The following is a 138,794-nucleotide window of genomic DNA, read 5'->3' as shown; positions in this document are numbered from 1 at the left end:
TTTTCCCACTTTTAAATGGGGTTATTTGATTTTTGCTTGTTTAATTGTTTAAGTTCCTATAGATTCCAGATATTAGCCCTTTGTCAGATGCACAGTTTGTGAATATTCCCTCTCGTTCTGTAGCTTGTCTGTTTACTCTGTTGATAGCCTGTTTACTCTGTTGATAGTTTATTTTGCTGTGTGGAAGCTCTTTAGTTTAACTAGGTCCCAATGTCAATTTTTGTTTTCACTGAATTGCTTCTGAGGACTTAGTCATAAATTGTTTGACAACGCTGATGTCCAGAATAATATTCCCTAGGTTTTCTTCTGGGATTTTAATAGTTTTTGGTCTTACATTTAAGTCTTTAATTCATCTAGAGTTAATTTTTGTGTATGGTGAAAGGTAAGGGTCCAGTTTCAATCTTCTGCATGTGACTAGCCAGTTATCTCAGCACCATTTGTTAAATAGGGAGTTTTTTTCTCATTGCTTGTTTTTGTCAACTCTGTCGAAGATCAGGCAGTTGTAGGTGCATAGCTTTATCTCTGTGTTCCCTATTCTGTTCCACTGGTCTATTTGTCTATTTTTATACCAGCACTGTGCTGTTTTGGTTACTGTAGCCCTGTAGTATAGTTTGAAGTTGGGTAATGTGATGCCTCCAGCTTTGTTTTCCTTAGGGTGGCCTTGGCTATTTAGACTCTTTTTTGGTTCCATATGAATTTTAGAATACTTTTTTCTATTTCAGTGAGAAATGATCTTGGTAGTTTCATAGGAATAGTGTTGACTCTATCTTGCTTTGGGCAGTATGGCATTTTAATGATATTGATTCTTCCAATTCATGAGCATGGAATGGTTTTCCATTTTTAAATATCATCTACGATTTCTTTCAGCAGTGTTTTGTAGTTCTCCTTGTAGACATCTTTCACCTCCTTGATTAAATGTATTCCTAGGTATTTTGTGTGTGTGTTTGTGTGTGTGTGTGTGTGGCTACTGTAAATGGGACGTGTTCTTGCTTTGGCTGTCAGCTGGAGTATTGGTGTATATAAGTGCTACTGATTTTTGTACACTGATTTTGTATCCTGCAACTTTACTGAAGTTGCTTATCAGTTCTAGGAGCCTTTTGGTGGAGTTGTGAGGATTTTCTAGGTATAGAATTGTATCATCGGCAAAGAAAAATCATTTGACTTCTTTTCCTATTTGATGTCTTTAATTTCTTTCTCTTGCCTTATTGCTCTGGCTAGGACGTCCAGTACTATGTTGAATAGGAGTGGTGAGAGTGGGTATCCTTGTGTTGTTCAAGTTCTCAAGGGGAATGTTTCCAGGGTTTACCCATGCAGCATGATGTTGGTTGTGGGTTTGTCATAGATGGCTCTTATTATTGAGGTATGTTCCTTCAATGCCTAGGTTGTTGAGGGCTTTTAATCATGAGGAGATGCTGGGTTTTATTGGAAGCTTTTTCTGCATCTATACGGATAATCATATGGTTTTTGTTTTTAATTTTTTTTGTATGGTGAATGACATTTATTAATTTCCACATGTTGAACCAACCCTGCATTCTAGGAATAAACCATACTTGGTCATGGTGAATTAACTTTTTGATGTGCTGTTGGATTTGGTTCACTAGCATTTTGTGGAGGATTTTTGAATCTATGTTCATCAGGGATATCTGCCTATAGTTTTCTTTTTCGTGTGTGTCTTTGCCAGATTTTGGTATGAGAATGATGCTGGCTATGTAGAATGTGTTTTAAAATAGTTTCAGTAGAATAAGAATAGGTACCAGCTTTTTGTAGAATTCTTCTACGTCTGGCAGAATTCAGCTGTGAGTCCATCAGGTTCAGGGCTCCTTTTTGTTGGTAGGTTTCTTATTACAGATTCAATTTGGGAGCGTGATCTTGGTCTGTTCAGGGTTTCAATTCCTGATCCAGTTTTGGAAGGTTGTGTGTTTCCAGGAATTTATCAGTTTCTTCAAAAATTTCCAGTTTGTGTGCATGGAGATATTCATAATAGTCCCTGGGGACTCCTTCCTTCCTTCCTTCCTTCCTTCCTTCCTTCCTTCCTTCCTTCCTTCCTTCCTTCTTCCCTCCCTCCCTCCCTTCTGTCTTTCTTTCTCTCTTTCTTTCCTTCCTTCCTTTCTTAATTTCTTTCTTTCCTTCCTTCCTTCTTTTCTTTTCTTTCCCTTCCTTCCTTCTTTCCTTCCTTCTTCCCTTTCTTTCTTTCCTCTCTTTCTTTCTTTCTTTCTTTCTTCCTTCCTTCCTTCCTTCCTTCCTTCCTTCCTTCCTTCCTTCCTTCCTTCCTTCCTTTCTTCCTTTCTTCCTTTCTTTCTTTCTTTCTCTGTTGCCCAGGCTGGAGTTCAGTGGCAAGACCTTGGCTCACTGCAACCTCAGTCTCCTGTGCTCAGGAAATCCTCTCACCTCAGCCTCCCAAATAACTAGGACTACAGACATGCACCACCGTGTTAAGCTAATTTTTTTTTTTTGTATAGATAGGGCCTCATTTTGTTGCCCAGGCTGGTCTTGAACTCCTGGGCTCAAGTGATCCTCCCAAAGCACTGGAATTACAGGCATGAGCCAACACGCCCACTGGGATCTTTTGTATTTTTGGAACATGGCCACATTGAAAAAGATTGTGTCATGTCACAAATTCTGAAACCTGACATTAAACAAATGCATGGATGTACACACACACGCACACATAGGCTTAAATTCGTAGGGCTTAAGTAGTATTTTGGGAAGAAGAAGAAAAACAAAGTAAGCCTACCTTGGGCTGCCACTTATTAGCCATGTGAGGTTGGGCAAGTTCTTAACCTCTCATTGTCTCTGCTGATCTGTAAAGTCAGGATAATCACAGCCTCTACCTTGTACGGTTGTTGAGAGGATTAAATGAGTTAATGTTAGTAAAGCACTTAGAATGATGCCTTGCAGACGTAAGCAAAATAGAAGTGTTTGCTATCATTAGCATGCAAACTCTCGCTGCCTTTATTCTGCATTGTGGACTTAATTGATGTACGCATTTAATTTCAAAGTCCCTGGATGCAGCCATATAGACCTCTGTTAGGGTTTCTCTACATCTTAGGAATTAACATCATCAACAAGACATTTAAGGTATTTTAGTAGAATAACACATTTGCATCTGGGAATTGCAGGGACAAATATCTTCAATAAATTAAAAAATCTTGAACTGCTTTAAGATTTCATTCCACAAAAGAACTGTCCTCATTTAAAGAATGTTCATGCCATTGAAGCTCATTATTGGCTGCTGCAAGCCCCTAATAGACGGGCTGCCACTGTGGAGCTCAACCATCAGATTGTCTCAGAAAACACACTATTCTATTATTTTCCATTTTTCTCTATATCTCCATCCCAGCCTACTTACAATTGTTGCAAATTTTAAATTCTGAATTACTGTGTCAGTTCACTGTATTAGCACTATTGAAGTATGAGAGATGGGTTTTTCTTTTGTTTTTAAAAATACTTTTTAAACATTGAGGCAAAATTTATATAACATCAAGTTAGCCATTTTATTTATTTTCATTTTTTATTTTAAAAGTATGATTTTTTTTTTTTTGAGACAGGTCTTGCTGTCACCCAGGCTGGGATGCAGTGGCACTATCTCAGCTCACTGCAACCTCTGCTTCCCAGGTTCAAATGATTCTCCTGCCTCGCCTCCAGAATAGCTGGGATTACAGGTGCCTGCCACCACGCCCAGCTATTTTTTTTTTTTTTTTTGAAGTAGAGACGGGGTTTCACTATATGTTGTCCAGGTTGGCCTCGAACTCCTGACCTCAGGTGATCTGCCTGCCTTGGCCTCCCAAAGTGCTGGGATTACAGGCATGAGTCACAGCGCCCAGGCAACAAGTTACTCATTTTAAAGTGAACGATTCAGTGGCATTTAGTACCTTCACAATGCAGTGCAGCCACCACCTCTACTGAGAATGGAGAAATTTAACACAGAATTCAGAAGAAGCATTGTGGTTCCCACAGTCCTTGGCTTATACACTGACCAGCATTAGGCTGGGAGCCCTCAGTGGGGTTGAGTGGGTCTCTTCTTTTTGGTCTCCTCACTCCGAGTCCTCCTCCCTTTTACCAGGTGATATGTTTTCGATTTGTGTCCCCACCCAAATCTCATGTTGAAATGTAATCCTCAGTGTTGGAGGTAGGGCCTGGTGGGAGGTGATTGGATCAGGGGGGTGGATTTCTCATGAATGGTTTAGTGCCATCCCCTTGGTACTGTCCTAGCTCCTGCTCTGGCCATGTGATGCACCTGCTCCCCCTTTGCCTGCCACCATGGTTTTAAGTTTCCTGGAGGCTCCTTAGAAGCCAAGCAGGTGTTAGCACCATGCTTCCTGTACAGGCTGCAGACTGTGAGCCAATTAAATCTCTTTTCTTTATAAATTACCCAGTCTCAGGTATTTCTTTATAGCAGTGTGAGAATGGACTAATACACCAGACATGTTCTGTTGAGAAAGAGAGGAAGGTGAGGACTGGGAAAGAACAGACACAACCCAGCACTGGGGGTGAGATAGTTAATTTTATGGGTCAACTTGACTGGGCCACAGTACCCAGATATTTGGTCAAACAGTATTCTGTTTCTGTGAGGCTGGTTTTTGGGTGTGATTTACGTTGAAATGAGATTTGAGGAAAGCAGATTTTCCTTCATAATGTGGGTGGGCCTCAACCCATCAGTTGAAGTCCTGAATCAGACAAAGGCTGAACTCCCCAGAGCAAGAGGAAATTCTCCAGCAGACGGATGGCCTTTGGACAACACACGGCTGCCAAAAATATCAGGCACAGCAGGTAAAGACCTTTCTGTCCCCTCCCTGCCCCACCTCCACATAGACTCCCATCTTCCACAAAGATGTAGATATGAAAAACTTTACTTTTTAAAAATTTTATTTTGAGATGATTCTAGATACATAGGAAGTGGCAAGAGTAGTCCATAGAAGTTCCCTGTACCATTTACTCAGTTTCCCCTGGTAACATCTTGCACAACTATAGCACAATATGAAAATCAGAGAGATTGGCATTGTACAATCCGCAAACTTACTCAGGCTTCAGCAGCCTCTGGTGCTCTCCTGCGTGTGTGTGTGTGTGTGTGTGTGTGTGTGTGTGTGTGTGTGTGGAGGGAGGTGTAGTTCTATGCCATCTTATCACATGTGTAATTTTGTGTATCCAACACCACAGTCAAGCAACATTTCATCATCTCAGCGATCTCCTTCATGCAAATTCCCTTTGATAGCTTCACTGACCCTCCCTCCCTTCCCCCTCTCTGGCTAACACTACTCTTATTTCTATAATTTTGTCATTTCGAGAATGGTACACAAATGGAATCCTGCAGTAGATAACCTTCTGGGACTGGCTTTTTTTTTTTTCCTTTTTCTTTTTTTTTTTGCATTGGAGTCTTGCTCTGCTGCCCAGGCTGGAGTGCAATGGTTCAATCTTTGGCTCACTGCAACCTCTGCCTCCTGGGTTCAAGCAATTCTCCTGCCTCAGCCTCCTGAGTAGCTGGGATTACAGGCACCTGCCACCATGCCTGGCTAATTTTTTATGTTTTTAGTAGAGATGGGGGTTTCACCATATTAGCCAGGCTGATCTCTTGGCCAATCTGGTCTCAAACTCCCGACTTCATGATCCACCCACCTCGGCCTCCCAAAGTGCTAGGATTACAGGCGTGAGCCACCATGCCAGGCGGATTGGCTTTTTCACTCAGCATAATGCCCTTGAGATGCATTCAAGTTGCTGCACGCATTGATGTTTTTTTCTTTTTTAATGCTGTGTAGTAGTCCATGGGTTCAATGTACTACAGTTTGTTTAACCATTTACCTACTGAAGAACATGTCAGTTGTTTCAAATTTGAGGCTATTACAAATAAAGCTCCTATAAATATTTATGAACAGGAGAGGTGCGTTGTCTCACACCTGTAATCCAGTACTTTGGGAGGCCAAGGGAGGAGGATTGTTTGAGTCCAGGGGTTTGAGACCAGCCTGGGCAACAGAGGGAGACCTCATCTCTACAAGTAACAAAAAAGTGAGCTGGGCATGGTGACTTGTGATTGTGGTCCCAGCTACTTGGGAGGCTGAGGCAGGATTACTTGAACCTTGGAGGTCAAGGCTGCAGTGAGCTGTGATTGCACCACTGCACTCCAGCCTGGGCAACAGAGCAAGACTCTGTTTCAGAAAAAAAAATTACATACAAGTTTTTATGTAGACATGTTTTTATTTCTCTGGGATAAATGCCTAGTACTGGGATAAATGCCTACGACTGGGATACCTGGGTCATATAGTAAGCATATGTTTAATTTTTAGGATTTTTTTCTCTTAAAGAAACTGCCAAACTATTTTCCAAAATAGCTGTGCCATTTTACATTTCCACCCTCAATTCTGAGAGATTCAGCTTTTTGTAGCCTTGCCAGCTTTTGCTATTGTCACTGCCTTTTATTTTAGTGGTTCTAACAGGTGTGTAGTGATATTTTTCATTGTGGTTTGAATTTGCATTTGCCTAACAGCTAATAAGATTCACCATATTTTCAAGTCTTTATTTGCCATCTGCCTATCCCCTCTGGTGAAATATCTGTTCATGTCTGTTGCCTATTTACTAATCAGATTATTTATTTACAGTTGAATTTAGAGATTTTTTTTTTTTTTGAGATGGAGTTTCGCTCTTTTTGCCCAGGCTGGAGTGCAATGGCACGAACTCAGCTCACTGCAACCTCCACCTCCCGATTTCAAGTGATTCTCCTGCCTCAGCCTCCCAAGTAGCTGGGGTTACAGGTGCACGCCACCATGCCTGGCTAATTTTTTTTTTTTTTAAGTAGAGACAGGGTTTCACCATGTTGGCCAGGCTGGTCTCGAACTCCTGACCTGAGGTGATCTGCCCACCTCAGCCTCCCAAGATGCTGGGATTACAGGTGTGAGCCACTACACCCGGCCTAGAGAGTTCTTTATAGTTTCTAGATAGAAGTATTTTGTTAGGTACACGGTTGGCAAATATTTTCTTCTGGTTTGTAGCTTATGTTTTCATCCTCTTAGCAGGGACTTTTATAAGCAAAAGTTTTAGATTTTGGTGAAGTCCAATTGATTGATTGTTTTCTTCTATAGATTGTGCTTTTGGTGCCATGTCTATGGACTCACTCCTGTTGGAGAAGGAAGGAGCCCAGGTTCCCCTAGGTGACCGAGGAGGTGGGATGTGATGTGGAAAATCAGCAGTCCTGGAGAGGTCTTGCAGGTGGGAGAAGGGGACTTGGGTGGAGAGGGATAATCCTTATAACTGGTGGCCAGTGGTGCCACTGTGTGGAGCCCAGCACAGAGGCAGACATGGTTCTAAACCAGATGTGATGGTGCACAGACCAGCCTGGACAGATTTTATTGGTCAGCTCAGCCTTCTATAACAAAACACCACAGGTGAGTGGCTTAAATAATAGACATTTATGTCTCACAGTTTTGGAGGCTGAAAGTCCAAGATCAAGGCCCCAGCTAATTTTGTTCCTGGTGAGGGCTCTCTTCCAGGCTGGCAGATGGCAATCTTCTCTCAGTGGTGGGGGAATGGGGGAGGGAACAAAGAGAGACAGAGACAGAGAGAGTGAGAATGACAGAGAAAGTGTGCAGACAAGAGAGGAGAGAGAGAGAGAGAGAGACAGAGAGAATGAGCTCTTTGGTTCTCTCTTCCTCTTCTTAATAGGATGCTCATCCTATCATGAGGTCTCCATCCTCCTGACCTCATCTAAGCCTAATCACCTCCACAGGGTGTCACCTCCTAACACCATTGCAGTGGGGGTTAGAGCTTCAACATAGGAATTTGGGGGGGACACAAACATTCAGTCCATAACACAGGTGATTACAAGACCAGTGGCTCCTCCCTCACCCCCACCCTATTCCCTGATGACTTCATGGAACTTAGAACCAACTCCATGGATAGGTGGGAAGGCAAGGAACTCTGAATTGATTAAGTAAGCAACACTTTGATTTTTGAGAAAACCCATATTGATGGTTTATCGTACATTGGCAAGAGTAAATTTTGTTCTGCTCAAGGGAATGGGAACTCAGTATGGAGATAACTCTGACATGTAGGGGAAAATGGATTACGTATTTTGTTCAGTATGTTTGTTACTGGGTGATGCAAACCTGCCACATGTATTGCAGCGAGAAGAAGCTTTCCTCCCCACCAGCCGGGCAACCTGCCCTTCGGCACCACCTAAAGAACCCGATAATGCCTCATTGTTAGGATTTGGTATCTCTCAGCATCAACCACAAGACCAGCACTGCCTGACGTTAGCCAAAACCCTTCCAAAGACATGCCTGCAGCTTTTGGCGAAAACTCTCTGGACATTCCCCAACATCTGTCTGAAACACATCTGGCAACTCTTCAGGGAGAAAACACACCCTGGGGATTCGCTTTATGTTTTTATGGCTTCTCTGTCTTCATGCCTTAGAGTAAAAGAAAGCACGGGTCGGGCACAGTGGCTCACGCCTGTAATCCCAGCACTTTGGAAGGCCGAGGAGGGCGGATCACAAGGTCAGGAGATCGAGACCATCCTGGCTAACACGGTGAAACCCCATCTCTACTAAATATACAAAAAATTAGCCGGGCATGGTAGCGGGCACCTGTAGTCCCAGCTACTCAGGAGGCTGAGGCAGGAGAATGGCGTGAACCCGGGAGGCGGAGCTTGCAGTGAGCCGAGATCGGGCCACTGCACTCCAGCCTGGGCGATAGAGTGAGACTCCGTCTCAAAAAAAAAAGAAAGAAAGCAGGAGGGTGGGAGACTAGCATGGGATGTGGAGACAGGTGGAACTGAAGCTGCATCTTATTCCATAGTGTTAGCACATCCTCTGTTCTATCCCTGGTCTTCTGTGATCCCAGGTTAAAGCCTAGAAAACTAGGATGCAACTTGTGGCTCTGGCATCTTCCCCAAAGAAAATAAAAAGGATCCTTGAGTTTGGACTAAGATTTTTTTTTCCAGTATTTAAGTATTTCTGTAGAAATAAATCTTCACTCATCTGATAAATATTTCTTCAGAACTGTTTGCCTGGCACTAAATTATACATTAATTCAGAACAGCAAAGATGAAGGCAAGTGTTGGCTTTGTGTGTGTGGGGGGGAGGGGGGATGCACTTTTAGGAAATAAGGCAAAATTAATGCTAATTGTGCCTTCTGATGACTTCAGGAATATAATAAATGCATTGCTACATATTATGAACCTTAAAATTTTTCAAGGGAAAATTATTTTTGGTGTGTCTGGAGGATGGTTGTACCAGTTTTTGAGAGCAGTTTTCAAAATGGGGAGATCATTGAAGAGGCGAGGGTTTGAGATAGAGAAATAGAGATGAGGAAGGGGAAATGCATGGATTCGAACTGCTTCTTTTGCCACAGAGAATTCAAGAACGTGGGAATTCAGTACTCTAAGAAAAGATTAAGCATCAATACAGTATTACATCAAGTGTGTAAAATTCAGTTGCTTTTTTCCAGTTTTTGTAATTATAATTCCCACAAAATGAATAAATAAAAAAGAGAGATGATTGTGTCCCAACATGTTTTTGGCAATGGAGGAGTCGATATTCTGCTGCTCTTTAAAAATACTCCCCTTTAGCGAGGTACACACTCGGTCTAATGTCTTGCATCCAGTCAATGCCTTTGCAGACTGATGCTACAGGTATTTCAAAGGAAATGACAACATGAAAGTGTACTAACTAAACTAAGTCTAGGTATACCATACTAACCAAGTTTCCTTTATTCATTCAACAAACATTTCCCAAGCTCAGGTACATGCTAAATGTGGACAAAGCACACAAAGATGAAAAGAAGATTGCCGGGCACGGTGGCTCACGCCTGTAATCCCAGCACTTTGGGAGGCTGAGATGGGCAGATCACGAGGTCAGTAGATCGAGACAATCCTGGCTAACATAGTGAAACTCCCTCTCTACTAAAAATACAAAAATTAGCTGGGGGTGGTGGCACGCGCCTATAGTCCCACCTACTTGGGAGGCTGAGGCAGGAGAATCACTTGAACCCGGGAAGCAGAGGTTGCAGTGAGCTGAGATCATGCCCTCCAGCCTGGGAGACAGAGCGAGACTCCATCAAAAAGAAAAGGAAGAGGAAGAGGAAGAAAGAAGAAGACAACGACAGAGCCCTCCACTGGGTCTTGGTTTAGTGAGAAACAGACATATAGACAAAGAGCTGGGTGCTCTATTGGAGGCAGGAGTGACATTTATCAACCTGATGAGATTTGGGAGACACCCTGGAGGAGGTGACATTTGCAGGGTGGGGTGGGGAGGTAGAGGCAGACATTCCAGAAAAGAGAAGAATCCATGCAAAGCAAGGGGCAAGAAGGAATGGGGGTGCTGAAGAAACCAGAAGGAGTTGAGCACGGCTGGCGTGTGTGTGTGTGTGTGTGTGTGTGTGTGTGTGTGTGCATGCGCATGAGCCCAGGAGGGGAAGCTAGAAGAGGGGAGTGCAGTTTCTTCCCACTGTGAGCCACTGAGTTTTGTATCTACCCAGCAAACCCAGGAGAGATAAAGTCTTCAATAAGAGAGACCTGAGGGGTCAGCTGTTCTTCTTCTTCTTCTCCTCCTCCTCCTCCTCCTCTTCTTTTGGCTGTAGTTTTAAATTAATTTATTAACCCTGAATACGTAGTACCTTCACTGTGGTCAACAATAAAGAATCAAATACTAAAATAATACAGTAAATATGTAATACAGTAACAAAACAAAACAAAACCCATCCCTTCCTGAGATCAAATCTGTCCTGTTCCCATCCTCTTACCACCCTGTCCCCGCAAATACTTTTCTTCATGGTTTATGTTTCCTAGAATTTCTTTATGGCAAAACATGCAAGCAAATATGAATATGCTTTCTTATTTTCTTTCTTTCTTACACTAAAGTCAGCCTGCACTTTGCTCTTTCTTCCCTAATTACATGATACTGGCTATTTTTCTATAGCAAGACATAGAAACCTTCCTCATTCTTTTGTACAGCTTCATAGTACCACATTGTATCTAATCAGCCTTCATATACCACATTGTATCCAAGCAGGCTTCATAGTACCACGTTGTATCTAATCAGGCTTCGTAGTACCACGTTGTATCTAATCAGGCTTCGTAGTACCACATTGTATCTAATCAGCCTTCATAGTACCACATCGTGTCTAATCAGGCTTCGTAGTACCACATTGTATCTAATCAGGCTTCATAGTACCACATTGTATCTAATCAGGCTTCGTAGTACCACATTGTATCTAATCAGGCTTCATAGTACCACATTGTATCTAATCAGGCTTCGTAGTACCACGTTGTATCTAATCAGGCTTCGTAGTACCGCGTTGTGTCTAATCAGGCTTCGTAGTACCGCGTTGTGTCTAATCAGGCTTCGTAGTACCGCGTTGTGTCTAATCAGGCTTCGTAGTACCGCGTTGTGTCTAATCAGCCTTCGTAGTACCGCGTTGTGTCTAATCAGACTTCGTAGTACTGCACTGTATCTAATCAGGCTTCGTTGTACCGCATCGTATCTAATCAGACTTCGTAGTACCACGTTATATCTAATCAGGTTTCATTGTACCACGTTGTATCTAATCAGACTTCATAGTACCACATTATACCTGACCAGACTCCTGTTAATAAACTTTTGGGTTGTTTCCAATCTGCACATTACAAACAAATTCATGCTGTAATGCATAATCTTGTACCTGCACCTTTCTGTACATGAGCATGTTCGTTCATATGATAAATTCTCCAAAGCGGGTTTGGTGGATCACACAGTAGATGCATGAGCAGATTTGATGAGATCACTGCCAGAGGCTTGCGTTCCTTTGGCTTTGCATATTAGGCATATCACACAATTGTATAGAGCTCTTGACAAATATGACTCTGGACAGGTGTCACAGCCTGGATGAATACTGGATAGGGAGCCAACAGCACTGATGTCATTGGAAAAGTACTCGTGTTCAACTACTCACTTTGTAGTATTGGTAGTGGCAACCAGCATGGGAAACAGAAATAGTAATAGTTATTATAAGTTGCATGTGCTACACATTTGTGGGATGTGTGAGCAAGATTTCTGTATCATTAAGAAGGTTATTCTTTTCTTTCTTTCCTGCTTTCTTTTCCTTCCTTCTTTACCTTCCTCCCCCTTTTTCTCTGTCTTTCTTTCCCTTCCTTCCCCTCCCCTCCCTCCCTTCCTTCCTTCCCTGCTTCCTGCTTTCCTTCCCTCTTTCTGTCTTTCTTTCCCTCCCTCCCTTCCTTCCATTTTTCTTTTCTTCCCTCCCTCCTTCTCTCTTTCTTTCTCTTTCCATCCCTCTCTTCCTCTCCCCTTCCTTCCCCCTCCCTCCCTCCCTTCCTTCCTCCCTCCCTCCCTCCCTCTCTCCCTCCCTCCCATCCTCGCTCCCTTCCTTCCTTCCTTTTTTTCTTTCTTGATGGGGGTCTTGTTATGTTACAAAGGCTGGTTTCGAACTCCTGGCCTCAAGTGATCATCCTGCCTCAGCCTCCTGAGTAGCTAGGATTACAGAACGAGCCACCATGCCTACCTAAGCAGGTTTTCCACTGTTTTCCTGAGATCCTGGTTTACCATCCCCTCCCCAACATACATACCATCCCCTCCCCAACATACATACCTCCCCTGGGGACATACTCTTTTCACTTTCCACCCCACGGGCTCACAGTGAGGCAGTGTTATCAATACTGTTATTGATCAAGGAGTAACAAAAGCCTTAAAGCAGAGCAAAGGACAGTTCTTTAAAGTAAGAAGTTGGCGGGGCACAGTGGCTCACACATGTAATCCCAGTACTTTGGGAGGCTGAGGCGCACGGATCACTCGAGCTCAGGAGTTTGAGACCAGCCTGGGAAACATGGCGAAACCCCATCTCTACTAAAAATACAAAAATTAGCCAGGCATGGTTGAGGCTGAGGAGGGAGAATTGCTTGACCCTGTGAAGCAGAGGTTGAAGGGAGCTGAGATCACGCAACTCCGTTCCAGCCTGGGAGACAGAGATCTTGTCTCAAAGTTAAAAAAAAAAAAAAAAAAAAGAAATACACCATGATGACTCAGTTTTCTCCTTTCACAAGCAGGTGGAGAAAATGGGGTCAGGAATCTGCACTGGTTGGCAGATTTGCGTTTGGGATCACTGTGTTATATTTTCCCATTTTTCAGCCCCCCCACCCCCCCCCCACCAAATTCCACAGGCAACTGCCCAGACTTGAACCTCAGAATTTTATATTGTTCTTTCCCCACTGTCAAAACCTTTTCCACCCTTGTTCCCCCTCCTTCCTCTGTCTCCTTAATGTTTTCTCTTCTCCACTTGACTTTCAAAATCAAATTCATGCAAATATTAATTTCCACGTCCTTCATGAAGCCTTCCAGACCACAAATACAATCACAATCTTGTCCCTTCTCCTCTTAGGAAATCACTACTGAGTTCAAATTTTGTCCATTTCGTTAGCTCCATCTTCATATCTAAATGGTAACTTCTTCAAGGTCATGGAGTCTGTCTAAAACTTGTCATATTATACAAAACTAGCACAGGGTAACATAATGGCAGATATACATTTTTTCATTCATTCATCAAGCATACAGCACGTCTACTCTATTCCAGGCCATGTGTCAGAACCTGAGGATGTCAAAACAAGAATGATAGAATCCTTGACCATGAAGAAATCAGAGTCTAATTTAGGTCTCAAATCTGCAAGCCAATAATTAAAATATGGTAAGTGTTACACTTTGTGAACAGTTGAGTTCAGCAATCACCAATCATATATTAGAAAACTGCATTCCCTATTTCTTCCTTCACAAATCTCTGTGGACAAAACTCAGTGCTTGGTGAAGCAGATGAAAAGTAGGTATAACTAGACTCCTGACAGGCTATAACTGGGCTCCGGAGAAATCATCCAAGTCAAAGTCAAAAGGAACCCATTTCCTCCCTAGTAGTCCCCTCTAATCAGAAGAAAAAAAAAAGCCAAGGTTGTAAAAAACTGTAGCGATTCTACACAGTTGTCAGGGGGCCAAGAGAAACACACAAGGCCATATAAGTAGATAAAAAAGGAGTAGACCAAGGATGGGGAGGAAGAGCTGTCCCAAATAGAACAATGGCCTTACAGAGGCTCAGAAGGGAGGATGAGAGAGGGAGAGGAGGTGGAGACCAAAGAACTGGGTGGTGGCTTAACTCTAACCAAAGCTAGATTTAGGAGCTATGGGGTGTCAGGATGTAAAATCAAGGGAGAGGTTTAAAAGAAAACAAATAGGCAGCCTGCTTTCAACTCTTTAATCTCTTTAAGTCATGGTTGTTTTGACCATGATTTTGGGCCCATCTATTGGTAGTCTCCAGTAGGAGACCAGGATAAAGGGATAACTCTCACAAGTGTGATTCGACAATTCTGGAATACTTTGGCCCATCATTCAGTTACTTGTGGGAATGATTTCCTAGAAGTGGCATGGACAGAGCAGCATCTCTGGCCCAGGAGAAACAGCTCCTGTTCATTCTTGGACTCTGAGTCCCTTGTCGCTGAGCTCTGCCTCTAGATCCTGTCCATGAACTCCGGGGGCCTTCCCTGTGATTTGTCACTTGTGGCACATGGTCCTGGTGAATGAATTGAGCTAGACATCGTGCAGGGTCTTTTCTAGCTTTGAGATTTTATGTGTTCAGTCACTGGAAATTCAGCTCCTCCTGGAGGTAAAATGAGAAACATGGAATCAAGGGACAAATGTATGAGGGGACACCTTGGCCCTTATTTATAAGGCTGATATAAATCACTGCATTTGCTTGTTGACAGTCTTGGAAAACTTTCACTAGGTCTTATTTTTATCACACCTACCTAGATTTTAAAGATCGTCATAGAGATACACAGGTGTCACATAGAATACTGAACTATTACAGCTTGAAAATAATAGGAAGTTCAGAAACTCTGTCAAGTCATACAGCTAGGTAGCGGTCAAGTTTGCACTATAGCCCAGCCCCACCTCCCTGGCACAGCCTGGCTCTACCCTCCACACTCATTCCTCCCATCTACTAATCTCATTCATCAAAACGTCCTTAAGTGCTAACAATATATTTAGCACAGTGCTAGAAGTTGGGGGAGAGGCTTGTCCTCAAAGAACAGATCCAATTGGAGAAACTGGCTTTATATTAAACAAACAACACATTAGAACCACAGTCTAGGATAGAATCAGAGGGTCCTCCCAGATGAAAATAAAACTCACTTTTCTTAACATTAGACTGCTGTAAAACCCAGTTAGTATGAATTTGGGGAAAAAAAAGAGATCAGATATAAAGGCAAAAATAGTTTAATATGGGCCCTTTCAGCATTTCATGTTAGGGATGGCAGGGAAGGAAAGACGATGGAGTCTCTGTTCTGTTGCAATCATGGGTTGAAATAATGGCCGCTGTATGGTTCCCTATTGCAAATAACCTGGCTTTGTCCAATTCAACTTCTGGTTCACAAATAGTTACTTTCCTCTGGAGGGAAAAATAACTGGCTACAGTTGTTTCTTATTGGTTTCATGCTGACTAGTGGTTAGGCTATTAAAGGATTAACTGCTGATGACAATAATTTTCCTTTCATTTATTTCACAGTAGCGAGGTGTTTGTTTGTTTTTAACCTCTCCTAATTCATTAAACAAAGAGCATTTCAACAAGAATAGATATTTTCGAGGATCTCACCACAAACTAACCTACCCACTGCTTTTATTTTTCATGTTTTTTTTTCTAGTTATGTCCCTCCATATGTATTTCTACCTAATTGCAATCACACTGTTGATACGATTTGGTGATGTGATTTTCTCTTTAGATTACACTATCAACATTCTCCATGTTTCTGGAGACGTCACATGATTATTTATGGCCCCATAGTATCCTGCATGGAATAGTATTCTCTATTCCATGGTCCGAAGTTAGCCCCTTCCCTGTTCTTGGTCCTTAAGGTCTGTCACTCACCTCACCTATTTAGATGAAATTATCACAGAGACATAAAAAACATCCTTTGCAACATGAAATAAACAAGTAGCCCCAACTGCAATGTGTATCACCAGATAAAAAAGACGCACTCAGCCTGTAGAAGGCCAGGTGTGGACGGCTGGTGGATAAGAATTCTTCCAACGGCAGGATGGAAGTATCACCAATAGTTTGTAACTAAGATACATACTGGCACTCCCTTTCATGATTAATAACCAGAAACTCAGAAATACTACACGCTGCCAAGATACTTCCCTCCTCTCCTCTGTTTCCTTAGAACATAAAGGCCGGCAGCCTTGCCAGTCCCTCCTGCGCTAGACTGCAGGTAGTATCCTTTGTCCTGCCTACTAAGCGTCCCTGGCCAATGCAGAGGGGACGATCTGCCGGCTTCAGGCTGGCAGGTGCGGGGTGGGCTGTGTGCTGAGGACCAGGCTGGCCTTCTCCCGTCCTCTGGCGACAGAAATTAAGCAAGTCCGCAAAGAAGCATATTGCACCTTGAGGGAGAGGAAGAAAGAGTTGCGGGGGCGCGCGGGGGAGGGCCCGGGAGGCAGTGGGTGTTGGCAAGAAACGGAGTAGGAGGCTCGACAGAGGAGACTGGTCCTTGGTTAAGTGTCACAGCCGCAGGATGGGAGGGTGTGGGAGGGGTCCGCGGGGCCAACACAGGTGGCCCCTGCTGTGCGCGGCGAGGCAGGCTTGGAATGCCTTCTCCCCGAACAGAGCTAGCCCAGCACTGGGGGCTGGGGAGGCGCGGCCTCTGGTGGGACTGAGGCCGGGAAGGCGGCGCCCGGGGCGGGGTGGGGACTGGGGAGGAGGCGGGGCCTGGTGTGGGGGCGCAGAGGGAGGCGGGGCCCGGGTTTAAGGGGGTGTCTGTAGGTGGGGTCCGGGAAGCTGGCCTCGGTGGGGACAGGGACAGGAGAGGTGGGGCCGGGACTGGGGAGGTGGGGGGAAATGGGGGCGTGGAGAAACGGAGCTTGGGGTTGGGGACCTGGGGAAGCTGGGTCCTGACTGGGGACCAGGGAGGCGAGGCCCGGGCTTGGGGGGTGTCCAGGGAGGCAGGGTCTGGGAAGGTCTGGGGCGGGGAAGTGGGGTCTGGGCTGGGGTGGGAGAGTTGGAGTCCAGAAGGGGACCGCGGGGTGGAAGGGGTCCGGGCTGGGACTGGGGTAGGCGGAGTCCAGGAGGGGACCGCAGGGTGGGCGGGGTCCGGGCTGGGACCGTGGGGTGGGCGGGGTCCGGGCTGGGACCGCGGGGTGGGCGGGGTCCGGGCTGGGGCCGTGGGGTGGGCGGCCCCGAGAGCGTCCCGCAGTGGCTGGAGCCCTGGGCGCTGCAAAGCGTGTCCCGCCGGGTCCCCGAGCGTCCCGCGCCCTCGCCCCGCCATGCTCCTGCTGCTGGGGCTGTGCCTGGGGCTGTCCCTGTGTGTGGGGTCGCAGGAAGAGGCGCAGAGCTGGGGCCACTCTTCGGAGCAGGTAAGTGGAGCCGCGGGGAGCCGGGTCCCGGGCGCGGCCGCCCCCTTCCCTCCGCCGGTCCGGCCGCGGAGCTTCTGCCCGGGCCCCCTTCGACCGTCTCCCAGGCCCCCACCAGAGGCCCAGGGGTCCCTCTCTGTGGGTCACTCGTGCGTCACCTCTGTGTGAGCCGCGGTGCCTAATCTGGCCTGAGGCTTCCTGCAGAACTGTGCCCGGGACTTGTCCTGCGGAGCCGAGTTTTTCTTCTTGGCTCCTGTTGATTGCGCAGATTTCTGTTCGTCGTTGTTAATTTCTGAGGTAGCTCCAAAAGTTATTATAATTACAAGGTTTTTTCCTTATCACGCGTGGGGGGCAGTCTGCTGTTATCATCATTCCCAGTTGATCCAGGGAGAAAGGCAATATGAGAGGAGTTCTAGACTCCTGGGAGCCTCAGCTTTTCCCACCTGAAAACCGGGAGAACACGACTTTCCCATTTAGTGACTACCTACCGGTGGTTTAGCATTTAAAGGTGGCCAGCACCGAGAGCCAAAGCGTCTGAGTTCCTCGAGTTGCTGGTCTGTGCGTTTGTCAGGATTTGTGTTTCAAATGTCTTAACCTCGCAGGCGAATAAAACCTGCAAATATGAAATGTCAATAAAATGATGAATAGAGCATTTTTTGTCTTTAAAAAGTATGAAGCGGGTTCACACAAATAGCATTGAGAGCTAATGTGCAACATGGCCCTGTCACAAAGTAGAAGTGCTTTCACACACATGCCATTTAAATATTTAAGCCGTTTAGCTTCCAGCGTGTTTGTGCACGGTGGGAGGAAGATACAAGTAGGCGGACCTTTTCTCCCTTTTCCAGCCCCTGTTTTGAAGAGCAGTTTTGAAGACCAACTGCCTAAATATGAAGACAGTTATCTTCATGTTCTCTGTCCTGTGAATGTGCTTAACAGTAAAGTGGTAGTAATGATACTTCCTTCTGGGGGGGAGTAGCTAATAAAATCCCAGGAGGCATCATAGTGATGTTGGAAAAGTGCAGGCTTTGGATGCAGAGACAGGCTGGGCTTTAGTTGTGTGTTCTGGGCAAGCCCTTTAATCTCTCAGAGCCTTCATGTCCTCGTTGGTCAGGGCAGGGAATGCGGCTCTTTTTGAGCAAACTTGCAAGGACTCAGCTAGTTTGTGTTAAGCACCTGGTATACAGTGGACGCTCAATAACTGGGAGATGTTTTAGTAGATGGCTGAAGGCATGGGCTTGGTGCCAGGATGTCTGGGACCACTTGATTCTTGGTTCTGTCACTTATCAGCTCTGGGACCCTGGTCAAGTGCCTTTCGGCCTTATATTCCTCTTCTGTGAAATGTGGAGAAATGACAGGGTTGTGAGGACTGAATGCATTATGACACACAAGTGCTTAAAACACTGTCAGCACTTAATGCTGGCCATGGTCTTAGACTCATGCTGCTGACATGCTGAGTGAAGGAATTTAGGGTAAAGATCTTGAAACTTTTTTGGGGGCGTGGAGACAGGACAGTGTGGGATGGACTGAAACAAAGATTCTGTGTCTGAACTAGGAAGGCTGTTGAAACTCTGGCATCTACCAAGTTCAAGTAGGCTTCACAGTCTATGGACTCGCTGTCATAAAAAAAACATGGCTTGACCTATTTTAGTGATTTCATGCTGTCTTCAACCCAGCACAATATTTATTTATCTTGAAAATGACTAAATCAGGAAAAAAAATCCAAGGTATAAAGTTCTATGAACTTTCAATTTTACCTTTTATCCCTAATCCGTTCTTTTTTATATTTAGTTTTTGTGATATAGGGTTTGAGAGCATAGGCTTTAGCACCAGAATTCTGGGTTCAAATCTTGGCTCTGCACTTACTGAGGAGTTACTTAACGTTTGTGAGCCTCTATCTCTGTATGGGGATGATGCAATTACTTAGTTAGGATTTTGAAAAGTGAAACAATTAATATACTTAAATCTTAGAACAGAACCTGGGAATGTAATGAGCACTCTATTCTCAATCATTATGGTCTTTAAAATTGTATGTAAACTTAATTTTAAAAATGTAAGTCTATGCAAATCTTATGCAAATTTTAATATAGCTGAATATGACTGTTAACTTGCATTGCAGTTATTTGTCATTCACCTGTAATTGGAAATATACCAGTAACACCTTAGATTCAAGTTCCTTCACCTCTCACCCTTCACCCCATCTGTAGACAGTGGGTACTCAGTAACCCATAGTGGAATGACTCCTAAAAGCAGTGGTTTTCACCCTTGGGGTGGAAGAAGTCACTTGGGGTGTTCATTAAACATTCAGCTTCCTGTGTTCCACTTCCATTGGTTTAGATCCATTAGATTTGGGATGGGGTGCAGATGATTCTGATGCAGGTGGTCCATGGAACACATTTTAGTTTTTTTTTTTTTTTTTTTTTTTTTTTGAGATGGAATCTCGCTGTGTCGCCCAGGCTGGAGTGCAGTGGCGGGCTCTCTGCTCTCTGCAACCTCTGGCTCCTGGGTTCAAGTGATTCTCATGCCTCAGCCTCCCAAGCAGATGGGATTACAGGTGGTGCACTCCACCATGCCTGGCTAATTTTTGTATTTTTAATAGAGACAAAAATACATCACGTTGGCCAGGCTGGTCTCAAACTCCTGAGCTCAAGTGATCCACCTGCCCTGGCCTCCCAAAGTGCTGGGATTACAGGCATAAGCCACTGTGCCTAGCCGCACACTTTGAATAGTAGTATTTTTAAAGGATATTTTGGGAAATTAGTATTTAAAAGAAAATCCCTGGTATAAAAACTGTCTGCTACAGACTTATCTGTTTTGTTAGCTTAAATTTATATGGTGTCTTTAAAGATAGAGTTATATTCCCATTATTATCAAAGCAGTTTTAGATTGACAAAATAGTAAAAGCCACCAGTTATTGAGTATCTGTAATGTCCCAATGTCTCAGGGAGTTTGCTAGGAGCTTTATGTGAAAATAATAAAAGGCAGTAATGTATTCTGGTTGAGTACTCCATGTGGTGCTGGACTGCCTGGGCTCAAATCTGGACCCCATCACTTACTGGCTGTGTGAACCTGGGCAAGTCACTTAACCTCTCTGGGTCTCAGTTTCATCATCTGCAATATAGAGTTGTTAATAATTCCTACTACATAGGCAGGGGTGGATCTAGGCTTTGGGAGGAGAGTAAAGTTTATACAATTTGCAGGACCCTCTTGAAGGAAAAAAGTATCAAATTATAACTACAAAATTAGGTGCTAAAATGACTATTTGTTTAGAATGATAAAGAAAGCACAACAAATTACACATTTTGACAATCTGACAGGCACCACAAATATCACGCATTTTTAGGGGCTTGCACAAGTGAGGTGTCCTGGAGCTTATGTTTTATTAGCATGTAAATAATAATTTAATTTTTATAAAAAAACACACTTCTGCTTTTATGGTTGTTTGAGGATTAAATGAGTTAATTCAGGCAAAGCATTTGCGTATAGTAAACACTTAGGTAATATTAGCTGCTTTTACTATTTATGCACAGCCTAGTTAAGTCTCTGACTACCGCTGTAATGTCTCAATGTACTTATTTGACAAAGGACAACCAGGAAGTCCTTTCTGAGAAGTGACAGCTGCAACAACCTACTATGTGCAAAGCCTGGATTGGAGTGTAGATGTGCCGAACACCAAAGCTGGGGCTCTCAGCAAATCCTTCAAACAGCAAGCCATGTTCTCTTTTATAATTTAGTTGAATTTATTTAAATGTGATTTGTATTTGTAGCTCATGGCACATAGGTGATGTGCAATATATGCTAATCATAATTCAAACATCTATTGTGGTGATACATTTCTAATTCCCTGAATTGGACATTTCCAGATTTTTAATTTCTTATAAATTCTCACTGAGAAGCAAATTTTTGCATTTTGGGGGGGAAAAAAACAACAAAAATCAAGATAGCTATTTTTTTTTAACTCTGTAAAAAACAAAGCCAGTGAAAGATTTTGTAAGCTTCTGGCCATTCAATAACGTCTCCCTTATGTGCAGGGCTGGATTGTTGAAATGAGTTTGTAGGGCAGAGTGCGGAAGGAGTATGCTGTGGGAGAAATTCCAGGGATTTGGTCACTCCCAAAGCAGCCATATGCCATTTCTTGAGGGTGGAAAGGAAGGGTGGGGAAGTCCTGAGAACTGGGTGATGAGCTATGTGTGACTTGGTGTTCCTAACTAGCACTTTCCCCAAGTCCTTGGATGCTCACATATAAGGAGATCTTGCTTATCATGTCATCAGCGTTGCTGCTGGGAATGCCAGCCTGGTGTTTCTGGATCTGAGGAACAGTGGAGTACGTCGATTTAGGAAGATGGGGGCCAGAGGATGAAGACCTGAGCTTTTTTTAGGAGGAAGGTTCTGAACCACTCATTATTTTCCCACAAGAAACATCCAGTTCCCTGATTTTTCTTTTCTTTTCTCTGTCTGTCTCTCTCTCTTTTTTTTTTTTTTTTGAGACAGTCTCACTCTGTTGCCCAGGCTGGAGTGCAGTGGCATGATCTTGGCTCACTGCAACCTCCGCCTCCCAGATTCAAGCAATTCTCCTGCCTCAGCCTCCCAAGTAGCTGGGACTACAGGCACACACCACCACACTTGGATAATTTTTGTATTTTTGTAGAGACGGGGCTTTACCGTGTTGGCCAGGCTGGTCTCGAACTCCTGATCTCAGATGATCGGCCTGCCTTGACCTCCCAAAGTGCTGAGATTACAGGCATGAGCCACTGCGCCCCACCCCTGATATTTTATAGGTAAATAAAATAAACAGGGTGACTTGCCTAATGGCAGTTGCTTTTAAAAAATTTTAATCGGCCAGGCACAGTGGTTCACACCTGTAATCCCAGCAGTTTGGGAGGCTGAGGTGGGCAGATAGCTTGAGCCCAGGAGTTCAAGACCAGCCTGGACAACATGGTTGAAACCCCATGTCTACTAAAAGTACAAAAATTAGCTGGGCATGGTGGCATGCACCTGTAGTCCCAGGTACTTGGGAGGCTGAGGTGGGAGGATCACCTGAGCCCAGGTAGTCAAGGCTGCAGTGAGCCGTAATCATGCCACTGCACTCCAGCCTGGGTGGTATGACTTGAGACTCTGCCTCAAAAAAACTTAAAAAACAAATCTTTCTGGAAATTGTTTGGAATTTTAGCTGTAATATCAGGTTTCTTCTTCCATTACCAAGGTGATAGGCATCCCAAATTGCAAATGATTAATAGCTAAACAAACTTGCAGCAACATTACTTTCAAGGAAGAAAAATTTGGGGTGAGTGATATAGAATTACCCAAATGGGAATATTCTCAGACTAACCGTTCTCAGCCCACATGATAAATGGCATCTCAGGTGACTTTCCAACATCTAGCCCTTGGTTCTGTTCCAGGTCCTATAGCAGATCTCTAAGGTAATTGGCCCTTTAGTTTCTCGGTTTTGGTTTCAGCATTTCAGAATGCCCTTAGAAGAATGGGGCCAGGTGGTAGATAAATTCCTTGTACAGATCCCTCTAGGAACTCATGACTTCAGTCAGTTGAAGGTGTTTGGCTGAAGCTGGCCTTGGTGTAATGGCTCTTGGATCTGTTATGGCAGCAGTCCTCAACCTTTCTAGCACCAGGGACTGGTTTTGTGGAAGACAAGTTTTCCACGGAATGGGGGTGGGAGGGATGGTTTTAGGATGAAATTGTTCCACCTAAAATCACCAGACATTAGTAAGAATCTCATAAGGAGAACACAACCTAGATCCCTTGCATGCACAGTTCACAATAGTGTTTGCCTCCTATGAGAATCCAGTGCCTGGAGCATTAGGAGGCAAAGCTCAGCCGGTAATGCGGGCTCGCCCACTGCTCACCTGCTGTGTGGCCCGATTCCTAATGGGCCGCCAACCTGTACCTGTCCACTCCCCGGCGATGGGGATGCCTGTGTTATGGGACCTAGAGTCACAGATACAATGTTATAGCTCAAAAGAAGAATGGAGGATGCAAACCTCGCCTTTACATCTGTCTTTAAGTCAACCGGGTCATTACAGCATCCATACCAAAGGTGGAGTGTCTGTGCTCCAGAATTAGGCTTCGTTTCTCTCCTCATGCCTCCCATTCTTTCCCATGGATGGACTCTCGAGATGACTCAAGTACCTATCTCTCTTCCTCCCTCAGTCATGATCTGATGCTCTGATGGATCCTGGGAAGAAAAACACAACCCCTATTCGTCAAATTATAAACATTTAAGCGGCACTGGCAGGTTTTTATTTCCACATATAGTTGCACTAATTGATAACGGGGTAGGTTTGGAGATTCCACACTCCACAGCTCTGATGATGTTACTGACACATGCTTGTGCTAGGGAAGCCTTTACCTCACCTTCTGTTTCCTGGTGGTGATGTTGCTGGGTCCATTTGTGTTAGAGGCAGGTGCAGGTCTATGAAGTTGATTTTCTGAGGATTGTTCCTGTGTTGAACCTGATTCTCTTTCACTTTCTTCTTCCCTTTCATCCCACTCCAAGACACATCTCCACAGCTAAGCTGCAGCCCTGTCTTCTTCATAAAGCCTTTCACGGTCACTCAAGAGCATAGTGATCTCTTCTTTCATCTATTTCTTTAATAACTTATAAAACTCACTTTGTCTATTGTGCTTTCGTGAGCATATATATTTTTGAAAATTAGAGAGTATGGTCCTTGGTGGCAGAGATGGTGGCTTATGTTTTTCTCAATAAATGTTGTGGTCTGGATATCTTCTGTTCTGATGCTGGAGAAATAACTTCACCTGGGTAGCACCATCTCTTAAGTCCATGATTTGGGGCCTCAAGGAAGTCAGTGGAAGCTCTAAGATGGCTATTTATGGTAGTTTTGCCTGAAGCTGGGAGTCAGTTATTTTCTGTAGCCAGACTCCACCCCTCGTTTCTTAAAAGGCACCGGGAAAACACTCAAACAATAAAAAGGATCAGGAATTCTTAACTAAAAACGATGATGGTATTAATGTCATTTGCACTTTCAATCCTAGCTGGCACCAGCAATGTATGTGTACTGGGAAGTTTTGATTCTGGGTCAAGCTGAGTTGAAACTTGGACTGAAGTGTGGCCATAGTGATCCCCTGAGACATCAGACAGGCATCTCAAAAATGAAAAACCAGCTTCTCTTGTTCTCCTTGAAGCATGCTTATTTTCTCAGAAAACCTATTTTACAAAAGAGAAAACTTCAAAGAAAATACTTTAGATCAATCAGGGAACTTAATACCTGAGAGGGGCTGGGCTTTCCTTCTGTCCATAGTTATTTTAAGTGGTCCCCAGGCTGCTCCACGATTTAGGGAGGGAAGGGCAAGAGATGATCATGCAGGACTGATAAAGAACTTGCCCAGGGTCCCTATGATGGCCTTCCTTTCACAGTCTCTTGTGCATCTCACCTCATTTTATTTAATTTAATTAATTAATTTACTTTTACTTTTTATTTTTTTTTGAGATGGACTCTCGCATTGTTGCCCAGGCTGGAGTACAGTGGCATGATCTCGGCTCACTGCAACCTCCACCTCCTGGGTTCAAGAGATTCTCCTGCCTCAGCCTCCCAAGGAGCTGGGACTGTAGGCATGTGCCACCACGCCCAGCTAATTTTTGTCTTTTTAAAACAGAGATGAGGTTTCACCATGTTGGCCAGGTTGGTTTCTAACTCTTGACCTCAGGTGATCCACTCACCACAGCCTCCCGGAGTGCTGGGATTACAGGCATGAGCCACTGTGCCCAGCCTCACCTCATTTTAGAATTCCAAAACTGATATACTCCTAGGAAGTGTTTGGTTTGTAAACCAAGAATAAAATTTGAAGGCCCGCCAACCAACTGAGTGGACTTCCTCCTCTAGTCCAGGGCCCTCTAAGTTTAACCTGAAAGACTGGTTCAGACCATCACGGGAAGTGAGGGTCTGGGAAGTGGGGGTTTGACATGCCTCCTTGTACCCCTCCAGCATGAACATCAACACAGATCTTAAGTGTGATGGGAAACATTTACAGTTGATGCTCTCTGAAGCCTGCTACCTGGGGGCTTCATCTGCATGATAAAATTTTGGTCTCCACAACCTCTTATTATAACCCAGAGATTCCTTTCTATTGATAATAACTCTTTCAACCAGTTGCCAATCAGAAAACTTTTACATCTACGTATAACCTGGAAGCCCCCACCACCTTCGAGATGTCCTGCCTTTCTGGACTGAACCAATGTATATCTTACACGTGTTTGATTGACGTCTCATGTCTCCCTAAAATGTATAAAACCAAGCAGCTGCGCCCCGACACCCTGGGCACGTATTCTCTGGATCTTCTGAGGGCTGTGTCATGGGCCATGGTCACTGATATTTGGATCAGAATAAATCTCTTCAAATATTTTACAGAGTTTGACTCTTTCATCGATAGGTTCTTACTTGGAGTCAGGGTGGATGTCAGCCTAAATCCTGTACTATTTTTCTCCATCCCATGTTCTATTGAATAGTAGACTCTATAATGGCTTAGAATGGCAACTTACAATGTATATATATTTTTGGGTGGGGAGATAAAGCAGGGAATGGGGCTAAAAGAGTTTCTCTTATACTTTTAGTCTTCAAAATGGAAATATCTGCATTTTGTTAAGACTTGAGGTCATACAGAAAAGTTTAAAAAACAAGTTGTCAAAGGTAACAGCCATTGATTAGCACTTTGATGCACATTCTATACATAAAAACACTTACACTTACAAAAATGGGATCATGTTACATATAGTATTTTGTTACCTGATTTCATCACTTAAAATTGTGTCATGAACATATCTCTCAGGATAGACTAGGTTACACTGTGGTATCCGGCAATCCCCAATTCTCAATGTCTTAAACAACAAACTCTTACGTCTTGCTTATACACCTTGTCCATCTTGGGTCAGCAGTGGAGCAGCTCTGCACCTGTTGGTCACTGTGAACTTGGGCTTCATGGAGCAGTCATTACCCCAAACATTACTAATTACTGTGCTGAAGAAAAGGCAGTTCTGGGACACTGAACATTAACTTAGTGCTTGGCTCAGAAGGGACTAATGTTACTTACATTCATAACTTATTGGCCAGAACTAGTCACATGACCCTGTCTACTCACAAGGACTAATCCCTCTGGCAGAGAGCTAGGAATATATTTGGAGAACAACCTTGAAGTCCAGTAAAATGAATGTTGATTCATGCTAGTAAATGTAGGTGCAGGTCCTTATTTTCAGTAGCTGTGTGGTAATTAATCAATGTATCATCGTCTACTTAACCGAACCACATTTTCAGGGCATTTTAGGCTTTTTCTAATTATGAGCAATTGTTTTAAACATTGCCAAGAATTTTCTTTTGTGTTCATTTTTTTTCTATCAGTATTTTCTTCCCTTTTCTGTAAGTAGAATTTATAAATTAAAAGATTGCATACTGGTGGGAATGCAGAATGTTACAGCCACTTTGGAAAACAGTTTGGCAGTATCATAAAAAGTTAAACTTGGCCAGGCACGGTGGCTCATGCCTGTAATTCCAGCACTTTGGGAGGCAGAGGCGGGCGGATCACGAGGTCAGGAGATCCAGACCATGCTGGCCAACATGGTGAAACTCCGTCTCTACTAAAATACAAAAATAAAATTAGCCAGGCGTGGTGGTGCATGCCTGTAGTCCCAGCTACTCAGGAGGCTAAGGCAGGGGAATCGCTTGAACCCGGGAGTTGGAGATTGCAGTGAGCCAAGGTGGCGTTACTGCACTCCAGCCTGGGCAACAGAACAAGACTACATCTAAAAAAAAAAAAAAAAAAAAAAAAATGCCGAACGCGGTGGCTCACGCCTGTAATCCCAGCACTTTGGGAGGCCGAGGCAGGTGAATCACGAGGTCAGGAGTTCGAGACCAGCCTGGCCAACATGGTGAAACTCCATCTCTACTAAAAATACAAAACTTAGTGGGGCATAGTGGCAGGCACCTGTAATCCCAGCTACTCCAGAGGCTGAGGCAGGAGAATCGCTTGAACCTGGGAGGCGGAGGTTGCAGTGAGCCAAGACCATGCCACAGCACTCCAGCCTGGGCAACAGAGTGAGACTGTCTCAAAAAAAAAAAAAAAAAAAAGAAAAATAGACACGAAGTCTAGGCATATTTCTTATGTTTTTGATCTACATTGTAAAACTGCCCTCCGGAAAGGAAGGAAAACTTATTACTCCCAGCAACAATAGTTTACACTTCTATTAGTTAATGAGATTTGCCATGAGTAACATCCATATAATCAGCTAAGACCTTTAAATTAGTCCAGAGCGTCTAGTTAATTAATTATTAATGAGTTTTTTTAAAAAATATCTTTTGGCCGGGCACAGTGGCTCACGCCTATAAATCTCAGCACTTTGAGAGGCTGAGGTGAGAAGTTTGCTTGAACCCAGGAGTATGAGATCAACCTGGACAACATAGCGAGACCCTGTCTCTACAAAAAATACAAAAATGACCCCGATCTGGCGGCTCATGCCTGCAGTCCCAGCTGCTTGGGAGGTTGAAGTCGGGGGATGGCTTGAGCCAGGGAGTTTGAGGCTGCAGTGAGCTGTGATCGCACCACCGCACTCCAACCTGAGCAACACAGCGAGGCAATGTCTAAAAAAAGACGATTTCATCACTTTCCCGCATCCCTCCCCTGCATGTGGAAGCATATAAGAAATCATCCAGAAAAGACACCATGAAGAAAATTCAAGATAAGTTCAGTTTTGCTTCCAGAGTTTCCTGGAGTTTTAAGTTGAATAGTGAGCCCACTGGAATTAAGACTGAATACATTTACTTACTGTAATAGACACAGTAGCAAAGAGTTTAACTTGAGGCCCCAAATAAAATGAAACAGAATACAAATACTCTATCTTTTTGTTCTTGTCATTTCATCCATCTCCTCTTACAGATAGAAGAATGCTCAGGCGACGAGGTAGTGTGACATTATGGGTTAAGAGTCAACCAGATCTGACAGGGATGAATTCTAATTCTGGCCTGGAAACAAACTCCGTGATAAAAAGTCAAAACTGCTTTTCAGGATAGATACAGCTTTTGGTGAATTTGAATAGATTTTAACCCCCTTGTATAACTCATGTGAGAATGACCTCACAATCATATTTCATGTCTCTTCTCTTTTAAAAATCACCTTTTTAACAGTCTCTTCTCTTTTCTAGGATGGACTCAGGGTCCCGAGGCAAGTCAGACTGTTGCAGAGGCTGGTAGGTATATTCATGGTGCATCTTGAAAGTCCATTCCCTCATTCTTCTATTTATTTTGAACCAGGTATCCACTTTGCTTGCAGATCCTCCAAAACATATAAAGTTGCTTGTAGAAAAATTCTGAGATGAAACAGCATAGCTGAGTCTTTTATAAGGCTTTCTTTAAGTGGATTTTTTTTTTCTTTTTTCTGGAAGGAGACCTGATTATTTCAGTAGGACTAAAAACACAAAGGTCTTTGCAGGTTTATTTTTTTAAAGCCTAAATATAACTTTTATTTATTTTTATGACATCCTTACTCAGGAAATGAGAGCTTTGTTGTGAAGTAAACAACTAAAGCAACCAAAGAATTGACATTTGTAGACTAAAGCATCACGTGATGAAAGTTGGATAGGCTCTCAATGCTGCTGGAGGCTAAGAGATTGGGACCCGGGCAAATGTTCAGAAGCTCTAAGAGCTTATTTGAAACTACCTCAGTTCTTCCTTACTACTGTGCATGGAGTGAAATATCAAAATGTAGAGACATGCCTTTAGACTCTGGTGAGGCATTTATCCTAGCCCTCCCTGCACCTGGCTGGTGTTTGAGTGGATTCAGATTTCTTGTCATTTCCAATATTACAATCATGACCATCTTTGTTTGGATTGAGATTTTGAATTAAAAAAAATTTTTTTGCTTGGTTTTCTCATCTGCTTTCCTTCTTCTGATCCTCCCAATCTTGCCTCCCCATACCCCAAATTCATTTGCCTAGTATTCCTTCTTTCATGTTTTCTCCATGTTCACATAATCCTAGACAATGACATATGTACATAAACATGTCAAGAACTGTGAGGGTGCTGAGATTAAAGCTACTTACAAGCTAATAAGCCAGTTTGTTACCATTTCATGGATGCTAGCAGAAAACAGGAGACTCCTGGGTCAGAGACAAAGGATGATTTATTACTCACAGTAATAGCAGTAGTCAAAGCATGTGTGCCATTCCCCTGGTTCCCAGAAGGTGACAGACATGGCCAGATGACACCTGCCATGCAGTTGGTTTGCATTGTGTGAAAGGAGCCCTTAACTTAGGGAACGCGACTCTTTAATAATGAGCACTAAGCCTGCCTGGTCTTTGCTCCTGGAGGGAGACATTTTCTTTATTATTCTGCACATTAAGCCAAACTGTCTTCTTCCCTGAAGGGGGAACCTGTCTTCTGAGGCTGTTCACTATACGTTTGTAGAGGTAATTCCCAGCAAAGGCAGCTAGAGTCTCTGCTTGCAAATTGTGCAGAAACACCAGAGATTCATGGAGAATAGCCTCCCAGCAATACGTACATACATGTAAATTGTAAGCATACTGATAATTGAGATGATGACAAGTGCCACTGAAAAATAGAATGCAGCAGGGGAACCCGAGGTACATTTGCATATGGGAGACCTCTGATCATTGCTCTAAAACCATGGGTGCATGTGACGGCTCATGTCAACCGAATGCTTACAGAGTCTCACTCTTGTTGTTCAGGCTGGAGTGCAGTGGCGTGATCTCAGCTCACTGCAACCTCTGCCTCCTGGGTTGAAGAGATCCTCCTGCCTCAGCCTCCTGAGTAGCTGGGATTACAGGCATGTACCACCACACTTGGCTAATTTTTGTATTTTTTAGTAGAGATGGGGTTTCACCATGTTGGCTAGGTTGGTCTCAAACTCCTGACCTCAGGTGGTCCGCCCACCTCGGCCTCCCAAAGTGTTGGGATTACAGGCGTGAGCCACTGCATCTGGCCCTCAATTACTCTTATAACAATTATTTGAGGCATTTTACAGATGAGAAAACAAATTCAGAGAGAGTAACTTTCCCAAGACGCCACACCTGGGAAGAGGTGGTAGAGCCAGGATTTGAGTCCAGTTCAGTGTCTGAGTCCATGCTCTTAACTAATACACCAAATGGGCCTCTCAGTTATATGTATTTAAATCTGTATTTATATTTATATGTATTATAATTTACTAAACTTTCTGTTATTGATGAACTCTCAATTTATTTCCAGATTTTTTCACCCTGTATACAATCCTTCAAAAAACACTTTCATTTCTTCTTTTATGTGGGTGTTTTTAATTCTACGACTTACAATTCAAACTGCATATACATTTTAAATTTTGCCAGGCTCGATGGCTCACGCCTGTAATCTCAGCAGTTTGGGAGGCTGAGGGGGGTGAATCACCTGAGGTCTGGAGTTCAAGACCAGCCTGGCTAACATGGTGAAACCCCATCTCTACTAAAAAATACAAAAATTTGCCAAGTGTGGTGGTGCATGCCTGTAATCCCAGCTACTCAGGAGGCTGAGGCAGGAGGATTGCTTGAACCCGGGAGGCATAGGTTGCAGTGAGCTGAGATTGCACCACTGCACTCTAGCTTGGGCAACAGAGCAAGACTCTGTCTCGAAAACAATCTTTTTTTTTTGATAGATGTCAGATTAATTTTTGAATACTATTACTCTTAACACTATCTGTATTCATACCATGTCTATCAGCAATGATGAATATACACATTTCTGCAAGCAACTGATATAATTACTCTTTTAAATTTGCCAATCTCTTACTTAGGAAGTGATATCTCATTGCTCCTTTAACTTGCATTTCCCTGCCTATGTATGAATTTGGAATTTTTTTCTTTTATTGCTCAAACCATTCTCCATAACAAGGATTTGGACATTTTAAATTATATTTGTTAGCCATTCAGAGTCATTCTCCTGTGAATTGCTTTTTTTTTTTTTCCAGGTCCTTTGCCCATCTTTCTATTGTGTTTTTTATCCACCTCATTGTCAATTTATCAGAGACCTTTGTATGTGATAGATACCTTCTGTCTTCTAAACTGGAAGAATGCCTCTCTGAATCTATCATTTATTAACTTTCTTTCTGGTATGTTTGCCACATAAAAGTGCTCAGTTCCTAAGTAATAAGTAGTTTATGTTTTCCTTTCAAAGGAAAGGAAAAAGAGGCTTTGTACACGTAGCCTCTAAGGGTACAAAGATTTTCTTGACTCCTTAGCTTAGACCATTTATATAACCTCTTAGATTTTCTTAGAAATTTCTTAGAATTTTGAAAGTCTTACAACTATCATAAATTTTTAACATGAACTTTACTGACCATCCAGTTGGTACTAGAATGATCTTTCCAGTGGTAGACCTGGCGCATCACTCTCTTGCGTGCATGTCTTCAGTGACTCCACATCACCCGTGGGATAAGCTCCAAGGACGTGTGCAACCCTGCGTGATGCGCCTCCTGCTTGCCTCTGGAGCTCAGTTCATCCTATGAGTCTCCTTCTAGCCTGCATTCTTGCCATCTCCCTCCAGTTGTCATCCTCTGAATGTTCCGTGCTTGAATTAATGAATAGAATGTGGATGGCAACAGCTGGTACTCCCGTAACACTGCCAGGACCACAGGAATTTGTTTGATTTTATTCTGAATTAATTAGATACCCTTTTTATGAAGCTCCCTGGCATACATACACACAAAATATTTACTCTTTGGAAAGCAGGGGGATCTTTGTGTGTGAGTTTCCATGGTGCTGAATGGATCCTGGCCTGGGTTTCCCAAGAGGATTCGCTGCCATCATTTAACCTCCTGACTGCAGGGTCTGTCTTTGTGTCTGCTTTGCAGCAGGTGTTCTACAGTTTGTGCTCAGGGTTTGTTTCTATCTAGTGTGGTAAGATACACAGACAGAGAAATGACTGACATGAAGGAGGAATTTCATACTCACAGATCCCTGGAGGCAGGGGCGGCAGCATACCATGCCAGGACACATGGGGAAGCACCAGGGTGGGTCAGGGGCAGAAGGTGCAGAGGACAGCGTGTGTCTCAGAGCCTGCATTAGAGTTTTCATGGGAAGGAATGGGCAAGGCAGCATAGTAGGTAGGCTGAGGAGGTTTAGGATTGGCTGTAGGGTTGGTCTCTAGTTGTCAGGTACCTGGTCCTGGGGAGATTTAGGGTAGGGGGAGTATTGGCTTGGCGCATTAGTTTTATTTATTATTATTGTTATTATTATTATTATTTTGAGACAGAGTCTCACTCTGTGGCCCAGGCTGGAGCCCAGTGGTGCGATCTCGGCTCACTACAGCCTCCACCTCCTGGGTTCAAGTGAGTCTCGCGCCTCAGTCTCCCGAGCACCTGGGATTAGAGGCCTCCCGAGTACCTGGGATTACAGGCATGCATCATCGCGCCCGGCTAATTTTCGTATTTTTAGTAAAGATGGGTTTCGCCATGTTGGCCAGGCTGGTCTTAAACTCCTGACCTCAGGTGATCCGCCTGCCCTGCCCTCCCAAAGTGCTGGGATTACAGGCGTGAGCCACCGCGCCCAGCCGAGGTGCATGAGTTTGATATGGGAGATGGTTGGATGTGTGGCTATGGATTGGTCGGTTTATATATCAAAGGTGTGCTTGCAGCAGGGTTGTCTGCTGTTCCTAGGAACAAGCCAGCCCTGGGAGGGATGGTCTTTCCAGGATCAAAGCCCCAAATGCCAGAGCATCAAGAATATAGAAAACAAGAAAATACAGTCAATACAGCAGGTAGCATGACTCTGGGCATCATACCTCATTGAGGACCAGTCATATGTGTGTCTGTGCCTGTGCCCAACTCTGACCATTGTGTGCATCCTTTTCAGGAAGTGTATAGAATGGGGCGGGGGAGGGGGAGGGTTTTCTTGTATAAAAATAAAAATGGCATTTTGTTTTCCTTCTCCCCTAAATATAATGAAACATCACTACGTAGACTGTATTAGCACAAGTAGGTGATTCAGAACCGATGCCATTTCCTGTCTACAGAGGGGTAAAATGATTTCCCCGAGGTGGTAAATCTAGCAGTTGGGGAAGTGCCTTTTTCTCCTGTTTCATTCAATAACAACATGGGCTGTATTTTTTTTTTTTTTTGAGATGGAGTTTTGCTCTTGTCACCCAGGCTGGAGTGCAATGGCATTATCTCGGCTCACTGCAACCTCCTCTTCCCGGGTTCAAGTGATTCTCCTGCCTTAGCCTCCTGAGTAGCTGGGATTATGGGCACCCATCATCACACCTGGCTAATTTTTTGCATTTTTAATAGAGACGGGGTTTCACCATGTTGGCCAGGCTGGTCTCAAACTCCTGATCTCAGGTGATCCACCAGCTTTGACCCCCAAAGTGCTGGGATTACAGGCGTGAGCCACCACGCCTGGCCCTGTATTGTTTTTCTCAGAAAGGAGAAGCATTAAGGGTTAGTAGAGATTTGGTGCGTGGAGTCAGCCAACTGCCACGCTCCAGCCTTCTCTCTAAAACAAAGGGGAGCAGAGTTAGATGATTTCTAAAGTTCTCTCCCACCTCCATAATGACTTCTCATGGTTGCTAAAGACTGGTTAGACTGAAAGAAAACAATGAAAGGTTAATCTTCTAGGAAGAGGCACTGTGGCCTGAGTGCTGGCAAAGGCCGTCCCAACCATTTCTCCACCACATTTCCAGATGGCATCTTGGGTGACTCAGGACGTCCTCGGGTGGCTTGATTTTAAGTGCCTCACATGAGTCATACCCAAAGCTTGGGTCCCTTGAGCAATTAAGACACTCCCTGCCTCAAATGACTTTTCCATCTGTGTTGCCTTTGTAGGAAAAAATAATGAAGAAATTATCTTATGTCACAGGAAGATTTTTTTTACCACTATTTTCCAGCGGACATCCCAAAACAAAGTTATGACTTAAATAGAAATATGGAAAGCATGTTGGATTTTTAAGAACCGTGCACTGGGAAAAAGTGAGGCCACTGTTTTGTATCCTTCCTTTCATGACACATTTTCATGAGCTTCTGCCTTTCAAAGGCCTCGCTTGTTCTTTAGGGTTGTCCGTTTCCTGTGTTACCTGCCTGTCCAATATTCTTCTCACAGCATGCTCTCCTTTCTAGTCATTGATCTGGGAATGTGCTGTGATTCATTTCCATTTCCATGTCTTCCGTGTTCTTAGAGTGTTCTTTCTGTTCTCTTTCACCAAATGTAAATACTACATCTGTTTTAAAACCTTTTCTTACTTTTGCAGACCTCACTGATTTATCTTTCTTCTCAACACTGGAAGGTCTTATAGTCAAGGTATCTATCTATCTATCTATCTATCTATCTATCTATCTATCTATCCATCCATCTATCTATCCATCCATCTATCTATCTATCCATCTATCCACTTACCCATTCCTATATCCCCTATCTCTTTAGACATAAAAGATTAGATTTCATATATATATATAGTTTTCCTCTATCTTGAGAGCTGTAGGTAAAAAAAGAACACCATGTTAAGCACTATTATGTCTCATGATCTAAATAGAAACTCTTTCTAATGCAAAGAAGAAGGAGGAGGAGGAGGGGAAGGGAAAGAAGAAGAAGGAAGAAGAAAGAATAAGAAGAAGAAGAAGGGGGAAGAAGAAAGGAGGAAGAAGAAAGAAGGAAGAAGAAAGGAGGAAGAAGAAAGAAGGAAGAAGAAAGAAGGAAGAAGAAAGAAGAAAGAGAAGGAGAAGAAGGAAAAGGAGGGAGAAGGGAAGGGGAAGGAGAAGGACAACAGGAGTAAGTAGTAGTCATGGCTTCTGTTCTTCGTGTTTACAATCCCATAATCTACCAGGGCAGGGGTAAGGGTTGGTAACTGGGAGGGGGATAGACTTGTGCCTAATTGAATCTAGTAGATTCTGCACCAAGGAAACTGTAAGAGAAGGGCCAGGCTGTGGTATGTCAGTAACAGCAGGGGCTCCTGGGAGAATTGTAGCTGGGCAGAAGCACAAAAGCTAAAATAGTTTCTTGAACCTTTTTTCAGCCTGTCTCTTAGGCCCATAAACTAAGCTTCATATTCTTGATGTAATATTGTGGAAAATTCTACTAAATCTATACACTTAATTTAAGGTATAAGAAGATAATGTGATAAACTTAATATTGTCAGGTATCTTCTAGTTTTCACATTTTAAATTTAATGAAATTATTTCTTATCTCATAAATAAGAACAAATCACCATGACATTGAAAATATTCTCAAGCATACTAAGTGAAGAAGATTTTGATCTATTTTAAAAATACTACTAAGCAAGAACTATTAGCAGAAGGAGCTAAATTTTACTTGGAACAGTGTGCAGCTACAGCTGTAAACTTCTGCTTATCTAGGATGTCAACTTAATACTCTCCCCCCACTAGTATTCTACTTTTATGTAAAAGAATTACATGATAAATTGACAAGAAGAATTTTTGAAGTGTCAGAATATGACTACAGTTCAGAGAATACATTCAGTTTAATGTCCTCTATCTTCAATGTGTACAATTTAATGGATGATAACTGAGGTTCACAAGTAACTTTTGAATTAGCACCAAAGACTGAATTATATTTACTATACCTTTGGAGTTCTATATTTTATTGGTTATCAAACAATAATCACTGCGAAAAGGCTTGAATTAGCCAAGGTGTCTCTGTGTTCTTTTTTTTTGAGACACAGTCTCGCTCTGTCACCCAGGCTGGAGTGCAGTGGTGTGATCTCCGCTCACTGGAAGCTCTGCCTCCCAGGTTCACGCTATTCTCCTGCCTCAGCCTCCTGAGTAGCTGGTGCCCGCCACCACGCCCAGCTAATTTTTTGTTTTTTGTTTTTTTAGTAGAGACAGGGTTTCACTGTGTTAGCCAGGATGGTCTTGATCTCCTGACCTCGTGATCCACCTGCTTCAGCCTTCTAAAGTGCTGGGATTACAGGCGTGAGCCACTGTGCCCGGCCACTGTGTTCTTTTTTGAAAGAGACAGGATTGGAAATCTAGGCTTTGGATGGCCATTGGGGTTGACTACCTTTTACCTGTGTGATCTGGCAAAGTCACACAGTGAATGACTTTGGCCTAGACTGGAAAAGTGAAGAGTTTATATTTAAGAAGCTCTTTTTCTTTACAGTTTATCTTCATAGTTTAACTTCTTCCAAAAAAATTTCAAGCATATTTTTAATATGCTGAAAGTTTAGTTTACAAAACATAACAAAGTGTGTAAAGATCAGAAATGACATAAAGTTGGAAATAACTAATAAAATAACTAAATTTCACTCACCAGCAGTCACACTGAAGTGGGGTTGCAAACTCGAATGTCTACAGAGACTAGACAGGTGTTCAAGTTTTCTATTGCTGCACAAAAATTTTCCACAAAATTCAGTGGCTTAGAGCAACAACCATTTTATCCCATCATTTGGTGGGGAAGGATTTGGACAGAGCTCAGCTGGGTGATTCTTCTGGCCTGTGGTGTTGCTGGAGGTTGCTCTGGGGTGTTCAGTTGGCAGATGGCTGCTCCGGAGGGGGCAGTGCAGCTTCCCGCATGAGCCGGGCTCCTTGGCAGGAGCAGCTGGGCTCAGCTGAGTTATTCTCCATGTTTTTCCTGCCATTGTAGCAGAAAAGCAGCCATAGACAGTATGTAAATGAATGGATGTGGCTGTGTTTCAATAAAACTTTATTTACAAACAGTGTGGCCTGCCTGGCATAGCTTGCCTACTCCTGCTACGGATGAATGAGAGAGCAGGGACATCTGAAAGGACTTTCCAAAAATGATGAAAAATAATTACAAATGGATGATGGATGATGGGAGAACTGGTTAACTAAAATTTAATGCGTCCATAAAATGTAATACTATGCAGCTATTTTTAAAAAGGAAGGAGGTAGATATTTTTTGTTCAGTGGCAGATTGCATTTTCCAAAGATGGCAGCACTTGAATGTGCCATTCCTCCCATGGAGATGGGGGTCTGTGCCCTCTGCCTTTGAAACTGAGTGTGCCTTTGTGCCTGCTTTGACCAGTAGAGTATGATAGAAGTAATGCATTGTGATTTTTGAGGTCAGGGCATGACAGGGCATCTAGCTTCCACCTTGCTGTTGGGAAAGCTACCAGGTGACCAGTAAAGCCTATGGCTACCAGGTGACCAGCTGACTCATGTGTAGTGGCCCATGCTGTGAGTTCATCTACACTTGCCCATTTGGAAGGACTATAGAGAGGGGATTGAGGGACAACATGAGATAGAGAGATGCCAGCCTTGGCTGCCTCAGCAACTCACAATTCCAACTTCAGCCACCTTTTGTAGAGAAGCCAGACCTCCCAGCCAAGCCCTTCTGGAATTCATGACCCACAGAAACCCTGAGAGAAAACATAAAGATTGCTGCTGTTTTAAACCACTGAGTTTTAGAGTGATTTGTTAAGCAGCATGAGATAGCTAAAACACAGATAAAGAAAGATGAACTAACTATATCACTAGGTGAGATTAAGCAAATTAGTACAGTATATATTTATGGAAGGATATACAAAAGTTGTCAAACATTGTCTCTGGGAAATGGAACTGTGAATCCAGGGTGGGAGGGAGACTGCTATTTTCATTTTATATTCAGCATAATTAGAAGTTTTTGCCATGTGCATATGTTACTTGATAATTTTTAAAACACCAGTTTAAATTTTAAATAAAGCAGAGAATGATAAAGCTAGAATATACTGAGTTTGTAGGATTTTTTTTAAAGCATTGATTCCTATTTACTTTCCAATGCATCTGTAGAAATCAGAGCTGGGTGCAGTGGTATTCTAGATGCTTCGCAAATTCACAAGATCACAGCCGTGGGGCATTTCTTATACACCAGTTTAGATTTGGAGATAAAAGAATATATTTAATCATGGATAATTTAGAAAGAAAACCTGTTCCAGAAATAACACAGATCAAAGTAAACACTTCCTCTCAATTCATGGTCTTATTCACCTTGGGGTTCTTTTTTTGAAAGATAATGAGATACAAATTTTAACTTTAAAAAATACCCCACAGGTTGTCATGCTGTTAAGATCATTATCATTATCATCCCCAGCCTAATCCTCATTGCCTTTACTGAAATGTATGAAATGTTTTTAATGAGATCATTTAACAGAAACATTTGGTGAAGCTACATGTTGGAGTCTCTTTTTTAATCCTAATCGCTTTGGAGGAGAGAGACAGATTTTGTCCTGAAGTGACTAGGTTTCCATTAAATGATACTGTATAATACAGCTTCTCAATTCAGACATAATTTCCTAAACCCAAAGGTTTTATTCCTCAGTTTTAGCTTTGCCTTAAATCTGTGGATCACAGATGTGGATGTAATTTTGGTGATTTATTCAAGCCCTTTTCACTTGCAGATGAAGAAATATATATTTTAAAGTTCAATTAGTTGAAAAGAGTCATTCTCAAGCTTGATCAGGCATTAGAATGACCTGAAGGGCTTGTTAAACTGCAGCTTGCTGGGCCCACCCTCTGAGTTTCTGATTCTGTGGATTTGGATGGAGTCTGAGAAGCTCTAGCAAGTTTCCAGGTGATGGTGATGCTGCTGGTCCGAGGACCACACTTTGAGAAGGGCTACTTTGAAATAATTCCTTCTCAAACTAAACTGGAAGGTTTCTTTTCCTCTTTTAGGCAAAAGTCTTTCAGTCATACTCAGATTTTTTTTTTAAACTTGATCATTACTTAAATGAACTGTAAATGTTTATCCCTTCTGTCTCTCTAAGAAAGATGCACATCCCCTAACATTTTCGTTAAGCTGTTCCATTTGTCTCTGGTTTTTTTGAATTACCAAGACTGGAAGTTCTTGCACAGTCTGCTACAAAGATGAATGGCCCTGACACCTTTGCATGGAGTGCTTGCCCATTCTCTCCCCTTCCTCATGTGCTTGGCTCCAACCCTTGAAGCTCCCTGTCTTGTGGGTGTTCAAGTCCATCCTCAGGTGTGCTCGATATATATATATATGATATATACATCATATATATGTGATATATATGATATATATGTGATATATGTGATACATATGTGATATATGTGATATATATGATATATATGTGATATATATGATATATGTGATATATATGATATATAGTGATATATGATATATATGTGAGATATATGATATATATGTGAGATATATGATATATATGTGAGATATATGATATATGTGATATATATGAGATATATATGTGATATATATGATATATATGTGATATATGTGATATGTATGATATATATGTGATATGTATGATATATATGTGATATGTATGATCTATATGTGATATATATGATCTATATGTGATATATATGATATATGTGATATATGATATATATGTGATATGTATGATATATATGTGATATGTATGATATATATGTGATATGTATGATATATATGATATATATACACATGCACATATATGTACATATATATATTTTTTTCTGTGACAGGGTCTTGCTCTGTCACCCAGGCTGAAGTGCAGTGGCACAATCTTGACTCACTGCAATATTTGCCTCCCTGCTTCAAGCAATTCTCCTGCCTCAGCCACCTGAGTAGCCAGGACTGCAGTCATGCACCACCACACGCAGCTAATTGTATTTCTAGTAAAGACGGGTTTCACCATGTTGGCCAGACTGGTCTTGAACTCCTGAACTCAGGTGATCTGTCCACCTTGGCCTCCCAAAGTGCCGGGACTACAGGTGTGAGCCACTGCGCCCAGCCGGTGCACTTGATATTTATAGCCACCTCTCTAATACATCAAAGAAAATGTCTCTCAAGCTTTTGGTGGTTTGTATGCAGATCGTGATTTGATGCAAACATTTTGAGTGCATATTTGTTTAAATAGAATAACCCTCTGTAGTAACTTTTTTGAAGCAAGGTTTGTGATGATCTTTGTATATCACAGCAGGAATATGTCTTTGATAGCAATAGGTCGCAACCTTATATCTGTTTTGAAAACAGGCCTAGGGCTGTAAATAAATTAATAAAGCAGATGAGGGTTGAAATAAACATTGCCCAGCTAGGTGACAGTTCCTGAAGGAGAGAGTAGAATCTTATCAGAGTAAGCCAGTTGCATTCAACATGTTTTGAGAGCCTTTGTGTGCCCAGGGCCAGCACAGGGGTTGAGCACACAATTATGAGCAGGACGTGTCTGCAGAGGGCAGCCAGACAGTCTCACATAATAGTGGCCAGTTCAGACTTTGAAGTAAGTGGGATCGGGTTCAAGTTCCACATCCATTACTTGCTGGCATGGACCAATATGTGCCCTCACTAAGCTTGACTTCCCTCCATCTATGAAATGGGAATAAAACACCTACTGCATATGTCTTCAAAGACTGTCATGGGGTAATGTCTTGTTTTAGCTTGCTCGGGCTTCCATAACAAAATTCTATAGACCATGTGGCTTAAACAGCATACATTTATTTTCTCACAGTTCTAGAGGCTGGAAGTCCAAGACCCAGGTTCTGCAGGGTTTGGTTTTTGATGAGGGCTCTTGTCCTGGCTTGCAGACAGCTGCCTTCTCAATGTGTGCCCACATGGTCTTTCTTGGTGCACACACATGGAGAGAGAGAGATAGAGAGAGCTCTCTTATGTCTCCTCTCTTAAGGGCATTAATCCCATCATAGAGACCCCACCTTCATTACCTCATCTAAATCAATTTCTCCCAAAGGCACTCATCTCCAAATACTGCCTTCCCCCCAACCCCACCACCTCCCATAGTAGGTTAGGGCTTCAACATGTGTATTCTAGGAGGACACAGCCCATAACATGCTTGTTAATTGCTTGGCCAGTTCCTGGAGTTAGATAACCACTCAGTAGTGGCTTGTGGCTTTCCTTACAAATGTTTTCTTCCTTCTTCAGGCCTCTGCTACCAGCTGTCACCAGATGTAGCTCTGTTTTAAGGACTAGAAAAAGCCCTGAAGAGTTTTAACAGGCTTTTACATTTGCATCTTCTAGTTACTGCTCTCATCAGGGGCTTTTGGGAGAAATTTAATTAGCACAGACTTAGGTGTTCCTTTTTCTGGATTCTAAATTCTCTAGATACTCTGCTGAGTTCAGTATTGATTCCTATTTCACAGTAATGCATCTGTAATTCAGATAGGGAAGCTCTGGTGTATCGTTTCTCTAAGTGGACATTGAAAGTAATTTTAAAATACGAGATTTTTGTTAGTCATGTTCCGGTTTTTGGAACATTTCGGCAGTCCTGTAAATGTGATATAAAAGTGATAACAGAAGAGTATTATATACAGCACATACTTTACTTCTAAAATTCCGATGATTGAACTGTTTAAGGAACGTGTATTTTCTGCCAAATTGGACGTCTTCACTGTGTTCACTTGTTAAAGTCAGGTTAAAAGATTTGCTTGTGTGTTATTAATTGTTTATGCAAAACAACCAAGGTTGTTTTACAAAGGAAGGGAGTTAAAAATGGGGAAATCAGGAAAAGAAGAAGAAAGGAGATAGGAATCACATGCCAAAGGCTCCCAAACTGAAGATTATTTCCCTTGTGGAAAAAAAAAAAGATGTTCCACTACCACCAAAATGCTTTCATGCATCACCGATGATACTGTGTGTTTTCATTCCTACAGAAAACCAAACCTTTGATGACAGAATTCTCAGTGAAGTCTACCATCATTTCCCGTTATGCCTTCACTACGGTTTCCTGCAGAATGCTGAACAGAGCTTCTGAAGACCAGGACATTGAGTTCCAGATGCAGATTCCAGCTGCAGCTTTCATCACCAACTTCACTATGTAGGTGACACGCTGGTCAGGGATGAAGATTTCTGCCTAGGGTGGTCAGGTTGAGCCTGAGATGTGAGGTCCACAGCCTTGTGACTGTGAGGATTTATATTCCAGTAGATGGTATATAGATCAGAAGGTCAATTCTTTTGTTCAAATTCATTGGTTGGTTCATTCATTCATTCATTCCTTTTCTTCTTCTCTTTTTCCCTCCCTCCTTCCCTCCCTCTCTCCCTCCCTCCCTCCTTCCCTCCCTTCCTTCCTTCTTTCCTTCCTACCTACCTACCTTCCTTCCTTCCTTTTCTTTCCTTCCCTCCTCGTCTCTCTCCCTTCCTTCTATTTTCTCTTTTTTATTCAATTTTTTTCTTCCTGTCTTTCTTTCCTTCCTCCCCTTCAACAAATGAATGACCTTTATGGGCCAGGTTACTCTTCATGAAAACTGGTGCACTTCTCTGAGAAAGACAGCATCACAGTGCTGCACAGATTCCAGTAGGGAGAAACAGTCAATAGATAGATGAACAAAGAATAAGTGAGATGAATTTCAGACAGTTGCAAATATGATAAAGATGGAAAGTCAGACCAAGAGGGTCTTCTTCAGTTAGGGAGATCTGGGAAGAGCTTTCAGGAGGCTCTTCCTCCTCCATGGTGAAGTTGAGGGCTGAAAGACAAGGCAGTGTAGAACCTTTGATATACTAGATTGGATATCTTTCCTCCTTCTCTGAGCCAAGAAGTAAAGATATGTAAAACGGGCTAGGTGTTGGGTTTAATTTTTGGCCCAGGTCAGATGTAAGTTGGTGAATCTTCACGGTAGTGTGAGCAGATCTTGTGACTTTTCTCCTGGAGAATCACAGAGGCACCATGGGTTGGGTCTTGCTATTTGGACCTGTTGAAAATTGCCCTAGAATAAAATGAATGATTCAGAGGTAGTGCCCTAGTCTGGAATGCATTCTTTCTACACATCCAAAAGGCAAATAAAAATATTTCCTGGGGTTGTCATGGTTATAAGATCCATGTCTGAATTTGTCTTCGAACTGCAAGCTGGTAGCACAACTGTCTCTTGTATTTCAGGCTTATTGGAGACAAGGTGTATCAGGGTGAAATTACAGAGAGAGAAAAGAAGAGTGGTGATAGGGTAAAAGAGAAAAGGAATAAAACCACAGAAGAAAATGGGTAAGTATTGGTTGATTAAGGAATTAAAAACCCATTTTAGCAAAGTGCCACATTTTCTATGCCTTTGCCTACTCCTCTTGTTGTCTTCCTTTCCTCCAAATACTTTTCTCTTTCTTTTTTATCAAAATATAAATACATCTAGTGAATAATATAGTAGATAAGTGTTTGTAATAAAAAGGAGAATTTTACCATATTTATCTCTCATGCTCACTTCCCACACATATCCCCTTCTAATATTTCTATATGTAGTTTGCAGTTTTCCTTTTTTTTTTTTTTGGAATGAGGTCTCACTCTTTGCCCAGGCTGGAGTGCAGTGGTGCAATCATAGCTCACTGCAGCCTCAACCTCCTGGGCTCAAGTGATCCTTCCACCTCAGCCTCCCAAGTAGCTGGGATTACAGGTGTGCACCACCACACCCAGCTAATTTTTATTTTTATTTTTTTTGTAGAGATCGGGTCTTGCTACATTGCCCAGGTTAATCTCAAACTTCGGGGCTCAAGCAGTCCTCGCACTTCAGCCTCTCAAAGTACTGGGATTACAGGATTACAGGTGTGAGCCACTATGCCTGGCCTGTACGTAGTTTTTTTTTTTTTTTGTAGTTACTCCCTAACTCTAAATATTGTGATAGTCATACTTCAAAAAATTTTTTTTGATAAAAATAAGACATCTGTTGACTCTTTGCTATAAAGAAAAGGTATATAGCAAATTAACAATACTCCTACTTTTACTCTGCATTCACATTTTTATATTATTCTTTTATTTCTTCTTCCATCAATCCAACAGTGTTTAGACTATCTTGGACTATCCCTACTATCTTAAATGATTATATTCCCTCTCCTAACCTCCACTGTCTCTCTCTCCTTTCTCATTTCATGATGTTACCTAATCATTGTTTGAGTTATTAGCATCTTAATTCTGACTTGTAATACTTTTATTCTTTCTTTTGTTTATAAATGGAATCTAAACATTGAAACCAATACATAGCAATTGCTTTTTAATGCCTATAGAAATAACATGAACTGCATGCAGAGCCACCTAGTACACTAAGATTATTTTTTCCTCTTCACCAGCCCAATGTGTAGGCCTTCATCCCCTTGGCAGAAAAATGATCTTTGTATCTAGATAAAATGGTGTGAACCTGGTAACCCGGTTTTCCTCATGAATAAAAAGACATCATTTTGAGAAATTTAGTTCTCTAAAATTATAGACTGCCAGAAACTTTGCTGTTGGAAATTTTATTAGTGACAAGGGAATGCCTCACTCTTGTCTGGAGGACAGGAGCCATGGGTTCACTTTGATACAGAAAAGCAACCAAGGTCCAGAGCTTCAGATAAGGGATTTTCAAAGGCACAAAATTCCACATTTATCTTAATGTCGTAGTTTCTAAAGACATAGAGAATCTTTAGTCTGCTTGTCAGTCCAGGCGGAAATGATGGTTTTACACACAGCCTTTGCTTTGAGCCTGTCCGAACACTGCTCTATTTAAATTTAACCTATACTCCATCCTTCCCCTAATTCTATAAAAACCCTGTCTCTTTCTTTGTTTGATGAGTTGCCTCATCGTGCCTCTGGTATGTGGTCTCCCTTGCTGTGGCAAGTTATTAAAACCTAACTCTGTTAGACTATAGATTTATCCCAAGTGGTCTTTATCACAATTGTTCAGAGTCACACTACAGATTAGTTTAGTTGAATCATGACATATGTTTCTGTTTTTCCTGGAGTTTCTAACTGCTTTTCTTTTTTCTTATGACATAAAATGATATAACATCTAGCGAGACACATAACCATTATTTAAAATATGTTATGATTTAACATAACAAAATGAACAGCTATGAACAAGTTTCTGCAAGCAGTGACATCCTTATCACTCCTGATATCTGGCCAACAGCAGCTGAAAGACATCACTGATTGGGAGACATTCTGATTTCAGAGCTATTAAAACATGGATGCCTTTATATCCATGAAATACTTTCATTGCTTTTCAGCCTTGATGCAAAACTTTTACCCTGGTATCTCTTTTCATATTCTTCTGGGTTGGCTTTTTTATTTCGTGTATTCCACATTTTCCTCTTTCTTGGCTTTCACCTTTATTTTGCAGAAGTTATATTCTGAAGTAACTTTCTCAGAATGGGTGCATGAGAAGTAAACTTTCTGAGACCTTGATTAATATTTTGGCTGTGTATGACTTTAAGGTCAAAATACTTTTCCTTTTGAACTTTGAGGCATTGCTCCAATGTCTTATAACATCCAGTAGTATTGATGATACATCTAATGGGACCAGATAACATCACTTTTACGTTTTCTCTATGTGATGTTCTGAAGTTTTACAATGGCGGGTTTCAGTGTCAGTCTCTTTTCATTCATTCTGCTCAGTGCTTGAATTTTTCCATTTCAATACTTGTGTCTCTTTCCAGTTCTGGGAAGGAGGAGTATAGAAAGCCTATCAGCTTAGTCATTCATTCACATTGGACTTGGAATTATCCTGTCTATACTGGGTCTCCCTTTTCCCTTCCATCTTGTGGTGTCCTGAATTCAGAGCCTGCACTCTCTCTGATTCTGCCACACAGTTGGGTTCTCTCCTTTGCTGCAGCCCTTTGCTGCATGTTCTGAGCTATAAAATTCTTGCTCTACTGAACACCCCAAGCTTTCTGGAAACTTCTTGAAGTGTCTTACCTACTAATAGTTGCCACTCCCACTTATTCCTCTAGTGATCAGTCTGCCATTTTGAATAAGAGAACCCTCACTCCAAGTACTGAAAGCATCTGGAGTGTATTTTTGTCAGCCTTGGAGTCCTTTATTCCCTACCTTTCCTGCTAAACATATCCACCAAACTTTACTAAGATGTGAAAACCTAGTATGTTAGCTATTTTAAAGTTATGTAAAATGCCAAGATTCATTGGCCATCCTTGTAAAGGGAGAGCACAATTCACAGCTTCACTCCAAAGCTCTCTCTTCTAGCAGTTCACCTACTCAACGTCCTTTCCCATTGCTCCCTTGGGTCTGTCTCAGGGAGAGGTAGGACAGTATTCTTAGAATCCTGTCCTGGTCGGTATTCTTTGACCCTTCGTGACCTACCTCTAGCACGGGGTTTCACTTCTTCTAATATGAATTTTTATTTTTCCTTTCTCAGGACTCACACTCACACCCATGGGTCTCCCTGGCAGGCTGGTTGAGAGGGTATGGCTGGTGCCCTGTGGGGACTGAGGGAACCTGGCTCTATCCTCTTCTGAACCTCCCTGGGGTCCTTTTCCTTTTTCCTGACAGAGAGAAGGGGACTGAAATATTCAGAGCTTCTGCAGTGATTCCCAGCAAGGACAAAGCCGCCTTTTTCCTGAGTTATGAGGAGCTTCTGCAGAGGCGCCTGGGCAAGTACGAGCACAGCATCAGCGTGCGGCCCCAGCAGCTGTCCGGGAGGCTGAGCGTGGACGTGAATATCCTGGAGAGCGCGGGCATCGCATCCCTGGAGGTGCTGCCGCTTCACAACAGCAGGCAGAGGGGCAGTGGGCGCGGGGAAGGTGAGTCCTGCGTGCTGGGTTCGTGCAGATCTGTAGTGAAAACACCCAGCTGGTCCTTGGCTTCAGAGAAATATACAAGAGATTGCACCCTTCCCTTCAGCAAAGCCTTTGCATTTTTGTAGGAACTGGAATGATAGCAATGAAGCTAAGACAGCAACTGGTACTTTTTTTCTTTTTTTTTGAGACGAAGTCCTCTGTCGCCCAGGCTAGAGTGCAGTGGCGAGATCTCCGCTCACTGCAACCTCAGCCTCCCGTGTTCAAGCGATTCTGCTGCCTCAGCCTCCTGAGTAGCTGGGATTACAGGCATGTGCCACCACACCCGGCTAATTTTGTATTTTTAGTTGAGACGGGGTTTCACCATGTTGGTCAGGCTGGTCTCAAACTCCTGACCTCGTGATCCACCCGCCTCGGCCTCCCAAAGTGCTGCGATTACAGGTGTGAGCCACCGCACCCGGCACATTTTTTTTAATTAAAAATAAAATACAGCCCATGCTGTAACAGGAGATTAAAAATGTATGAGTTATTGATGCAATAATACCACTTCTGGAAATCTATCCTAGGTAAAACATCTAACATATTGGGAATGTCATATGCACAAGCTCGTTTGATAATATTTGTGGTAGCAAAAACATTCCATCAGCCTAAAGATTCAATTATATGGAAGAGATTAGTAAATTACGATTATAAAACAATTCAGCATGTGGCAGAGAAGAGAAGGCAAATTGTATATGTACTATAATGTTAAATATGAAGCTGATAAAATACTAGAAAGTTATAGAAAATAATCATTTTGTATCAGGGGTATGAGATTGTGGGGCCATTTTCTAAAAATCTGTTTTTTAACATTCAGCAATATGTTATATTCTTTCTAAATTTAAATAATGAAAAATGCTTAGTATAGATGTAAGATACAGGCATCTTGATTCATTAGCAGAATCATTCTGATTTTTAAATTTTCTCAAATTCTGATTTTTAAAATAGCTCTTCATTTATTGAAATGAAAAATTACAGTATAATCTAGTTTTAATCACCGTATTTTTTTTCTTTTTTTGGGAGGGGGCTTTCTGGTTTTCACAAAGTCTAAAAGAGTGACTTTAGTTACTATATGAATTTCAACTAATAGTATATATTAAATATTAACTTGTGTTGGGCTGTATACTTAATATACCAGTGAGCCTGGTCAGTGTTGAATTGGATGAGACAGGAATGTTCAAAAATTGCACCAGGACTGGAATTTTAAGATTTCAGAGAATTGTGACATTGAGAGTGGAGAAATGGTAAATGATGAGCAGAGTATGTGCAGAATCTGTATTCAGTGCCTGCGGCTGCACAATCATAGAGTGACCCAGGAAGTCTTCTTGGACCAGGATATTTAGGGATAAGATCGGCAGGAGAAGAGAGAGAGAGTTGCCTGGACAAGCGGAATCAGAGAATGTTGGTATTTAACATAATGCAAAAATAACCAAGGCCTAGAGCTGGTCTATGGAAGGGCAAACAGTGTGGAAAATACACTTTCTCCCTCAGCATGCAGTTGAGTTAATGACTATGTGAGAGGCCATTCACTCTCACAGACTGAGCGTTTCCTGGCTCTGCGAGAGACCCAGGTCCTTTGTTATGTGTTGGACTCAAGTCCTTTGTTACGTGTTGACTCCAAACAATGAGCTTGACATTCTTAATCCAGATCTAGCTGGTATCTAGAAAAAGCAAAAATATTGTCAAGGTACCTGGCATTTAGAAATGGCATGAGATCCAATATGCCATTCTTAGGTCATGCAGGTGGTAGCTGTATGGTTAATGGATTTTAGTTCAGTTGTTAATTGTAACCTTGTAAAAAATGCAAGGCTGTAAGACTTGGCTTGCACATCTGGGAAACAGGGGTAATAACTAGCTCATGGGTCATTGTGAAGTGCTCATGTATGTAAAGGGTTGGCCGCAGAATGAGAGCTTAACAATTATTACTAGTTTTCACATTATATTGACTTTTTTCTGTTGCAAAACTTACCTCTGTAATAAGATCATTGGTGCCTTCGAAAGCAGGTCTGTTTCTGATTAACCTGTGTCTCCTTAGCACTTAACATAATGCCTGTTAAACAATAGGTAGCTAATTGAGTGTCTTCCAACTATAGAAGAAAAGCAGGCCAGGGATGGTGGCTCACACCTGTAATCCCAGCACTTTGGGAGGCCAAGGTGGGAAGATCAGGAGTTCGAGACCAGCCTGGACAACATAGTAAGAACTTGTCTCTATGAAAAAAATAGATAAATAAATAAAAAGAAAAGCAAACACAAATAACTAAGAATGTTTAAAAATTTCATTTCTCTCTAACAGTACCTCGGAAGAAAATTTTCTCATGTGCAACTGTGGGAAAGAAGTATTTTCTCAGGGGGCAGAGTTGTCAGGATCTCGTAAGGAGGGTAGAGTATCTGTGAAGTGTGTCTGGGATGAGAACACATTCAGTAGCTGTGTCAGCAGAAAGTTCAGAGGGGAGTCCTGTTGCAGTAATGAAATGTGTTTTGCCTAATTTTCAGAATCATAATGACTCTTCAGAGATGTGTACGTGTTGTGGGGTGTGTATGTGTTTTGTTTGGAGGGAGTATGAATTATGACTGTTAGCTAAAAAAAGTTGCTTACTGTTTATATTCGGGGCCTGTTAGTGTCTCAGAGGAATTTTTCCAAACGGTTGATCTCTTGGGATCTGTTTGTTTTTAAGGAAATTGTTTTCTTAGCTCCTTGTACCAAAGCAGATACTTTGCCGTCCAGAACATGAAGCTTTTACAAGCATGTCCCAGAGCCAGGTGCAGTGGACGGATTCCCTTTTTGCTGCTCCCCACTCCCGTCTTTCAGAGCTCAGCGGTTATTGTTCCTGCAAAATGGCAGCCTTAGCAGCTTGAAGCACAGGATGTTGTGATTTTGTCTGGACACGGCTGTGTTTTTCCAGAAGAAATCCAGGCTAAAGATCAAACGGGAATTGGGCTTGCACCAAAACTATGATTGTGTGAATGAGGTCCAAGCCAATACATTCCGCTGATATATCTGGCTGTGTTAAGAAATCTAACTTCTGGAATTTGTCTAAGTAAATCTCTCACCATGGCCCCATTTTCTTTCTCTTTTCTTTCCTTTTTTTTTTTTTTTTTTTTTTTTTGAGACGGAGTCTTGCTCTGTCGCCCAGGCTGGAGTGCAGTGGCGCGATCTCGGCTCACTGCAAGCTCCGCCTCCCGGGTTCACGCCATTCTCCTGCCTCAGCCTCCCCAGCAGCTGGGATTACAGGCGCCCACCACCATGCCTAGCTAATTTTTTGTGTTTTTAGTAGAGACGGGGTTTCACTGTGTTAGCCAGGATAGTCTCGATCTCCTGACCTCATGATCCGCCCGCCTCGGCCTCCCGAAGTGTTGGGATTACAGGCGTGAGCCACCGCGTCTGGCCACCACGGACCCATTTTCATCTTTAGAGATGCAATTCTAGATGAGGATTACTACTGTGTGCTAGATACTGGACTAAGCACTTGCAGAGTGTATTATCTCATGCAATTTTTATAACAACCCTCTTAGCTTTTTTTTTTCAATCCCCATTTTAATTATGAAGAAGCTGAGAAACCTTACTTACTAAAACAGAGGTTCAGTAATATGGACAAGGTCTCATATTTAATTATGGATAGAAATAGAATTTAAACATAGGTCTATTTTATTCCAAGTTATACCCTTAACCACTGCACTATCTACCTCCTCATTAAATAGACTGTACATTACTGTGGGTGGAGTTCAAATTCCAACTCTTTTCCTAAATATAAAAATAAAAAGAAAGACTAAGAGCAATACAATCCACCTTTGCCTCAGTTTACTTTATGGTGTATCAGGATTGAACCCACATCTGTTGAATTGTAAATTAATGGGATCTTTCCCAGTGTAAAAGGCAATCCTGTGAGACGTATTTTGGAAGATGAAACATTATAATTTCTGTTTATTAAAATAGTTAACACAGGTACATGGTTGAAAATCTCAAGCATTACAAATTGGTATACGGTGAAATACAAGACTCCCTGTCTCTTCTGTCTCTCCGTTCTCCACTTCCGCAGTTCTTATCCTCTACAATATTCTCATGCTTTAAGAGCTCAGTGGAACAGAGCTCTTAAATGAAATGAATGCTTTCCTGAAACATGCCTGGGATGTGTGATTTCTGAAGGTATATTCTCACTGGTATTCCGAGACAGATATTCCCACTGTGTGATTGTTTTAAGGCTGGTTACTCTACTGTCTTTGCTAAACTCATAAACTTCCTACTGTCTCACTTATGGCACCTAAATTACTACCCCTGCCATGATTCCAATACTTTTTTTGGCAGAAAATTTTCATTTATGACAAGATCCCCAATGACTAGGGGTAAAATAAAATGAGAAAAATCAAGTGAGAAAAAGAATACCTTACTTACTTTATTATCCTTGTGATTTTACATCAATGACTCTCAATCCTGACTATACTCTCTAGTAACCTAGAAGGGTTTAGAAAGAATTCCAGACAATGTACTCTAGACAAGTCCTACCCTAGCCTAGACAAGTGAATTTGAATTTATTAGGGTGGGGCTACGGAATTGTACTTTTGGGTGTGGTATTCTATACATGTATATTAAAAACTTAAAAATCTATGAGTGATTAAAAAATTTTTAGTTATTTGTAAAGTTAAGAATAATGCTGATTATTTTTTTCTGCCACTTGACAGGTGTGGTGGTATGATTTTCATAGTTTATCCTTTCTATTCCTTGCTTTTTAAAAAAGTTTTAGGGAAGTTTAATTTACACACTGTAACATTTACTCATTTGAAGTGTATAATTTAATGATTTTTAGTACATTGGCAGAGTTGTACAACCATCATCAGGGTCCAACTTTAGAACACTGCTACCACCTCAAAAGGATCCCTGTACCCATTTGCAGTCACATCCTGTTGCTACCCCAGCCCCAGGCAAGCGCCGATCCACTCGTCATCCCTGTAGACTTCAAACAGCTATATTTTTAAAAGCACTGCAGCTAATTCAGATGCTCAGTGAAGGTTGAGATCTATTCCCTTGGATTTTCCAGCAGACCTTAGGAATATTAACTATATCAAAACCTTGACCTACAGAAGCAGATTTTAAATTAAACAAGATTGGGCCAGGTGCAGTGGTTCATGCCTGTAATCCCAGTATTTTGGAAGGGCAAGGTGGGTGGATCACTTGAGGTCAGGAGTTCAAGACCAGCCTGGCCAACATGGTGAAACCCCATTTCTACTAAAAACAAACAAACAAACAAACAAAAAAAAACAAAAATTAGCTAGGCGTGGTGGCCCATGCCTGTAATCCCAGGTACTTGGGAGGCTGAGGCAGGAGAATTGCTTGAACCCGGGAGGCGGAGGCTGCAGCAAGCCGAGATTTTGCCATTGCACTCCAGCCTGGGTGATGGAGTCAGATTTGGTTTAAAAAAAAAAAAAAATTAAACAAAGTTGTTTCTCAATTTCATGGGGCCCCTCAGTTTACTCTGACTTTAGATCCTTGTTAAAGTGTATTTTGTTCCTCTTTTCCACCGACAAGTTTTCACTCTCAGATACAGGCCAGTGTAGAATTATGTGGTTGGTGGAAACAACCTCTTCCCATCTCCTGCTTCTGCTCTTCCACATGGAGACCAGAGATGGAGAAATCCCAATAGCCAAGCTCAGTGGGCTGGTGCAGTCTTCGTAATACAGTCTTAAGCTCGTTAAATTAGGTATCTCATCTTCTTTTGGAGAAAAGCATGATTGTTCAGGACATTTGGTGTCAAAAAAGAGCTTCTTAAAGGTACTTGAGTCCCTCTCTGGCTTCTTGGACTTGTGGGACTTGCCCTTCCCACAGTCCTCCTGCTCCAACCCCAACTCCACATTGAGAGAAGAGGCTCCAAGTCTGGCTTAGCGTCAGCCTTCATCCCTGTGGTTTGACGGCTCCATTGCCAATCTCAGTGGTTCCCAAACTTTGCCGCCCGTTAGAATCCACAGGGAGCTTTTATGAATCTATTGCTTAAGCCTCACCCATGCCAATGAAATCAAATAGCTGCCGATGGAAACTAGGTGTCAGTATTTTTATTAAGAAGATCCCCTTGTGATTGCAACAGACAATAAAGTTTGGGGTCTAGACTGTGATATCCTGTTTTCTAGCAATATTTCGCTTTAGTTCCCACCCCTTTGTTTTCTAAACTCTTTTTTTTTACCCCTGGGCTGCTTGACCCCGTTTCCAAGCTGCCACCTGGGGTTCCTGGGTAACCTCAATTCCTCATCTCTATCAAAACTGAGGGACTTACAAGACCTTGCGCTAACCTAAACATTAAAAGGAAATCTTAACTCTAGGAATGGGGAGACCTTTGTAACTGTTTTCATGTTCTCCTGCCATCTGGTTCATCACCGAGAAGTGTTTGGCCCTTAAGAACATGAAAGAAAGAGTTAGAGTATCAGGTTATACTCTTAAAAAAATACATTCTAAAAAGACAACCTACAGAATAGGAGAAAATATTTGCAAATCATATATTTGATAGGAGTCTAGTGTCCAGAATATACAAAGAATCCTTACAACTCAACCACAAAAGGATAAACAACCCAATTAAAATACGAGCAAAGGACTTGAACGGACGTCCTTCCAAAGAAGACATATGAATGGCCAAAAAGCATCAGAAAAGGTGCTCAACACAATTAGTCATTAGGAAAATGCAAACCAAAACCACTTCTCACACCCTAGGATGGCTATAATGGAACAAACAAAGGAAAGTTACAAGCCTTGAGGAAGATGTGGAAAAATTAGGACCCTCGTACATTGCTGGTAGGAATGTAAAATGAAGCAGGAAAATATTTGAAGGTTCCTTAAAAAGTTAAAGCGAGCAAGTTAAGAGATCTAGCAAGACCCAAGATCTGGCAAAATTTATCAATGTAAGTCAAGAAAATGCTGAAAACCTAATATCACTGTCATAACCAACAGTTATTTCTCCCTCAGTTCCTTCAACAAACACTTACGGAGCACCTATGCTAGGTATATAGTAAATTGTACACTTAAAGTTAGTAAATCTTATGGTGTGTAAATTAAACTTCCACAAAACTTTTTTTAAAAAGCAGGGACTAGAAAGAGTAACCCATGAAAGTCATACGACTACACCTGTTGAGTGGCAGAAAAAATAGTCAGCATTATTCTTAACTTTACAAATAACTAAAATTTTTAAATTACTTATAGATGTTTAAGTTTTTAATATACATGTATAGAATATCACACCCAAAAGTACAGCTCCGTAGCCCCACCCTAATAAATTCAAATTCACTTGTCTAGGCTAGCGTAGGACTTGTCTAGAGTGGGTTGTCTGGAATTCTTTCTAAACCCTTCTAGGTTACTAGAGAGTATAGTCAGGATTGAGAGTCATTGATGTAAAGATGGAGCACATCCTCTGGGTATATATTCAAAATAACTGAAAGCAGGTACTTAAATACTTGTGCAGAAATATCTACAGTAGCAGTATTCACAGTAGCCCCAAAGTGGAAACAACAAAAATGCTCCTGAACAGGTGAGTGGAAAAACAAAATGTGGTATATGCATACAATGGAATATTATCCAGGCATGAAAAGGAATGAAACACAGATACATGCTGCAACACAGACACATGCTACAACATGGATGCATGCTACAACATGGACACATGCTACAACATGGACACATGCTACAACATGGACACATGCTGCAACACGGACACATGCTACAACATGGATACATGCTACAACATGGACACATACTACAATATGGACACATGCTACAACATGGACACATGCGAAAACACAGATACAGATGATAACATGGATGCATGCCACAACACGGACACATGCTACAACATGGATGCATGTTACAATATGGACACATGCTACAACATGGACACACGCTACAACATGGATACATGCTACAACATGGACACATGCAAAAACACAGATACATATGATAACATGGATGCATGCCACAACACGGAGACATGCTGCAACATGGATGCATGTTACAATATGGACACATGCTACAACAGGGACACATGCTGCAACATGGATACACGCTACAACACAGATACATGCTACAACATGGACGCATGTGACAACCCGGACAACATGGACACATGGTACAACATGGACACATCCCATAACATGGATGCATGTGATAACACAGATACATGGTACAACATGGACACATGCCACAACACAGATACATGCTACAGCATGGACACATGTCACAACACGAATACATGGTACAACATGGACACATCCCACGACATGGATACATGCCATAATGTGGATACATGGTATAACATGGACACATGCTACAATGCAGATACATGCTACAACATGAATACATGCTATAATACAGACACATGCTACAGCACGGATACAGGCCACAACACGGATACATGCTACAATGTGAAGGAGTCTCGAAAACATTAGGCTAAGTGAAAGAAGCCAGACTGAAAAGGTCACATGTGTATGATTCCATTTAGCTGAAATGTCCAGAACACACAAATCCGTAGAGACAGAAAGCAGATTGGTGGTTGCCTGGGGCTGGGAGGAAGGAGAAATGGAAAGTGGCTGCTGGATGGTTACAGAGTTTCCTTGGGGTGATGAAGATGTTTTGGAGCTTAATAGAGGTGGTGTTTGCACAACATTGTGGATGTACTAAATGCTATTTGTTTGTATACCTTAAAATGGTTAATTTTGGCTGGGCATGGTGGCTCAGGTCTGTAATCCCAGCACTTTAGAAGGCCAAGGTGGGTGGATAACTTGAGGCCAGGAGTTTGAGACTGGCCTGGCCAACATGGCGAAACCCCATCTCTAGTAAAATACAAAAATGAGCTGCGCTTGGTGGCGGGCGCCTGTAATCCCAGCTACTTGGGAGGCTGAGGCAGGAGAATCGCTTGAATGTGGGAGGCGGAGGTTGCATTGAGCTGAGATTGTACCACTGCACTCCAGCCTGGGAGACAGAGCAGCGAGACTCTGTCTCAAAAAAAAAAAAAAAAAAAAAAAAAAAAAGGTTAATTTCATGTTCTGTGAGATTCACCTTGACTTTTGTTAAAAATGAAAAAATTACATTCTAGGTGGTTAGAATCTCCCTTCCTCCACATGCCCTGGAAGCCAGTTTGCTGTGTTCTCTGGCTGTTCTCTGTGGGTGCTTCACATGTGTGGGAAGGCAAATAAAAGGACTGGGTACTAACCAATTTATGGCTTGCTTTTTAATCATATCACTCTTGTGTAAGTGTCCAATAAAATGTCAATCTTCAAATAATCCTAAGAACTGAGGAAGCGTCATTGGAAAGAAGAGAACCACTGGAAATACAGCTTTATGACCTTTTATTTGGAAGACCTGGTGGCTGACACTGCAGCTGTCTTTGAGGACAGGCTACTGACCAGCCACACATCCCGCAAGGTCAAGTCCCCTCAACCAGAGACTAGCACAGTGTCCTGCATTTCAGTTGATGCCCAAGAAGGGCTTGAATTGAACCTGTTTAATTTTTTTTTTTTTTACTTTATCTTCTTATTTTCTTTTTTTTCTTTTACTTTAAGTTCTGGGATCCATGTGCAGAACGTGCAGGTTTGTTACATAGGTATACATGTGCCATGGTGGTTTGCTGCACCCATCAACCCGTCATCTAGGTTTTAAGCCCCGCATGCATTAGCTTTTGTCCTAATGCTTTCCCTCCCCTTGCCCACCATCCTGTTTTTGAAATTATTCTGATGTTTTTCTTTGCTCTGTGAGCATCATGATCTGCCTTTGCTGTGAAGGCTTCGGTTGTCTTCGTAGACACTTGGTGTGGCACCTGGCATAGAATGGGTGCTCAGCAGGTGTTTGTTGAAGGAACTGAGGGGAAATAATTGTTGGTTATGACAGTGCTATCAGATTTTCAGCACTTTCTTGGCTTATGTTGGTAAATTTTGCCAGATCTTGGGTCTAGCACTTATGTTGTTATGAAGCAGGGATTAAGAGACAAAAGTAATAACTAACTTTGGTTCCAGAAAATTCTGGTTACAGAAAATCTGGATAAATCCCCCTTAGCTAGGGTTGCCAGATGAGATATAAGATGCCCAGTTTCATTTGAATTCAGAGAAACAGTATGTCCTGTGCAATATTTAGGGCATGCTTGCACTAGGAAATTATTCATTGTTTATCCGAAATTCAAACGTAACCAGGCATTCTGTATTGTAATTTGCTAAATCGGGCAACTCTGCCTATTAAAGGGCTGCACTGTGACTGGCTGTGAAACCCCCAGCTCCAGGGTCCCGGCCTGGGTCCAGTCTCTGCTCTGCAGCTGGAAGGGCAGGACCCTGTTTGGCCTCTGCGAAATCTCTGTACCTTTGCCAGGAAACAATCTGGTTGTTATGTGAAGATTTCCAGCATTGTTCACACAGAAATTATTCAGGTATGAATCATTTGGCCCCATAGTTGGTTGTGTTTTGATTTTTAATCCAATATGAAAATCCATGTTATCTTGTTTGTTTTGACGTTGGCTGTGGCTCGGTCAACCCAAGAGTGTGGCACAGAGGCTTTGGCTTTTCTCTGTAGCCCAATACCGGTGAGACTCCTCCTCTTTACTGTGAGGCTTCACTCTTTTTCTTCCTTTTTCCTGCTGCCTTGGCTTGCTGTGGGTGGTGGATGTTGTCAGCGTGTATGACCTGGGCCATCGCAGCTGTGGCTGAACCAGAGGTGGGCCGGGGGATGTGATGCAGATCACCAAGAGCATCTGCCACACCCCCTGAACACTTTCGGGAAGAGAAACATCAGTTCCCTTGAAGGGCTGCTCTGTCCATCTGCCCAGCTATGCACTAATGCATTTCATCATTTTCATCCTCAGTGTTCCGCAAGCTGGACGTGAACTCTCACATGTTTCTGGCACTGTGCAAGGTTCCTGGAATCTACAGACGTCTAAGATGTTGTCACTGCCTTTGCAGAACTTAGAGTTGGCAATTAAAAACCTTGTAAAAATTGTGATAAAAAGCACACAACGTAAAATTTACCATCTTAGCCATTTCTTTTTGTTTTTCTTTCTTTCTTTTTTTTTTTTTTTTTTTTTGAGACAGAGTATCACTCTGTCACCCAGGCAAGAGTGCAGTGGTGCAGTCTTGGCTCATGGCAATCTCTGCCTCCTGGGTTCAAGCAATTCTCCTGCCTCAGCCTCCCCAGTAGCTGGGGTTACAAGCTCACGCCACCAGGCCCGGCTAATTTTTGTATTTTTAGTAGAGACAGGGTTTCACCATGTTGGCCAGGCCGATCTCGAACTCCTGACATCAAGTGATCTACCTGCCTTGGCCTCCCAAAGTGCTGGGATTACAGGTGTGATCCACATGCCCGGCCCATCTGAGTCACTTCTAAGTGTTTGGCAGTGTTAAGTCTATTCACATTGGTGTATTACCAATCTCCTGAACTTTTTCATCTCCCAAACGGAAACTTTGTACCCATTAAACACTGACTCCTCATCTCTCCTTCCCCCTGGTCCCAGATAACCACTGTTCTCCTTTCTGTCTCATCTATGAACTGGACAACTTTGCATACCTCATGTAAGTGGACTTATACAGTATCTGTTCTTTTGTGTCTGGCTTATTTCACCTGACATAATGTCCTCAAAGTTTATCCATGTTGTACCACATGTCAACATTTCTCTTCTTTTGAAGGCTGAATTATATTGCACTGTGTGTTTGCACCAAGTGCCACTCTGCTTTTCTCGGTTATTAGCCCCTGCTCTGCCTGCGTGCCAGAGAACACTGCAAAGGCATTTGACAGAAGTCTCTCAATCTCATATTCCTTGGCTGCTCTACCATTGTTTCTGGTGGGCTTCCATTTGGTTGAATTTCAAATGCTTGGAGCAGCTAGTATTTGAGGTCTCCAATGGACACGTGATGGCAGAAAGGGATAATGAATATATATATATATATATATATATGTGTGTATATATATATATATATATATATTTTTTTTTTTTTTTGAGGCAGAGTCTCACTCTGTCGCCCAGGTTGGAGTGCAGTGACACAATCTTGGCTCACTGCAACCTCTGCCTCCCAGGTTCAAGCAATTCTTCTGCCTCAGCCTCCCTAGTAGCTAATTTTTGTATTTTTAGTAGAGACAGGGTTTCACCATGTTGGGTAGGCTGGTCTGGAACTCCTGGCCCCAGGTGATCTGCCCCCCTTGGCCTCCCAAAGTGCTGGGATTACAGGCATGAGCCACCATGCCTGGCCTGATAATGCATGTTTGTTTGTTTGTTTGTTTTGAGATGGAGTTTCGCTCTTGTTGCCCAGGCTGGAGTGCAATGGTGCGATCTTGGCTCACTGCAACCTCTGCCTCCCGGGTCCAAGTGATTCTCCTGCCTCAGCCTCCCGAGTATCTAGGATTACAGGCATGCACCACCATGTCCCGCTAATTTTGAATTTTTAGTAGAGACGGGGTTTCTCCATGTTGGTCAGGCTGGTCTCGACCTCCCAACCTCAGGTGATCTGCCTACCTCGGCCTCCCAAAGTGCTGGGATTACAGGCATGAGCCACTGTGCCTGGCCTGCGAATGCATATTTTTAAGGGTTAACTTTTAGAAAGTGTGCTTGCTGGGTGAGGTAGTTGTACTTGTTTTCACACATAGTCTCTCTTGGGAAATTTTTTCAAATATGGAAAACTGAGAGTTGGGAATCGATTATTTTAGGAAGGAAGAGCATTGAATAAGCAGTGAAGAAAGCTGATTTGCTAAGAAACCTGGGCAAACATCTACTTAACTATAAAATACTACAGTTGAGTTTGAATCCCTTCAGCTGTAAATTTGAATTAGTATTCTGTGCTATGTGTTGCTATCATATCTATATGATGCTGTTTTCCAAAAGGATTTAAAATACCAAACATTCATATAGGGGGAAGAAAAATCCTTTCCCAAAAGAAAACTGTGGATAGTAAGAGACTTATGAAGGTATTTTTTTTTTTTTTGAGATGGAGTCTTACTCTCTCTCCCAGGCTGGAGTGCAGTGGTGCAATCTCGGCTCACTGAGAGCTCCACCTCCTGGGTTCACGCCATTCTCCTGCCTCACCCTGCCGAGTAGCTGGGACTACAGGTGCCTGCCACCATGCCTGGCTATTTTTTTGTATTTTTAGTAGAGACGGGGTTTCACCGTGTTATCCAGGGTGGTCTCGATCTCCTGACCTTGTGATCCGCCTGCCTCGGCCTCCCAAAGTGCTGGGATTACAGGCGTGAGCCACCACGCCCGGCCTTATGAAGGTATTTAACCAAATTCCTTCTCATCGTCATTGCCTCTGTGTTACCAGTTTTTCTTTCAATCCTCTGCTGATTTGCTTGAGTTTTGTCTTTATTGCCACCCTCAGAGGGTAGTGCTCCAATTATTCACAGTATTTTTGACCTCCATATATTTAAGAAATTGCCTCGTTGGATCCCAGGTAAGCAGGGTTCATAAACAAACATAGACAATTTAAGCTTCTTTCTAAAGAGGAAATGAGCAGGCAGCGTGTGTTGGGAAATCCTTTTGTCAATGCACCAGGTGTTGGCTGCTTTTCTCCGACAGCAGCCAAAACCCAGACCCTCAGGAAACAGAGGCCAGGAAATCCCTCTCCCTATCAACCCAGAGGGTGGCGCTTCCAGCCCGTGGCTGTGAGCATGGGGCTCTTCTCAATCTTTTCACCTTTGGCATTTTACATAGCAGTTGGCTGCCATCTTTCCCCATGTGATAATTGTCTAGGAAAAGATTGTATGTTTGCGACCAACATCCATGTATCAGGACATCACTAAGGACATATGTTTTGTTCTCTTCAACTCTGATGCACAAGCTATAAAGTACTTTGTCATTACCTAATAGGATCAGACAGAGGAATATTTAATGGCACTTATAGGCATGGTTCTTAACTTTCTTTAGAGTCCTTGGAGAATGTGGCAAAATCAATGCATCCTTTCTTCAGAAAAAAATGTACATTTATGCTTACGTGCAAAATTCTGTGTATAATTTTAAGGGACTTTCAGACAGCTACTGACTTCATTATATTTTGTAAAGATTATTCTTTTTTTAAAGATTATTCTTTATATAAGTATATTGACATATGTATAATGTGTATATATATTGAATTTCCTGTTATGAATGTTTATTATGTGTTTGTCCTTTTAAAATATTGTTTTTTTTCAAGCTTTCAGTGGTATAGAGAAAACTGTTATGACAAAATGTGAACTGTATGTTATCAAAGAGCATTTTTTTCTTTATAAGTTGCCTTTCATAATGGACAAAGTACAAAAAACTACTTCTGAAGGGGAAGAGGATGGAGCTAGTATGTATTGAGCACCTACTGTCTGCCAGGCACCACACGGGGTACATTACATATGAGATCTCACTTCATCTCAACAATGATTCTGTGACTGTGGAATTGTTTCCATGTAACAGATGTGGGACTGAAGCTCAGGAATATTAAGTCAGTCGTTTTGATTCAGTCACACTCTAGAACCCACTCTCTTTGGTATTCTGTAGTTTGCAAAGATAACACAAAACTTCTTGCTCTAAAATACTGGGCTTTAGAAAAGAAGAGAGCCCCCTGGGAGCCCTGGTGGCCTGAGAGGCAGGGAAGAGTCAGTGAGTGGAGGAAGAGCATGAATGAATTTTCCCGAGGGCAGGAGAAGCAGTTGTGTGTCCCTGGGGTTGTCTTGCATGGGACCACCAATGCCCGCATGAAGACAGGAAGATGGGATTAGAAGACTTGGCCTCCCTCAAATCGGAGCATCTGCTCCAGCTCGCCATAGAAGCGGGCAAGAAGGAGAGAACACGAAGGAGGAAAGAGACATGGGTTCTCATTAGACAAGTGGGTCAGATTCTTCCTCTTTTTTGTTCTGCACCAATGTCTTTCCTTGCGGTCTTCATTAACCTGTGACTCTGATGACTCTGTGGGTGACACTCATTTTTGTGCTTAGGAAATATCTGTGGCGGTAAGCAGGGTGAGCCCCCATTCACAGCAAGGAAAAACGGAGTCATGTTCTTCTGCTCTGGGATTTTGGTCAGTAACGGTGGAACAGCCCATATGAACCTACTTAACAGATTTTTTTCCCCCTTAATAAAAAGATGATTCTATTTTCTAGAGATGCTCCTCTGGAATTGCTCCCAGTAAACTTAAAAAAAAAGTAGTGAAAAATTTATTGGGTCACATTTACTATCTGCTTCTTCCTGGGTGGTGGTTGGCCTCAGGAACCAGGCTCCTTGGTGAGTAACCAAACTGAGAATCAACCCATTCTTTGGATGTGTAAAATAAGCCCATTTAGTTGAATCTCATGAATTTTCATCATGAGCTAGTAAAACCAGAGGTCACTAGGAAGCCAAAATAATCATACAGTATCCTTCCTCATGGTCCATATCAAAGAGCCTAGTCAAGTGAATGATGAACAGAGAAATTATACTTTCTAATCCCCAGTGCTTTTACTCAGCCATGAATGGCATTAATTCAGGGAGCTTGTAAAAAGCATTTTCACGAGAGAGATTGGAAGCAAGACTAAGTAGGTACATGCTGGCAGCATAAAGAGAGTCTCATCTAATTATTGTAGAATCTTAGAGATAATCCAAGTGCTGCCTAATTGCATACAACACATTTTATTGACACTTTTCTATGTGTAAGGCACACAGACAATGTGTAAGGTACATGCCTATTTTCTATGGGCAAAAGCCGGAATCACCCAGAGGGCTCGTTAAAACACAAATGGCGGAGTCCCATCCCCAGAGTTTCTGACTCCGAGTTTCTGGGGTGGGCCTGAGAATTGGCATTTCTAGCAAGTTCCCAGGAGCTGCTGATGCTGCTGGTTGAAGATCACACTGTGAGAACTGCTCTACACCCTCGTGGGGGGGATTATTCCAGGGTTCACTTGGGCCCTTCTAATGGGATGGGTTGTGAAGGCGGCCGATCCCAACAGGACAGCTTTCTTAGGGTTCACCGACACTGCGCTGAAAAGTGCCTCCCGGAAACTCTCTCCCTGGTCCTAATTCTGCCGGCTGGAATTGCTCTGGACACACCTAATCCTCATTTCGTAAATGCCCATGCACATTCATCCTAAGGAGAAGGACACAGAGGGGTCTGTTTGGCAAATAACATTGTTATGTTCCATGCCGGGGAATGCTTGCTTAATCTACTTTGCTAACAATAAATTTAAATGTTAATAACTGGGGTGTACATACACCATAAACGGTACAAATGTCATGTGTACAGCTTGATAAAATTTTACATAGGTATACCCTCATACAACTGCCTTCCACCTCAAGACATGGAATATTTTCCCCCTTCCTCAAAATTACCATGTGCTCTTTCCTGGTCCTTAGCAGGCCCTCAAAAGTCAGCAGTGTTCTACTCCAGTTGCCATGGATATTTCATGCTCCTCTTGAACTTTATGCAGATGGAAGCAGAGAGAACATGCCCTTTTGTGTCTGATATTTTCACTCAAGAAGACTGTGAGGTTCAACCATGTTCTAAATAGCAATATTAGTTCTTTTGTTTTTATTGCCTTGTGGTATCCCAAGTTTGACTTGTGTTTATAGTTGTATATGTAATTGCTCCTTCTATTTTTTTTGTGTGGGGGTAGGGGGTGGTGGGATGGAATTTTGCTCTTGTTGCCCAGGCTGGAGTCCAATGGCACTATCTCAGCTCACTGCAACCTCCGCCTCCCTGGTTCAAGCGATATTCTCCTGCCTCAGCCTCCTGAGTAGCTGGGATTACAGCCACCACACCCACCTAATTTATTATATTTTTAGTAGAGACGAGGTTTCTCCATGTTGGCCAGGCTGATCTCAAACTCCTGACCTCAGGTGATCCACCCGCCTCAGCCTCCCAAAGTGCTGGGATTACAGGCGTGAGCCACCGGGCCTGGCCCCTCCTTCTATTTTATATAGTTAAGGTTGGAAATTGATATGGTTTGGCTCTGTGTCCCCACGGAAATAGCATTTCGAATTGTAATCCCCATGTGTCGGAGGAGTGGCGTGGTGGGAGGTGATTGGACCATGGAGGTGAATTTCCCCCTTGCTGTTCTCGTGATAGTGAGTGAGTTCTCACGAGATCTCATGGTTTAAAAGTCCGGCGCTTCCCAGTTCTGTCTCTCGCTCCTGCCGCCTTGTAGACGTGTTCGCTTTGCGTTTGCCTTCTGCGTGATTGTAAGTTTCCCGAGGCTTCCCCAGCCATGCGGAACTGTGAGTCAATTAAACCTCTTTTCTGTATAAACTACCCAGTCTCAGGTACTTCTTGATAACAGTGTGAAAATGGACTGATACAGTAATGATATAAGCTAGCATGACTGCTGACTGTGAACTGGAAAATGGTGCTAAGTACGTGACATCACTTGATCTTTTCAATACTGTGAGATTGGTACTATCATTAATCCATTTTACAGATGAGATAACCAAGGCCGAGTAACTTGCTCAAAGTCTCACAGCTGATAAGAAGTAAAACCAATATTTGAATGCAGGTTTCTGACCATGATCCTGCATTCTTAGCTGATATATTATGATGCCTGTCACTCTGGGTGCTTTAACAATGACCACCAATGAGAGATTGACCCTGGACAGCATGCAGTTTCCTTTAATTTCAAGGACTTTTCCTTTTTCAGCACCCGTTTCTTTCTCCTGTCTAATGGGTCTAAGGCATCTTCAACCATGCTGGTAGTGACCTGGGCTGTGCCACCTGTCCATGCACTGTCTGGATTTTCCCAACTCCTTCAGATGAGAGCAGATCTGTGGGCTTATGTTCTCTCTTATGTAACTGTCTCCCTACAAAAATAACCTTTTCTCTTTGCTGGCTCTCTGATCACTTCCAAAATCCCTGTCCTTGATAAGTGCAAATAATAGAAGAATCTGTTCTACCTTGTGGTTCCTGTTAAGGTTACACCTAAATTGTCTTTGAAAAATAATTGCCTGTTTTGTTAAAGGAAATGTTTAAACTTCCTTTGACTTGTGTGTCTAATAAACCCTCAGCAGAAGGAAATTTATTTTTAAATACAAATTACTGTGGCCACTTAACGCCTCATTTCCTTTTTCATTCTGCTAATTGGAGATGGGAAATGGCTGGTCAGCCTATTTCATGCTATCAACTTGAGTACATTTAAAAAGATAATCAGAGGCTTTGCAGCAGTTTTAAGTCTGGCTTTGATTCAATATCTGGATAAAAAGCCTCCACATGCCCTTATGATTAACAATTCTTGTTTATGTTTTCATGTTCTCCAGGGTGCATGCAGACCTCATCCTTTGGGTTTTTATTGCTAAGTACATAGATATGGTGGTGTTTGGGTTTATAAACGTGAGTAGTTTGCTAAATAATTCTCTGTGTTCTAACAGGAAATGAAGGTCAGGACTAAAAGATGGGATGCTCTTTGCTTAATCTGTCATCACACTAGGTTTTCATAAATTACATAATATCCATTTATCTGTTTATCTTTCTGTAATTCTAATTTATATCCTAAATTTCATGTGAAAAAGCTTTGAGACTTTTTTTTTTTTTTAATGAGCCATAAGCCGGGCATGGTGGCTCACCCCTGTACTCCTAGAACTTTGGGAGTCCGAGGCAGGAGGATGGCTTGAGCCTAGGAGTTCAAGACCAGTCTGAGCAACATAGCAAGACCCTGTCTCTACAAAAAACAACAACAAAAAATGATCCAGGTATGCTGGTGTGTGCCTGTAGTGCCAGCTACTTGGCAGGCTGAGGTGAGAGAATCACTTGAGTCCAAAAGTGAGCTGTGATTGCACCATTGCACTCTGGGTGACAGATTGAGATGCTGTCTCAAAAAAAAAAAAAAAAAAAAAAAAAAAGGAATACAGAAAAAGAGAAATCCCATAGGACAAATGACCAGCGATTTATCACATATATGTAGCATCACAAAAGAGGTGGAGGCAGACACTGGAGATTAAAAGAAGCAAGAAATAAAAATGGAATGTGATTGGGGACTCTTCTAATCTTCATTCAAGCAAATCAACCAGACCAAGACCCTTTCTTTAGGGAATCAGATAAATTTAAATACAAACTGAGAATTAGATAATAATAGGGCATTGAGCATTAATTTTGTTACTTGTGATAATGGTTTTGTGGTTATGTTAGTAAAAGAGTTCTTACAGGTAAAGACATACTGGAGTATTTATGGATGAAATATGGTGTCTGGAATTTGTTTTAAAATGCTCTAGGAAAAAATGGGGAATAGATAAAAACATACAAAAGGTTGGTAACATGCTGATGATTGTTAAAGTTGGGTGATGGGTACAGGGGTTCATTTTACTATTCTCTCTACTTTTGTGTGTTTTAAAAATGTTCATAAGAAAAGGTTCAAAAAGAGGCATAAGAGGGAACTATATGATGACATAACTCTCGCATTGTGATATATGAGTACAGTCTTAGAAGTTCCTGTGAAATACAAGCCTGTAATAAAATGAAATCTAAAACTCTGTGTCTGCCAAACAGTTTTTATTTCTTTTTGGAAAAATATATATTAAGTTATTAATTATGTTTCTATCTTGTTTGCAGATGATTCTGGGCCTCCCCCATCTACTGTCATTAACCAAAATGAAACATTTGCCAACATCATTTTTAAACCTACTGTAGTACAACAAGCCAGGATTGCCCAGAATGGAATTTTGGGAGACTTTATCATTAGATATGACGTCAATAGAGAACAGAGCATTGGGGACATCCAGGTAATGGGATCGTCGTTGCTATTTCATGTTGGTTGGTTGGTACTTTGGACAGACTCATACTGTGGATCCCAATGTTTACCTAAGGGAGAGAGAACTTTCTGCTTCTTAGTAAATTTGTTTTAATCCAAAATATTTCTTCAAAGAGACTAGTGGTATTTTTTTGCTGAGGGAACCTATTTCCAGCTTCAGTAATCTGCAGAGCAAGTGAAATCTGTAATATAAAGCTCCCTGTGGTGTTTTAGATGAAATTAGAATTTTAGTTCATGCTCCATTTTATTTTATTTTTGAGACCAAGTCTCACTCTGTCACCCAGGCTGGAGTGCAGTGGCCAATCTCGGCTCACTGCAACCTTGGTCTCCCAGGTTCAAGCGATTCTCCTGCTTCAACCTCCCGAGTAGCTGAGATTACAGGCACCCACCACCACGCCCCACTAATTTTTGTATTTTTAGTAGAGATGGGGTTTTGCCATGGTGGTCAGCCTGGTCTCGAACTCCTGACCTCAAGTGATCTGACCATCTCAGCCTCCCAAAGCACTGGGATTACCAGCATGAGCCACCGCGCTTGGTCCATGTTCCATTTTAATTAAAAGAGACTGCTCATTTCCCTTTAGGTCTTATTGTTCCAGAGACAGGGTGGGAATATTAAAACCTATTAATTGCATCCAGAATGTAGAGAATCTTGATGTCTCAACTTGTAAGATGCTTGGTAAAAAAAACAGATAATGAAGGAAGCAGAATTCTCAAGTAGCAAAGGTCCAAGGGTTGGATAATTAAACTTGAACTGGTAGTCATCATTGATCAATTTTAAAGGGAAGAGTCTACCCTTATACAGATTAAATGAGCAATTAATTCTCTTGGAGGGATCAGGGCCTTAGATAATTTTACTCCAGGTGTGGAATCTCACCCTAAACTCTTTGTCATGCTTTAACTTTTAGAAATTCCATAGACTACCCACTTCAGGTATTTTTGCTCCCCACTCTAGGTACTACCGTTTTTACTTTCTTTTCCCTCCACCAGGTTCTAAATGGCTATTTTGTGCACTACTTTGCTCCTAAAGACCTTCCTCCTTTACCCAAGAATGTGGTATTCGTGCTTGACAGCAGTGCTTCTATGGTGGGAACCAAACTCCGGCAGGTGAGTGAGTGCCAACCGCCCATTTATTCCTCTCTCGCTTTTGCCTGGGACAATGACTTGCTTTGCGAATAAAGTTCAGTAGATGCCAAACGTCAGCTTTACCATCCAGCGATTCCTGCCTATGGAAAGCCTTCTTGAGCAGATTCAGTTAAGTCATTTGACATAAACTGTATTTCAGTGTGGTGGTTTTAAGAGAGCAGAGGGACGTGCTGTAGAAACCCCTTGAAATAAACAGCACTGGCAGAGTGGATAATGTAAGTGAGACAGGAATACATCGACAGAACCAGTCCTCAGCACTATCATTGATGGAGTAATTCTGTTCAGCGATGATTCCTTTGAGAACAGTGGAATAGAATCATTGGAAGCCTCCTTAGAATAAAGAACTCAGGACACAGTCAGGACTGATGTCACAAAATTTAGGATGAATCTTAAAATTCCAGGGTGGTGGGGAGACATTCAGGGGTCACGTAGTTTATGTTGAAAAATTGGATTCCTGAAAATATGACTATTTATACTTTTCTTACAAACCACTGGAGAAGACTTTCTTACCTTATTCTGCTATCATAAATGTCAGAATCTTTCATATACGATACATTTCAAACTCACATAATAGAAAACAGAGCTACTGGCTGCCAGACCAGCTAATATCTTTACATTCTTCAAAAACATGAATCTCTTAGTTTGTCTTTTAAAATTCATTATCTATTTTATTTTATTTATTTTTTTGAGATGGAGTCTTGCTCTTGTTGCCCAGGCTGGAGTGCAATGGCGTGATCTCAGCTCACTGCATGCAACCTCTGCCTTCTGGGTTCAAGAGATTCTCCTGCCTCAGCCTCCTGAGTAGCTGGGATTACAGGCATACTCCACCACACCTGGCTAATTTTTGTATTTTTAGTAGAGACAGGGTTTCATCATGTTGGCCAGGCTGGTCTTGAACTCCTGACCTTAGGTATCCACCTGTCTCGGCCTCCCAAAGTGCTGGGATTACAGGCATCAGCCACCATGCCCGGCCTTTTTCATTTTTTTATACAATTCACAATGCATTTGTGATTTAATGAGTGAGATACTATCTCAAATCTCATAGAAACTCTCTGTCCAACCTGCATCCACCTCCAGGTCCTGCCTCACACGCAGTTGAACCTACTCCTAGCTGATAAACTATTGCAACTATTTTTTCTCAATCTCAATCTACTACTTTATAAATGGCTTCTTTGGCCATTTATATTTTAAAAATCTGGCAGTGAAATCTGTATCTTCTGGTTTTCCATGGCTTTCTGGTTTTTCATGGCATCTGGTTTTCCTACACTCCAATAGAGCAAAAACATATTCCAAAATATGATGTGAGACTAGAGTTTAACTATTTTCTTTCAGAGTAGGGGTATCCAGTCTTTTGGCTTCCCTGGGCCACACTGGAAGAAGAAGAATTGTCTTGAGCCATGCATAGAATACACTCACACTAACAGTACTAATGAGCTAAAAAAATCACGCAAAAAATCTCACGATGTTTTAAGAAAGTTTATGAAATTGTGTTGGGCTGCATTCAAAGCTGACCTGAGCTGCATGTGGCCTGTGGGCCAGGGGTTGGACAAGCTTGTTTTAGAGGATAGTCAAATATAATGTCGAACTAATGTAGGGGGAAAATAACCTTGCTCTGTGAATCAGCTTTTAGTGGTTCTTTAACATCACGTGCTCGTCCAGAGCGCAACCTGCCAACTGCTCCATTTTTGACTTTTTCTTCCTTCTGCTTTCTTGACTTTCCATCTGGGTTCCTTTTCTTTTGTATGAGGAACATCATCCATGAGCGTATTTTTAAAAATAATTCTCTATCTTTGTCTGAAAATGATTTATTTTACTTTTATCCTTTAAGGATAGTTTTTACTAGGTATGGTATTCTACACTGGCAGTGATCAAATGATGAACATAATATTTGAAAATCTGTTTGTAGAAATAGTTTGAGGCCTAGGATGATGGTCTGTTCCTCTAGAGAAGGTTTGGGCTTGTTTCTGTCAGATCCCTGGGGGAATAAAAGTCTGGGATTACTTTAGTCCATTTTCAGGGGTGGAGGTGTTTGGGCAGCCCAGATGGCTCGAAGCTGGACTGCAGAACTCTTAGGAGCTGGCATATTTCTGCTTTGCACACAGTGTAGGTTTGCCAGAGAACCCCTAAGCTACAAAGGGGATGTGCGGCCTCTCAGGTGTCTCTTCGGCCTTGGCAAACATCCTTGAGACACAAGTGGTCCCAAATGCTGAGCTCACCTCTTAAAATTTGCATCTTCTCTCAGATTTTTTTTTCTCACTGTTTTGTTTGCTTTCTGCTACTTTAAAGATTTTTTTAAAAACCCCATTTTTTAAGCTTTTTTAGTTCTTACTGGGAAGCTAAAGAAAATGTTTAAGTTCTTTTTCAAATCTCCTCTCTGATGTTTTAGGATTTTCCGTTTTTTACAGTTTTTAATCTTTTATATTTTCTCAAGCACAGTAAACATGTGCTTGTCTGTGTCTGCGAAATCCAAACTTTGGAGTCCCTTAGGGCTCAAGTTACTCGTAGGTTTCCCAAAGTTTTTCCCAAAGTTTTTGTTACACCAAAGTGAGGCTTTCTCTTATAGTGGCTGATATTTATTGATGTTTTAGAGGCCACATAGCCTTTCCTTACTTACCAAATACCTTGTGAAGTTCTTCGTATTATGGGCTACAAGTTCTTTTTTTTTTTTTTTTTTTTTTTTTGAGACGAAGTCTCACTCTGTCACCTGGGCTGGAGTGCAATGGCATGATCTCGGCTCACTGCAGCCTCCTCCTCCTGGGTTCAAGCAACTCTCCTGCCTCAGTTCCCCCAAGTAGCTGAGATTACAGGTGCTCGCCACCATGCCCAACTAATTTTTGTATTTTTAGTAGAGGTGGGATTTCACCATGTTGGCCAGGCTGGTCTCGAACTCCTAACCTCAGGTAATGTGCCCACCTCAGCTTTCCAAAGTGCTGGGATTATAGGCATGAGCCACCGCGCCCGGTCCTGTGTACTACAAGTTCTTAAGTGCCATTCGTTGACCAAGTTGTTTTGTGACATTGATGGCTGCATGATCGATGCTGACAGAAGAATAATCATGGCTTCTTTTAAGGCCACTGCGGGGCACAGAATACAGTGTTAGTTAGGCTGACATACGATCAGTATGATAATTGCCATTTGGATTTTGAATCACTTAACAGTTACTGAGTAGGTGCCATGGGCTGGGTTTCCCCAGGCATCTCATTTAATTCCTAGGTACCTATGAATCTTCAGATGTTCTTTCTTTTCCTTTCTAAAAACAAAAAACAACAAAAAAACCCAGCTTTTTTGTGGGGGCAGGGTTTGTATTTCCTCTGAATAAACATAACTTGCTGAAGATATTTATGATTAAATTAACTGCAACTAGTCTGAATTCCTTTGACTACCGAATAGTTTGTATTCTGATGTTTTTATTCACCCCCATATTATGAATATATCTTATGGCGTTAAATATTCTTTAAAAACCTGATTCTAATGGCCATAGAGCAACACTGTTCACTAGAAGCTTCTATGAGAATGGGAATGTTCTACACCTGTGCTGTCCAATACAATAGCCAGTAGTCACATATGGGTGTTGAGCAAGTGAAGTATGGCTAATGCAAGTGAGGAACTGAATTTTTAATTTTAATAAATTTAAATTTGCATAGTTAATATGTGGCTAATAGTAACCATATGGGAGTGTGTAGCTGCAGAACATTTATTCACCCTACCACCCATTAGAGACTTTTCAGCCATTTCCATTTTTTGTGATAATAAACCCCATCGGGATGACTGTCTTCATGTAGAAATGCCTGACGCATGCCCTGTCATTTTCTTAAATTAGATTCTTAGAACTGGAATTACTGGGGCAAAGAATACCAATTCATTTGTGGGTTTGGTACACATTCCAAAAACATTTTCTAAAAAGTCTGTGCCAATTTATAACATTTAAAACTGTTACTAGGCTAAGATTTCCAAATGGGTGAAGAGGCTTAAGGTAATCAATGAACCACACCCCAAAATATGTAAAAAAAAAAAAAAATGCAGGTGCATATTTAACTGATTTTCAAGTGGGAAGAAACTTTCTAAGCCTAAAAGCAGTATAATCACTTTTAAGCCTAAAAGTAATTACAAAGGGGAAAATCAGTAACTTTAGCTACATAAAAATTTTAAATTTTTGTTGTAAACAAAAAAAAGTAAACAAAAGACTAGAAAATTGCATGCAGGAAAAAGACGTAAGTGTATCATTAATACGTAAAGAACTGTTCCAGATTAATGAAAATTAATCCTATATAAGAAAATGAGCAAAGGATATAAAACAAGGTACTAGAAAGAAATAAGATGATTTGATAAAATTATGAAAAAAAATCAAGCATATTAGTAATTAAAGAAATGCATCTCAGGTGCCAGAGTCACTTCAGGGTTTAACCCCAAACCTAGTCCAATCCAGTGCCCCAGGGTTGTCTTCCACTTCCTGTGGGAGAATGATCAAGAATCTTCTTGCCAAATAACCCTCAGAAAAATAAACCCTGCCCCAAATTATCCAGAGAAAAACTAATGAACTAAATTAGGGTCTCCTAAATGTACGTTTAATCGTAAAATAATTCGGGCACTTCTTAAAAATATGGCATGGGCCATTTCCAAAATAGCTAAGAGTATTATGTGAATGATTTAATGCAAGAATCTTTAATCTTTAAAATAATTTAGTTGTCATCCCTATTTTACTGGTGGAGAAACTGAGGCTTTGCAAAGGTAGATAAGTTGGCTAATAAATGGTGGTGGCAGCCTTTAGTCCCAGGTCTGAAGTCTGAGAACTAAGCCATGTACCGTGCAAGTAACAGTGTGGTTGCGGTAAGAAGGCACACATGTATGCAGCTGGCAGAAGTGCAAATGGATACAAGGTCAAGGCAGTCTTACATTTCAAGACCCAATTGAGAAGGCTGCATTGCAGAAGGCAGGGATTTCCTCGCATGATGCAAGAGCAATGTAATAACAGATGTCAGATCATTTGTTATTCTCCCCTCTTCCTTCATTCCTGGATATTAAAATTCCATTCCTTGCTAGCCGCTGAAAGTCTGGCATGCACTCTGCTGGCTTCGAAGCTTCAGCATGGCCTCTTTCCAGGAGAGCCACCCTAGACCAGCCAAACACATGTCTGAGCAATTTTGAAAGCCCCTCACTGCCTTGAGTGGTTTTGAAAACTGCGGACTATTTTTGCAGTTCTCAGCATCTCCAAGGCCACAATACTAAGTGAAAAGCTTAGCTGGCTCTTTGAAGAGTCTTGTATATGATGTTATGTCTATTGGTGAAGAGGACAATTATCCCAAGCAAAGGGCTTTTCATATTGTGTCAACAGGCTTGGTAATGTGGGACATTTGTCATGCATCCACATGGATTCTATTAAGAATCATTCACTGTTATTCCCAATGTTCTTGGCTCCCCTCGTCTTTGATGGGCCTGAAAGACCTTGCTGCATTTATTGCAATGTGGGACACATAGTTGGCATTTAATAATTACTTGAACTATTGATTTAGAAAAAGCTGTAAAGACCATTCAACCTTAAAAAAATATTCTCGGTAAGGGGTATATTGGCACCTGGGGAGCCCCCAAAGCTGTGTGCCTCGGCATTTTCTGGTTCTTGTCCTAATCCCAGTGGGAACATGATCCTGGAAGCCAGGACCTGCCTGGCTTGGGAACAGCAACAGAGCTGCCTGAGGTTTGCTGGCACGTGGCTTTGCTGTTTTCCCTCCCGTGTGCTTTTGCAGATGAGTTTGTTGAGAGATGGCCGTGGTGTTGGGTCAGGCAGGGTTTCTACCTCCCAGTTTGAGCTAAAACTTCTTGGTGAGAATGGGAGCTGAGAAGAGCCAAAAAAAAAAAAAAAAAAAGAAAAAAAAGAAAGGGAGCGGGGAGAAAAATGTAATCAGGGAAGGCTTCTTTTTTTGTTGTTAGTTGCATGCTTAAAGCATTGACATTTGCAGACAGACATGTAGTCCTTGGGAGCATTAAGAATATGTTTTTCCTTGACCATGGTGTCCACTTTCTTGTCTTTCCTTTCCCTGATCTATAGAATTAGATCTACTACTTTCACATTCATATTGAAGAACTTGGCTAAGGGACCCTCTTTGGCAACCAAGCAGTGACGAATGGATCACTTACCAGATGTTTTCCATGCTTTAATGGTCTTCAAACCTGTTCCCACACTCTGTGTCCCTCTGTGCCAATTCCGAGTTCCCATGAAGCCTTTGAAGCTTGTCTTCCTTTCTCCATTTTATTTAGTTGACAAATTCAGAGGGTAAAGAACAAGCATGTTTCTTATCTGTAATTGTCAAGTTAAAATGAGGGCAAAAGTGAATTAGTCAAGTTAAAATGAGGGCAAACGTGAATTAACGAGTAGGAGAACTGGGATCTGCATGTCGATTTTGCTTCACTCACAGGCTTACTTTATGCTCTAGGACATTGGTTTCTCCCTCGCTGTCCAAAATTGGGTTCCCAAGGGCTATTTGGATATTTCATGTGTAACCTTACAGGTGAATAATTTGTAAGCTCCATGGACTTGGGGAACATCTTGTGTTTGATCATTACAATATGCATTCCCAACTCTTCACAGACAGTGGGTAATGACATTTGCTGCCAAACTACCAGCCCACAAACAGTAAATGTATCCTGCATTTTTCTGAGGCACAGTAGTTACCATTGAGTGATCAGTGCGTATCAAGTGCTGTGAGGGTTTTACGTACATTTCTTCATTTAATCTTTCAGCCATCCAGTGAAGTAAACATTGCTCTCCCTATTTTATGCATGGGAAGGTGGAGACCAGGAAAATGATGTAATTATGCTGAAATACACAAAGTTATAAGTAGGAAAGTTAGGATTCAAGCCCAGGTCAGCCTTACCTAAACCACTTCTCTGTAACATCACATATGGACCGTAACACAGTGGTGGTCTGTAGACCACTTCTCAAGCTTTGAGGCTCTGTTTTTGTCACCAAGTAATGTGAAGGACAGTGCACTCAGGTGAGTGCACACAGATGTCACCTACTCAAAGAGGTGCCAGCCAGCAGGCTAGTATTGTGAAAAACTCACGAAGCTGTTCTGCTTTGATTCGTAGAATTATTGAGCAACGTTTTATTATTTAACACTAAGCACTCCTTGGGCGTGTATGGGGAGGCAAACTTCTTTCCCTTTCATGATGTGGATTGGGCAAGTGACATCCGAGTGTGCGTGCAGATGGCAGAAATGTAGACTGAGGCAAAGTGGCTCAGGCAAGCTGGGTGACTGTCAAGTCCAGTGATGTCCAACAGTGTGATATTGTAGCTGCCGTCTTCAAACTCTGTGGGTCTGCCACATTTCAAAAGAGAGGATCCAGGCCAGGTGTGGTGGCTCATGCCTGTAATCCCAGCACTTTGAGAGGCCGAGGTGGGAGGATGGCTTGAGCCCAGGAGTTCGGAGGCCGAGGTGGGAGGATGGCTTGAGCCCAGGAGTTCGAGACCAGGCTGGGCAGCACAGTGAGACCTCATCTGTACCAAAAAGATAAACAAAATTAGCCAGGCATGATGGCCCACATCTGTAGTCCCAGCTACTTAGGAGGCTGAGGTAGGAGGATGGCTTGAGCCCAGGAGGTCGAGACTGCAGTGAGCTATGATGGCGCCATTGCACTCCAGCCTGGGCAACAGAGCCAGACCTTGTCACAAACAAACAAACAAAAATTAAACGACGGAGATCAAAGAAGGCAGTCAGATTCACCGAGCAGCCTGGAGGAAAGCTCAGCATGAGCTGCGGGACCCAGAGGGCCTCTGAGGGCTTGCCATCTGGTTAGGGGAGAGAAATCCCTGAACAAATGAAGGCGCTCAGAAAGCAGGAGGATGCAAGCTTGCCCAGTGAGTGCATGCCTGAAAGACTGGGGGAAAGGGTCTCAGAAGGCAAACGCTATGTGGCTATCATGCAAATAAAAATCAATAACAGAGAGCGTCGGGTCCACCTGCTTTGCCTGTTCAGGTCTAGGCCTTGTTTAAGCACCTGAAAGCAAGGCCTCAGGAAATATCAGAAGGAAATATCAGAAGAGTCTAGCTTCCCTTTTTGGCTTTCTGGAGCCAGTGTCATCAAACTCGTTTGTAAAGGGGCAGATGATAAACATCTTAAGTTTTGCAGACAAGATTTTTTTTTTCTTCTTTCGAGACTGAGTTTCGCTCTTGTTGCACAGGCCGGAGTGTAATGGCGCTATCTCAGCTCACTGCAACCTCCGCCTCCTGGGTTCAAGCAATTCTTCTGCCTCAGCCTTCCGAGTAGGCTGGGATTACAGGCATGCGCCACCACACCTGGCTAATTTTGTATTTTTAGTAGAGATGGGGTTTCACTATGTTGGCCAGGCTGATCTCGAACTCCTGACCTCAGGTGATCCACCTGCCTCAGCCTCCCAGAGTGCTGGGATTACAGGCATGAACCACAGCGCCAGGCTGAAGATTCATTTTTCCAAGTTTCTCCCCTCTCCCCTCCTCTTTCTTTCTGTAGAGACAGGGTCTCACTATGTTACCTATGCTAGTTTTGAACTCCTGGACTCAAGCGATCCTCCCACCTTGGCTTCCAAAGTGTTGGGATTACAGGAATGAGCCACCACGCCCAGCCCCCAGATGGTTTCTGTTGTAACCACTCAACTCTGCTGTTGGATGCAAGATCTGTCCTCCTTGTGACAAGAGCACAGCCACAGGCAATATGCAAAGAAATGGGTGTGATTGTGTTCCAGTAAAAGCTTATTTACTAAAAGCAGGCAGCAGCAGGGCCCCTGAGCCACAGTTTGCTGACACCTGTCTAGAGCAAGGACTCATCAAAATGACCTTGAGTTACATGCCAGTTGATTGTGTTTATTCTCGTCTACTGGGCTGCCCTTGTCAAGACGTTGCTACCAGCAGATGCGTGTTTCAGGAAAACATTGCAAAACAGAGATTTGAGACTTGAGGCAGGAAGCAGAAGACAGTGGGGAAAACTGGTTTTTGTCTCTGACTCAGAATATGAGGTAATAAATGATGGACAGAGGGCAAAATATTTTTTCCCTAGGCCATGAGTGAAAGCTTGAATTTTTAGTTTCAAGAAAAAAAATTGCTCTCCAACAATGATAATACAGATAATTTAAAATAAATTAGAGGCACCCATTGAAAAATTTATTGCTGTTGTTGAGGTAGTTAAGATTTACCCGGACGAAGTATATCTTAAAGGTAAAATGAGGTCCTATTTTATTTATTTTTCCTTTAAACTTTTATTTTAGGTTTAAGAGGCACATATACAGGTTTGTTATATGGATAAATTGTGTGTTGAGGGGGTTTGGTGTACAGATTATTTCATCACCCAGCTAATAAGCACAGTACCTGAGAAGTAGTTTTTTGACCCTCACCCTCAAGAGGCCCCAGTGTCTGTTCCCTTCTTCGTGTCCATGTGTACTCAATGTTTAGCTCCCACTTGTAAGTGAGGGTATACAGTATTTGTTTTTCAGTTCCTGGGTTAATTTGCTTAGGATAATGGCTCCCAGATCCATCCATGTTGCTCCAAAGGACATGATCTTATACTTTTTTATAGCTGCGTAGTATTCCATGGTATATTTGTACCACGTTTTCTTTATCGAGTCCACCACTGATGGTCATTTAGGTTGATTCCATGTCCTTGGTCTTGAGAACAGTGCTGCCATGAACATATGCATATGTGTGTCTTTATGGTAGAATGATTTCTATTCCTTTGGGTATATACCCAATAATGGGCTGGCTGGATTGAATAGGAGCTCTGTTTCCAGTTCTTTGAGAAATCGCCAGACTGCTGTCCACAGTGACTGAAGTAGTTTACATTCCTACTGGCAGTGTATAAGCATTCCCTTTTCTCTGCAACCTTGCCCGCATCTGTTATAAAATGAGGTCATGTTATTGAAATGTGTAGTATCTCTGAATGTGGGCACTTTGTGGCTGTCATACAAAGAGACACTTGTCAGTATAGAGCTTGGGGTGCTCCGGCATCACCTGCTCAGATTGCAGCCTTGCTGTGAGCATCGGAAAGTGTGGCGCCAGGAAATCACAGAAAAGCCTAGTTTCCTCCTTTCTGGTTTCCCAGTTTTTCACTTAAGTCCCAAATTGGAATTGGCAGACTTTTTCTGTAAAGGGCTAGATAGGGGCTGAAACGAAACTTTGCTACAAGTAACAGCAAGATAAACACTACAAGTCAAAGAGAATTAAATGAGATAACAAACGTGGAAGTGCTTATCAGTGTCAGAATGCTTTGTTACTCAGGGATTGTGTAGTCTTGGCTGGCTGACTGAAATTGCAACTGGGTAAAATTCCTAAGCGCTGGCGTTGCCTGATAGCACAGCCCCCCACTTCTTGGGTTCAGGACACCTGACTGTCACTCAGCTTCCCACTTTGACTTTAACTCTAGACTTCAGATTCTCCAAACATGTAACAATTATGGGTTATAGGCTGTTGGGGGGGGCGCTAGGTATGGGGGACACAGAGATAAATGAGACACAGCCTTTCCTCACAAGAAGCTCAGAGAAGAAGAGAAAGTCAGGCAAAAATTATATAGGGAGTGCTCTGTGTAATAGGGCATATGTAAGGGCCAGTAGTTGCGTGATGGGGTGGTAATCAGTTCTTTTTAGTAGTGGGAGAGTAGGGGATGATGAATGATTCTCAGAGGAGGGCATAGTTGGGTGAGTCTCAAAGGCCTCTTAGAAGTTAATCGAGTGGGTGGCATGAGAAGAGGGGGATTGGATCCAAGCAGAATGAGAGAGATGCGTGACATGTGCAAAGCGTGGAGGCAGGAGAAAGCGTGTCTCTAAAGGCATCAGCCCTAAGTCACTTTCACCGAGAACTTTAGAATTTTGCTGGGGAAAAGAAACAGAATAGACAAAGCCCAGTGGCTCACGCTTGTAATCCCAGCACTTTGGGAGGCCAAGAGGGGCAGATCATCTGAGGTCAGGAATTCGAGACCAGCCTGGGCAACATGGTGAAATCTCGTTTCTACTAAAAATACAAAAATTGGCTGGGTGTGGTGGTGGGCACCTATCATCCCAGCTACTCAGGAGGCTGAGGCAGGAGAATCACTTGAACCCAGGAGGCGGAGGTTGCAGTGAGCCATGATCACACCACTGCACTCCAGCCTGGCGACACAGACTCCATTCAAAAAAGAAAAAAAAAAAAAGAAACAATCTTACATTATTCAAAACTAACATAGATAGTGGAAAGGATTGTAGGGGAGAGAAATAACTTGAGATAGGGAAAGATTAATGATGGAGATGGAAAAGGAACTGGTTCTTGAAGATGGGATACAATTTTCTTGGCAGGAAAAGAATGAGTGAATTCTTGGTTGGGGAAAACCACGAGGCGTGAAAGAAGGCTGAATATGCTATAGTGCGAAGGTTTGGGTCATGTTTTGGACTAGATAACTTGAAAACCTTCCTGATACAAACATTTAGAAAAGGAGATGAATCGAAACACATCTTGCTGGTAAGGAAGACACAGTCTAAGAGTCTCAGAATGAAAAGAGGACGGAGAAGGAAAACGCGGAGCGCGTGAGTTAAGTGATATCCCCCAGGAGAGTCGCTGGGTCCTCGGGCCTGAGGCTTTCATGACCCTGTGGGAACAGCAGATGAGAGCTTGGGCGCTCTGAGGTGGGGGGTTGAACCTGAGACCCCTGATGAAGCTGGTTCCATCAAAGGACTGCACCCTTAGGGGAGAGTAGGCAGAGGAAACCTCCACCCACTGATGCAGGAAGACAACATAGAAGGTTGCCCAACTCTGTTTGGCTTTGGAGGTTGGGGGGCAAGGGAAGACTTCCCTTATAACCATGGGACCCAAATCAAATAGCCTGGAAGCATGTGAGCAGGTGATTGAATGTACACTACCATGGAATCAAGGAACTCTGATAATCTACCCATCAAGGGCTTCTGGGCCAGGGAGAACCTGGAGGTGCCTGGGAAGCTCCTGCAGGGCCGTTGCACCAACTTATGCTGCAGGGGATTCCCCCGGATAAAGCCCCTCTGAGAAGACGCTCACGACACAACAGCACAAAACACACAAGGAGGCAGTCCACGCAGACCAAGGGACAGTCATGCCACACACTTCAAAAATACCCATATCAGGCCGGGCGTGGTGGCTCATGCCTGTAGTCCCAGCACTTTGGGAGGCCGAGGAGGGCGGATCACAAGGTCAGGAGATCGGGACCATCCTGGCTAACACAGTGAAACCCCGTCTCTACTAAAAATTCAAAAAAAATTAGCTGGGCGTGGTGGTGGGGCCTGTAGTCCCAGCTGCTTGGGAGGCTGAGGCAGGAGAATGGTGTGAACCTGGGAGGCGGAGCTTGCAGTGAGCTGAGATCGCGCCACTGCACTCCAGCCTGGACGACAGAGCGAGACTCCATCTGAAAAACAAACAAACAAAAAACAAAACCGTATCAGTGTTGTTGAGATAGAATTTACAGACCACAAAATCCACCCTTTTAAAGCATACCATTCAGTGGCTTTTAGTATTTTCAGAGAGTTGTGAAACCATCACCACTATCTAATTTTAGAACATCTCATCATCCCCCAAAGAACCCCCACACTGATTAGCAGTCATTGCTTGTTCACCCCTTTTTCTAGCCCCTGACTACTACTAGTCGGCTTCCTGTCTCTGGATTTGCCTATTCTAGACATTTTGTATAAATGGAGTTATACAGTGTGCAGCCTTTTGTGCCTGGCTGCTTTCACGTAGCATGATACCTCCCAGGTTCAGCCATGTCGTAGTGTGCATCTGCACTTCATTCTTTTTTATTGCTGAATAGTATTTCATTAGATGGATATACCACGCGTTTTTTAGCAGAGATTCTGAGAGCATGAGGTGAGTTTGAGCTTGCACAGATCTGTGTGCCTCAGCTGCAGCTAAACTCAGAGGTGGGATTTAGTTGTTTACGTGATGCTCAGGTGTAGGATTTCTTCAGTGGCTGATGGAAGGGGCCATGCAGCTGGAAGTGCTGTAGGAATGTAATTTGTGGGCCACAGCTGTTGGTAAGACAAATAGGACACAGAAGCTATGAGACATGGGGAGCCTGCATGGAATGAGAGCATGTGCCCCACAAGAAGGAACTTGAGCCAGAGTGGTGACTATGAATGTGGAAGAAGGAAGAACTATGGAGCTGTTATTAAAGAAGAAGCAGTGTGGCTTAGTAATTAGCTGGATAGAGTAAAAAAAAAGATTCTTGAGACTTTGGAACCATGAGTGGAAGTAGGAAATCCTAGAGGAGAAGCTGATTTGAGAGAGAAATATTATATGAGTTTGTTCTCACACTGCTATGAAGAAATACCTGAGACTGAGTAATTTATGAAGGAAAGAGATTTAATGGACTCTCAGTTCCGCATGTCTGGGGAGGCCTCAGGAAACTTACAGTCATGGCAGAAGGCAAAGGAGAAGCAGGAACCTTCTTCACAGGGCAACAGGACAGAGTGAATGCAAGCAGGGGAAATGCCAGATGCTTAAACCGTCAGATCTTGTGAGACTCACTCATTATCATGAGAACAGCCTGGGGGAAACCACCTCCATGATTCAGTTACCTCCACCTGGTCCTGCCCTTGACATGTAGGGATTATGGGAATTAAAATTCAAGGTGAGATTCGGGTGGGGACACAGGCAAACCATACCAAATATTATGTATTGAGTTTTCAGCAGATTCATACTGAAATGGCAGTGGGGTGGTGAAGGTATTCAGATGGAGAGCCTGGAGGTATGGACTTGAGAGACCCCAAAACAGATGTGGTAGTTGAAGAATGGATAAAACTCCTTCAGGGAAGAGGAGAGAGAGAGGGAGGATGAAAGGCCAAAAACTGAGCCTTAGGCCAGGCATGGTGGCTCACGCCTGTAATCCCAGCACTTTGGGAGGCCGAGGCAGGCGGATCACCTGAGGTCAGGAGTTCAAGACCAGCCTGGCCAACATGGTGAAACCCTGTCTCTACTAAAAACGCAAAAAATTAGCCCTGCGTGGTGGCACGTACCTGTAGTCCCAGCTGCTCAGGAGGATGAGGCATGGGAATCGCTTGAACGTGGGAGGTAGAGGTTGCAGTGAGCTGAGATTAAGCCACTGCACTCCAGCCTGGGTGACAGAGGGAGACTGCATCTAAAAAACAAAACAAAAACTGAGCCTTAGAGTGTATCAGATTTGGTAGGAGGAAAAGTGGGTGATATGCATGTGATCAACAATTCTACAATCAATGAAGAGAAATTCTGGTGAGGGGATTTAGTAGTCTAAGGGTAGCCCTTGTTCTGAGAAAAGCTGCTGCTCAGGGATGGCCGTTGGCCCTGTGTGGTGGCGTTCCCCATCACAGGGTGTTCACATGCATTCCTGGGGCCACCTGGAAGGACCCCCAGAAGCAGGTCATGCAGAGGTTGGCGATATGAGCTACTTGATGCTGGCTACTGGATACCAGGAGGGAGATCGATGCTGCTAAGAGTGTTCAGAGTTCCTACGGAGCAGACTTGTGTCATTGAGAGAGAGACAGCCTGGCAAAGCAAAGCCTCAGCTAATCCTCAGTGCAGTAGTGTTTATGATTTAGCAATGGCCTGGCAAACTCTCCTTGAATTTGGCTCTGGAAGATTTGCTTCTGTGAGGACAAAGCAGTCACCCTCCCCAGATATGAACACTTGGCATTTGGCATTCTTGACCTCCAAGAACCCCACTGGGCCGGCCCTCTCTCTGAATTGGGGTAAAGAAGAGGAAGTTCTCACAGTCACTGTTTTAGACACTGTTCCTTTGATTCTCTGAAATCTCTTACTTTTGCTTAGATGTGGTCATGATGCACATTTCTACAGTTTGCCAAATGACATCAGTTGCTGATGTTTCAAGAAAGATGGATAAGTAAAATTTGTGGGGAGAGGGGAGCCAAATTAAAATTAATAACAATTAAGAGCTCTTTCCCCACTGGTAGCAAAAAATGTTATATTTAGTGGTGCCATAGTCTGTGTCTTAGTCCATTCAGGCCACTATGGACTCATATATGTGCCATAGACTGAGTAGCTTATAAACAACGAAATCTATTTCTCACAGTTCTAGAGGTTGGAAAGTCCAACATCAAGATGCCAACAGACTCTGTGTCTGGGGAGGGCCCACCTTCTGGTTCATAGATGCAACTTCTCCGCATGTCCTCCCATGGTGGAAGGGAGTAGCTAGCTAGCTCACTGGGATCTTTCATAAGGGCACTGATCCCAACCATGAGGGCTCTAATTTCATGACCTAATTACCTCCTAAAGTCCCCATCTCCTGGTACCATCACCTTGGGTGTTAGGATTTCAACCTTTGAATTTAGGGGGACCCAAACTGTCCCTTGTGTACCCCTAGGCTTTGCCAAATTCTTAGCTTGAAGAAGGATGTTCTGATTAACCAAATGTAAAGTCAGATAATTAGTGATTTCCCAATCATCTCTTCTAGGTGCACGTGTAACTGGAAAGGGAAGGCAAAGGCCAAGGTAACAAGACAAATATCCAGGAGGAGAGACCGGGCTCATTTCTGGTGGGCTGGGCAGGGCTGGGCTGATGGCAGTAGTGGGCTGAAGGGACCTAGTGCTCAGAGATGTTCAGGAGACAGTTGTGGTCACTTTGAGAATGTGCTAGACTGAAGGAAAATACCTAGAAGAAGACAGAAGCATGTTTCAGGGGACCAGGTGGGAAAATGGGGTTTCAGAGGTCAGATTAAGTCATAGCGTTGGAATTATTCTCCCACTAGCATCCTGTCCACTGGCTCAGATTTCTGAGATATGGAGGACATCTGAAACTTCAGCCAACCTACCCCCTTTATGACTGGCTAGAACTTAGTTCTGAGGCCATTTTGCTTTTCTTCCCCAGGTAATTGAGGCAGACAGAGTAGGAAGAGATGTGAGGTTTCTACTTAACCCTCCTTCCCCATAGATCTAAGAAGCCTCTACTGCCTTCTCTGCTCTGGACTCTGTAGCTATCCACATCCAATCTAGCACAAATAAGGAAGATAAGAAAAAGTAACCAGAGCACCTCTCAATCCCCAACAGTTAAGTTCACCCATTTTTATAATTTCTTCCCTCTTGCAACAGAAATCTCCCTCTCCAGTCTCATTGGCGACCTTAACTAAGAGTCTGGGAAGATGGAAAGAGACCCAGGAACAGTGTCACTCTCCCTGCCTGGTGGAGGGGGCTCCACTTCCTCTACATATTTTCTTGTATATACAATCTACATTTGTGGATATGCTGTGTTTACTTCTTAAATAATTGTTCCATGATTTTACGTGGAGCATGGCTTTTTCCCAGCCTGTCCATATCTTTGTGTTTCATGTTCTCGATGTTTGTGAAGACACATCTCTGGGAATTTATAATGAGAGGCGTAGGATGGACCAAAGCCAGGCAGAGAGGAATCGTGAGAACTTAAGGGAAAGGGAAAGGTGATCAGGTCAAAGGCAGATGGAGAGTCCGACACCAAAACACCTGTACAATGAAACATGCGGGGATCTAGCATCCAGACCTGCAGTAGGACAATATAAACTTCAGATTTAGACCAGGAGTGAGAAACCAAGAACTCAATCATTTTGTCAGTTAGCGTGTCAGAACAGCGGATGGGAGATACCAGTTACACACAGAGCTGAACCTCTCTTGGTCAGCATCATCCTCTTACTTTCTATTAGAGCAAGCAGCCATGCCTGGGGTTCACCTGGAGCCAAGAGTTAGAGGTAGGCTGGGTTCTTGTTAAGGCTGTCAAGCCTATGTACTAAGGCTGTGTTCTTGGCTAGAATGAGAAGTATGGAATTGACAATGAATGTAAATCCTCTGAAGTACTGACCTTCCACATGAAGAGAAGTGGGAAAAAAAATCTATTTCTAGCCCTGAGTTATTTACACATCAACTATAAAAAATGGATTTGCCTACTATGTCGTAAAGAATAGCAGAAATATTAATGGCAAAGAGCTTTTCAGAAAAACCTACAATGACATGATTAGGTAAATGTTTGATACACTTGTCAAAGCAAAGTCAAAACATTAGATAACTAATCTTAACATAAGCAGAGGGTTAAGATGAGACAGTTCGCTTCTCAAGTTAATGTTATGCAAACACAAAGATTAATGGAATTAGTTTTGTTTATATTGCAAAAAATGTTTTAATATCTAAACCTATTCAGCCTTTTAAAAAAAATTAAGGCTGACTTTAGACAGAATTTAATCTTTAGCAATCTTTTTATTTTAGGACCAGTCTTGAAGTGGTATTGGTATTTAGAAACTTTACAATAAAAGTGTTTTTTGTCTTGCTATGAAGAAATAATTTGTTTATATTTTTACATAGATGGGGTAAACATATATGCAAATAAGTATTTCGAATCAGAGTTGCGATATTATATAGCACAATACTGCATTCAAAGAGCATTTGAAAGGAGACTTTAAGCAGTAAATGAAAGTGTAGTAGCTTAAAATAATATATTTTAAAATATAGGAGCCCTGTGATTTTGCTTCATTGAAGAAATACGCTTTTCTTGGCAATGTGAATATTAAAATGTTGAGAACAAAGAAAAATGTTTTCTACATTTACTTCTAAGTGAAATTTCATTAAACTGTTTTAAAATATTTGAAGACATATGACTTCTATCCCAAATTTTCCATTTTATGAAGAAAGCTAATTAGTTTCTGCCATTTCTCCAAAAAATATTTTGGCCAGTAGAAAAATCATTCTAGTTTCTTGCAACAAGATTTCCCTTGTTGACAGAGACACCTTTTTTGGTTATCTTCTGTATGTTACACTTAAACATTTTTATTTTTAATATGAATTATATAACGTGGTTCATTTCAGGAGGTATTTGTAGCAGAGGGGCAACAAAAGGAACTTGGCATTGCACGATCGTTGATTTGCTTTAGGCATTTTCATAACCCCCTGAAGTGTTACTTACACTCTTACACTATAGTCAATGGAGTAGCATTCTTTTGTAATGTTTTGATTTCTTCTTGGGAGCCAATCTGTTGCTAGATTTTTTAGAAGTACAACAATGATATGGACCCAAATACATTATGGAGAACTGGTTCTTCTTACTCAATTTATTGCCTTACTCCTAAGACTGGGGATTAAAAAAAAAAAATCTGATTATTTGGTGGGTCAGTCACAGTAAGATTTCAGAAAAGCTTCCTTCAAATTACTGAATGACCTGCAGAATGTAACATAAGTTTATGTTACCTTTTATAGAATAAGTTTTTGTAATCTTGTAATACTATGGACTTGGAATACCCCCACTGAGGCTTAGTGGACACCCACCACCTGGGGACATCCCTTGGCAAGTCATGGCTACTCTAGTCTCAGCCATGACCATGACTCCAAGGTGACTTGGGACCATGCTGTGTATGGGTGTCCGTGGGATACAGAATGGGTGACTCCAAGGTGACTTGGGACCATGCTGTGTACGGGTGTCTGTGGGGTACAGAGTGGGTGACTCCAAGGTGACTTGGGACCATGCTGTGTACGGGTGTCCGTGGGATACAGAATGGGTGACTCCAAGGTGACTTGGGACCATGCTGTGTACGGGTGTCTGTGGGGTACAGAGTGTGTGACTCCAAGGTGACTTGGTACCGTGCTGTGTATGGGTGTCTGTGGGGTACAGAGTGGGTGACTCCAAGGTGACTTGGGACCATGCTGTGTACGGGTGTCTGTGGGGTACAGAGGGGGTGACTCCAAGGTGACTTGGGACCGTGCTGCGTACGGGTGTCCGTGGGGTACAGAACGGGTGACTCCAAGGTGACTTGGGACCATGCTGTGTATGGGTGTCTGTGGGGTACAGAGGGGGTGACTCCAAGGTGACTTGGGACCATGCTGTGTATGAGTGTCTATGGGGTAAGGAGGGGGCGACAGATCTGAGGCTGGGAAGGCAGACATTTCCATTCTCCTCACTGTGGGCTTAGGCAAGAAGTTTCAGGTTGCAGTAAGAATCTGTTGTTGTGAACTTTGATGAAGTCACAGATAGTTTTTAATTTTGGTTGGTTCCTTCAGATGGCATGATGACGAGGCCATACTACCACCCACCAAGGGGCACTGAGGACCTCCTGCCTGCTGGGTCAGGAAGGCCCAAGGACAGTACAGACACCTGCCCCCTCCCCACTGGTGTCCATGGCCTCTGCCCACCTTAGAAAGGACAAAGGCTGACTTGTCACTACAGCTTGTCTTGGGCATATTTCATTTTCCAAAATTACCTTTCAGAAACTTAGGGCTGTTTTCATTTGCTGATCATGATTCTCTTCCATGGCTCAAATCAGGCTTTCAGAAGGTCTTTAATTTCTTTGGTGGAATTTTTTTTTTTTTTTTTTTTTTTTTTTTTTGAGTTGCAGACTCACTCTGCACCCAGGCTGGAGTGCAGTGGCATGGTCTCTGCTCACTGCAACCTCCACCTCCTGGGTTCATGCAATTCTCCCGCCTCACCTCCCGAGTAGCTGGGATTACAGGCATGCACCGTCATGCTTGGCTAATTTTGTATTTTTAGTAGAGACGGGGTTTTGCCACGTTGGCCAGGCTGGTCTCAAACTCCTGACCTCAGGTGATCGTCCTTCCTTGACCTCCCAAAGTGTAATCCCAAAGATTACAGGCGTGAGCCACTGCACCCGGCCTTTACTGGATTATTTTAAATTGTTCATCTTAGGTCTTTCCCTTAGGCTCATTCAAAAGAACTGTGTGGATCAATGGGAAGGAAAATGTCAACTCCCTGGTGAACATTTTAGACTGAGGCAAGTGATGGTGCCACTCAGGAGAACAGCGTGATCATTGTGCAGGAGGCGTGGAATGGCTAATGCTGAGTTCCCTTGAACTTGGATTCATCTGTGATGTCATGGGTTCTCCTTGTCTTATGCTCAAAAACCTAGGGTTTGTGGCACAAGGGCCTTTTGTGTCAGGGTTAGTTCCCATCAAATATGGTTTGAGAAAAGCTGCATCGTGGGTACCCGATGGAAGTGGGAGGAAGCCGTGGGCCGCAGCTGGCTCTTCCGTGGGCTCCCTTGACTTCCCCTCTGAGGGTCTTATTAGACACGATTCTACTTGGAAAATGTTTACTGGTCATTCATGGCATGGTAGTTAACGCAATGGAATGCTTCCTCTTTGAGGGCTGTGCCAAAAGCCTGAAGCTCCTTGGGCTCAGCTTTATAGGAAAGAGGGAGCGGAAGAGAAAGGAAGACCCTATCTCTTGTTTCCAGTGCAGCTTCATGCAGGGCCTGTGGTGTGCAGGACAGACACCATTAAAGAGACTCTGTAATATTCCTCCCCAAAGATCCGCTAGAACAAGCAAGACCATTGCCAACTGTACTGAAGGGATGGAGAATCTGAAGTAGAGTTTACATTTATTTGTTTATTTATTTATTTATTAATTTAGACGGAGTCTCGCTCTGTTGCCCAGGCTGGAATGCAGTGGCGTGATCTCGGCTCACTGCAACCTGTGCCTCATGGGTTCAAGTGATTCTCCTGCTTCAGCCTCCCGAGTAGCTGGGACTACAGGCACATGCCACAATGCCTGGCTAATTTTTTGTATTATTAGTAGAGATGGGGTTTCACCATGTTAGCCCAGATAGCCTCAATCTCCTGACCTCATGATCCGCCCGCCTCGGCTTCCCAAAGTGCTGTGATTACAGGCGTGAGCCACCACACCCGGCCAGAGTTTACTTATATTTATGTCCTGCCTTGTGCCTGGAAGAATTTAAATAGAAAGAAATTAAAGGACTTACTTAATAGTAAACCTAAGATGGAGCTGGAATGGACTTCTAAGATAGTGTTTTTAAAGCAAATAGGCTTTTGTTCTTTTAACCCAAGTGAAGTACGTATAAGAAGAGGAATTCATCACCATAAAATAGTTTTAAACAGAGTAATCTCTATCCTTTGTGACTCTAGATAACTAGGGTTAGAAGGAATCTTGTGTAATGCCTGCATCCAGGCCAAGGTATGTCTTCACTACCCGAATAGTAAGAAGTATATTCTTTCTATTTACTAAGTGTATCTATCTGGGTGTGATTTTCAAAATCTCCCTTCAGTCCAAACATAATCTGGTATTTTTTATTTTTTCAATTTTAATTTTATTATTTATTTATTTACATTTTAGAGCTAGAGTCTCGCTCCGTTGCCCAGGCTGAAGTGTAGTGGCATGATCCTAGCTCACTGCAGCCTCAAACTCCTGGGCTCCAGTGATCCTCCTGCCTCAGCCTCCTGAATAGCTGGGACCACAGCCATTGCTCCTAGCCTGGAATTTTTAAAAGATCTCTTCTGATGACATGTGGACCCATGTCTGCAGCTTGTCCTCTTGTGTTAGCAGAGATGACGCCCATTCACTATGGATTGTGCTTTTAGGAACTGGCACAGACCCCCCAGGGGAAACCCGAAGGGCCTCTTGTGGGTTGACCTCTGTAAGAACCCTGTTTTCCTCCTCAGTGAGGCCCACAGGTGCCCCTTATGTTTATCCCCTAGGCACAGGGGCTTGGTGTTCCTGCCTCTTCCTGATCCCCCACTCTCCCCAAGACTTGCTAATTCCTCCCCACTGGCTTCCCAGCCAGGAGTTGTCAGGCAGTGACCCGAACCCCATCCCCTTGGTTTCCACCCCAAATAAGCCCTTGTCCTTGTCCAAGAGTATAAAGACAATGAGTTGAAAACTCTTCTTATGGCCCCAAAGAGCAAGAGTGGCCTTCTAAAGTCAGACACTTAATCCCCTTGCGAATCAGGCCTGTACCCTGATTGTATTCATCTCCATGAAAACTGCGATACATATGATCATACATTTTATATACCTGTTTTAAAAGATCTCCAGGGAAGACATTTCCACAGCCCCCTGTGGTCATCTTTTAAGGAATTAACTTCATGACTCCAACATGTATGTTTTGGGGGTACCTGTCTCAAGCAGGCTGGCCTCTTTCTAGCATGGAAGGCCCCTAGAGGGAGCTTGGAGGACAGGAGCGTGGCTTCCTGGGGTGCCCAGTGTCTCTTCCTTCAGGCCTAGTTAGTTGGAAAGAGCATTGAGGGTAAGTGGTGACCGGCTGTGTCCATCACCTGCACTGGAAGAGTCTACAGCTCTTCCTAGCCATGATCATGCGGCCTCAGGATTGGGAGGGACTCTGAACGGGGATCTTGTCCAGTCCCTGAAGTGATGTTCCCTTTTCCTCTGGACAGGCTCAGAGGACACATCTTCTGCCTCTCTGGGCATCCTCTGATCTGTCTGGAATGTGCTTACCCTGTTCTCTGGACTGTGCTCCTGGCAGAGTCTGACTGCATTTCAGTTCGTCTTCAGCATCTGAACACGATGTGCAGAAAGATCAGCTCCAGCCCCTCACATGAACCCTTCTGTGTGGACGGTCCTCTCCTCTTTCCTCTTAAGCCTCCCACAGAAGGCAGAGCTCTTGGCTGCTCAGCCCATTGGAGGTGGGAAGGCAAGTCAAGGGTTAACAGGGCCAGTGGCTGCAGTCTGCAGGGATTGGTGGGGCCGGGTGGCTGCAGTCTGCAGGGGTGAATGAGGTTGGGTGGCTGCAGTCTGCAGGGGTTAGTGGAGTGGGTGGCTGCAGTCTGCAGGGATGAGTGGGGCTGGGTGGCCGCAGTCTGCAGGGGTGAGTGGGGCTGGGTGGCTGCAGGCTGCAGGGGTGAGTGGGGCTGGGTGGCTGCAGTCTGCAGGGGTGAGTGGGGCTGGGTGGCTGCAGGCTGCAGGGGTGAGTGGGACTGGGTGGCTGCAGGCTGCAGGGGTGAGTGGGGCTGGGTGGCTGCAGGCTGCAGGGGTGAGTGGGGCTGGGTGGCTGCAGGCTGCAGGAGTGAGTGGGGCTGGGTGGCTACAGTCTGCAGGGGTGAGTGGGGCTGGGTGGCTACAGTCTGCAGGGGTGAGTGGGGCTGGGTGGCTGCAGGCTGCAGGGGTGAGTGGGGCTGGGTGGCTGCAGGCTGCAGGGGTGAGTGGGGCTGGGTGGCTGCAGTCTGTAGGAGTCAGTGCCTGCCCCTCTGGAATGAGGGCAGGAGTCCATCCACATGGCTCTCCTCTGAGTGGGAATGGAGCCACCGGGAGGTGCCTGGGCTGCCTTCCCTGGTGCACGCAAGGACAAGTTGCAGCTGAGGCCTTACAAGGTCATAAGGAGCCTGTAGCTGCTGAGCTGAGGGAAGGAGGGTAGAGATTGAATAGCTCTTCCTAAAGCAGAATATCCGTCCTGTGGGGAAAAAAAAATGCCAGCTTAAGAGCTAGGCGGGTCCCTCTGGAGGTCCTTGGCACACTGTGAAGGATCCCCAAGGATGCCAGCAGCTAAAGCAGCAGCTCTGCCATGGGTGGCCTTCCTGGCAGGCCCCCATGCAGCCTGACCACTCTGGGCCCAGCAGTGTGCAGCATGGAGACTCTCGGGAGGGCCTGAGAACTGGGCCCAGCACCCCAGCACTGCCCCACCACCGCCACTGCATGCTGCTGTCCCTCCCATCCCAGCCGGCACCTTCAGTCCTTCCTGGGTGGGGACACCTGGACTGTGAGTGCGCAGGGTCCATCTGATGCTCACACAGGCTGTACTGAGCCCAGGATGAACCAGGGTGAGAAGGGCCCAGCACCCTGGCTGAGGCCGCCCCTGCCTGTGGAGTGTAGTTCTCCGAGTTATTGATCATCACTGCAGCTTGTCTATCAGGCAGCTCGGAGCTTCCTGTACATCCTCTTTCTCAGTAGTGTCTGTCTTAGGTTCTCAAGGGCTGGGCTGTGTCTCATGTCCCTTGAATTCACCAACAGAACCTCTCTGTCTCTTTCTCCTCCCCTCTATTTTCCTCTTTCCCCTACTCTTTCTGTTTCTCTCTTTCTCTCTCTCCCTCTCTGAGTATTCTGTCTGTCTGTCTCTGTCTCCTCTATCTCTGTTCTTCTCTGTCTCTCTCTGTCTTATTTGTTTAATAATACAGCAGATATTTACTAAAAGCCTACAATGTACAAAATGCCACCACGTTGGGAGGGTGGGGCAGGGCAAGGGGATGGCTGTTTTGAGGAACTCCCTGTCCAGTGTGACAGATGGATCATTTATTCACTGCTCGCTTATTCAGAACACATTTGTCAAGCATCTCCTATGTGCCAGGCACTGCTGGGTATTAAATATAGAATAATAAATATACAATAATAAACCAGAAAAAGCGTCTGGGTGTGGTGGCTCACGCCTGTAATCCCAACACTTTGGGAGGCTAAGGTGGGCAGATCACCAGCTCGAGAGATCGAGACCATCCTGGCCAACATAGTGAGACCCTGTCTCTACTAAAAATACAAAAATTAGCTGGGCATGGTGGCGTGCGCCTGTAGCCCCAGCTACTCAGGAGGCTGAGGCGGGAGAATTGCTTGAACCCAGGAGGCGGAGGTTGCAGTGAGCCAAGATTGCACCACTGCACTCCAGCCTGGCGATAAAGCAAGACTCCATCTCAAAAAATAAATAAATAAAATAAGTAAATAAATAAAACAGAAAAAGCTCCTGCACACAGAAGCATAGACTGGAGATGGACAGACCAGTCAATGCACAGAGAGAGAAGGATGTTCTGTCTATCAACGTGAAAGGAAAGAGCAGGGGCCATGCTTTGGGGAATGGTGGGCAGGGCTGGGAGGCAGGGAAGGGCTCTCTTGGAAGATCATGTGTAAACCCAGGATTGCAGGACAAGAAGGGACCTGCAGCAGCAAAGACTGAGAGGAAGAGGAAGGGAGCTCCAAGGAAAGGAAACAGCAGGTGCAAGGGTCTTGGGGAGGGAAAGAGCTTGCAGGAGTCATGGCGGCACAGCATGGACATCGTGTATCTGGGGTACATGTCAGCCAGTGCAGCATCGGGGATGGAGCTGTCATCTGTCTTCACTGTTGAGTTAGGAATGGCCTCACCAAGGAGGGGACATATCAAGTGAGTTTTGAAGGGTGGCTATAGCTCAACGTGTAGGGAAGGCGGGGAAGGAGGGCAGCCCCTGGTGCTACCACAGGAAGTCACAAGAAAGCAGGGTGGGTTTAGGGAAGCTGGGTGTGGGCAAATCAGACCTTGTTGTTGATAGCTGGGGTAGACTAGCAGGAAATAAAAGACAGGGATTTGAACCAGGACCATTTATTTTAATGAGGATTTTGTATCCAAAAAGAGACATTAGGTCAGGCATGGTGGCTCACGCCTGTAATCCCAGCACTTTGGGAGGCTGAGGCAGGCAGATTATGAGGTCAGGAGATTGAGACCATCCTGGCCAACATGGTGAAACCCTGTCTCTACTAAAATACAAAAAATTAGCTGAGCGTGGTGGCGTGTGCCTGTAATCCCAGCTACTCGGGAGGCTGAGGCAGGGGAATCGCTTGAACCCGGGAGGCGGAGGTTGCAGTGAGTGGATACTGCGCCACTGCACTCCAGCCTGGTGACAGAGCAAGACTCCGTCTCAAATAAAATAAAATAAGAGACATTAGACTTTATGCTGAGGGCAGCGAGGGGCCATGGAAGGCTTTGAAGAGAGGAGGGTTGAAAATCCACGTGGCAGTAATGCAGAGCCACGCTAGCTCCTTCCTAAAGTGCAAGCCCTTTGTCGCTCCACTTCCACGTATGGGAATTTATCCTAAGGGAAGAGTCTTGGGCACAAAGATGTGGGGATAATGAGCTTCCCAGCAGCGCTGCTCAGATATTCCAAAATATTAAGACATGGTGGATGCGTGCAGGAGGATGCTGGGTTGCTATTAAAGTGACGTGGCAAACATTTCTCCATTGACATGAAAACCGTATATGATATGTTACAGTAAAGAGAAACTTTACAGCACGATATATGTATTATATGATCCCACTTCCTTTAAAATCACACGTGCACACGCACACAGCCGGGGATGTTTCTGAAGTGGTGTGTGGCACACCAGCATTTTAGTAGTGGTTGTCTCTAGGTAGGCGTGATGATGTGAGTTGTATATGCTTTTCTTCTGATCTTTCAAAAAATGAGTAATATTTTTGTATTAAGAAAAAATACAAAGGAAGAAAAGGAATATCAGTTTATGGTCACAGGGATATTTAGGGAGAGGAGTTGGAATTCCAGGGTGGTATTGAAGGATGTGAGGGCCTGACGTCCAGGCTTCTGCCTTGGACCACAGGTGAAGGTTGCAGTGTCCTCTGTCCCGGGACAGAGAGCAGCGAGGAGAGGGAGATTTAAAAAGATGAAGGTTCCATTCTCCACCGAGTCGAGTCTGAGCTACCTGTGGGACACGCAGGGAGAAATGGTTGGCAGGTCGGTCTGGATGGAACGAGAGAGGCCAGCTCCAGAGATGAGTCTGGAAGTTCACAGATGACGATGGTAGTTGGCACCATGGGGATGGATGATGTCACCTGGAGGTGAGAACCTCAGCTGAGAAAAGGACCCTGTGACTCACCCTGAAGGGCCAGCGGGCGGGGGGCGGGGGACAACAGCAAAGCCCAGGGGAGCACCAATCCCCTCCAGGGAGGAGCCAGGGAAGCTAGAGCAGGAGGAGTTTCAAGGAGGGAACAGCATAGACTTGACAATGTCTTCTGCAGAGTGCTAGCACACCTTGGGTGTGGATTCTGTTTATTTGCATGGGATACTTTGACGTATTTCCTGGGGGTGGGAGCCAGGCATGGGAGAGGACGGGAAACCGCTGCAGTCAGCCCCTCTGAACAAGCAGAGTGTCGGGGGATAGGAGGAGGGAATAGCAGAGGAGAGAATGGAGAATAGTGGAGGTCTCCGAGCCCTGGGAATGGAAAGGAGCACTCCATTGCTGTTTTTTTCTCCCCGAAGAACTTGTTGCATTCTTCAGTAGGATGAGAAGGTGGGTTTAATGAAATATGTTCATTATTCTTGTCCCTGGGCAGGTGCAAAAATCCTGCAGTGCCTTCATTTTTTTTTGAGATAGAGTCTCGCTCTGTCGCCCAGGCTGGAGTGCAGTGGCATGATCCCAGCTCACTGCAACTTCCACTGCCCGGGTTCAAGTGACTGTCCTGCCTCAGCCTCCCAAGTAGCTGGATTACAGGCGTGTGCCACCATGCCCAGCTAATTTTTGTATTTTTTTAGTAGAGACATGGTTTTACCACATGGGCCAGGCTGGTCTTGAACTCCTGACCTCAAATGATTTGCCCGCCTCAGCCTCCCAAAGTGCTGGGATTACAGGTGTGAGCCACTGCGCCCGGCACCTGAGTGCCTTCTGCAAGGGTGTTACAGGAGACGGATACATTAGTTGATGCCAGAAATGAAGCAAAAGAAACAAAGAAGTAAACAGAGCCCATCAACATACAGGGACTTGGAAGAGATCCCCAAATTTGCTGCACGTTAAAAGGGTGACAGCTCTGAGTCATCTCGGCTCCAGCCGTCCTGGGGCTGCAGATTCTGCTGCCGTTGGTGCACGTGCTATCCCTGAAGTCAGACTCCCTGCATTTTAATCCAGTCTCCCATGGAGCATGATGCTTAGCCACTCCATGCCTCAGTTGCCCCATCTGTAAAATGGGAATACTAATAGTTACTTTCCCTCAGGTGGCTCGTAAGATTTAGAATTGATCACCTCAACAGAGGAAGAGCCTGTACACTCGGCATATGCCTGGGGAGTAGGAAGCTCCCGGGAAATGCAAGCTGTTAATATCGTCAGCGTCGTCATCATCATCCTTCTAATGATACCATCAACTCCATTGCTTTCTCAGCCTGGGAATGAAGAAGTGCTGGGAAGTGGAGGAACATTACTTTAGCAAAAACTCACGGGGAGAAAGTTAGGCGAACATTTGCTCAGCCTAGAAACTCTTAGTTTACTAGCCCTACAGAAAAGAATATAATGTGCAGATGTGTTTTATTTATTTTTTGAGACACATTTTCACTCTGTCACCCAGGCAGAGTGCAGTGGCACGATCTGGGCTCACTACAATCTCCGCCTCCCAGGTTCAAGTGATTCTCCTGCCTCAGCCTCCTGAGTAGCTGGGATTACAGGTGGGCCACCACGCCCAGCTAATTTTTTGTATTATTAGTAGAGACAAGGTTTCACCATGTTGGCCAGGCTGGTTTCAAACTCCTCACCTCAAGTGATCTACCCACCTCGGCCTCCCAAAGTGCTGAGATTACACGTGTGCACCACCATGCCTGGCTAATTTTTGTATTATTAGTAGAGATGAGGTTTTCCCATGTTGGCCAGGCTGGTCTCTAACTTCTGACCTTAAGTGATCCGCCTGCCTCAGCCTCCCAAAGTGTTGGGATTAGAGGCACGAGCCACCGCACCTGGCCCAATGTGCAGATTTAAAAATAGATGCATTGAGAATAGTTTTCTGAAGTAGAATTTGAGGTTCCTACAAATTCAAGTTGGACAGTGGAATGTGGGATGAGCAGTTGGATTCAGGATTGAAAGGAGGCTGAGGAGTGAGGAAGAGAGAAAATTCCAGAGGGAAAGGATACGAAAGCAGTGGTTATTTCACCTAGCCAGAGGGGCCGACGGGGCCATCTGTCTGAACCTGGGGAAGGAGGAAAGGCAAAGAGTCATGAACCGGGGAAGAGACCTACAGCGTGTTTCGAGGGTGTCCCAGAGCCACTTAGCACATGTCCTTCTGGAAACCACCACTCCCGACTTCACCGTTTCTCTTAAGCTCTGCTGGGGCTTTCCACCAGCCAGCAAGTGACAGCAAACCCATCTAGAACTCTGATTGTGTGGCTGGCCCTGCTCTGAGCCCTTTTCATCTCGATTCTGATTTAATCCTCATGACAACCTGATGAGGCAGGTACTATTACTGTCCTGATTTTATGGATGGGGTAACTTGGGCGCAGTGATATCAGAGAGCGAGTAAGTGAGGGAGCTTACTGCTCAGGGCCCCAGGGCCCCATGGAGAGTCGGGGATGAACCCAGCCTCAAGGGTGACAGCTGGCCCTGAAGCCTGTGCTCTTCACCTTCGTAAAGGTGCCGGATGTCCTTTCATGGTCATTATATAATGAAAGTCCCTGACCTCCTATGCTGAGCCTGTAAGTGTCTAACAACAGTGCTGCTTGGGAAGACAGAGTTTGCTCACAGTGTCTGTGGATTACTATACAAACCTTTTCTAGGCCCCTAGCGTATTTCTGGTTTCAGGTCATATGGCTTCTTTCTTCTTTCCATTTGTCACAGCTGATTTTAGTGCATACCTGTTATCACTTAGCATCCCTGATCTCACCTGTATTACTTCCTGGCTTTGCTCAAACCGCCTTCCTTCTCTTCAGAATGCCCTTCCAAGCCGGGTGCAGTGGCTCACGCCTGTAATCCTAGCACTTTGGGAGGCTGAGGCAGATGGATTGCCTGAGCTCAGGAGTTCGAGACCACCCTGGGCAACATGGTGAAACCCTGTCTCTACTAAAGTACAAAAATTAGCCAGACGTGGTGGCGTGCACCTGTAATCCCAGCCACTCAGGAACCTGAGGCAGGAGAATCGCTTGAACCTGGGAGGCAGAGGTTGCAGTGAGCTGAGATCGCGCCACTGCATTCCAGCCTGGGTGACAGAGCGAGAGTTTGTATGAAAAAAAAAAATAAGAAGAATGCCCTTCCAGTTCTTTCAATGTATTCTTTAAATCTCATACTCAAATTCCTCTTTCTCTGTAAGGCCTCCTCATGTCACTCCAGCCCATAGTAATAATCTTTTCAATTCCTATGGTATTTATTATTTGGGCATTTAATTTTATAATTCATTAAACGTTCATTCATTCATTGATTCACCTGCCTCACCTTTGTCTAGCACCTCCTTCCTGTCACTAGGTGTTAGGAAGATGAAGGAGACCCTCCTGCAAAGAACTCACAACCAAGTAAGGGAAGGAGATAAAACAATCATCATCGTGTGATGTGTGCTTTATAATAGGAATGCATTGAGGGCTTTGCCAGCCTAAGGGAGGGAATGATCAGCTCTCTTCAGAGAAGTTAGAAAAATTTCCAACAGAGAATTTGCACACTTGCCTGGCTCTTAAGAATGATGAGGGGCTTGTCAAGTGAAAGATGGAGGTAGGGCGGTGGGGAAGAACATCTGGGGTCAAGAGAACAGCAATTGTGGAGATGCGGAGGCCCGAAGTACCGTGGCGGGATGCGGCATTCAGCACTGATTCACTCGTGTCTACAACCGTAACATCTTTATACCATTTTTTCCAGCTGGGTAACCAATTCCTTGACATTCAGCCAAGTGCCCTTTACATAGCTGACACTGAATTTGAACCCTGACATTTTTCCTGGGGGGGGGGCGGTTTCTAGAACAGGGGACAAGTGGACTTATGTGAGCAGCTGTGACTGGTTTTGCTTTTGTGTTTGCCTAGACCAAGGATGCCCTCTTCACAATTCTTCATGACCTCCGACCCCAGGACCGTTTCAGTATCATTGGATTTTCCAACCGGATCAAAGTATGGAAGGACCACTTGATATCAGTCACTCCAGACAGCATCAGGGATGGGAAAGTGTACATTCACCATATGTCACCCACTGGAGGTAAAGATGACACCTTCTTTTCACATTGGCTTGGCTTTGAAATAAGGTTTTTTTTTGTTTTTTTTTTTTTTTTTTTTTGCCAAGAGATAAGGATTTGAAAGCTGGGGTTGATGACAGGAAAAGAGACTGCAGGCGAGAGCTTTCTCAGCAGCTTAGGTTGCTCTGAATACCAAATCCGTATTCTCCTTTTCCAGTCTACAAGTGAAGCTGGTGAAGTTCTGGGGAAAAATAACCTGATAGGTGTTTGGAGGCTTGCCTGGTTCATCTCATGGATCCTGTTAGAAAAAGTCTTGCTGATACAAAAACAATACTGTTTTTGTAAATGGTTTTGGGGTGGAGAATTACAGCCACATGGGCCAGCCAGTGTTTCGTGCACACCTTGGGCAGGGGCAGGTGGAACTGCTTTGCAAAACAAGGAGCCCTCTTGGTAGAGCTGCAGCAGAGTGAGTGAAACATGTATCCTGGTGGCCTGGGAGGGCTGTGGAGGTAAAATGTGGTAGGGAGGATGTGGGCTCTCAGCCACTGCACGCTTGTCTTGGGTGGTGCCCAGGTAAGGGTGCAGAATGTTAAGAGAGGAGAGAAAAGATCATAAAGAATTCTGAGAAGAGTGGAGAATCAGAGCAGTGTGTTACCAGCTGTCCTAGATGTTAAGTTCTCCCAACTCAGGACCTGCGCCTTACTCTTGCCATTCCCTGTATCAACAGTGCAGTGGACACAGAAGAGGTGCTCAGTATTGGAGCATTTAGCAGAACTTGACCTACTCCCTCCGCCTTCCTTTCAGGCTCTGTACAGAGACACCACCTCCTGGTTAATTCCACTTCAGCTATCTGGAAACATACAAAACACTCTGTTCAGTCTTCTCCCATCTGGGATTTTCCATCTTTCTTATATTCATGGTTTCCCAGTCCAAGACAAAGCCCTCATTTCCCAAATGAGCTTAATGTGGAACTTGATCTTGCTGGGCTGGTACTTTCATTTACACTGGGATTTCCTACTAGCCTCCCAAACAGTATAATCTAGGAACTGTTTTGGTGTTTGATGGGAGAAATAGAAGATTAGATTTAATATGATAGTGATGCTCTACGGCAGGAAGTCCACAACACCATAAAATTCTTGAAGGAACAGATTTCTCTTCATGTTTACATAGCTCCTACCTCCACGCACAGTTCCTAACACAGAGGGCGTGCTCAATGGATATTTGTAGATTGGATTTATTTTAATGGCCCTGCTTACTAGCAGAATGATGTGTGTGTGCTGGTGGAGTGGGGGCCACGGAGTAATAAACAGCTTTAGAAAATGGCTGGGCCAGGTGGGGTGGCTCACGCTTGTAATCCCAGCACTTTGGGAGGCCGAGGCAGGTGGATCACCTGAGGTCAGGAGTTCAAGACCAGCCTGGCCAACATGGCAAAACCCCATCTCTACTCAAAATACAAAAAGTTAGCCGGGTGTGGTGGCAAGTGCCTATAATCCCAGCTACTTGGGAGGCTGAGGCAGGAGAATTGCTTGAACCCGGGAGGCAGAGGTTGCAGTGAGCCAAGATCATGCCAGCGCACTCCAGCCTGGGTGACAGTGAGACTCTGTCTCAAAAAAAAAAAAAAAGAAAGAAAGAAAATGCCTGGTGTATGTTATGCTCTTTTGGACTCCAAGCCTTAGAAACCCTGTGGGTTTCCTTTATTTTTCTTGAACCGCATTGCCCTAGCCTCTGCAGGTGAACAGCAGATCAGCCTGCTTCTCTCTAAGACGTGTAGCATCAGGATTGTGAGCATGGATTTGGAAGCCAGACTGCCTGGGTTTGAATCCAGCTCCACCTTCTCTGTGCCTCAGTTTCCTCATCTGTAGAATGAAGATAACAATGGAATCGTTACCAGGATGGAGTGAGTTAAAGCATTTCAAGTGGTTAGAATGGTCCTGGCACATAGGAAGTCCTCTTTAAGCATCAGATGTGGCCATTATTTTCACCCACTCGGGTAACCCCTCTCACTGGTGCTTGTGAGTCCTTTGATGACAGCTCCTGTCTGTTTTCAGTGGGCAGGAGATGCCCCACTTGCCGTGGGCTTGATGCCAATCCCTGCAGGGCCTCTGGTGGCTGTGTGCCATCGGGAAAGCTAATCCGTCCCTCTGCCTGGGCTCTCCTTGGCTTTAAAGTGGAGTGAGAGATTTGGCACCATTGCTGAATACAGACAAGAGAAAAAAATGCCAGTTCATCCTTGTTCACACACCCAGGGGCACTAAGAAATTAGACTGGACCTTAAGAAAGGCAAATTAGGCCAGGTGCAGTGGCTCACACCTATAACCCTGGCACTTTGGGAGGCCAAGGCGGGCAGATTGCCTGAGCTCGGGAGCTCGAGACCAGCCTGGGCAACACGGTGAAACCCCATCTCTACTAAAATACAAAAAAATCAGCTGGGCGTGGTAGCTTGCGCCTGTAGTCCCAGCTACTGGGGAGGCTGAGGCAGGAGAATTGCATGAACCTGGGAGGCGGAGGTTGTAGTGAGCCGAGATCGCGCCACTGCAGTCCAGCCCCGGTGACAGAGTGAAATTCCGTTTCAAAAACAAACAAACAAAACAAAGGCAAATTAGTGATTCCAATAAAATGTAAAATAACTTTCTTTCCATTTGGGCTCTGCATCTTAGCAAGAATTATGAACATTTGGTCATGGACATAGCCTTATCTGCTTTTTTAGCTAGAAAATCTGGAGGATGTTAAGCCATGGGGGAGATGATCTGGTTCTCTCAGATGCGGTACATTTTAATTTTAATTTTTAATTTTTGTGGGTCCAGAGTAGATATATGTGTTTATGGGGTATATGAGGTATTTTGATACAGGCATACATTGTGTGATAATTACATCAGATAAATGAGATATCCATCACCTCAAGCATTTGTCCTTTGTTACAAACAATCCAATTATACTCTTAGTTATTTTTAAGTGTATCATGAAATTATTATTGAATATAATCACCCTGTTGCACTATCAAGTACTAGATCGTCTTCATTCTTTCTAACTTCTTTTTGTACCCATTAACTATCCCTACTTCTGCCCCACCCCCCACTACCCTGCCCAGCCTCTGGAAACCATCCTTCTACTCTTTATCTCCATGAGTTCAATCGTTTTAATTTTTAGCTGCCACAAATAAGCGAGAACATGGGAAGATGGTCTTTCTGTGCCTGGCTTAATTCACTGAATATAATGAGCTCCAGTTCCATCCATCTTGTTGCAGATGACAAGATCTCATTCTTTTTTGTGGCTGAATAGTGCCCCATGGTATATATGTACCACAAATGTGGTAAAATTTGCAGGTAGAGAAAAGTCACTCCAGTCAGGATGATGGATGGTGGTGATGGTCATCAAACTCTAAATTTACTACAAATCATGAATTGGACACTTAGAATGGGTGATCTTTTGGTATGTAGATTTTATCTTAAGCCATTAAAAAAAAACAAACAAAGGAAATAGGTGTTCACACTACAGTAAGGTCTCTGCTTTACTTGGTAATGGTGGGATGTTGGTAGCTTAGTCCAGTGGAATTCTTAGCTAACTCAGAAACCTCACTGTAGCTGGGGTTTCAACCTCAACCACCCAACCACCTGTCTCCCCATCCACCAAACAAATACTTGTTCAGCTCCTATCAAAGACACAGGCCCCAATTTTATTTATTTATTTTGCTCCCAAACTTAAATTGCCTGATTTATTTTAATCATAAAGTAGTAAATTTAAGAATACATGGGGCCAGGTGCTGTGGCCCATGCCAGTAATCCCAGCACTTTGGAGGCCGAGGTGGGCAAATCACAAGGTCAGGAAATCAAGACCAGCCTGGCCAACATGGTGAAACCCGTCTCTACTAAAAAAGTACAAAAATTAGCCAGGCATGGTGGCATGTGCCTGTAATCCCAGCTACTCGGGAGGCTGAGGCAGGAGAATCGCTTGAACCCAGGAGGCAGAGGTTGCAGTGAGCCAAGATCACGCCACTGCATTCCACCTCAGGCGAAAGAGCATGACTATGTCTCAAAAAAAAAAAAAAAAAAATACATGGGTGGCCGGGCATGGTGGCTCATGCCTGTAGTCCCAGCACTTTGGGAGGTTGAGGTGGGAGAACTGCTTGAGTCCAGGAGTTCGAGACCAGCCTGGGCAACATAGTGAGACCCTGTCTCTAAAAAAAAAAAAAAAAAAAGAAGGAAAAGAAAAGAAAACATGGGAACATTCTTTTTAAAGGAAGCAGTAACCTGTAGTGTAACATACATGCAGAAAAATGTACATGTAGTAAGTGTACAACTTGATATGTTTTCATAAACTGAACAGAACCTGGACCCAGATCAAGAAACAGAACATTTAGAACTCCAGAAGCCTGCTCATGTTCTCACAACATTTTTTCCATGGAAGTATCTATTCTAAAACATTTGAGGAATAAAGAAAATCATCAAAAGAAAAGAAGGAGAGAAAAACCTCCTGCTGTCCACAGATGCCTGCTAATGTCATTGGTGTTTATTGTTCCATCATTTCTCAGAGTTGAGATTTGTTTTCTGTTTCGTATGGTTTTTCTAAGCCACATATTCCTGATAAAATTTTTCTTCCCTTTCGCCCCCAACTTTATTTTATTTATTCATTTATTTATTTTATTTTTATTTTTTCTGTTGAGACCGCGTCTCACTCTGTTTCCCAGGCTGGAGTGCAATGGCATGATCTTGGCTCACTGCAACTTCTGTCTTCTGGGTTCAAGTGATTTTCTGACCTTAGCCATCCGAGTAGCTGGGATTACAGGCATTTACCACCATGCCTGGCTAATTTTTGTATTTTTGGTAGAGACAGGGTTTTGCCATGTTAGCGAGGCTGGTCTCGAACTCCTGACCTCAGGTGATCCACCCACCTTGGCCTCCCAGAGTGCTGGGATTACAGGCATGAGCCACCGTGCCTGGCTGGCCTCCAACTTTAATCAGAGCTGTTGCTGACAAGGGCCTCTCAAGGAAAAAGGGTGGCCAGGAGGAGAAATATTTCATGCCTCCTTTCTCTGTGGGGTTCTGGCAAGCAGAGGTGATCTGAAGGGACAGGAAGCAAAGAAAGGAGAGACGATGAAGGCAACAAATTCATTCTTTCATCAGCTCCACCTAGCCCTAGACAACACTGGAAGGCATCTGAGATGTCAGCAGCTACCCTCCTCCTCTTCATTCCATGCCCCTCCTCCCCTCTGCGGCTCTTTCTCCCTCCACATTCCTGCTGTCTTCTATGCTCAACACCTTCCTGCTCTTTTCAAAGCCATTCTCAGAAGAGGGCACAGAAGCCATTGAAGCTCAGGTAAGCTAAGGCGTCGCCACATGCCTTCTGGAGAAGGTTTGTTACAGTGGGATAATCCCCAGTCACTTATATGCATTTAGTAAATGCACTTGCTTTTAGCAAGTTTCTGGATGGCCCCTTAACATCTCACTCCTGTGAGCATTTGGGTGGTTGAGCGTGAACTGCAGCTATGAAAGTGCATTCAGGCTGGGCACAGTGGCTCATGCCTGTGATTCCAGCACTTTGGGAGGCCAAGGTGGGCGGATTACTTGAGGTCAGGAGTTTGAGACCAGCCTGGCCAACATGGTCAATCCCATCTCTACTAAAAATACAAAAATTTGCCAGATGTGGTGGCGTGCACCTGTAATCCCAGCTACTCGGGAGGCTGAGGTGGGAGAATCGCTTGAACCTGGGAGGCGGAGGTTGCAGTGAGTGCAGATTGCGCCATTGCACTCCAGCCTGGGTGACAGAGCAAGACTCCGTCTCAAAAAAAAGAAAGTGCAATCAGAGTGGGGAGGTGAGTGCAGAGGCTTGAGCTGTCCCGTGTTGGTGTCCTGCAGGCACAGACATCAACGGGGCCCTGCAGAGGGCCATCAGGCTCCTCAACAAGTACGTGGCCCACAGTGGCATTGGAGACCGGAGCGTGTCCCTCATCGTCTTCCTGACGGATGGGAAGCCCACGGTCGGGGAGACGCACACCCTCAAGATCCTCAACAACACCCGAGAGGCTGCCCGAGGCCAAGTCTGCATCTTCACCATTGGCATCGGCAACGACGTGGACTTCAGGCTGCTGGAGAAACTGTCGCTGGAGAACTGCGGCCTCACACGGCGCGTGCACGAGGAGGAGGACGCAGGCTCACAGCTCATCGGGTCTGTGGTCTGTCTTCGTAGGCATGAGAGGCTGTCTGAGGGGCTGAGGGGTGGCTGCGGTGGGAATTCAGAGAGGAGTGTATTGCTGCACCCCAGCCTTGCATCTGCTGACAACGATCATAGCTCATTGCAATGGGAGGCGTCACCATGTGTTTTGAAACCAGGCAGATCAGAGTTCGAATTCTGATCCTCCTTTATGACTTTAGGCAAGATTTTTTTTTTTTTTTTCTTGTGATGGAGTTTCGCTCTTGTTGCCCAGGCTGCAATGCAATGGCGTGATCTCAGCTCACTGCAACCTCTGCCTCCTGGGTTCAAGCAATTCTCTTGCCTCAGCCTCCTGAGTAGCTGGGACTACAGTCACACGCCACCACACCGGGCTAATTTTGTATTTTTAGTAGAGACAAGGTTTCTCCATGTTGGTCAGGCTGGTCTCGAACTCCTGACCTCAGGTGATCTGCCCGCCTTGGCCTCCCAAAGTACTGGGATTATGGGCGTGAGCCACCACACCCGGCCCTAAGCAAGATTTTAAGACAGTCTGTACCTCCGTTTTCTCATCTGTAAAATGAGGATTATGGTTGGTTGCAGAATTTAATGAGAAAATCACTATATAAAAACACTATGTATAGCATTGGCACAGTGGCCATCCCATATTAAGTATTTAATGAGCTCTCGTAGTTCATTGACATCCTGATATTTCAAAGCACTTTCTAGTAAGTTTACTTTTATTCTACCCCGTGAGCAAGTAGCAGAGTACTGTTATGTTCATTTTGAGTACTAGTTAAAAGATAGTTTTATTTGGAAGCAAAACCATCAGATAAAACTGTTAAATAATCAGATTATTTTGAGGTGGAGAATAAATGAGATCTTTTAAATGAGAGATGGAGAAAACTCAGATCTTTTAAAACAGAAATAGCTTCCCTCCGATATTATGTTGCCACACACAGTCTGCCCCTTTGCTGTTCATTGAGTGAAGTGCCAGCTCCCAGTTCAGCGTGAGGTGCTTTAATCTGCATCGTGGCATATGTGGTATCTACTTAAAAGCAAAGGGGAGGTTTGGGTAGATTTGTAGGTGTTTAATAGCCATAGTCAAAGCACATTTATTAATGATAAATGGAAATGGAGACCCCTAAGGTATGCAGTAAAGACAGGTCCTCAGTTTGGGATTCGCCACCGTTTCCTCCCACGCATTTTAATGAAAGATTTAAATGAAAACACAGATTTGCTTTCCACATTTTAAAAATTATTCAAAACTAGAGTCAAAGGGGAGAATCTGATACACTGGATAACAGAATTGAAATTCAGTAAGGCATTCAGAAGCAAAAGCAGTTATGCTGTAACAAGTCAGCTGCACTGCCATCCCACTGAAACTATGATCAATACCTGGCATTTATGAGAACTTATGATACACCAGGAACTTCTATGTGCATCATCCCAGATGATCCTCACAGAAATCCTAGGAGGTAGGTGTATTAGGGTAAAGGCTAAGCTGCAATACAGAGATGATGAAAGGCAAAGGCTGAAGTAAGATAGCCATTTACTTCCCTCTCCTGTAATGGTAACAGGCTAGATCCTGCTCCCAGAAGTCATTCAGGGACCCAAGCTCCTTCTGTTTTATTGCTCTGCTTCCCTCAGGTGTTGTCCTTCATGCTACAGGATTGAAATTCAGTCACTATCACTCTTGTTTTCTAGCCGCAAAAAGGGAGAGAGAAAAGAAAGCCAGCATGGATTTTAAGCAAATGTTGAGAAGTTGCACATCTCACTGCTACCCGTATTCCATTGGGAGGACATAGTCACATAGCCATTTGTGGCCTCGATGGAGGCTGGGAAATGTAGTTTGTAGCTGGATGGCCGGAGCTCAATTCTCATGAAAGAAGGGGAAAATGGACTTTCAGGGACAGCTAGCAGGTGACCAAAGAAGTACTGTTTACATCCTGATTTTCTAGATAAGGAAACTCAAGTTCAGAGAGGTTAAGTCACGTGTCCCAAGACACACAGCAAGGAAGCAACAGAGATGGAAGTCTAACTCCACAGCCTATGGTTTCTAGGTCTTTTGAAAGGGAATTTTAATTGTCTCCTTACTTAGCAAGAAGCGACCATGTAACTTAACTACAAGGAAAGCAAATGCAAGCAAATGTTACATGCACAAACTCACGCAAGTCAGGTTTCTGAAGTAGAATGCGCTGCTTAAAGCACATCTGGAATTTGTATTTGGTTCTAAGAAAAAGGTTTTTAAGAGGCCCTTTAAGAAACGTAAGTGTACACAAAGGAAATTTACCAAGACTGGTGAGGGAATCTTGAAATTGTATCACAGGAAGAATAGTTCATGAAACTGGGGATTGACTGGGCTTAAAGGAATGCACAGCATTGTTTTTTAAGCATCCAAATGTCTGTTGAAATGGATTACACTAATTCGATATTGTTCCAGAGGCAAAACTGAAACCAGTGGGTGGAAATTTCAGGGAGGAAGATTTTAATCTACTATAAGCAGGTTTTTTCTCATCATGAGAGTGGTTGAAAAACAGCTCAGAAGCCGCGTGAGAGAATGCATTCCCTCTCACCAATGGTGTTCAACCTGCTTCCTAGTGATCTCCTGGCAGAAATATTGTGTGGGGTGCCATGTTGGACTCAATTGCTTCTAAAATCAGATGCATCCCCCTGAGAGTCTGCAGTTTCCTTTAGGACTGTCCTGTCTGCTGTCAGAGCAGGGCCCTGATCTCCCTCTCTCTCTGTGCTTCCACTGCAGGTTCTACGATGAAATCAGGACCCCGCTCCTCTCTGACATCCGCATCGATTATCCCCCCAGCTCAGTGGTGCAGGCCACCAAGACCCTGTTCCCCAACTACTTCAACGGCTCCGAGATCATCATTGCGGGGAAGCTGGTGGACAGGAAGCTGGATCACCTGCACGTGGAGGTCACCGCCAGCAACAGTAAGAAATTCATCATCCTGAAGACAGATGTGCCTGTGGGGCCTCAGAAGGCAGGGAAAGATGTCACAGGAAGCCCCAGGCCTGGAGGCGATGGAGAGGGGGACCCCAACCACATCGAGCGTCTCTGGAGCTACCTCACCACAAAGGAGCTGCTGAGCTCCTGGCTGCAAAGTGACGATGAACCGGAGAAGGAGCGGCTGCGGCAGCGGGCCCAGGCCCTGGCTGTGAGCTACCGCTTCCTCACTCCCTTCACCTCCATGAAGCTGAGGGGGCCGGTCCCACGCATGGACGGCCTGGAGGAGGCCCACGGCATGTCGGCTGCCATGGGACCCGAACCGGTGGTGCAGAGTGTGCGAGGAGCTGGCACGCAGCCAGGTACGAGGCACCTGTGCCAGCCAGGTGTGGGGGACGCGGGCCTGAGATACCACTCACCTCCTCCACAGGAAGCCCCAGCAGGAAGCTGTGCTATTCCATCTTGCTATAATACTTATAAACAATAACCCAGACCGGGTATAGTAGCTCACACCTGTAATCCCAGCACTTTGGGAGGCTGAGGTGGGATCCCTTGAGGCCATGAGTTCAATACCAGCTTGGGCAACACAGAGAGACCCTGTCTCTACAAAAGAAAAAAAAATTAATTATCTATGTATGGTGGAATGCCTGTAGTCTCAGCTACTCAGGAGGCTGAGGAAGGAGGATCACTGGAGCCCAGGAGTTTGAGGCTGCAGTGAGCCATGATCGTACCATTGCTCTCCAACCTGGGTGACAGAGCAAGACCCCGTCTCTAAAAAAACAACCAACCAAAAAGCAATAACACTATATACAGCTCCTAATCTTCAGGGAGTATTGTAGACTGTTGTATGTGCATTGCTATACACTGTGGCTGTCTAGAGAAATGAGAAAAAGGTGGCATTTGGTTCAGAAATGTCACCTAGTGAAGTCAGTCCATCAATAAAGCATCAATAAACTGAGTGCTTGCCAGGTTTCAGGCATGGGCGGAAGCACTGAAATGAACATACCAGTGCCCATTTTTCAGTGCCTTTCTATATTTTCAAGCACTTCAGAGTTATGTAGTATAATTTAATTGTGTGCTTGATTTTATTTCCCCGAGAGCATGTGGGAAGGACCAAGGTATGGATTCTTGCAAGAATCCGGTCTTTCCATGTCAGTCTCTGAGAATCTGAACAGAAGCAGGCACAGTCAATCCCGGTGCCATTCTGCTGCGGGGATGAGTAGAGACGAGAACAAGAGAAAGGAAACACAGTGAAACCAAAGCAGGGCATTGTATTCCTGGCAGATCTGCGTGTGGAAAATCGCGTTTCATATGCATCACATTTTTACTGGGCTCCTGTCAAGTTCTCTCTCCTAGGAGAGGAAACTGAGGTTGGTCAGACCCTACTCTGCACCCCACCAATGCTGTCCCATTTATTCCTCACACTCTAAAGTCTTAGAAGGACCTGGGTGTGGAGAAAGCATGCAGTTAGGATTCACCAACCCTCCTGACCAGCTGTGAGTCCTGAGGCAGGTTTCTCAACCTCTCTGAGCTTCCATTCCCACTCCCCAGCCCTGAACACGGAGATAATCATAATTTCCCTGCAGGGCTGTTGTAAGGACTAAATATGGAATGCCGTGGGCATACAGTGAGTTTTGCACAAATGTCAGACACGCCTTCCGTGGAGGCACGGAATACCAGAAATGTATTGAAAAGTTCGGACCCTGATAGCGAGGTTGCAATTGACATGGCTATTTCAGAAAGCGTGGAGCTTGTCTTGGCAAAACTTACGCAATTTTTGTTGTGATTAAAAGCATGTGGCAAGATGCTATCACTTTCTACTTATGAGATCCATGCCACATCCAGGAAAAGTGGCTTTCTGAATAAGATCTTGATGCTAGGTCATCAGCGCAAATCTCCACAGCTTCAGGAGAGATCAGATCTGGACCATACAAGACTCGGGGGGCCAGAAAGACAGAGGAGGAGATAACCAACTGACTACTCGAAAGGGTTTTTTTTTGCTTTTTTTTTTTTTTTTTTTTTCCGAGATGGAGTCTCACTCTTTCGCCCAAGCTGGAGTGCAGTGGTGCTATCTCGGCTCACTGCAAGCTCTGCCTCCCAGGTTCACGCTATTCTCCTGCCTCAGCCTCCCAAGTAGCTGGGACTACGGGTGCCCACCACCGCGCCCGGCTAATTTTTTGTATTTTTAGTAGAGACGGGGTTTCACCGTGTTAGCCAGGATGGTCTCGATCTCCTGACCTCGTGATCCGCCCACCTGGGCCTCCCAAAATGCTGGGATTACAGGCATGAGCCACTGCGCCCGGCCGGTTTTTTGTTTTTTGTTTTTTAAATGAAGATTCTTCCTTTCCTTAAAGCTCTGATGGTTTTTAAATTTTAATTTTAATTTTTTTGAGAGTTGGTGGCAGCTGCCACTCCTCAAATCAGTCATCCAGTCATCCATCCTATTTCCTGGCTAATCTACATTCTGCCCAGATCACGCTGGTCAAGACCAGTATTGAGAAGGGAGTACTTGAAGAACATTTAGATATCTCACTCTTTAATTTCTGTGAGCAGTAAAAACCAGAGAAGAGGAGCACAATTTTACCTAGTACTAACAATTTGACGTAAGATATTGATTTTATTTATAGATATTAATTACTTTTAGGTTATTCTTTCATTGAATATTTATTCAAAGCACCAGTACTTTGAAATACAAAGTGTTTCAAAATCTTCTGCTTTGTAAATTCCGCCGCACACATAGCTACAGACACTGGATTATAACTGTACCTCTTTTATTACATTATTGTTTGTTTTTGTTTTTGTTGTGAACATAAAATTTACCACCTTACCCATTTTTAAGCGTACAGTTCAGTGCTGGTAAGTGATGTTAGGTATATTCACACTGTTGTGAAACAGATCTCTAGAACTTTTCCATCTTGCACGTCTGAAATGCTACAGGCCCACTGAACAACAGCTCATTTCTCCCTTCCCCTATAAATATATCTCAAGTGTGATAAAATATTTTCCCTTATAATATACACAAAAATCACAGAAAAGAATAGTATCTAAATCATACAAGAATTAAATAATCAATCCTACACACTTTACATTCCACTTGTGTAGTTTCTATTCTATTCTTTTTTTTCCTTTTTTTTTTTTTTTTTTTTTGAGACAGAGTCTCACTCTGTTAACCAGGCTGGAGTGCAGTGGTGCAGTCATAGCTCACTGCAGCCTTGATCTCCTGGGCTCAAGTGATCCTCCCACCTCAGCCTCCCAAGTAGCTGGGACTACAGATGTGTGCCACCTTGTTGGGTTAATTTTATTTATTTATTTATTTTTGTAGAGACAGGGTCTCACTATATTGCCCAGGCTGGTCTCGAACTCCTGGGCTCCAGTGATCCTCCCACCTTGGCCTCCGGAAGCACTGGGATTATGGACATGAGCCACCATGCCTGGCTCTGCTTGTGTGTTTTGAGGCCAAGCTCCCTTTTTAAGACTGATGATGTTTTAAAGGTTTTTTGACTATTTAAGCTGTTACAAACGTACCTAAAGGCTGTGTTTTAGTCATGTCTCCTCTCTCCCTTTGCACCTCTCTCTTCATCTTCTTTAATGAATGACCATGATGTTCTCTTCCTTCTCCCTTTTAGGACCTTTGCTCAAGAAGCCATACCAGCCAAGAATTAAAATCTCTAAAACATCAGGTAAAGCAAAGGATGCGGTTGTGTGTGGATTGAGAGTAAGAGATGTTTAAAAAGTGTAAAACCAGGCCAGGTGTGCTGGCTCACGCCTGTAATCCCAGCACTTTGGGAGGCCGAGGTGGGTGTATTGCTTGAGGTCAGGAGTTCAAGACCAGCCTGGCCAACATGGTGAAACCTCGTCTCTACTAAAAATACAAAAATTAGCCAGGCATGGTGGCAGGGGCCTGTAGTTCCAGCTACTGGGGAGGCTGAGACAGGAGAATCGCTTGAACCTGGGAAGTTGAGGTTACAGTGAGCCAAGATTGTGCCACCGCACTCTAGCTTGGACTACAAGAGTGAAACTCTGTCTCAAAAAAAAAAAAGTGTAAAACCAAGAATTCCTTGAAGCCAGTGAAAAATACCAGCTCATTCAGCAATGTATCAAGCCCACAGTGTGAGGCAGAGCCTGAGAAGCGCAGCTGTTATGAAACCATCCCATAAACACCGTGGAGATAGCACAGTCCCCAGGAAGCCTGGAGGAAACCCGATGAGGCTGCAGTGAGCTATATTGCACCACCCAATAGATGGGTGGCAGAGGCACATTCTGACCCTTATTGAGTTTAGAAGACATTTGTTTTAGAGATCCGGAGCATGCATCCTTCCAGCCTCTGCTATCATAAACATAAAATGGTGCTACCAAAATAAAAATGTCTGGTGTGACAGGCAGGCTTTGTTTTTGTTTGCATTTTTTTCAGTTCGTGGCTTCAGAAGGGAAGAACAGATTTTTTCAAATGTCATGAAATTTCCTTTTGCCAGCATCCTGGAACTATAATAAAAATTCAGAGGAAAGAACAACCTATGACGGTTTTGTTCTGCTGTGTCCAGATCATCCTCTGGAAGTCTTGATTGTTGCCTTTCTGCTGCTGTGCTGTACGTGCAAGTTCCTAAAGCCAGGGACATCCCGGAGATGAGCTGTGGATATAAAGTCCGCACAGCCTGCGGGAGACAGAATGTAATTCCTTCCAACACACATACAGGCTTTATGGAATGCCAGAAAAGCTTCCTCTTGGATGCTGCCTGGAGTAATGACTTTTTGACCCTCCCCTCTTTTTTGGAGCAAGCACTATATTTCCTTGTAAAGAAATTTGGACAATTTGAGTAGAAATGGTGTGGTATGTGCACATAGAAACTCTCAGAAAACTGTCAGATGAGCTAGACAGTTGTCCTCTATCTCCATGGGTCCCACGTCCCAAGGATCGAACCAACAACAGATCAAAAATACGTGAAAAAGGAATTGCATCTGTATTGAATGTGTACGGACTTTCTTTCTTGTCTTTGTTCCTTAAACAATGTAGTGTAACAACTATTTACGTCGCATCTCCTTTGCATTCATTATTATAAGTAAACTAGAGATGATTTAAAGTGTATAGAAAGGCTGTGTGCAGTGGCTAACGTCTGTAATCCCAGCACTTTGAGAGGCCAAGGCAGGTGGATCACCTGAGGTCAGGAGTTCGAGACCAGCCTGGCCAACATGGTGAAACCCCATCTCTACTAAAAATACAATAATTAGCTGGGCATAGTGGTGCACGCCTGTAATCCCAGCTATTCAGGAGGCTGAGGCAGGAGAATCGCTTGAACCCAGGAGGCAGAGATTGCAGTGAACCGAGATTGCACCATTGCACTCCAGCCTGGGTGACAGAGTGAACCTCCGTCTCAAAAACAAAATAAATAAATAAAAACAAATTAAAAATAAAGTGTATGGAAGGCTGTGCGAAGGTTGTATACAGATACTACACTATTGTATGGCACGGACCTGAGTATGCATGGATTTTAGTATCTGCGGGGGTCCTGGAACTAATCCCCCATGGACACCAAGAGACAACTGCGTGCATGCCTGAAAAATGCCAGCAATGTGGATGAGAACTTTGATCTCCTCTGGGGGTCAGTTTTTCCCCATCAGCAAAAGACCAACACCTTGAATTTCTTCATATGTTGCAATTTTCAGGGAAGTTGAGGCACTTCCCAGGGAGAGCAGCCAGATCCTCTCAAGGGCCCATGTCAGGGATGCTGGGGCAGAAAGGGTTTCTCAGCAGTGAATGCAGGGATGTTAGTTTGCTGCAGCTTAAAAAGAGTGGACTCTGCCTGGCCCCTGCCTACACCATGCACAGCGTGCATGCGGACATGTCCATGTGCACAGAAAGCAGAGGGGCATTTGAGAAAGAAATTGTAGGCCGGTGTGGTGGCTCACGCCTGAAATCCCAGCACTTTGGGAGGCTGAGGTAGGTGGAATGCTTGAGCCCAGGAGTTTGAGACCAGCCTGGGCAACATAGTGAGACCCTGTCCCTACAAAAAATAAAAAATTAGCCCGGCATGGTGGCACGTGCCTGTAGTCCCAGCTACTCAGGAGGCTGAGGTGGGAGGACCGTTTGAGCCCAGGAGTTTGAGGCTGCTGTGAGCTATGATTGCACCACTGTGCTCCAGCCTGGTCAACAGAGTGGGACCCTGTCTCAAAAATAAATAAAATAAACAAATTGCACTTGGAATATAAATTAGAGAGAAGGTAAATCTCCAATCTGGTAAGAGAATTGATAGAGATTCTCAAGAAATCTTCTGTCTGTATAATAAAAGGCAAGGCTGTTCACCTTTAACAGAGGTGAAAATGAGGACAACAGATAAGAACTGTCAGCTGAACTTTGCGGTCTCATCTGTGGACAGAAATTTCAGAGCAGTGAAGTCGGTGTGACCCAAAGGAGGGGTTTCCGCCAGCACCCTGACTGTGCGCCTGGCCGCCTACTCGCTTTTTGCTTCCCTTGCCTCTGTGTCTAAGCTGGGCATGGCTCTCAGTGCCTGCGTGCAGGGGTGGCGTACAGCTGACGCTGCGAATGAGCCTGGGGTAGCCCATGGCTTCCTGGGAGAAGAAGCACCATAGATCTCCCGTCCTAGGGAGGAAAGTCCTCTGCATCTGTGCCATTAAAGGAGAAAGCAAATAGCAAGGGATGTCCCCCTGGGAAATGGAAGCATGGGGGCTGAGTACCAGTTGAAGGTGTGTGGGGATCTCTCTTTCCTTCTCCTCTCACCTCTCAAAGCTTAGTTGTCTAGACTGAGCTGAGGTGTGATGAAAGCATTATATTGGAATTTAGAAGACCTGAAGTCAAATGTTTACTGCAAACTCACTGGGTAATTCTGGGGAGTTGTTTCCCTCCCACTCATCTTCCTCATCTGGAAATTGAGGACACCTCCTTCCAGAATCGTTTTCAGGATTCAATAAAATAATTCATGAGAAAATAGAGAGTAGCACCTACACAAGGAAGGTACTCAACAAGTGTCTTTCTTTTTCTCTCCGTTTTCTTCTGCTCTGGCAGTGGATGGCGATCCCCACTTTGTTGTGGATTTCCCCCTGAGCAGACTCACCGTGTGCTTCAACATTGATGGGCAGCCCGGGGACATCCTCAGGCTGGTCTCTGATCACAGCGACTCTGGTAAGTTCTACCTTCCGCTGCAGCATCTGGGCAAGGACCAGGTAGGTACTGCATCCCCCTCTGTTCTTCAGATGGATGTCCAGTGATCCAAGGGCCACCTTATAGACGCTCAGTGAGTATCGTCAGTGGTTAAGGGAAGCGCACTGCGCTCCTGGACTTACGCATCCGACTCCCTGCTTTGTGACAAGTGCCGTGTGGCCTTGGGCACATGCCTTGGGAGTTGTTTCCCTTGTAAAATGGAGATAGGAACACTCTCTTGGCCTCACAGAGCTAATATAAAGTGGATCAAATGAAACTGGTTATGAAGTTGTTTTTTAAATGCTCAAGTGCTTTAGAAATCCGCTATGTAGGCTGGGCGCGGTGGCTCATGCCTGTAATCCCAGCACTTGGGGAGGCCGAGGCAGGTGGATCACCAGAGGTCAGGAGTTCAAGACCAGCTTGGCCAACATGGTGAAACCTCGTCTCTACTAAAGTTACAAAAAAATTAGCCCGGCATAGTGGTGGGCACCTGAAATCCCAGCTACTCCGGAGGCTGAGGCAGGAGAATCGCTTGAACCTGGGAGGTGGAGGTTGCAGTGAGCTGAGATCATGCCACTGCACTCCAGCCTGGGTGAAAAGAGCGAGACTCTATCTCAAAAAAAAAAAAAAAAAAAAGAAAAAGAAAAAAAGAAAACCACGATATACTATTGTGTATTATTGTCATAGTGTCTATCCATTCAAAAGCTGTGATGCCGGGGAGGCCAAGGTTCTAAACTCATGTCAGTTTCTTGATGACTTAGATGGGATGTCAGATGTTAATCCACAGTTCTGTCTGTGTGCCGTGAACATGTATGGACAAAGGGGCTCTGTGGCCCCTGTTGGTCTGTAGAGGGCTTGGGTGAAAGAGATTAGCACAGAGAAAGCTTTTCAAGTTCGATGCAGGTAACAAACCATGTCCAGCTCTGTGAGGACAAGCTTTCGAGTGGGCACCCTGGCACTTCCTCACTGCTGAGAACGTGTCTTGGAATGTTGGGTTGCACAGGGTCCCCCAGCAGGTGATATGTGTGATGCAATTATGTAGAGTTTGATCCTGGGGTTCCTTCAACACATGTTTTCTTGTGGGACTTTATAGCCTCAGAGCCAAATCTCTACTGTTTCTTATTTCAAAGGGCTCAGGAGCAAGATAGGGGCCTAACTGTATATGTCCTTGGAAATACCTCCTATTCTGGGAGCAGTTCCCATGGTTTCTGTCTTCAGCGAGATGTCCGTGATGGGAACTCAGCCCGAAAATGCTTAGAACTTTGAGGCTGGAAGAGCATAGGCTCTTCTCATGCTGGGATTTCTCCTCTCCCCTGACCCCTTGCCCCAGAGAAGGCCCTTTTTTCCTTGAATGTCTAAGAAGTTTTATTGGGAAGATTACTGGGAAGATTATTCTCAAAGCAGAGAAAACAAGAGTTAATTATATAGCAATCTTTTCTTATTGCAAATTGCTGCTTTGCCTGAGAGCAAAACACATTTAACATGCATCACCTAATTCAGCCCCAAACATCTCAAGTGCAATTGCCATCTGTTCGCTATTCAGCCAGACAGCACGGAACCCTGGGGCCTGGTTCACAGGCCTTGCTCAAGTCCAGAAAAGCCCCAGTGATGTTCATAATGATGAAGAAAAAAAAGGAGTTCTATTTCATAGCAGTTTACAACTTACACAAATGCTACCTTCTGGGATCCTCGCAAAAATTCTGTTAGGTTTTCCATCTGTCCATCCATTTTACAGATAAGGAAATTGAGGCAGGGTTTTTGTTTTTTTGAGATGTAGTTTCACTCTGTTGCCTAGGCTGCAGTGAAGTGGCACCATCTCAGCTCACTGCAATCTCCACCTCCTGGGTTCAAGTGATTCTCCTGCCTCAGCTTCCCCAGAAACTGGGATTACAGGTTTTTTTCTTTTTTGTTTTGTTTTTTTGTTTTTGTTTTTGTTTTTGTTTTTGTTTTTGACTTGTCTAAGGACGAACACCTAAGTGGAAGAACTTGAGTTTTTGGACAAAAACAAAACAAAACAAAACAACAACTAAGTTTGCATTCTCCCACACTGCTCAGTGGCATCATAAGATGTCTGAGTAAACTATCGCAAGGACAGAAAACCAAACACCGCATGTTCTCACTTATAGGTGGGAATTGAACAATGAGAACACTTGGACACAGGGTGGGGAACATCACATACCAGGGCCTGTCATGGGGTCGGGGGAGGGGGGCGGGATAGCATGAGGACATATACCTAATGTAAATGACGAGTTAATGGGTGCAGCACACCAACAGGGCACATGTATACATAAGTAACAAACCTGCACGTTGGGCACATGTACCCTAAAACTTAAAGTATAATAATAATAATAATAATAATAATAATAAAAGATGTCCGAATTAGGATCAGCAGCCTCTGGTAGATACAAAATACATATGAGGGTCATACAAGAGTTCTTATCACTACAGCCACACTGGAAGGAAACCAGACGAACATGGTAAGCTGTGTGTAGATGCACAAATACTTAGCTTCATGCCTCCTTCTACGGTATCTTGACCCAAAACAACATCCTCTCTCCCCTATCCCAACATACTGGTCAGACAACAGTAAAAAATCCGCACATAACTTTACACATTCCCTCATTCGTTCATTCACTCGGTAACCACTGAGTGGCCTCTGTGTGTAAGTCAGACATGTTTTTGGTACTAGAGATACAAAGATAAGCCCAAAGGAGGAGGGAAATTCTAACTTGATGCGTTGGGCATGGATGGATTTTCTTTTCTTTTCTTCTTCTTCTTCTTTTTTTTTTTTTAATGAGATAGGATCTCACTCTGTAGCCCAGGATAGACTGCAGTGGTGCAATCACAGATCACTGCAGCCTTGAACTCCTGGCCTCAAGGGAACTCCTGGGCTCAAGTGAACTAGCTGGGACTACAGGCTTGCACCACTATGCTCAGCTAATTTTTTATTTTTAGTAGAGATGGGGTCTCTGTGTTGCCCAGGCTGGTCTTGAACTCCTGGACTCAGGCAATCCACCTGCCCTGGCCTTCCAAGTGCTGGGATTACAGGCGTGAGCCACCACTCCTGGCCAGATTTTCTAACCTTGTTCTTTTCCCCTTGGCCTTTGAGGTGTGACAGTGAACGGAGAGTTAATTGGGGCACCCGCCCCTCCAAATGGCCACAAGAAACAGCGCACTTACTTCCGCACTATCACCATCCTCATCAACAAGCCAGAGAGATCTTATCTCGAGATCACACCGAGCAGAGTCATCTTGGATGGTGGGGACAGACTGGTGCTCCCCTGCAACCAGAGTGTGGTGGTGGGGAGCCGGGGGCTGGAGGTGTCCGTGTCTGCCAACGCCAATGTCACCGTCACCATCGAGGGCTCCATAGCCTTTGTCATCCTCATCCACCTCTACAAAAAGCCGGCGCCCTTCCAGCGACACCACCTGGGTTTCTACATTGCCAACAGTGAAGGCCTTTCCAGCAACTGCCACGGACTGCTAGGTAGGAAGCTGCGCTCTCCTCACGCTGGGTATAGAGGACAGAGTTACATTTCCCAAGCAAAGCTGATATTGCCAACACCTTTAGTTTGATTGACAAATTCAATAGGAATGTGGTTTTTATTATATATACAGTCCGCATATGTATGTATGTATGTATGTGTGTGTGCATATATATACAGTCTATACATATATACATATACATAATGTATTATATATTATACATATATGTATATATGTATTATATATAGTCTGTATGTATGCATATATGTACATGCAGACTGCATATGTGTATATATATAGTCTCTCTATATAAATACATAATATATATTATATATGCAGTCTGTATATGTATGTGTATATGGTCTGTATATGTATGTATATATATACAGTCTATACATATATACATATACATAATGTATTATATATTATAAATATACATGTATATATGTATTATATACAGTCTGTATGTATGTATATATGTATACACAGACTGATAAGTATGTATATATACAGTCTATATATACACACATATACATAATATATATATCAGTCTGTATATGTACATATGTATGTGTGTGTGTATATATACACAGTCTGTTGTATGTATATATGTATGCATACTGTCTATGTATGTGTGCATAATATGTGTGTATATATACACACAGTCTGTGTATGTATATATATGTATACCATCTTTGTATGTATGATGTGTGTGTGTATATATATATACAGTCTGTATGTATGGTGTGTGTATATATGTACAGTCTGTGTATATGTGTATATGTATGTATACACTCTGTGTATATATGTATGTATGATGTGTGTGTATATATATATGTATATATAGCCTGTGTATGTATGTGTGTGTATATATACAGTCTGTATGTATGTATGGTGTGTGTATATATACACAGTCTGTATATGTATGTGTGTGTATATATATGTATATATATACAGTCTATGTATATATATGTATATATATATACAGTCTATGTATGTATATATGTATATTGTAGGTATACAGTCTGTATGAATGTGTGTGTATATGTATATGTATACAGTCTGTGTATGTATGTATGGTGTGTGTGTATATATATATATACACAGTCTGTATATGTATGTGTGTGTGTGTATACATATACAGTCTGTGTATGTATATATGTATGTATGTATACAGTCTATGTATGGTGTGTGTGTGTGTGTATATATATATATACACAGTCTGTATATATGTGTGTGTGTACACATACACAGTCTGTGTATGTATGTACATATTATATATATTCACACCCACAGACACACACAGTCATGCCTTGCTTAATGACAGGGATACATTCTAATGGTCGTTAGGTGATTTGGTCATTACGTGACCATCTAGAATATCCTTACACAAACCTCTCTAGATAGTGTCGCATACTACCCACTCAGCTAGGCTATGTGGTGTCTCCTATTGCTCCCGGGCTGCAAACCTGTACAGCATGTGACTGCATGGACTACTGCAGGCAATTGCAACACGATGATAAGTATTTGTTCATCTAAACATATCTAGACATAGAAAAGGTACACTAAAAATATGCTATTATAATCTTATGGGACCACCATCATATTTTCAGTCCATCATTGATTAAAATGTCATGATGTGGTGTATGACTATATATGTAACATGAAAATTACATATGTAACATGAAAATTAGATTACTATATATGTAATATGAACATTAAATTACTACATATGTAATATGAAAATTAGATTTCTTCCTGGGCTTTGTGAGCTAGGAATGGGCTTTATAAACCAGTAGTTCTCTTTAGCCTTCTGGGAAAATGAACGAGGAATTGAAATGTAGTCACCTGAGGGTCCAGTTCCTTTGCTCTCAGCAAGAATACACAGACACGAGGCAGCCCTGCCCAGCGCCCAGCCTGAGCGACACCCCCACCGGGGAGGCACCCACGTGGCCGTGCCCAGCAGGCGGGCCATTCTACCCAGCTTTCTTCAACGTGTAATTTCATGTGGGCCCCTTGCCCAAAAAGAAAGAGCAAGCCATTGTCAGGGCTCAGTTTAGTAGGCAGGATTTCCTGGCTCTTGAGCTGGCCGCGTTTCGTGGGGCCTGGCGGCCCAGCATGAGCTCCCCTTGCAGACACAGCTCTTTATTCCTGTGGCCTGAGCAGTGCTGCCGTCTGACCAGGAGAGTCCTGAGGACGAGGGTCAGAGAGGAGCTGAGCTGACTGCTTTCCACCCCCACCCGGCACAGACCTGAGACGGATAGAAAGGAGGCGGGCCTGTGACTGGGAAGAGGACAGAGAGAAGATGGAACACTACTTCCCTCTTCATATGCCCCGTCCTGTCCTCTGGACTCAGTAGGAGACCGTGGTTATCGCTATGTGTAGGTTACACAACTTTCTAGTGTTAGCAGCTGGGAAGCTTCCAGCAGTCATGGGTAAATCCCACAGTGTGGATAAATCCTCAGCTGTCTCCACCCTGCCCCCCAGAGCACATGTTCTTCCATGTCACCGGGAGAGTCCAGTCTCGGGCTGTGGCCAGTTGTAAGCCTTTCTGCCACTGATAGCTCTGAAGTTGGATTTCAGCACGAGGTTTCTGCATTTGACTGAGACCGGATGCTTTTCCTTGTCCTCCCAGGTCAGTTCCTGAATCAGGATGCCAGACTCACAGAAGACCCTGCAGGGCCCAGGCAGAACCTCACTCACCCTCTGCTCCTTCAGGCGGGAGAGGGGCCTGAGGCCGTCCTAACAGTGAAAGGCCACCAAGTCCCAGTGGTCTGGAAGCAAAGGAAGATTTACAACGGGGAAGAGCAGATAGACTGCTGGTTTGCCAGGAACAATGCCGCCAAACTGATTGACGGGGAGTACAAGGATTACCTGGCATCCCATCCATTTGACACAGGGATGACACTTGGTCGGGGAATGTCCAGGGAGCTCTGAAGCTGGCAGCCTTAAAGATGCAAGTGCATGAAGGACAGTGATGTGGGGAGGCCGTGGGGCAGCTCTTTTCATGGCTTGTACACGCCTCAGCTCCTGGCAATTAGCTGGACTCCATGACCCACCCTGGTGCAGCGTAGATCCGACGTCTGTCTGGGCGAAGGGTAGGGGTGGGTAGGGGCGGGAAGCCTGAGTGCAAATGTCATTTCCCTCTACTGCCTCTTCCTGCCTCTCCCCACCCTGCCCACATCCACGGAGGGGAGAGAAGGGTCATAGCTAAATGCAACAAAGTCTGTATCTTGTCCCAACCTGCTTTTCTGTTCTGTTAGCATATCATAAAGTAAGCCTTTCTGGTGAAGGAAGGTTGCTATGAAACTTTTTTTCTTGGTGGAAATGGCCAAGTTTAGGCACTCTGCTTTTTGCCTTACACTAATGCTTAGAAAGCTGTCTTTTCAGTGGTGTTGCAGCCCCCAGATGTGTGGCCAACCTCTGCTGCAAAGGAATCTCTTGCTGAGTCCAGGCCACCAATCAGGCAAATAGCCCATACATTTGATCGTTGTAAACCATGAAGTCTTTTCTTGCAAGAGGTTTTTCTTCTGCAGTGGTATCTTGCCCTTAAAAATTAGTTTTCATTAAAAAGAAATTTGATTGAAAATAGAAACATCTACAGCTCAGATACTGATCTCTTTCTAATGGGCTTTGTAAACCACTTGACTTTGCTAATGGCTATTCTCCAATTTGTTCCAATAAGCTAAGGGCTTTTCATACACAGGACAACTCCATGTGGTTGATTTTACTGGCATGTCTTGGTGACGAAGAGTTGGCCAAGTGAATGATGCATCTTTTACTTGGAGCTCTCCAGCCTTTGTCATAGTTCCCAGACCTTTTTTCCTTGTGGTCCTCCAGGAGGTGATCAATTACATGTGCACAGTGCTAGGACGGGAGGCAGAGCCGGCTCAGAGCAGGGCCACCAGCCCACCTATAGCAGGAAGCGTGTCGGTGCTTAGGAAATCTAGGACTTCCAGCTTCCCTCATGTCAGATAGAAAAAAAAGTCAGGAAACCAGCTCGTGGACAGGGGCTGTGGTTCCAAAACTTGGACAAACCTGATGCCTTAAGGAAAAGGTTAAGATGAGAGGGGGCTTCCAGAGTTAATGAACGTCACCCTTCAGCGGACGGATACCGGGAGCGCTTGGGCGAAACAGCAGAGAAAGAAAGACTGTGGTCGGGGAAGTGGAATGCTTCGATGCAGGCCAGAGTTCAAGGCTCTGGGGCTGGCCTCACAAGAGGCTTCTTCCACGGGGCTTGACACCAGAGCAGCCCCCGCGTGAAATGAGAAGGCATGCTTAGCACTGGGAGGAAAAGCTGAGTTAAGAAAATTGTTTATCATGTTTGCCTTCCCTGGGGAAACATTCAGGCAGTAAAATGACATCCACGTGTTCCTGTCGGACGCAGCGGCTTCGGGAACAGGTTAGCGCTGGGGGACTATCTGGGCTCGTCTCTCTCTGCTTTGTGAACCCACCACACCAGGGCCTGTCTGCTGTGCTATTTATTTGCCTTCCGTCTTCCCAACCTCAGCTGCCTGTATTCATGCCAGAGGTGCAAAGGCTGCCAGCCAGTGCTGCTGACAGATGCTTTCAGACTGTAGAGCTCAGAGAAAGGGAGCGGCAGCTAGAGGTAGCCAGGGAGCTGGCCAGGCTCCCCGGGGCCTTCCTATTATGTAAATCCCAGCTGGACAGACAGCCCTGGAGCCAGGTGGCCCTGTCCCCTGTGGAGCACTTGGAGCAGTGATCTGTTGTTCCAGGTGTAAGTCTCGACACTGCAGAAATGAGGACGTTATTAGGAAAGACCAGTTCCTACTGCCTGTGCTGCTACTTTAAGAGCTGAGAAAAACAATCCAATGAGATATCCATAGCTAACTTGCTTGCTCAGAAAAACATAAGTAACAAAGTTGAGCTTTCATTTTTAAAAATTATATTTTACTTTAGAAAAATATCACCTTTTTTCTTCCTCTTCTTTACGTGTAGATCTTTTTTTTTTTTTTTCAAATGGGGTCAGTACCTGAAAGCCTGAAACTCCATACCAAGCTTATAGTTAGGACCTTTGCATTTGATTAAAAAAAAAATAGTATTTTCTGTTGTCCAGAAAATCTTCCCAGATAGGGAAACTGAGGCAGAGAGTGCCGTGGAGTGGTTTTTGCCAAGTCATACAACATACTTAATGCAGGGCTACACTGAACCTCCAGAATCATTTTGTTTGCTTTGACCCTGTTTCACCATCTGGGCAATCATTTATTTTCCTTGAGCATTTATAAACCAGGGCGAGAGTTGTTCCAAAATGAGTAATTGAATGAGATGAAGAAATATGTCATAATTAGAGGAGATAAATCTCCTTGTTATCACAATAGTTAATGTGTCATGATCACTGACTAACTGGGAACTTGAACAAGTCAGCATCTCTGCCTTTCAAAATGAAGCAACATTGTTCTCTATCCTCCCCTGACCCCCCACGGCCCCATGCTAGGTGCACCATCTTCCTCCATTTGACTTTTTAATGCTTTACAACTTCAGGCTAAAGGGAGGGGATGTTGGGAGGAGAAACCATCACAAGATTCCCTCGGTGCCACAGCTGTGCTGAGGAGGCCGGGGACTGGGAATCGGAGTGGGCACCTCTGTGTTTCTCTAGGGAGTAACATTCAACATTTAATTGAATTGTGTATCCTGATAGGTGGATTAGGAACAGGATTCATTCCTTTAACTTTAACTTTTGGCTAAACGACATGCCTTGGATTGAGTGTATATGTCTTCCCCAAATTCGTATGTTGAAGCTTAAATCCTGAATGTGATGGTTCTTGGAATTGGGACCTTTGGAAGGTTATTAGGTCTTGAGGGCAGAGCCCTCACGAATGGGATTAAGGCCCTTATAAGAAGAGACATGGGGCCAGGTGCAGTGGCTCACACCTGTAATCCCAACATTTTGGGAGGCCGAGGAGGGTGGATCATGAGGTCAGGAGATGGAGACCATCCTGGCCAACATGGTGAAACCTCGTCTCTACTAAAAATACAAAAATTAGCTGGGCGTGGTGGTGCGTGCCTGTAGTTCCAGCTACTTGGGAGGCTGAGGCAGGAGAATCGCTTGAACCAGGCAGTCGGAACTTGTAGTGAGCCAAGATCACGCCACTGCACTCCAGCTGGAGTGACAGAGCCAAACTCCGTCAAAAAAAACAAAACAAAAAAAGACATGGGAGAGATGGTGTTTTTCCTCTCCACCATGTGGGGATACGATGAGAAGATGGCCACCTGCAAGCCAGGAAGAGGGCCCTCACCAGACACCACGTCTGCTGGCACCTTGATCTTGGACCTCCCAGCCTCCAGAACTGTGAGAAATAAATGTGTTTTGTTTAAGCTACTCAAGTCTGTGGTATTCTTGTTAAGGCAGCCCAAGCTGACTAAGACACCAAATCATTCAAAACGTTAATTCTTTTTCTGTTCTTTAAGCTTCCCAGAATGTACACAAACAATGCTGTTATTAAAATTTAAAGGACTCTTGGAACTGTAGGACACGATCCAGCTAAAATAAATAACAAATAACATAGCTAAGCAAATACTTATAAATGTAGCTTTAAATATTTATTTTAGTCAGTTTTAAATAATTAGTGGGGTACCAGACAGTTCACATTCAAGAGACATTTTACTTAGACAAAAATTTATAAGAGAACGATGCGTAAAAACAAACAACATATTGGTCTGTTTATTTTTCTAAGGGAAAATGGAATTGGAGCTGTTGAGAATAAAACTTGAAGAATCTAACTGCACTGCTTGTTTGTAGGCATTTCTGAATTACACACAATGATATGTAAATGGGGTAGCAACATTGGAAGAATAATGTTAAAGTAATACAATTTATTGTAGAGAACAGCAAATTCACAGCAGTGATTCCTGTGCTCTTCTGAAACTGTCAGATACACCGGAGGGTCTTAAACCGCTCAGTCCATTCCCGTCTGGGGATTCTAGCATCCCAAACTTTGATCATTATTGGGACCAGTACATTATTGGGTACTCTTTTGCACACACTTTGCCTACCGTCTTGACTGGTGCTGCTTCCACTGGGCTCAGGGTCATTTCCCTCCTAGGTGCCATTTCTAACTCGTGGTTCTGGTACTCCTACCTCCGGTTCTGAGTGGTTTTACTGGATTGCGTTTAGATTTCAGTTGAGCTATGTTACAAGCTGAACGGGACAACAGATGCTTAGAACCAAAACAGACATAGGACACAAAGGAGGCATCGCTGGTGGGCTGTGTTAAAGAGAAAACAAGTGAACAGCTAATGTCAAGGACTCAAGTTGACTTATCTCTGCTTTTGGCATCTTCTGTGGCTTTAAAATGAAGGGACTGGCGTGGCAGCTCACACCTGTAATTCCAGCAGTTTGGGAGGCCAAGGCGGGTAGATCACTTGAGCTCAGGAGTTCGAGACCAGCCTGGGCAACGTGGAAAAACCCTGTCTCTACAAAAAATACAAAAAAAATTAGCCAGGTGTGGCAGCATGCACCTGTAGTCCCAGTTACCCAGGAGGCTGCGGTGGGAGGATCACCTGAGACCAAGAGGTTGAGGTTGCAGGCACCTGTGATCATGCCACTGCATTCCAGCCTGGGTGATCAAGCAAAACCCTGTCTCAAAAAAATAAAATAAAGGAACTGGAGTAGGTAATATCTACAGTCCTGTGATGTTTATCTTCTGCCTTCAGACAAAGATGCTTCCTGAGCTGCCATGTGAAAAATGCTAAACTACTCATTCAGTGACTCCAGTATGTATTTAGTTCCAGTGTGTCAGGCCCAGGGATTCCAAGGAAAACAAAGTTCATGCCTCTCTGGAATCCTTAGTTTAGAACAGGATGTTGAAAGAATGCCCAGCCTGGGCAACATAGGGAGACTGCATCTCTAGAGAAATTTTAAAAATAAGCTGGGCGTGGTGATGCGTGCCTGTAGTCCCAGCTACTTGGGAGGCTGGGGTGGGAGGACTGCTTGAGCCCGGAGGTTGAGGCTGCAGTGAGCTGAGATTGCACCACTACACTCCAACCTGGGCAACAGAGTGACACTCTGTCTTAAAAATAAATAAATAAGAAAGAATGCAAAGATAGAAAGAGTGTGATCAATACTGTAAGGAAACTTGCCGAGGGCTATCTGAGCTCAGAGGAGGGACAACTATGGAGGCAGGAAGGGGGTTAGGAAACCACTCCAAAGATGGAGAGAGAGTTCAGTCAGCTGCAAGGAAGAGGAGCGTGGACAGAGGCAGCCACATGTTTCCTAGGATGTCAGGCAGCCAGGAACTTCTCCCACATTGTGGCAATCTTCTTATTCCGTACAGTTTCAGGCATGGCGCTGGTGAGTTGGTGGCCTCTGAGAACCCACCATGGAAAATGCTTGGTGAAACCCTTGCCCCATGCCAGATGGGTCCCCAGTGTGGCATCCACATCCCCTCTCCCTCTCCTCAGATACGAAGAATGCCTGGGGACAGTCAGAGAACCCTGCCATGGTCATCCCACCCGCAGGGCTCCTGCCAGCATTGGACAGAACTGATCATTTTTTTTTCCCATGCATTGCCTCGATGGCCACTCCATTCCCCTTCAGCTGCCTATGCCACTGAGTCCCGTAGCTTCCCTCCATGGCCCTGCCTCCTATTTTGCTGAGAAGTCTGAGGCAGGAACTCCTCCTTCCTTTACTGTTTCTCGTATCAAAAGGTCTGTGTCTTTGCGTGGCTCTATCAGCTGGTACCCCCTTCCTTCCAAGCATAGCTGTCACCCTCCACTCTGGATCCCCTCTCTTCCCACATCCTCAAGTGGTTGCCTCATTTATTCCCTCTAGATTCTTGTTTTCCACCAGGTGCTTTTCTCTTGATTTCAGATATGGTTCCAAAAATGTCCTCTAGTCTGAAACTATTGTCCCTTGCTTGCACTCCCTTGGGGCTTCTACCTTCTCTTTTATTTCCTTGTTGAATTTGCTCTAGTGGTTGGTATGTGAACCCTTATTTTTTTTTCTGCCCTAGTCAGTTGCTTAAGTCATCAGATTCAGCTTCTGCCTTCACCCTATTAACAGAACCACATCTTAGACGTCACGTTGCCATCTCAATGTCCCCTCCAGCGATCAGTGCCTTCAGCGTCCACTACGTGACTCTGTTGAGTAGTTTGACTTTGTTTCTTTTGTTTCTTCTGTTTCTTTTGTAGAGTGACTTTGTTTCTCTTTGATGAGATGCTGGATCCCTTTGCTTCTTTGGTGTGAATCTTTTTTTTTTTTTTTTTTTTTTTTTGAGACAGAGTCTTGCTCTGTCGCCCAGGCTGGAGTGCAGTGGTGTGATCTCGGCTCACTGCAAACTCTGCCTCCTGGGTTCAAGTGATTCTCATGCCTCAGCCTCCCGAGTAGCTGGGATTACAGGCATCTGCTACCACCACAGCTGGCTAATTTTGTATTTTTAGTAGAGACGCGGTTTCACCATGTTTGCCAGGCTGGTCTCGAACTCCTGACCTCAGGTGATTTGCCCGCCTTGGTTTTTTAAAATCTTTCCTAGTCTCTTTTGATGAATTTCTTTCTTCCTACCAACCTGTAGGCATACCCTAAGGTTTCTCTTTGGTACCCTGAACTTTCCCCCTTAGTGATCTCATCCATGTCTTGGTTTCCACATCTGCCTCTGCACACACTGGTGGCTCTGAACATACGTTTGCAGTGCTGATTTCTTTCAAAGTCACTTCCCTTTAGCTATTCTGGAATCATCCCAAACTTAGGAGTTAAAGCAAACTTTCTATCTTCAAAGTGACTATATTTATATTATAGATATTTGAGGTTGGGGATCTGGGAGCCAAAAGGAAGGAGACATTCCAGCACCATCCTTTTCTATTTTGGACATTGCAAATAAAGGTGAAAAAATGCCTCTCTCTAATATATACATATATGGTATATTTCATAGGAAGCCAACCCAAATTAATTTTTATTGACACAGTGTTCTTCCTGAAAATTCTCTGTTAATCATACTATGTCCTCAAAACAACAGCTGTGTTTGTGCAAGAGAAGACCCAGTGTTCTGATGGCTTCCTGGGACTTTCTGGTTATATAAGTTGAAAATCACATGTACTAAGTTCATTGACATGCCCATGAAATAACTTCATTGAACTATGAGTACAAAATTCATTGTACATGCTTTTTTGTGTGCTTTTTAAAAAAATAACAAATTTTATTAGAAGTGAGTAAGGGCAATGTAGAAAATACAGTGCTGCAGATATTTGAGTGTGAATGAAGGCCTGAATGCTTCATTCTTTATTTGGTTCAATTTCCCACTGGAAGTCTGCCTCCTATTTCTTGACTCTTTCAGCCACGAAGTTAACATAAGCCCTATAAATGTTAAAAAGTAAAATGTCACACAAGGCCGAAGTCCAGCTTCTATTCTGAAGGTCCACAGGGAAAGTTACAGAAGAAAACAAACCTTTCTATGGGAAGGCAAAAGCAATTTAAGGCTCAGCTCAAAACTGAAGAGGGCTGGAGCCTGGGAATATTCTAGAAGCTGAAAGTTCTAGAACTTGTAGGCAACTGCTTATCCTTTCAATTTCTTCATCTGTCTGCCCGGGAAACTAAAATGGAGCACTTTGGAAATTAAATGATGAAGATAACATAGAATAAAACTGTGTGTATTACTGAATGACAATAGCATTCTAAATTGTTCATGCAATTTTCCCAGCAGAGAAAATGCTTCAAAACAAACACATTCACTTATTCATTCATTCAACTAATCTTCAGTGGGCACTGACTATGTACAGGGGACAGAGCATGCCTCCTTTCCTTCCCTGGAGATAATGTTTTGTGTAATTAGTTATGATAAGAGGTGGACAGCTGCCTGTCATAGAGAGGTTCTGGTAAAAGGACGGGGGCTTCAAAAGGAAGAAATCGTGCTATCTGGGGTGCAAGAGGAGTTGGCCTTGGATCTGGGTCTTACAGCACCGGCCAGCATTGGAGGGGAAACATGTCTAGGAGCATTTAATCTAATAACTTTTTTCTTTATCATAAAAATTCTCAGCCAGGCACGGTGGCTCACGCCTGTAATCCCAGCACTTTGGGAGGCTGAGGCGGGTGGATCACGAGGTCAAGAGATCGAGACCATCCTGGCCAACACGGTGAACCCCCGTCTCTACTAAAAATACAAAGAAATTAACTGGGCATGGTGGCGCATGCCTGTAATCCCAGCTACTTGGGAGGCTGAAGGAGGAGAATTGCTTGAACCTGGGAGGCGGAGGTTGCAGTGAGCCAAGATGGCGCCACTGCACTCCAGCCTGGAGACAGAGCGAGACTCCGTCTCAAGCAACGACAACAACAACAACAAAAACTCTCCAAGGAAAAGGAAAATAAATTGTATAGAAGAGTCATCCCCTGCGCTCATCACAGAGCTAATGTGCGGGATCAGGCTGGCCTGGCTGCGAGGCCCTTCCTCTTTTCATGACTCTGGGAGGCTCTGGACTAAACAAGAGCAGCGTCTACAGTGACTGCCGTGGGCTGCTGCACCTGAGTCCAGGATCCCACTTGTTTCTACCCCCTGCGCATCCCAGGCCTTTCTTCACCTCCAGAAGCAGTGGTTTCGGAGCTGCCTATTTCTGTCTAAAAGTGGCGTCTGTGGTAGCCCATGTTGTGCTGCTTCTGCCAATGGCCAGGATGGGCGTGGGCAGGGACTCCTGATGGGTGGACGTGGCGGGGCCACCTTAGGAAGTCCACCAGCCCCTTCCAAGTGTTCATTGTTGGACAAGGCTTTTTTTTTTTTTTTTTTTTTTTGGAAAGAAACCTGGCTAGAGAGGGGAAGAGTGTGGGGCCCACAGTGGAAAAGCCTTGGCCAGGCAGCCAGGCCTCTCTGCTGGGCCCACGTTTGCTCTCTTGATGCCTCAGACCCCAGGAAGCCCAGAGACCACAGGTCGGCTCCAAGTTCACGTTTCTCCCTTTTCCTTAGACATGACATCCTCGGAAACATCTCGTAATCAGCAGCTTTCTGAAGTAAATCATTGTGAGCTGGAAGGACGGGAAACATATCTGGGGAGCTGGGGTTGGGGGTGGAGAGCCTCTTGTGGGGCAGAGGTGGGGTGGGCACCACTCCACAACTGGGGATGAAATAAAGAGAGACAGAACTCACATGCATATGAGTGGCTTTTCCATGTCACCTGTCTTCTTGGGAGAGGCCTAGACAATGCAGCTGTGGATGTGATTAATGAGCCACCGGCCACACCTGGCACAGCGGTGCAGGTGGAAGCTGGGGAACTTCCTTTTCTCCCTGTCAGTTATCCTGCGCTGTGCTGGGAACGCGCCCTGGTTTCTGCAGAGGAGATAAGCAAGTCCTGGGGAGAACATGGACGTTTGGCAGCCAGCGAGAAAGAAAGGAGGGGAAGGTAGACTCGAGATGGGGCCTGGGCACGGCGGATGAGCTCCTGTGGGTTGGAGAGAAGGGGAGTGGCGGGGGGCGGGGGTTGCCGCAGAGAACCCAGGACCCAGAGGGGATGTCGTTTTGGAAAAGTTTCCAAGTCATTCTTCCTCTGCACATCCTCGGTCAGCAGCGCTACCCAGGTGAACGAAGCCACTTCGAATCCAGCACTGCCCATCCTTGGGAAGGGTCATTAGTTTCTGAGGTTCACTGAGGATCGCTGGAAGCCTCCTGAGCTGAGTTTCCCCTGCGAGGCGGGTGCCCCCCACCCTGTGCCCTACTCGTTCGTTCTTTTGTGCCCGTTGTCTGGGAGATGGTGTAGATCCCATACCTCTGGCCTGCTGGCTCATGTCGACCAGGGCACCTGGTACTGGAGGGCAGAGTGCAGGGCAAAGGGCGATGGGAGGAAGGAGTGGCAAGTTACAGATCACCAGGGAGCAGGAGCCAAAGGGACCCTGGCAGATGAGAGGCTTAGCCCCTTTGAGTCCTGGACACTTTGAGCATCTGATGAAATATGAAATCGAGGGACTCATCTCTCTCTCTCTCTGTCTCTCTCACAATCTCTGTCTCTTTGAGATGTGCCCTTCCTCTGTTGCCCACACTGGAGTGCAATGGTGTGAGCATGGCTCACTGCAGCCTTGACCTCTGGGACTCAGTGGATCCTCGTGTCTCAGTCTCCAAGGTAGCTGTGACCCCAGGTGTGTGCTATCATGCCCAGCTAATTTTTGTTTTGTTTGTTTGTTTTTTGTAGAGATGGGGTCTTACTGTGTTGCTCAGGCTGGTCTTGAACTCCTGGCCTTAAGTGATCTGCCTGCCTCGGCCTCCCAAAGTGCTGGGATTACAGGCATGAGCCACTGTGCCCAGCCAACTCTCTTTCTTAAAAAAAGAAAAAGGCTAACTCCCAGGTGGAGGTCCTGAGCCACGCGATCTCCTTCTAAAGCCTCCACCATGGAGGGTGCTTTGCTGCTGTGTCCTGGGGCAGCCAGGCTGTCCTGCCAAGCCTCCGGCCCTCGGGCTATGACTTAGGCCTAATTCATCCAGCTGGGGGCCTGGAATGACCCGCACTCCCGGGTTACTGCCAACGGCCCACCCCTTGCAGTGAGCAGAGTTTTGGGCACAATATCCAGGATTGTTTTTTGGTTTTTGACCTCCTGTGGCCACAACTCTTCAATTACTTCCCTCTGCAGGACTTTAACGTTTAGGCCAAAGCAGTTCTCAAGACCTCCCTGTGAGGTCAGGGAGAGGCGAGCCTATTCTTTCTTGCTTAGGGGGTCACAGGGAAGCTCACACCCAGTGACCCGCCGCTGACCACACGGTCAGCACAGAGCCAGGCCTGAGTGATTGGCTCCCAGCTGGGACCAATTGCTTCAGGTCCTCCCTGAAGCAAACACCTTGGCGCCCCTCTTTGGCGGGGCCTGCTACGGTTACAGCTGAACAGACGGGTAAGAAAGGGAGAGAGAAACCCAGCAGGTTAAGTACAGCCAATTCCTGTCCCCGTGCGGTAGGGCTTGGCTGCTGTCGCCACTGAGAGCTGGGAAAGAATGGAGCTCATTATGTAGGGGGTGGAGGGATGGCCCAGGGAGGTGTTAAGCAGAGAAAACGGTTGAAATTCAAGTCGAGGCGATGCTGCCAGCCTGGCGCCTGCTGTGAGACAGTCCGATGAACTCTGATAAACCCGGAGGCACCTTTTCCACACCACTGTCCAGCCTGGAAACTTTAGCACCCTGTGGAGAGGGAAGGGCATGCGGGGAGGGGTGCTGGGAGATGGGGTGGCGGGCTGTGTTGCTGGAGAGGCAGAAGAGGGAGGCCCAATTTGCTCAGGACCCCCAAGGTTGGGCGGCTCAGCTTCTGGCTCCGGGGACTTGGGGGGTCTGCAGGGGGAGGCCGCAGCATGCAGGGCCCTGATGCAGGGGTGAGAAGAGGAGGGAAGGAGTGGGCCTGGCAGCAGGGAGGGCCCAGGTCCAGGATGCCACTCATTGAACCGCTGTGGCCATGAGCAGAGCCCTGGGATTGGCCCCTGTGCTGGGACATTGCTGGCTGCCGACCAACCCCCAGACAAGCTGGTGAGAAACATCTTGGGAGATCGCAGCCAGCCTCACAAACGCCCCACATTTCCCTTTCTAGGCCTGGAGATTGGGGTGACAGCGCTTCTTGGTGTCACTGAAACGTGTGTGGTTAATCTCAGTCCTTGGGATCCACATAAAACCACGTGAATGTGCTTCTCATCTAATAAATTATATACGAAGGATGCTGAAAGCAGGGCCTTGGAGAGAGATGTGTATACCTGTGTTCACAGTTCACAGCAGCATTCCTCCAGTTACCAAGAGGTGGAAGCAACCCAAAGTCCATCGATGGAAAAATGGTAAGCAGATATAGTATGAATAGATACAGACAGTGGGATATTATTCTGCTTTAGAAAGGAAGGAAATTCTGATACATACCACCACATGGATGCACCTTGAGGACATTATGCTGAGTGAAATGAGCCAGTCACAAAAGACAAATATTGCATGATTCTATGTATGTGAGGTCCCTAGAGTAGTAATAGAGACAGAAAGTGCAATGGTGGTGGCCAGTGATTTCAAGGAGAGCAAAAAGGAGAGTTACCGTTTAATGGGTGCAGAGTTTCCATTTTAAATGACAAAAAAGTTCTAGAGATATGTGGCACAAAAGTGTGAATGTGCTCAATGCTACTGAACTGTACACTTAAAAATGGTTCAGATGGGGCAGGTGTGTACAGGCTCACACCTGTAATCCCAGAACTTTGGGAGGCCCAGGTGGGCAGATCACCTGAGATCAGGAGCTCAAGACCAGCCTGGACAACATGGCGAAACCCCCGTCTCTACAAAAATAGAAAAATTAGCTGGGCATGATGGTGGATACTTGTAATCCCAGCTACCTGGGAGGCTGAGGTGGGAGAATTGCTTGAACCCAGTAGGCGGAGGTTGCAGTGAGTCGAGATCGCGCCACTGCACTCCACAGAGTGAGACTCTGTCTCAAAAAAAAAAAAAAAGGTTAAGATGGTAAATTCTATGTTATATGGTTTTATTACAATAAAAAAGTGAGCATCATAGTGATAGTAAAATCTGACAAATTGCATGAGTGAAAATTACAGACAAAACCTACTTGTGAGTATTGATGCACTAACTACACTCAAAGAATAACATACAACAATGGTTAAAATGATAAACTTTATGTTGTGCATATTTTAGCACAATTTTAAAAAGCCTTCTGAGTTCTTTACTCTCTGACAAAAATCCTCAGAGGCTGAGCAGGACACAGGGAAGACGGCCAGGGAAATCCCAGACTGGCACTCCCAGAAGCTTCCAGCCCATTCCATCAGGGCACAGCCTGGGATGGGCTGGGTCCCCAGAGCTGTGCGTGCTGCCAGGATGCTGAAGACACATGGTTCAGCTTGGCCCCTAGATGGTGACCATCTGTCTAGGCCCTCAGTGAGAGAAAGGGGACCCTCCATTCCTCAATGTGGGGGCCTTGATCCTTAAACAGGGGCTGTCTTCGTTTCCTGAGAGGCCAGAGGCAAAATGAAAAAGCACAAATGGATAACAGAACCCAAAATATAAATTCTGAAGGGCAATATCTAGTTTCTCTGTAGGATGGGACAGGGTAGGTCTTCTCTTCTCCTTCCTCTCCTGCTAATGAGATTCCCCTTATGAAATCCTTGCAAACTGCACCTGCTCCCATCCTTCTTAATAAGTCACCCAAATGATTGCACAGAAGCCATGTAGCATAATTTTTCAAATCTCTGCTTTTCTGATCCAGCCTAAAGGGCATGACTGGGTTGACACTCCAGTGAAGGCAAAGTTTCCACCACATGTGTCCCTGGGACCTCCCATTCTCATCTATAAACCCAGAACACTACGACCCCCCCTCCCACAGCAAGAAGCTAAAACTTGATGAAAAAATGTCTTAATAACTGGTCTTTGTCATCATTCAAAATAATCAAAATGGACCAAATGATGACCTGAACGTCAGATCATTGTATCAATAATTTTACATTTTTTCTTTTTTTAAAAAAATTTTTTCTTTAAAATTTTTTTTTAAATTTTAAGTTCTGGGATACATGGGCTGAATGTGCAGGTTTGTTACATAGGTATACATGTGCCGTGGTGGTTTGCTGCACCTATCAATCCATTATCTAGGTTTTAATCCCTGCATGCATTAGGTATTTGTCCTAATGCTCTCCCTCCCCTTTCCCCCCATGTGGAACAAAAAAAGAGCCCTTATAGCCAAGATAATCCTAAGCAAAAAGAACAAAGCTGGAGGCATCATGCTACCTGACTATACTACATCAAACTATACTACAAGGCTACAGTAACCAAAAGAGCATGGTACTGGTACCAAAACAGACATACAGACCAATGGAACAGAACAGAGGCCTCAGAAATAACACCACACATCTACAACCATCTGATCTTTGACAAACCTGACATCTTTTTTAAAAGAAAGATAGGAAGTTCCTGGATGGACATAGGTCTATGAGATGAGACCCACAAAATGTTTCTACTTCCAAAATTGCTTCTAAAATTACAGTGCAAATATATCCTGCTTTCTATTATAATATTTCAACAATGAAACGGACTTTGAAAAATGTGAAAATGCTTTGTTCCTTGTGGGAGACCTTGAATGAGCACCCCTCATTAGGGGAGCTTCTGGGTGGGAATTACATGAAGCAGACGCCCCAAAGATGGTGGGGAGAGAAAACAAACTCTGAAATACCACTCTGCTTCCAGTGGTAGCTGGGCTGATAGCCCTCTGTTGTCAATTACAAACAAAGCCCAGCTTGTATCCAATTGCAAAATAATACATATTCATTGTTAAAAACATGAAACCTTGGAAAATATAGACGGCCACAAAGAGTCTATTTCTTTTTAATTGAGTGTTTTATCTTCTTTGGGTTTTTTTTTTTTCCTGTGGAAAAACAAAAAAAGGTTTTCAAAAGAGCCCTATTTCCAGATTGTCAATAAGGAATAAAAGACCTCTTCCGACAGTTTCAGGAAGCTATGCCAGGACACAGCAAGAAAGGTATTCTCAGAGGTGAGATTCAGGACATTTCACCAAAGTAGAAAAAGATTGGGCCCCCATAGTGCAATATGACTGGATTTTCTGCTTACTACGAAGGGAGCAGGATCCTACCCTCACAAGCGAACGTCTGTCCGACCCTCAGGAAAGACAACACGACGTCCTATTGCCGGGCACACCAGAAAATGGGAAAGGTGTGTGCCTCCCAGAGAATACTCTGAAAAACAAGTAGAGCCAGACTCCTGCCTGGAGCCTCTGAGATGCAGACCTCATGCGGCGCCCCCCTCTGCCTTGCAGACACGGTCAGTGTTCTCAGTCTGAAGGACATATTATTTTATTGCTTTGAGGGCTCCTCGAGGAAATCCAAATATCTGAGAGAACCTTCTTTGTGAAGGATGACGCACAAGTCTGTTTGCCTCCACCCCATCCTGAGCGGAGGTGGCCCCAAGGCCAGTTTCCTGCCCTGGCCTGCATGCCTGGCTGGGCAACTTTGATCTGTTTTCAGGAACCCTTTTGGAGACACTTCAGTTCACTAGGACAGGCACGCTCTGCATCCCAGGACCAGCTCCAGCTCAGGATCTGGGATGAAGTCCAAAAAAACCTCCTGAGGTTGCGGGGGGAAGAGTCACAGTCACCACTTGATGACAGAGTAGCATCAATCCTGGGGTCTTAGGCACGGGGAAACCCTGTCTCTTGGGAGCTGAAATCCCCTTGCACTTCTACCCATTACCAGGAAACACAAAGGAACCTGGATATTAAGGATATAGCTCAAAATCGTGTATGGGAGAGGGAGGAGCAGGGCTTTGAGGACAGCGACGGGAGAGGGAGGAGCGGGGCTTTGAGGACAGCAAATGCAAATGCTGTGGAGACAACACTTAAGGGCTCGTGGCCGTGGAGCACAGGGCAGAGCCTCCAAGTCCACGAAATTCCTCCAGCCTTCCAGTGCAAAGGGAGCTCTAGTGAGGTTTCATTTTCTGCCCTAATACATGTTTTGCCAAAACTCCTTCAAGATGAGTAAAATGGACAGGTTTATGTTCCTCTGGAGGACCAGAAAAATGGCGCCACTGTCAATGGCAGGTTAAATCCATGTAGTCAGTGCTTCGACAGCCAAGAGCTGGCTACACAGTCTTCCAACATGGGCCCCACATAATTAATTACACATGGATGATATCATTGTTTCCGCAAGAGAGGGACACACGCCTCCATTCTTTTAGGTTGTATACAGACACAAAAATCAATAACACGGGCTCTCACTGTAAAGAAGCTATTCCCCGCTGAATCATTTTTCAATCCTGATTCTGTCAAGGAAAAAGAGAAGTCCCAGATTTTCTGACTGTGCATTTCACACTTCTTGAATGTCTACTTCAATCAAGAAATGTCTGGACCTGGGCTCCAAAACCATCAGCAGGCCACGATATCCATCTGCAACTGAGAAACGTTTCGTTTTGCAAACCAGTGAGACCAACAGGCTTACAGTAGTGATTTAAGTCTTTTTTGCATAACAAACTTATAAAGTTTACTAAATCCACTTCGAGGAAAATATTGTCAATCATTGTCAGGGTAGTATAAGTTTATGGCAATAAAACCTCAAGGGTGGTAGAGGGATGACTTCAGACTGGGAAAAACTTGGGCAAGATCTTTTCCTTCCCGACGCCACCCGCTGCTCTCCCACGCTGGCCTCCCTCTCCAGGACTTGCCTGACTATTTCAGAAAGGTCAGGACACCAGCGGAAGACCAAGCCAGAGGTGGGCATGGCTCAAATGGATGCTCTCCCCATCAACACATCGTTTCTACACTGCATCCTTGCACTGATGAGGCCAGTCTGTGGGCCACACTGAAAACCTCAACCCCTCATTAGCTTTCCCTGGGATTCCCTCACTTTGCAATAAAACTCTGAGCCAGGCTCAGCTCTGTGGAATCTCATTCATCAGCAATCACTCTAAGGCTAAGCAGGCCTCTGCCTGGGCTGCATGTGGGCAGATCAGATGTCTGGTGGCTGCTGATGTGGTGAGCACTGGCACAGAGCGACATGGTGGTGACTTGAGGTCTCAGGAAAGAACTGGGGGTTTCCATTATCCTGGGCTTCCTGGGTAATGCAATCTGAAAATCAGTTCTCATTAAACACGAGTGATACTAATACCTCTGACAGGTTACATCTTAAATGATAATTAAAAGCATATTTCCTGACACTTGGCTGCTATGAAATGCAGCCCTATTTATGCCACTGAGGAGGCCTCACAGTGAGGCCCTGTGGACAGCTCCCCCAGGAAGCGTCCGAGGTCCTGGATTGTCACTCATTATTTTAATCTGATTTTCTTTACTCAAGTAAAATAGAACCTGGCATTGGTGCTTTCTTTCACCACTTCCACCAGTGGTCCTTAAAAAACAGTTAACGTTGTCATAAGCCAAGGAATGAAGACTTCATCTTCCACTCACACAGTCTTTGGTTCTAGCCATGGATAGCGCTTATTAATAAGTGCAGCTGCATCCCACTAAGTTTTATAAACCTCTACAATTCATGAGAGCTGTGGCAGCTGAGACGTTACATCCTTATCTGAGTGTCACGGTGGAAAGCATCTCAGTGTCTGAGGCCGTGGAGTGAGAAGTGGAGCTGCCAGAGACACAGACTCTCAGGAAAATACGAGTTTTTACAGTGGCCAGTCACAGTTCCTGATTTGGCACTTTTGGTATCAAAGTGTCTAATTTTATCTCAAAAACTTTCTATTGGGAATAATGGGAAGGTTCAATGTCTCCTACATTTGAACTGGACTTATTGATCATTAAAACATATCATTAAAACAGAGGAATAGGCAACCAGACCCAAACAAGAAAAAACATATCCATTCTATGTTACATTAGCTTCCCAGGGCTGCCAAAACAAAGTACCACAAACGCAGAGGCTGAAAAGAGCAGAAATTGATCATCTCACAGTCTGGAGGCCGGAAGTCTGCAATTGAGGTGTTGGCAAGGTTGTGCTTTCTCCGAGGCCTCTAGAGAGGATCCTTCCTGCCTCCTCCAGCTCCTGGTTGCCCCACGCATTCCCTGGCTTGTGGCCACATCACTCCAGTCTCTGCCTTTCTTTTAACCTGGCTATTTTCCCTGTGTTTTTTTCTTCTTCTTAAAAGACATCAGTCATCTTGGATTAGGGGCCCAACCTACTCCATTATGACCTCATGTTAACTAATTATTATTTATTATTATTTTTTTTTTTTAGATGAAGTCTCACTCTGTCACCCAGGCTGGAGCGCAGTGGTGCAATCTCGGTTCACTGCAACCTCTGCCACCTGGGTTCAAGCGATTCTCCTGCCTCAGCCTCTTGAGTAGCTGGGATTACAGGCGTGAGCCACCGCACCCGGCCAACTAGTTACATTTTTAACCACCCTATTTCTAAATAAGGTCACATTCCCAGCTGGGTGCCGTGGCTTACGCCTATAATCCCAGCATGTTGGGAGGCTGAGATGGGTGGATCACTTGAGGCCAGGAGTTCAAGACCAGCCTGGCTAACATGGTGAAACCCCATCTCTACTAAAAATATTAAAAAATTAGCTGGGCATGGTGGTGCATGCCTGTAGTCCCAGCTACTGGGGAGGCTGAGGCATGAGAATCTCTTGAACCCAGGAGGGGGAGGTTGCAGTGACCCAAGAACATGCCACTGTACTCCAGCCTGGATGACAGAGTGAGACTGTGTCTCAAAAAAAAAAAATAAATAAAAATAAAATAAAAATAAGGTCACATTGTGAGTTACTGG

The 138,794-nt window shown here is 44.1% G+C and overlaps 1 protein-coding gene across 3 annotated transcripts; it reads left to right on the top strand.

Annotated features, from left to right (window-relative positions):
* The first annotated feature begins 17,155 nt into the window (after positions 1 to 17,155).
* ITIH5 (inter-alpha-trypsin inhibitor heavy chain 5) lies at positions 17,156 to 123,975 on the top strand. 3 transcript variants are annotated; one of them, XM_016962616.4, is made up of 14 exons: positions 17,156 to 17,363; positions 28,519 to 28,563; positions 41,907 to 42,070; positions 43,127 to 43,228; positions 46,493 to 46,743; positions 66,241 to 66,410; positions 67,427 to 67,543; positions 97,748 to 97,916; positions 103,746 to 104,055; positions 106,799 to 107,358; positions 110,623 to 110,676; positions 114,015 to 114,131; positions 117,259 to 117,636; positions 120,271 to 123,975. In XM_016962616.4, exons 1-14 carry the CDS (start codon positions 17,274 to 17,276, stop codon positions 120,570 to 120,572), a joined length of 2,829 nt encoding a protein of 942 aa, XP_016818105.3. In that variant the 5' UTR covers positions 17,156 to 17,273; the 3' UTR covers positions 120,573 to 123,975. The 3 variants fall into 3 exon arrangements, with proteins under 3 accessions (XP_016818105.3, XP_063637413.1, XP_016818106.2); XM_016962617.4 differs by lacking the exons at positions 17,156 to 17,363; positions 28,519 to 28,563 and adding an exon at positions 34,870 to 35,097; XM_063781343.1 differs by lacking the exons at positions 114,015 to 114,131; positions 117,259 to 117,636; positions 120,271 to 123,975 and adding an exon at positions 111,408 to 111,598.
* The last annotated feature ends 14,819 nt before the right edge of the window (positions 123,976 to 138,794 follow it).

The sequence above is a fragment of the Pan troglodytes genome, chromosome 8 (assembly GCF_028858775.2).
Source record: "Pan troglodytes isolate AG18354 chromosome 8, NHGRI_mPanTro3-v2.0_pri, whole genome shotgun sequence".
NCBI classification, from domain to species: Eukaryota; Metazoa; Chordata; class Mammalia; order Primates; family Hominidae; genus Pan; species Pan troglodytes.
Note: the sequence above shows the minus strand (reverse complement) of the source record. Positions and strands in the feature narration are given on the sequence as shown.

Bases quoted from the DNA above. Each gene is read 5' to 3' on its own strand.
- ITIH5 (XM_016962616.4), top strand. From the start codon at position 17,274: ATGCTCCTGCTGCTGGGGCTGTGCCTGGGGCTGTCCCTGTGTGTGGGG. The intron at 104,056-106,798 runs GTCTGTGGTCTG...CTTCCACTGCAG, and splicing joins GCAGGCTCACAGCTCATCGG to GTTCTACGATGAAATCAGGA. The intron at 114,132-117,258 runs GTAAGTTCTACC...TTGGCCTTTGAG, and splicing joins CTCTGATCACAGCGACTCTG to GTGTGACAGTGAACGGAGAG.